At 41.1% G+C, this 116118-nt stretch overlaps 2 protein-coding genes across 7 annotated transcripts; both read left to right on the top strand.

Annotated features, from left to right (window-relative positions):
- Nucleotides 1-6624: 6624 nt before the first annotated feature.
- On the top strand, nt 6625-25897 carry LOC130163528 (uncharacterized). Of its 3 annotated transcripts, none has more exons than XM_056367799.1 (5): nt 6625-6922; nt 19763-20997; nt 21418-24954; nt 25075-25137; nt 25280-25897. In XM_056367799.1, exons 2-5 carry the CDS (start codon nt 19815-19817, stop codon nt 25330-25332), a joined length of 4836 nt encoding a protein of 1611 aa, XP_056223774.1. In that variant the 5' UTR covers nt 6625-6922; nt 19763-19814; the 3' UTR covers nt 25333-25897. The 3 variants fall into 3 exon arrangements, with proteins under 3 accessions (XP_056223774.1, XP_056223773.1, XP_056223772.1); XM_056367798.1 differs by having other exon boundaries at nt 19763-21036; XM_056367797.1 differs by having other exon boundaries at nt 19763-24954.
- A 942-nt stretch (nt 25898-26839) lies between these two features.
- Nucleotides 26840-97260, top strand: dennd5b (DENN/MADD domain containing 5B). 4 transcript variants are annotated; one of them, XM_056367567.1, is made up of 23 exons: nt 26840-27884; nt 54722-54781; nt 60438-60547; nt 66147-66843; nt 72244-72431; nt 76786-77364; nt 78041-78272; nt 79543-79693; nt 79813-79903; nt 81693-81824; nt 82594-82746; nt 83000-83081; nt 83175-83256; nt 83821-83949; nt 87620-87741; nt 88221-88366; nt 89310-89351; nt 90049-90167; nt 91154-91341; nt 91923-92005; nt 92758-92884; nt 93066-93240; nt 93639-97260. In XM_056367567.1, exons 1-23 carry the CDS (start codon nt 27776-27778, stop codon nt 93820-93822), a joined length of 3981 nt encoding a protein of 1326 aa, XP_056223542.1. In that variant the 5' UTR covers nt 26840-27775; the 3' UTR covers nt 93823-97260. The 4 variants fall into 4 exon arrangements, with proteins under 4 accessions (XP_056223542.1, XP_056223544.1, XP_056223543.1 ...); XM_056367569.1 differs by lacking the exon at nt 54722-54781; XM_056367568.1 differs by lacking the exon at nt 89310-89351.
- Nucleotides 97261-116118: the final 18858 nt, after the last annotated feature.

Genomic DNA, 116118 nt, shown 5'->3' with positions numbered 1-116118 from the left:
GAGGACACAAACCCTTTATTTCTTAATAGGTCTTTTATTGCTGTGGTGCAGTAAGTGCATTGTCTTATTTCCTGTTCCTGGTGTTTCTCTTGTTTGTTTGTTTTGATGGAACTTCTTTTAACAGCTGTTCTTCTTTTTTTGTTAACACATATATTTCTCATGTTCTTGATTTTGATTCATTTAAATGTGTGTTAGATCTGGCATTGGTTACCCAGTTCAATTTCTGGCTGTATGCTCTCAGACTGGGGGAGTATTGGATATTTTTATTTACATCTTCCCAATCTTTTTGGCTTTCCTTTTTATGTTAGAGGAGATGTAACTGAGCTTGGGCCTGTACCTGCTAGATCTAGGCTATACCAGTACTGTGGTGGTTTTACACTCTGTAAAACAAATGTCTCTGCACGTTTAACCATGCGCTGTGCAACTAACCCACCATCACAGAGTACTACTGCTATGTCTAATTCTACCAGTAAGTCTCTTCCAAATAGGTTCACTGGACAGATGTGAGACAGGACTAATTTATACTGTGTTGGCTTATATGTTTCCGGGTCTGTCACCCGTGTTGTTTGTGATAAAACTTCTTTATGAACTTTTCCATTTGCTGATTTTACATAGATGACATCAGAGGATCTCATTATGTCTGGTACATCATCAGGATGTACTACAGATCGTGAAGCTCCGGTGTCACATAGAAAAGTTACTTCACTTTCTCCAATTATTAGAGTAACTTCTGGTTTTATTTCCTGATTTAACATTAAATCAATATGTTGTAAGTTCAGTATTTCACTGTCTTCTCCTGCACTCTCTGTTTCTGTGTAAGTTGCAAGTTTTGTCTGACCTTCCTCTAGTCATGCTGTCCAGTCGTCACCCCCCCCCCCCCCCCTCCTCGGGGTCGGTCTTTTCTTTCTTTGCAGCTACGTGCCCAGTGGCCCTGCCTACCACAGACGTAACAGGCGTCCCCGTCACCCTGTGGCCGTCCACGCCCTCCTCCCCAGCTCCGCCCCCTTCCTCGTTCTGTCCAAAAGTACACAGCCTCTCCTCCCTCATCAATAAACACAAAAGCTTGTCCCCTTTTTTGCTTTTTCTTATTCTTAAAATGGCTTTCTGCATGTTCACAATGTTCTACAACACTAGTCAAGCGTCCAGTACGATAATCTGTCATGTATTTCATCACGAAGCTACTGATTTGAGGTTGGACTCCACTGAGGAGAGCATTTTTGAGCTGTTGTTCATATGGACTGTCATTAGCCATGCTTGTAGGTGGAGTAACTCCACTATGTGTGTCAAAGATGTCTTTAAGTCTAGAATAGTAATGCTCTATGTCCTCATCCTCTTTTTGAACACATCTATTCACCTCAGTCCAATCTGCTCTTGCTTGATATTTAGTCACAATTCTCTGCATTAAATCATTTATTCTCACTCTCAAGTTGGCTGAGTCATGCAGCAACAGAGTACCGTTTTCCGCATTTGGGTTCCAATCTCCGCTGATCAAACAACAGTCTGGTCCCACCACTTTTCTTATCGCCCTTTCAAGTTCTACTCCATTACATCTGTAACTTGCATATAGATTTTGTATCTGGGTTCGGAATTCGCCTGATTTTGTTTTTGGATATGGTATGCCTTCAGTTGCCTGTGCTACATCATCATTAGTCCAGGGTCTGTATACAAACATTGTTGGATGTGCATCATTCCCATGTGGATTTGGCACTTCGATTAGTGGGAGTATTTCTGTCTCTTCTATTTGATAAGTTCGTGGACTTTTATTTTGGTTTATAATTTTCCAGACAGACCCTACTTTTCCTGATCTTAAATCTCTCCCTTCATCCATTTTCTGCATTTTTAATGGGGTAACTGTGGGTGCGGCTGCTGGTGGTGGAGGAGCTGTTGGACTTGTCTGTACTAACTGTCTTAAGTCAGGGTATTCTGCAGATCGCGTCTGCCTATGGTCTGGGTAGGGTGGAGGATCTGGCATTGGTCCCAATGGAATGTCTGTTCTGTGGCTTCTCACTACTACATTGTCATCTTCTCTGTCGGTCAAAGCCATTACTTCAGTCTTTGCCTCTGTCTTTTTACCTTCTTTACCCTTTTTTATTCCTTCTTGCCTTTTCCTTGCTTCTGCTAACCAGTGTCTTGCTTGTATAAGACCCTCATTTTTACTCTTTGTAGGCTTCCCCTTTGTCTTTTCTTCTGTTCTCTTCACTAACTCCTGACAGTCACTTGTTACTAGTTTTCCTGAAAATCCATACTTCTTTTCCCACTTTTTTAAGAATTTTATGTTATCCTGGTCCCTTGTGAACATTAATTTTACATCTCCAGTGACTGGACCATTGTTTTCTTTGAAGCAGCAACTACTGCAATTCCCCATTTTCTTATCTGTGGCCAACCAATTTGTATGGAGTTCACCCAAGCAGCTGGTCCTGTTTGATGAGTACCGCTTCAGTTATCACCGTTAGGTTTCCATGGCCAGAGAGTTGACACCGTGAGGTTTCCCCTCTCTGTTACTCATCAAGACACCACACTTTCAGAAAATATTCTATCAATTCCCCATTGCAACTTTTTTTCCCTATTTTTTTTTCCTTTTTTGAAAATTATTAGTAAACCCCGTTTTATGTTTCATAGTTCCCTGAACTATTTTAGGCCTTCTCTCACAATTTTAACGTGCGGCACAGAGTTATTTATTCCTGTAGTCTTCTCACACAGACTTTGGACTAATAGGGTCCCGGACCCTTTTCACAGCACAATTTTAACTATGTTATAGTCATTACTTGACTTTACCTATTTTATAGTCTTTAACTTGACTCTCCTACCTTATGATTCAGATGTCCTGGTTTCTCTCTGTTCGTGGATCTCGTCACCTTCCCACAGTCCAGTAGACCCTGGCCTCTTTTTAACAGCAATTTTTTTATGCTGGAGGGCTTTAGTTCAGGAGTCCCAGACTCCCCCTCGCACGGTTCAGGTCCTGTCCTGGACAGTAGGAGAGGGTGTTGAGATCCGGCTCGAAGGACCAAGTTGTTAAATTGTTAAATTATCAAATAAACTCAGGAACACCATCTGAAAATTCACAAGAGTAGGATATTTATTCTTGCAGCAAGGGAACAAGTTACACACAAGAGCTCGCAGTGCAAATGTTCAAAGAATGCAAGATTCAAACAGAATTTATACACAGAATATATGAGAGTGACCTCACATTTTTGCTGAAATGAGACAGACACAATAGAGACTCAATTCATGCCTTATCATAGCTAATGTTTGGGTGTAGTGGCTAGGTGGAACAGCGAAGGTCACTGCGCTCCTCTCTGACAACTCCTGTCTTAAAAGTAAAAACAATAATAAAAAGTTCTATTCAAATTAATACAGTTTCCCTTTAAGATGGTTATGTTTATCATAAAGTATCACAATTTTTCCAACAACATGCTACTCAGATCTGCTAGCCTCTTTAGCAGTTAGCGATGACTTCTCTCTCTCCTGCTTTCTCTGCTCGGTTTGTCTTATGTTTAGTTATTCCTCTGCCTCCTTTAGTAATAATGATACATATAATGAAAGTAGATTATGTTGTAGCTGAAGGATTTTCTTGAGACAGTCTTGCTAGTTCAGAGTATATTTTATTTGAACCCAAGTGCTCGGTGGCAGACGAAATATCTGCAGATAGCTGCAAAAACCAACTCCCTCAATCCTACCTTTATGGAGCAGTACAAACAGCCTCACATCCCTTGTGAATACAATTATGCACTAAGTTTTGAGAAACCAATCTCCCTTTCCTGTATCTCTGTTTAGCAAAATTCTGGCCCCTCTCCCAGAACTCTTGTCCCCATCATGTTGACATGAGTTCAGGTCATCAGCTCATTTCATTCTCAGTCACATTCCTACTAATGTTTTCCACAGATGTTGACAAAAATACATGAGTATATACTGAAATACTTAATACATGAGTGCATAAGAAGTAGATAGATGATTACAATTTAGATATGACTTTTTGCCACCACCCCAGGCCCTGGACAATCCCCTCACAAGATTACATGAAATCATTCATCCATATTATATCAAGAGAGTTTTAATGCAGCACTCCCATTATCTGATCTGGCGCACTTGCAAATAGAAGCAAAAAACCTGAAGCTGGAATTCAGGTAAAGAAATCCTCTATTACCTCAAAGTTTAGATACCAGAATGAATCAACTTCAACATTATATTAGTATATGATGCATAAATATAATCATGAGTGCATATGTCAAGAAATATTACTGAATAATGTTGCTGTTATGAAGGCGATGCACAGTGTATTGGAAGTGCTCCACCACTTCCCTGCAGTTCCTGTGCAGCCGGGAAACCAGAGCGGCTCGGTAGACTGCCTGTAACAAGAGGTGTCTCTAAATCTAGTGACAATGCACTAAATTGGCAGCACTCCAGGCTCTAAAACTGTGAGGGAAATTCTTCTCTGTGTGAGACTGTTGAAATATAGTTTCGTTTCATTCGTTTTTTATGTGAACACAGAGGACACAGTTACATACAACAATCAGTACACATGCTACTTGAGTACAGAAATCATCTCTCTTTTATACACTCAACCATACTTAATCTGTCCATACTTAATCTGTCCAGGTTGACATGACCCAGCCAAAGCTTTCTGGACTCTTACATGTTGGTAATCAAAGTCCTCTTTCAACCATTAATAATAGGGTGATTATGAAATGAGCATGAAGAAAACTGAAAATTATCAAATAAACTCAGGAATACCGTCTGAAAATTGTAAGAATAGGATATTTATTCTTGCAGCAAGGGAACAACTTACAAACAAGAGCTTGCAATGCAAATGTTCAAAGAATACAAAATTCACACAGGATTTATACACAGAACATATGAGAGTGACCTCACATCTTTGCTGATATGCGATACACACAATAGAGACTTGATTCATGCCTTATCATAGCTAATGTGTGGGTGCAATAGCTAGGAAGAAGAGTGAAGGTCACTGCGCTCCTCTCTGACAACTCCTCCCTTAAGTTCACTTCAGGACAATACGGTTTCTCTTAAGGATAGTTATGTTTATCTAATCATAAAGTATCACAATTTTTCCAACAAAAACACACCATGATCACAATTTTCCTAAGAGTGTGTATTTTCTTTATAAAATGGCTTGAAGTTTGCATAGTTTTAGTTTTACTATGCTCTTTTGAGTGTTTCCTAGTTTTTAAATGGGTCAATTGTTTTTGTTGTGTTTTTTCTTTTTACCATACATCTGAATGTATATTTTAAAAAGTTGGAAAGGGATAGTCTGGGGTTATGTGACTTGAGGTTGTGTGAGGTAACTATAGTCAGTGTATTACCTGCAGTTCAGTTTAGAGAAGCAGCAGGAGCACCAGCACAAAAGCTGAGTGATGAGCTGCTGTGGACGGAGCAGAAATGTGTCACATAGAAACACAGAATTGGGTGCTGTGGTGGCTGGTCTTGATATGTGTTGATTACATATTGTTTTACAGTGATGAGTTACATATTTATTTATCATATATATTTTATGTATTTAGTATGTTCTCTTCGAGTATGTGGGTTTCCTTCCATAGTTGGACTCTAAATTGCCTGTAGTTGCCATTGTGAACATAAATGGTTATGTGACCCCTATGATAGACAGGTGAGTTATCTAGGGTGTACTGCTGTCAACTGGGATTGGCTACATCCCCCTGTGACCCCAGCAGTATGGATTGATGGATGTAAATCAGGTATCTGACTCTGTGAGAGTGCTGAGTTCCCACCACTAATGGACTAAACTAAGCACGGAAAAGAGTTTGCAGCTCTTCCCTGCAGTTCCTGTGCAGCCGGGAAACCAGAGCGGCTCGGTAGACTGCCTGTAACAAGAGCTGTCTCTAAATCTAGTGACAATGCACTAAATTGACAGCACTCCAGGCTCTAAAACTGTGAAGGAAATTCTTCTCTGTGTGAGACTGTTGAAATGCTAGTTTATTCGTTTTTTATGTGAACATTTCGTATACATATTTTTTTTTATTTAGCTTTTTCCATGCATTGTGGCCATCCACATGGAGACAGGGAGAACAGATACATCACAAGCCAAAAAGGCTTGTGACATAATTGTTCTCTCTTCTGAGAGCGGAGTTCTTCTTAATTAATACAAGACAGAATAATAGGATGAGGCACATCATATTCTGACTGTTTTTATACCAAACATGATGGAAAATTGTGGTATTCTGGAAATGATAACATTTAGTATAATTACATTACAGAAATCAAAAGGTCAAAACTGCTAAATTTGGCTGAATTATAGAAGCCAAAAGTGGAACTAAAGGAAGAGCTGTTTGGCTGAGCTGAGCCAGATGATCAGACTCACACTTAACAGCCTGAGTTCCCACCACTAATGGACTAAACTAAGCGCTGAAAAGAGTTTGCAGCTCTTTTGTTAGATACTACCATGGGTGTATTGTAGGCGAAGTCTTATAATAGATGCATGGAATTTACTCACTTCATTTTACTCACTTTCACTTCCTGCGCCTGTTACAATGGTAAACACCCCTTCCAAAAAAAAGAAAACCCCCCAAAAAACCTAACCAATCAGAACTCACGCTGAACGTCATATAAGCGGTCCGGTAAGCCCACCCCTCTCTTCACTGAACCTTGAAGTTTCCTTTCAGCCGCATCTTGTGAAGCTCAGAGCATTGGGACTACAAATTCAGTGGGAGTACCGTTGAGGAAATCCATCCCCATTTTTTTCTGCTTTGGACACACACGGACGATAACGGATTACTACCACTCCTAACGTTAACGGACAACGGCCACTCCGATCGAATTTCTTTCAGTCGTCTGGAGTGAAGTTTTACGCCCTGAAAAGTCACGTAGAAAATTATGAGAGGACCTTAACAACAGCTTTGAGGAAACGCTTGAATACGTTAAATACGCGATCGTGAAATGTGGAGATTCGGTAAGTAATAATGGGTGATAAGAGGGAGCGTATACATTTGTGTGTTTTTAATTAACTGTTATTCAAATGTAACTAAACGTGCAACACCAGGAAAGAAGGAAGTTGACTCCATAAAGCTCTGTCCGTGACGCAGTCTCAGTTTCGTTTACATGAAACATTATCTTAATTTCCTCCTCCGTCTCGTGCTGGCTGCTCATGGAGTAAACATGGTATGCATTTCAGAACTGACCTCCGAAATGAAAGTAACATAACTGCTACTTGTTGTATTTGCTCGTCTCGTCCCTCTAACAAAATGCATTTGTAATCGGTATGAATAACCGATAAGACAAAAACTGGGTCTCGACTAATTATGATCAATAACACAGATTATCCCCAGACCAGTCGACAAAGACTGAACTATCTGGAGGCGCTAGCATACAGCCTCTCCTCGTCTGTGGTTAATCAGCGGCAGCTGGGCGACTCCAACTTCAGTGCACACACAACTATGAGTGGTGTATGGTAATACACAGTTAAAAAATGATCGGCATGTTGCTGTAGTCGAGTACTTAAAATGCCCTTTGCGTTAATATATCTTATATTAATTAATTAATTTTTTTTTTTTTTTTTTTTTAAAAAGAGGACTAACCTGACCAGCATCGATTGGCTGACAGTCTGAACGTTTGAGATACTGATACGATGAAACACGCTTTTGGAGTGCTTTTTCTGGCTGGATCGTTGTTTGTTTGCAGAGAGAGCTAATGTATCCAGATTATCTACTTGTCTAATTTTGGAAATGACAAACACACTGGTGGGACTGAGATGAAAAGTTAAAACAAATCTTGACCTGTATTACTGTCTGAACAAGTTGTGAATTGGTGATAACAGCAACTGCTATACAACTGAGATGTGTCATATCCATCTCCTTTGTCCCTTCTTTGTTTAAAATAAATCCAAAACAAACCCACTAATTTGATTTAAATGCAGATGGATTTTCTGATTTTGTTCTCTGATGCCTACATGTTGCCTCCTGGATGCTACCTAACCCCTGCTGACCTTGCCAGAATTGTTTTTTTTTTTTTTTTTTATTGTTCTATTATTCTAGTTAAATTCGTATTTGTAATTTTTTATAATAAAAGATGGATACGATATTGCCACGCAAAACAGCGCAATATCGGTTTTTCCTTTTTTTTTTTTCTTCCCACCTCTACTTTGTAGTGTCAGCCAATTTAGTGGTCTTTTAAGAGATCCTGAATACAGTCTCCCTTGTTCATCCCATATTCGGCCATGCCATGCTGAACTGTATAGTGAACAGTCCATCTGTGCATAGGGGGATCAAGAATTAGTTAAACTCCTGACTAAATCACTGAAACTTGTGAAAGGCAATGCAACATTGTGATCTGTGAATTTGAGTGGGTTTGAGTTAAATCTGATTAAGTTCAAGTATCTTTGTATAAAGTATCAGATTGTATGCTCACCTGCTCTGTCTCTACATCCTCTATCCTCTCATTCCTGGCCAGAAGGTGAACAACAGAAAATATGTGTGTTTATTCCAGTCACATTTGCTTTCAAAACAGAAATGTTGCATTTATCAGGAAAACACTCTCGCCACTAATCAGAAAGGATCTCAAACAGATTTACTTTGAAATCAATGGCTTACAGAACGCAAATTCTTTCTTTCCTCCTCCAATCTTTTCAAAATTCAACAGGTTGTCATTTGTGTTCAAATACTGCCATCTAGTGGACACTTTAGACAAACACCACATTAATTGAAAATGTCAGTTATGATATTGAGTATTAAGTTATATTTTTTGAACAAAAAAAAATTAGTTTGAAAAGTCTAGGGTTGCGTTTAGTCTGAACGGGCAAAAACTGAGACCTTTGGAAACGATGACGTAGACACCCACAGTCGGTTCCCTATCGGGCCTCAGCTAAGTGGTAAAAGCAACATGGATAGTGAAATACAAGTGTTACTGAGTTTGTTGTCTTTGCTAGAAGCTCTTGTGCATTTAAATTCTCCATTTTAACACTGCCGCAACCTTTGCTGTTCCTTGTTCGCAGTATTCTTTGCAATTAATCACCTGCAGAGAAGACAATCTGCTTCCTGTTTACACAGATTGATCATGTATGCGTTTTCATGTATGATAGTATGTATGGAGATTGTTTCTGATACGGAGATAAAACGTCGGGATAGAGTGTCAGAGCCTCTGTGTGAGATGCTTTGGTCAGCAAATTTAAAACTTGTTTAGCGGGTCTGCACTAGGTCTAGACGATATGAGGAAAATTTGCGATATGCGATTACACTGTTAAATATTGCGATGAGGATGTGATAAATAAACAAATATTGACGTATGTACAGTTTTGCTGTGTGAAGTTGAATGAATAACACAGACATAGGTCACTATTGGTCAAGTCATCGTCTTCCTCCTGCTGCAGGTAACTTTTTTCCAGTTTATTTGGCTCATTTGCTGTGCCTTGAAAACCCTGTGTGCATGGTGTGTGTAAATACAATAATTTTTTCTAATTCATTGCGTTTCAATCTTTTGTGACGTTTTTATTGCACATGCTCATGTTGCGATGACGATGAAAATAAGATTAATCGGTCAGCACGAGTCTGAACAGCAGCTAATAATAGCTGTGCTATGCTTAACCCCCTTCACACTGGACTGGGAGGCACAGCATCATGATGTAACATGAAGTGGGCGTAGCTGGAAGTTATGGCAGGCTGCAGACTGATGTTTTTGTGGGTTTTTTTTTTTTTTTTTTTACATATTAATTGGGCTCTTTGGTGATTTCAGACACTGAGGTTGGAAAGTTGCATTGGTTTTCTAAGTTCAGACACTAGTAATTAGGAAATCAGTATAGAAGACATTTAGCTGAAGCTTCTCATTTTAGCCAGTGCTGAGCGTTTGTGTTAAAGTAACACCAGTTAAAATAACAAAGGTTGCTGGTGGGGTTTGTTTTTTCAGAAATAAACTCCAAGAAACAAGAACTGAATCTTTATAGCCAACAGTAAAGAACTGAGTTAGTCTACAGAGCAACTGGAGTACGAGTGAAAAACATTAGTTTATACTTTACTCATAGTTCACTTAACTCTGTAACACCATTGAACAACCACAAATGAACTGTGTTGTGTGAGTGTATCCTTAAAACATGCAGAGTGAAACATCCTCTTTCTAGTGGATCCTGTCATGTCACTGACGTGCTTGAAGTTGGAGCAGAGTAAGCAAGTAAGGCGAAATGAGCGGCACCGCAGAAAAAGTAGAATGCAGTTCGGAGGATGAAGATACAATGTTAAATGTGTGCATCTGTAAGTATCACGTGCTCGACTGCATTTATACCTCTCACCATGCCTCCTAACTTTAGCAATGCAGACCTCTATTCCTGCGACATGATTGGCTGTTCGTGATTCATTTGTGGGCTTGCTATAACCATGGAAATCGATTTTATATTGAACATTTTTTTTAATCAGGGAAAATAATTTTGTGATTAATTATTGCTATTGCTTTATCGCCCAGCCCTAATAGTATACCAGTTAAAATTTATAGATTTTGAGCTATGACCTTAAGTCAGGTCAACCATTTTGCACCACCACCTACCCACCCTTAGTTCTAATACCAACATGGTCAATTTCAAATAAACTCTTGACCATTAGACTTCTACTGACACAGATGGAGTCTCTAACAACCACTTCCAAATCCAGTGTCATAGACCCATTCAGGCCACTGAGGAAACCAAACTGTCGAAGACATCAAACAATCAGGGCAAAGGCCTGCAACCAGATGCACTGCATTTGTGCATGCACTCCAGCACATATCTGACAGATGGTTCAGGGAGCACTCCATCTTCTGCTGTACAGCATCCCATTGTTCGGGACTTGCACTGAATAGTGTGTGTAACTGATTTATAAAACCAAAAAACACACCTACTTCAGGACATTACTGAGTTTCCATAGCGTCATCCAGGTTTAGGGTATGTGATGCACATGGAAAGAAAGTTGCTAGTGGATTTTGTTTTAATATGTGTGCATGCACCCCTCTGCTTTCCCTGAGGTATTGGAGCCATTATTGTACCGTCTGTCGGCTGTTTGCAATGTCATGGCCTTTCATCTTGCTTCCTAAAATCTCTGCTGTTTCTTTTCCTGTCTTCTTCCCAAAATCATTGAATCTGATAATCTGCTCTTGAGTTTCCAACATCTGATTTGTGAACATGTCTTAGCATAACCACTCTCTCTCTTTGAGATATGTAAGGCATAGCTCACATATCATGAAATTATATAGTGCCTCCCTCCTCTCCTTAAGAATGGCTAGCTGATTGTGTAGCTGATTGACCCCTTCTCCACTGCTAGTCGAGTTGCCTTTCTGTTCAGTCTGAGGACACATAACTGCAAAGAGCGATGTAATCACATACACTTACAGAGCACACATACAGACGAAGTGGAGAGAGAGAGAGTAACCTTCTAGCCGGGAAAACCCTGGTGATGGGTGTGTCTACAGTCTCATGGTCTGAAAGGCTTTACAGCAAGAAAAGAGGAAAAAAATTGTGTGTTCACTTGGGCGTTGTGTTTACATCTGATTGCACCCTTTTCCATTGCTGGCATAAGTCCAATGGTAGCAGGTCTAAGTGGGTTTTTTGACCAGTGTAAAAGGGGCTTAATGCCTTGTTTTGTCAGTTTCTGACTGCATCAGCTTCTTCTGCTGACTGTCTTTCCCAGTTGCCCTTGAAATCAGAATTCTGAAAGTTTTTTGAAAGTTTTAAAACTTATTTCAGGCCTGCAGCTCACTCTTTCATCCTGTTTCCGTTCCAATTTTATTGTTAAATTCCCCAAATGAAAATTCGGATTTGTATCTTCCCGCTGCTTTGCTTTGCGTCTTTCAGATGATTGTTCACTTGCCACTATTCAGGAAAGTAGAACAAGGTCTGCCGTCACCCGCTGCAGTTAGGGGGCTAACTGTATAACGGTTGACAGTGGGCTGATTAGCAGCAATTGAACCAAAGGCTTGGGTGTGCTAAATTTCACCAGTTATCATCCTATCAAAAATGGAAGGTGGCAGGATCGTGGACTGGATAGTTAAGACTGTGTCAATTATTAGAAAATCAAAAGAAACCTCCAACATAACGGACAAAACAGGCAAAAGTTTAAGTGCTGAGTTTTAGTAATAATTTAGTCACCATTACTGAAGACTTGTGGTGTGTTTGATGATATCCTGTAGCCAGTGTTCATGTGTGTGAATATTCTGATGTTACATAAATAACACTTGTTGCCATGCAGTGTGTAAGCTGCAGGGTTTCCTGCTAATCAAAACTCCTTACATGCTTGATGTTACCAGATAGCTGAGTGGTTAAGGCGCTTGTTATCGCATATTTTCTGAGCAGAGTCTGAAAATATGTTGGCGAGTTTGACTTTTTGCAGCATTTCATTCCCCATTTCCTGTCTGCCTTCACTGTCTTATCAAATTGAGCTATTAAACTTGGGTTGTGTCGTGTCTCTATTAGTGGGTATACCCGCGTAAAAAAAATAAAAGAAATTGTGGTTGGAAAAGGTTATAGGTCAGTACTTTTAAATGTTTCTTAAGTAAACCAGGTTGGTCCACTTTAACCATGCCAAACCATGATGATTTGACATGTATCTGTTGGGGGAGAGCACACATCAAGGGCGTGTTCTGCCCGGGCCTCATCTCACAGTGGATCAGCAAGGAGAGACTGGGAGACAAAAGAGATGAGACAAACTGCTTTACAGGAGAGACTGAAGGAACTCTGAACTGTTGCCTAATTGTCTGTGACTGCAGCTGTCTAGTGGCACAGGATGTGGTTTAATTGATTTCTGTTAGTGTTTTAAGATGCTTGCTGATGACAGTTCTTCATAGATTGCTGTGTGTAATGGAACTTCTTAGCCCTCGAAGGGCTCTCTGTTTTAAAATAACAATGACTGTGCGAGATGTGTAAAAAAAATAAAGGGGTATTCGAGACTTCCCTCTCCTCAGCTCCTCCTAGGGGATACCAAGGCATTCCCAGTTCAGTAAGCATATGTAATTCTTCCAGTGACTTTTGGGTCTACCCCAGGGTCTCCCCTCAATTGGACATGCCTGGAAAACCTCCATACGAAGGTACCCAGGAAGCATCATAATCAGGTATCCGAACCACCTCAACTGACTCCTTTCGATGTTAAGGAGCAGCAGCTCTACTCCAAGCTCCTACCAGATGTCCAAGCTCCTCACCCCATCTAAGGCTGAGCCCAGACACCATACAGAGCAAACCAATTTTGGTTGCTTGTACCCGTGATCTCATTCTTTCGGTCACTACCCATGGCCAATGTCCATAGGTGAGAGTTGGAACATAGATTCCAACTATAAATTGAGATCTTTGCCTTCCAGCTCAGCTCCCTCTTCACCATAACTGTCCGGTAAAATCCATCCTACCCTCAGTCGTGAACAAGACCCTGAGATACTTGAACTCCTTCACTTGGGGCAGCAACTCACCCCTATCCCAGAGGGAGCAATCCACTGTTTTCTAGTGGAGAATCATGGCTACAGACTTGGAGGTGCCAACTCTCACGTTAGTCGCTTCACACACTGCAAATTGCCCACCGCTGTCACTCTTCCTTCCCGAGAGCTCCTCAAAACATTCTTCAACCAAGGGGCCTACAGTGAAAATCTCTAACATATGGGCAAACAAAAACATTAATCAACCTAACCAGGAAGCCTATATGTATAATGTTTACCTCAGTGTCCTGTTCACCTCAAGTAGGGCTGGGTATTGCCACTGATTTCCTGAATCGATTCGATTCTGATTAGTTAATTAGATCTCATTCCCCCACTCTAGATGCAAATAAACACATATTCCCAAATGGGAAAGTGGTCTGAGACTTTTGGACCCCACTATCATTCTTGTTTGCAAATACCAAATCCATTGTTGTTTTAGCTCAGGGGTCGCCAAACCTTTTTCAGTGAGGGACATATCAACTTTCCTTTCTGTGATGGGGGGTTAGTCTATAACAGGAAATGATATGGGCCAGGGTGACAACCAGTATTATTGTGGAGATTATAATGATAATTTGTTGCAGCTGCCCTTCGTTTGGCTTTGGCACCACCTGTTGATTTGCAAAAAAAAAGTAATAAAAAGTCTTCACCACAGATACTCCATTTATTTTATAGAAAATAACAACACAAACTGATGGTAATGTTCAGGTAAGAATTAGGTGATGTGATTTTGTAACAGGTACAGTTGAGTTAACAAACGGTAAGTGTTCTGTCTTTACAGGTAGTGAAATAATAAAACAGAATAATAGTAAAAAAAAACAAACAAACAGGTAAAGTAGTCTTATCTAGGTGAGCTGGCTTTGTATGTACAGAGTAAAAACAATATGAGTTATCAACAGGTAAGTATCTTGTCTTTACTGGTTTGCTTGCTTCCTAATGCCACACAGTGAAATAATATTATACAGAATAGTGATCAGAATCAGGTCTTACCTAGGTAAGCTGATTTTGTATTTTCAGATAAAGGTGAGTTCAGAATAGTTAAGTGTTTTGTCTACACAGGTATATTTGTTTACTAAAGCTACAGTGAAATAACATTAATACAGAATAATTGTAACAAACAGTATGCAAGGTGATCTGATTTTGTATTTACATGACTCTTAGATGAGGTTATTGTGCTGTGAGGGTGAGGATCCCGCCTCCAGGATGGGAGTGGTCAACCACAATCTCTCCTACTCACTTCAGGGTGGTCCTGGAAGCATGCAGGCCCTTCAGGGACTGCAGGTAGAAAACACAAGCAGCCCATCAGCAAATGACATACTTCAGTGTAATTTTGTCTGTGACATCACTGTTCAAGGAATATGTTGCCTATAAAAAGAGCATTACTATAATGACATTTTTTAATATCTATTGCTATTGAAATCAGTAGGCTTACCATATCAGTGTGAGCTGTGGCCTTGCTTCTGACTGGTTAGAAGATCAATGTCAGGTTCCATTCCAGTTACAGCCAGTCTCAGAGACTGATGCAGGTGTTGATCTGTGAGTCTTGATCTCGTCAGATTTTTTATCAGCTTCATGTGTGAAAAAGTTTGCTCACAGATATATATGCTCCCAAAAACTGTGGACATCTTTGTTGCGTGCTTTCTTATGTTGGGGTAGGTCTCATTTGGGAGGGCAGCATAGTACTTGATCAGACTGTTGGGGCTGAATACGTCTTTCAGCACATCACAGGTCTGCAACTCAGCCAGTTTAAATTGAAGAGAAGGCAGGGTGTCGTTAATGTCGGCAGCAAAAGGGTTCTGGAATATGCTGATTTCTTTAACGTGGACATGAAGCTCACGGAACCGCACACCGAACTCCGCCCTCAGTGTTTCCAGTGCGTCCTTGCACTTCTCGGTTGGGAACGGGACCGCCGGTTTTCTCAGCTGAGAGGCTTCGAGTAGCAGGGAGATGGGTGGGTCTTGCAGCGCTAGTTTAAGCTCAAATGCTTTGATGTGGGAATACATGTCACAGATTAGTTTTCCCTTTCCTTGGAGCTGAAAGTTGAGGCCGTTTAAAATTTCTGACACATCTGTTAAAAAGGCGAGGTCCTATTTCCATTCTGTGTCGATCAGCTCTGGGACAGTTTTTCCCTTTGTCAGGAGAAAGGCATTGATTTCGGGTAGCAGGTCGTAAAAACGCTTCAAAACTCTGCCCCAGCTTAACCAGCGGACTTCAGTGTGGTAAAGCACGTCTCCGTGGGCTGATTCTAGCTCGGAGAGAAAGGCTTGGAACTGCCTGTGTTTAAGTCCGTTTGCTCTGATGAAGTTTAGGCAGGACACAACCACCTTCATGACAGATTCCCACCTCAGAACTTTGCAGCACAGTGCTTGCTGGTGAATCAGGCAGTGGACTTGTAGTGGGAGGGTGAGACCTCTTTCTGCCATTTCCTTTTTCATGCCGGTCATATTTGGAGCACCGTCCGTTGTGATGCTGGCCAGCTTAGACCAGTCCAGATCCAACTCTTCCATCGTTTGGCACACTTTACAAAAATATCCTCCCCTGTTGTAGTATCTGTGAGACTTTGTAGTGCTGCCAACTCCTCGGTCACTTCAAAGTTTGAACTTACTCCCCGAATAAAACTCATCAGTTGTGATGTGTTCTGCACGTCATTGCTCTCATCCAATGCCAATGAAAAATACACAAAATCTTTAGTTTTCTCTTTCAGCTGGGCATGTACATTATCTGCGTAGCAATGTGCTCTGTTGGACAGCTAATCCACATTTTAGCCTTGTCACCTTGTCTCTCCTCACTCACAAGCTAGCATACTGCTCTCCGTGGCGGGTCTCATAGTGTCGGCGAATGTTAAATTCTTTGAACACCGCTACTGTTTCTTTGCAGATCAGACAAACTGCCTTTTCCTTGCACTGGACAAAAAAATAGTAATCTATCCACTGCTGTTTGAAAACTCTGCACTCTGAATCTATTTTCTGTTTCCCCAACAGTTTCGGCATTTTGTTGTCTAACCTTCTTCTGTCAGCTCACCTTTCACACACTTGATGCTGGCTCAGTCACGATCAAAGTCACGTCAGAATATACCATTGTGTCAGGGGGTGAAGATGAGCCACTATTAGCTATAAATAGCTCATAACTATGGTCAATTTTAATTGGAATGCCAACCTTTAAGTGCGGATATGTTATGATATTATGATAGGACAATGCAATTTAAAAAAATTGGTGATGTTTAGAGGGATTGTCTGGGATCATTAAGTGGGCCACTCCAATTGCTTTGGTGGGCTGGGTGTGGCCCACGTGCCGTAGTTTGGGGACCCCTGTTTTTAGCTGATCTGACTATGACAGCCAGATCCCTTGCCACTGTGTTTGTGGGAGAGAAAGGAGTTGAAAGAATCACTGTGCTGTGCATAACTCTACAAAGAAATAAGGGTTTAGCCATTGGAAATGGTAAATTATTATGAAGTGCAGCAGGACAAAGTAGACTATGGCAGAGGACATCAGTTGAGTAGGTAGTCCCTTAGTGTGGCACATCACACAGGATTTGCGTTCACACTACTAAAAGAATGTGGCCACATGTGGCCCAGACCCACTCTGTGATCTGATCTCAAACTTGTGATCACCCTAGATGCAGGTTAATGCCAGGTCTGAACAGGGCCTTAGATTTCCTTTTGGTCTCAGAAACCTTAAGGGTTGGTTCACAACAATTAGCAATACCAGTAAACTAGATTTCTTTCCTTTTTATTAACATAAAATGGAGAAAACAAGCATGCCATGCAGAATGGATCATTCTCTTGCATCCAGTTCAGGACTCTGGTGAAGGCCTATAGGGCAGTGAGAAGAAGTGCTGCCTCCAAGTCATGGTCTAACCCAACTCTGCGGGCTGACCATTGTGCTCCTCCACCAGCCTCTGGATGAGTTGCCCTATCACTCCATGTCATGAGTTAAGTCGGGCAAGGCTGGTCTTTCCCCTGGCCCCATAGTGGTGGAATGAACTTTGTTTATTTGAGAACGTTGCTATTCCAACTCTTAACGTTTTAGCTCTTGTTCCTTTTGAATTTGAATGTATATATTGTATTTGTACCAATGAATCTGCCCAATGAATGTAATGTAATGACATAAACCATCTGACAAGTAATGTCAGAAAGCATTTTGGCTGTTTGGTGATAGCGCAAGCTGATATGAGCTATTGCAACAAGATTAGGGCTGATGCGATTTGTTGCCATACATACATTGATTTGTTTGAGGCGACCAGTCATTATTAACTGCCATATATTTAATTTCTAAATCATCTATGGTCACATTGCTTCTCTGTCCTCTGGCCTGCCCTCTCTGCTCTCTGGGAGAGGCGGGGCTGCAGGTACAGTGTGCACACACACATTCACACACGGAGTGAACAGCACAGCAGAAGCTGCGCCAGACACAGAGCCAAGTGTAGTAAAGATAACTGAAGATTACTGGAGTTGAAGACAACTATCACTGAACTTTTCGTTACTGTAAGTGCAATAAAAAGTAAAAGGCCAATAAGAACTTCAGCCAACCACCTGTTCAACAAGCAACAAACATAAGAGATATTTTCATCCGTTTCCTCCGCCAACTCCCGGTGTCTTTTTATATGTCAACATCGCGATGGTTAAGCTAATAGCGAACTGTTAGAAAACACTACAACAAAAGCTGTCTGTATGCAAGACTAACTGATTATCGTACTTTACCACAAATCTTAAAATGTGGCAGATTGTTGTAAACTGGTTGAGATAAATTGGAACAATCAATTCAAATTTGTTGTGAATTTATTCTTTTTTTTTTTTTTTTTTAAAAGACAAAAAAAACAGTAATAGTCTGAGCTGGATAAATAAGTGTATGGATAGGATAAACATAAAATCAGCTTCATTATAAGTCTTGCTTTACCTGCGTTATTTTATGATTATTATGGCACACAGTGACATCAGTCACAAACATGTGAAGCAGCCCTAATCAAGATGCCACCAATGTGTGGGCTTATGTGGAAAACAATGGCTGCAGGTTTTCATGCATATAATGTGCAACCTTAAAAGATTTTACAAAGGACAGTTGGATAGTCAAACAGATTTTAAACCTACAGATTAACCACAACTATCTGAAGATGACATCAAACAGTAAAATGATTCCAACTTCCAAGTTACCCATTGACTTAACAAACTTGCTTCACTGAGTGCATGCAGTTTTCCTGTGCAACACAATTGAGATGAGCAAGGTGAGCATTGTGGGTGTGCTCACCTTAAAGTTTACCTTCAAATAAAGTTGTTGAGATAATCTGGCTAAACTTTTCTTTGTTTGTCTACAACCTGGTTGTCCAACTGCTGTTTTCATCGAAGGGATGTTATGTGTTTGCAAAAAGACATGGAGCAATCCCTCACACACCACTGACTAGCTCTCGGTAGAGCTTTTGTCCGTTGGGACAATTCGGCTGTTGGCCCTGCATTGTCTTTGCCCCGTACTGTCAGAAAACATAGGCGGCTGCTTGATTTGTTCTTTAATGTGATGATGGAGAGGTGACTGAAGAATCTGGTAGCGAATCTACTGCCAGCTACAACAGTCACTTCTGAGATTATGTTTTTTTCTTCAAGAAAAAATTAAATATAGCAATTTAGTGTTTGGTTGTGATATTCCACAAGTTAGAGGAAAATATTGCTCACAACTGGAAATGGCATATGGGTGAAACTGTTACCAAATGTAATTTTATAATGATCAACATAATTAAATGACCACAGTACATACAATGTACAGTTTACATTTACTTAGATGATAGTGAAGCACAGCTTATTTAATATTAATCATGGTGTTTTACAAAAAATCTAAATATACTACATCCTAGTTCCAGGTACTCTCGGGGGGAGGGAATGCAACAGTGGCGTGTTATCACAAACAACAATGATGTTGTATTTTTATGTTTCAGTTGTGTATGTGTGTTTTTCTTTTGTTTTGTTTTTTTGTAGTTTAAAAAAAAAAAAAAAAATTTAATAATAATTATTTATATTATTGTATTTTATGTTTCATGTATGAGCAATGCTGCCATTAAAGTTTTGTTTGTCACATAGCAAGGTACAATGTACAGTAAGCAAAGCAGTGAAATGGGGGTCAGACTCGGCTGCAGGGCAGCCTGTGCATAACTGCAAGAAGAAAAAAAAACATTTTTTTCTATACTGTAAAAAATATATTGTCATTGGATACATTGTTATTGTAGAATATTGGTTGTAGCCTCTTTTTAGTCACAGTTGATTAGGTGCCTGTAGTGGAGAAGGCATACATGACATATTGAATGTGAACCAGCCACTCGCTCAGATCACGGACGCATGAGCTTAAGTGGCGAGGACACCTTGACTTTCCAGTTTCTAATATTTTCTTTTTTGTCTCCTAGACCTTAGAAATCCTTGACTCAAGTCGTCACTTGAAAGATTGCTCTCCATGCAATGCGCGCTGGATGTCCACACAGCCAAGGAGGAGCCTCCCCTGCATTCCAACACAAGAGTAATGCTTATGCTATTACATCACATCAGGACAACAATGTTAAACATGCACCAGTGGGCCACCCTGACAATGGAATGCAAATCAACATGGTAGCTTCTCAATATCCTGAGGGGGTCAGAGTGGTTTCAGCTCAGAGGCAGCAAGACAACGCACAACCACGTCAACATTTCCAGGGACTCCAACACCAACAGAAGTCACAAGGAAGCATAGCAAGCACTAGATTCCAGCACCCAAATTCCACGGACATTGCATGTACTGTTCTGAACAGTGGTCCTGACTTTAATTCATTACCACATGCCGCTGCACAATGCAGCAGTTATTTTGAGACATCTGATAATGAATACTCAGTGAGACAGTCTGGTGATAATAGTGGACAACATTGGGAATGTTCAAAGCAAAATTTTAGTAGACACTTCCTGAATGGTTCGAATTTGAACAATAATACTATTCTGCAGCAAAGACAACATTTAAACAGTGCCTTTTCAGCTGGTACCAGTTCTGCAGCACTTCAGGGAGATGCCCTTGGAGTCACAGCACAGACATTTCCTTTGCAAGTTTATCGTTCTTCTCTACCTAATAACAAACTGCAGAAATCTTGCCCACTGCTATATTCCTTACTGAAAGATTGTGGAGATTCAAAATTTTTGTATGCCTCCCCGTCTTCTTCGTCAGGGCAAACTAATGCCAACGTTGAACTCAATACTAGTGCTCATTTTTCAAGTGAAGTGCCCTGCAAGAGTCAGCAGGTGAAAAGTTCACTAAACGCTCTAAACTTTGGACAGATTACAACTCAAAACTTATTGCCAGTTGGAAAAACAGGACCACCTACAGATGATCAAATACAGGACTTCATTACAGAAAAGCTAAAACATTTTATAACAGTTTCACCTCGGGAAGAAGGAAAAGATGGACACAAGAGTTTTCACACTAATAACAGCGCCTCCATTCTCCAGTCTGACCACAACACATCAAAATCCAACAATGTTGACCATCCCCACCACCCCATAACCTCTACCTCCAACAAAGAAGAGAGACTCAGTGTCAGCTGTGGATCAGCAATTCAAGAGAACAGTTCAAAGGGCAGCAAAGCAAATGCTGAGTTACCTGCCAAATCCAAAGACAAAGGTGATTGTTCTACAGTTGCTTCAGAGAACTTTTCAACAGGTACTATTGTCTCTCCTATAAGAAACTTAAAACATGCTCCTAAAAATGAATCTGTTGATAACAGTGCATCTGTAGATTTTAATTATCCAGTAAAAATACTCTTGGATGTAATTATGCCTACAAATGATGATGGGAAACGTGTTTACTGTGAACATAAAACATTTGTTGGTAGCAGTGATGAAAGTTTCCAGAGTAAATTGTGTGATAAGTACTTACATAATGGCATGACCACTGTTCATTATTCGTTAACTGCACTGAAGGAGCTGGTTGCTAGTCTGGAGGAAGTAGAGACCTTTACAAAGATGGACAACTTTTCCAAGGTCATACTGAAACAGTATTGGAATGGGGATATAGATAACGTTCATCTCTTTACATCCACAGAATATCCACAGATTATGGCGAAAGTTGCTGCCACCTGCACAAAGAGTGAAGATAAAAGTCCATTGGTTCTGACGATGTCGGAAATGACTTTGGATGGGCTGACTGAGAAGGACCCTAGCTTATTGCTCAACAGCAGCTTGTCAAAAGAAGAGGAAAAGTCTCTTTGGTTGAATATTAACAAGGATTTGCACACGACAGAGAAGGACAAAGGAGATACAGATCTAAAACCAATGGAGGCAGTAGGGTTGGACAATGTGCGAGGTGTGACCGTCTCTGAGGATCTTCAAACCAAGTCAAGTTCAGTGGTAACTGGATTTGAAACACTTGTACTCACATCACTCAATGAAAATCAAGACGCATATACAGACAAAAAGAAACACTCCGAAGCTCAACATTGTCATATTACCTGTCAGAAAGTAATTGGACATTCGAAGCTAAATTCATCAGTTGATCAAATTCAGATTCATAATGTAATATCAGTTCCTAGAGGCCAAAGTGAACAGCTGTGGAAACAAACAAGCCATGGAGGTGTGATGGAGGATCCAGGATCTGTACGTTCACAACTCCCAGAGCCTCACCTATTACCTGAAAGCAAGAGTGAGGAAGCAGACTCTGTGGAAATTTTGAAAGATCCACAATATGAAGACATTTCAGATGATGAAGACATGTCACAGCTGTTGACCAACCTCCCAAACACAGAGCATGAGCAATTAAACTTCCCACCATGTTTAGAAGAGCGCCAGTATGAAGATATAAGTGAAGATGATAATCAACAGATTGTGAGTTTGGCTGTGGAAACACCTTCACTTACACAAGTACCTGAAACTGACAATAAGCAGTCACCATTTGAAAATGAAGACTATGGATGTTTTCGGGGTCAAGCTCAGATAGAGACAGAAAACATTTCAGATGAGAGACTGATTGCAAAGAAGCAGATTTCACCAAAGACGGGAACACTGGATGTACCACAACAATGCTCTTGTGCATATTTTGGTGACACTGATTATCTATTATGTCCGAAATGTGACGGTGAGAGATGTCTGAGATGGGAAACATACCACTCTTTTTCATATAGTCCTTCCTCTGTTTTGAAAGATGGAGATGAGACTGACGATGAGATGGATGATGACTATATAGTTATACCTATAAGCATGTCAGACATTAAATTTGAACCAGAGGAAGAAGCCCAGGATATCACTGAAAAGGTCGTCCTAGATGATGATGAAACTGGAGACAAAGACAGGCACAGTGACACAAATGCAACACACCGTGAGTTATATTGTCCAGTTCCAAAACCAGTACGAGCTTCTTCATCTTACAAACTGGAGGTTTTTGACACAATTAAGAGCTTTCTAAGGGCAAAAGCTGTACAGTATGGGACAGTTTTGTTAGCATTAGGCAGGAGCACACCTGAACATGAACTGGACTCTGAGCAAGAACAACATACACCTCAGAACAGGAGAGAGTCCAGCTCTGAGTCCGAAGACAGCTGGGAAACGGAAGACAGTTGTGATTACTCATCTGCATCAGAACAAAACTACATGACAGTGTCTGAGCATTTGTTAAAAAACAGGTCAGCACATCTGCCTCCAGAGACCAATGATACCAAGTCTGAAAAAGAGAGTGAAAATGATGAGGCTACAAATGTGCAAAAAGGTCAAACCAGCAGCTTTAGCAAGTTGGGCTGTATGCAAAAACCTGCAGAGCTAATACTGGCCCAAGCTGACTCACAGCATGTCAAACCTAAGACCAACATACAGATTTCAAAAAAGGAAAACATAATAATTCTTGATTCTGAAACAGAGGATGAAAGTGACCAACACTGTGAAATGGAGGCAAAAGGGAAGAGATTAGTGTTTAAAAAAAACAGACTGCCATCTGCAGCCTCACCAGCACCACAGCGCCAGCTTAAACTTAATGACGAAGTGGTACATGATGCAGACTCTGACTTGTCACACAGTACAGAAACAAGTGGGCAGCTGATTGAAACCAAAACTGACTCTGAGTATGTTCTACATGAAAAAAAATCTTCACAAGATGTCATAATCCTTGATTCTGACACAGACAATGATAGTGACAAAAACTACAATAAGGCAAGCAGAGGGAGATTATTCCCTTCAGGTTTAGTGGACAGTGACAGTGTGCAATTAATTCAACAAATGAGACCTTCACCGGAGACTGTGGACAGCGATTGTGGAACTGCTGAAAAAAAGCTCCAAGAAAGGAGATTGTCTTCTGCAGACTCATCAGTACTGCAGTACCAGTCTAAACTTAATGGTGCACAGTTGAAAGAATTGATGCACAATACATCCTCTGACCTGTCCCTCAGTATAAAAAAGGGTGGAAATCGGATGGAGGCTAAGGGTGACTCTGAGCGTGGTCAACAGAAGTCCAACAGACAAACGACCTCAAAAAGAAGAAAAGTTCTCCATGATTCTGACAAAGTGGTCAAAAAAGACAATCAGATCAGCAAAAAGGAGGAATTGAGAGAGAAAACACTCTCATCAGTTTCAAAAGACAGTGGTGATACCTTATTTGCTATACAAAAAAGACCTTTAAGTGAATCTGTGAACAGTCTTTGTGGAGTTGCCAACAACAAGCTTCAAAAGACTGTATTTTCATCTGATGACTCACCAGAGAAGCAGCTCCAGTCTGTGCACAAGGAGGCAGACTCCACCTTAAGCCCAAATCCTGTGATTCGTCGCCTTTTAGTTAAGAAGTCGTATCAAACCTGCAATTACTTGAAACATTCAAAAGAAGTCCACAGGCAGGGTAAAGCTGAAACTCCGAAGACCAAAGAATGTCAAAGGTCTCCAAAGACCCCCACAGCAGCCAGAAAAAAGATGGACCCCTGTGAAAAGAATACAAAGCGTTCACAAAGAGATGAACAAGAAAAAATTGTGCCCAAACCAAAACCTGCAATTGATAGACACTGTGGAACAAAGAATAAGGTTCAATCCAACATGACAAAACCCGGACTGGTTTTAAGACAACTGTCGTTACCTTGCCTGGAAGGCCCATCCACCTCCACCGATAGCTTAACTTCCACAAGTGCACAAATTCCTGAAGCCAGGCGAAGCTCAGAGTTGTCACAGTCTGGAGAAACCAGTACCTTTTCTATTCCTTCTAAAACTATGCAGAGCACATCAGTTCCAAGACATTTGTCTTCATCCAAACTAAAGTGTTGTCACTCTTATAGCAACCCCTCAACATCAGATCATCCTAGCATAACTACCAAAGGCCCATTATCTTCTGCACCTGTGCAATCATCAGCATTGGAACAAGTGAGAAAAGACTGGAAGAAGAGCTATGTCGCCATCAGGAGGGACAGAAAAACTAGCATGGGGACAGAGGAGGCTTTGAGAAACACAAATTATGAATCAAGGAGGAAACTGAGGCCAGGACCTAGTCACTGCGAGAAGGTGCCCACACAGAGGCACAACTCCCTCGAGTCTGCAGCTCCCCTGCTGAAGAGGTCCAAGTTCGAAGCCAGAGAGTTGACAAAGGCGAGAAATCGAGACATCATAAGGGAACAAAGTGTGTTCTTTTGAAATCTTTAAAATGTTACTTTCTTCTGAGCATTTGTTTTTTGATAGGCAAATAAAAACAAATGTGTCTAATCTAAGCAAATTTTCCCAACACTCATTGTTATCATAGGATACTTCATGAGTGAAGGTAGCAAGTGGTCAGAGATGCCAAGAGAGGCAAGGCCAGTGGAAGGTGATACTTTACATGGTTTGCTCCAAGCATAATAATAATTCTTTCATAGCCACCTAATGCACTCTACGATTAAATACTTTCAGTTTTTTTGAGATACAGATGCAATCGTTTCCGTGTTGTTCTCTGCTCTTTTTCATAACAGGTTCTGTCAGGGAGAGGAAGTGGTATAGATTCCCTCGAAGATCCTTTCAATGAGAACAAAGTGCCAGTTCCTACGACTCATGTTCCAAAGGACAGTTTATTGTTGTAACTGTTTCACTGTTTCTGTCTTTAATCTTCCAAAGCATTTCTGTATAGTACATTGACAGCCTGTCGTGTGTGTGTGTGTGTGTGTGTGTGTGTGTGTGTGTGTGTGTGTGTGTGTAGTTGGTGTTGTCATTGTCAACTGTTCTTTTGAACAGCTGCCTCCAAATTGAAAAAAATTCATATAATTAAATGTTTTTCCTCTGAATACAGATCTTGAAATATGTCAGATATTTTAAACCATTTCTGTCCTTTTTATATAAAAAAAAAAAAGAACTACAGATAGATGCACAGTATATAATCATATCCTTCACCACTTTTAAATGTTTGTTTTTGTACTCAGCTGTGAGTAAATATCATTTAAAAAAAAATTCAATGACTTCCTATCTGTTTGGTTCATGTGTTGTTCTTTTTCACCACTAGATGGAGACATTGCAATATAGGTTGCACTTAAAGTTGCTCTCCATTTTAAATTATACTCACTTGTGCTTGTATTAAACGACATAGTTCATTGTGATCGTTCAGATTCTGTCGTCTTATCAGAAACAGAAGTGACTAGTTCTGTTGCTGCTTTCACCATGGATCCATATGAAATTGGCAGCTGGAAAATAGTGTCTCCATGTACCTGAAATGGTCTGAAACATTTAAACAGCTGTCATTGCAGAATTCTCACCTATCAATATTTGGTCAATTCATCAGTCTTTTTCAGCAGTTGGCCATCTAGTATCAAAACATCTGATGGATATTGTTATAATTGCTGTAATATATGATAATGAAACAGTAAATATAGTAATTATTTACAGAATGATATGGAATTCATCCACAGTTTGGTAAAGTTTTGGTTGACTATGACAGGAAACCTGTTTTGGGGGGCCACTAAACCTGATTTCATCCTTTTCAAAATATCCTCAAAGTGTACATCATGTTCCAGTGAAACATGTTAAGAACCATAATACACAGAGACAGCAAATATCAGAAGGTGTATGTGTTGTGTTGTTTTTCATTTATCTATATTTTTTGGGCACTATTTGCCTTTAATGAGATAGCGTCATTGAGAGAAGGGCCTGGGCTGGATTCAAACCAACACCATTGCTGTGGTATGTGCTCTTCAAGGTGAGCTACTGGGCCCCCACCCCCCCAGTATGTATTTTATGTGGATTAAATGGTAAAAACTCCTTAAAATGGACCAAATACCATGAAAAATCATCCCTGAATAAGTACCTCTAAATTACCTCAATGTTTCCTTTAAATTGCAAATCTATGGGCGGCTTTGTATTTTGTAAATCTTTTAGGGCTATGCATAAATTAATAGATTAAAATATGTAAGATGTGTGTTTTATGGTTGAAAACACCCTAAAACTGATCAAATATCATAAAAGCCAACACTGACTTTTCACCTTGAATGAAAAAAGAAATATAAATTAATGGATGACTTTCTCCCTGATTGGTGATTGTTTATTTATAAATTGGTCTTCAAATATGGTCAGATTTTCGTCAAAGTTACAATTATAAACACAATCTGTATTAACTAATAACACATAAATCATTGCCATGTTTTTTTCAATATAGAAAACATCATACAAACATTCACAGTGATGGAAACTGTGTGAAGCTCTCCACTCTAGACATGAACAGAAGCTAATACTGGAGTCAGTCAGTGAAGACAGATCAGAGATGTGCGTTAGATACACTTTGACTTATAAACACTCAACCATTTAGAAAACATCAGCTGATGTGAAAGAGGCCTCAGAGCAAAGATCTCAGAAGACCACAGGTCAATAATTGTTTATTTATTTTTAAGAGTTATAGAAAGCTTGGGTCCAAGTCTGTGTCCACCTCATAGTGTTGTGGAGTTAGGGTTCTGGGTAACACAGGGTAAACAGAAGTCGACACAACATCGGCCCTAATAATTTGCACCTTTGTAGACGTTGCATTCACTGTGGCTGCAACCGCTTTAATTACGTTACCAAACACGTGTCTCGTTCAGTCGGCCACTTAGGGAGGAACATTAACATTTGTTATACTGTATTATTACAAACACAAACGGCATCTGGTCCTCGGTGTCAGCACACTGATTAGACTGAATAGAGGACGCTGGATTTGAATATCCCGCCCATCCAGGCGGCTTCTCTGAGCTGCGCCGAGGCGGGGATACAGCGCTGTCTTTCCTACAGCTCAGTCAGTCGTGTGTCGGGAAGCTCCGGTCCGCGAAAAGCCAAGTCTCACCGGAACAGCTTTGAAAAACAACTTTGATTTACCACGAAGCATTTTCTTTTTCCCGCCGAGAATCGACGCCGTTTCTCTGAGTCGAGAATTCAATCCAGTTTCCCAGTTTTTCACTGGAGATGTATTGCTTGAACAAGTAGGAGCGGACAGAGCTGCACACGAAGCCGGGATGAGTGGCAGCTCCGCGGTGTCCGGCGCGGCGCCCTGTCGCTTCGCCCACTATTTTGTTATTTGTGGGATAGACACAGAAACTGGACTGGAACCGGACGAGTTAGCAGGTAGGACCTTTTTCCTCTCTGGTGTCTTATTGCTACCCCACAGTCCTCCAGCGGAACTCATCTCAGGAATGTTGTTGACCAAAAATATCCCTCCAACATCATGTAGCTCAAACATCCACATTATATTGAGTGGTACATACATTCTGATGTAAACAAATCACAGCAAGATAAACAGCGCACGGTGAAAGACTGTAAATCCTTGAATCTAAACTCATTACAAATAAACTCCCAGATTCTAATGAATGCATCAAGGTCTCCTTCAGAGCCATTTGTACTGTAATAAGCAGTCCACATCTACATTAGGCTACAAAACCAGAGCAAAGGGCTACAGCAGCATGAAGGTGTCAGACTTGTTGACAGGGTCTTCCTAGCCTCTCTCGCTGAGCTGCTATCATTTAAGGGTGATTGGCTTCCTGTGTGAATGAGTGAAAATCACCAGAATCTGGTTTAAGCTTCCTGTGCACTGCTGCCCTGCTCTGAAGCAGTCAAAGTGAAATTACTGTTCATATACTGTAGTTTTTATTCCCAAACAAACCCCAATTTGTTACATGAACAACATACAGTCAAGTCAAGTCCATTTTTATTTGTATAGCGCCAATTAACAACATAAGTTATCTCAAGGCACTTCCCAAATAGAGCAGGTCTAGACCTTCTCTTTATAAAATTATTTACAGAGACCCAACAATTCCCGCCAAGAGCAAGCACTAGGCAAGGAAAAACTTCCTTTTAAGAGGCAGAAATCTCGAGCAGAACTCGACTGGTTGGGTTGGAGAGAGAGAGAGCTGGAGAGAGCACAGAGGAAAAGAACAAGAACATACAGTGATAGCCATATTAATAATAGTGACAGTAGCGGCAGTAACAGCGATACTAATGTAGTGGCAACTATAGTGCTCCTACTGATAAAAAAACGTAATGACAGCTAATAACATTAATAATAATCAAAGTTAATTATAGTAAATTTTAGCAGGTTTAGCAGCAGGTGTTAAACAGGATCATGGGGGCAGTAGGTGGTTTACAGTTGCAGGTCCAGACTGTACAGCTCTGGAGGCGGGGGGACCTGCGGAGAGTAACAGGAAGGAGAGGGGAGAGAGAGAGAGGCACACAGCCTGAGCGCTTCATGTGCTTGAGGGAAAAAGCAAACGGTTAGAATGATGCGGTGATATTTAGAAAGTTTACATTAATCTCTTCGGGAGAACAACCTGGACTATACTATACTGAGTTTATTGATTTATTGAGACTGAAGTCCACCCGCCGGTGGTAGGATGGCAACAGGTACAAGGCCTGAGTTTGTAAAAGAATAGGAAGCTAACTTAAAGTTAAGGCATAGAAATATGTTTTAAGTTTAGATTTGAAAGGCTGAATGGAGTCAGACAGTCTGATATCAGCAGGGAGGTTGTTCCAGAGCAGAGGGGCACGATAATAAAAGGCTCTGCAGCCAGCAGATGTATTTTTAACTCTGGGAACAGACAGGAGCCCTAAATTCTGGGAATGGTGAGCATGAGCTGGAGTATGAGGTTTAAGCAGATCAGAAAGGTATGAAGGAGCAAGTCCATTTAGAACCTTATATGCCATCAAAAGCACCTTAAAGTCTGATCTGATGAACAGGAAGCCAATGAAGGGAGGTTAAAATCGGTGTAATATGGTCAGATTTTCTGGATTTAGTAACAATTCTAGCTGTGGCATTCTGAACCATTTGAAGGCTTTCAATACGAGTACGTGGCAGGCCAGGCAAACAAAACGTTACAATAATCAAGTCTTGAAGAAACAAAAGCATGAATTAAGATTTCAGTGTCAGTCTTAGACAGAAAAGACAGAATCCTAGCTGTGTTACGTAGATGAAAAAAGGCAGTCTTGGTGATATCTTTAATGTGCTGATCAAAGGGGGAAGAATCAAAGGTGACACCCAGATTTTTGAGTGTCAGACTATGAGAAATAACACAGTTATCAAGAGTCACTGTTAATTGATCAAACTGGTGTCTATGTCGGGTCGGGCCAACGACCAGCATCTTGGTTTTGTATGAATTTAGGAGCAGAAAGTTACGAGACATCCAGCTTTTCACAGCAGACAAGCAGACCTCTAAATTCATAATCTGAGAGGAATCATCAGCCTTTATAAATACATACTACTGAGTATCATCAGCATAACAATGGAAATTAATTCCATGACTGCGGATAATTTGACCAAGAGGTGAAATATAGAGAGAGAAAAGCAGAGGGCGAAGAACAGAGCCCTGGGGTACTCCATGTTTTACAGCAGAGTATGTCGATATAGTGTTATTATAGGAGACGCACTGTGTTTCTGTCAGATAAGTAGGACTTTAACCAGGCGAGGGCCAGGCCAGAAACACAGAATTTGCTTTCAAGTCGGTCTAAGAGAAAACAATGATCTATAGTATCAAAAGCTGCACTGAGATCCAGTAAGAGGAGCACAGAGGTGGAGTCCCAATCCATGAAGATCAGAAGGTCTCAGTGGAGTGACAGGCCCTGAAGGCAGACTGGAACGGTTCAGACAGATTGTTATTAGACAAATGAGACAAAAGCTCCTGAGACACAGCTCTTTCTTGTCGATAATTATTTAAGGATCCTGGATCAAGGTTTGTTTTTTTAAGTAAAGGTTTAACCACAGCAGTCTTAAAGCTACTGGGAACTGTGCCAGAAGTGAGTGATAAATTAATAATGTTCAGCACTGAAGGTCCCAAGATTGGCCAGAGGTCTTTGGAGAGCTTAGCTGGTAGAGGGTCCAGTAGACAGGTAGTGGGTTTAGAATGCAACACAAACTTAGATAGTGCTTTGAGAGACAGAGTCTCAAAATTTGTTAAAGGAGAAGTTAACAGTGTATGTATGCACTGTATCAGTGTATCAGCATTACATTGTATGCAATGTAATGCTCTGCTGGTTCTGTAGACGCTGGAGAAGAATTTTGTTTTAATTTATTTTTTTAAATTTTTTTATTTTAGAATTTATTGATTTTATGCCTAATCTCATCTGTTTTATTATTGAAAAATTCATGGGCTGTAAAGGGCGAGCAGCGAAGAGATGGCTGCTGCTGAGTGAGTTTCGCTACAGTGTCAAAAAGAAATCTGTGATTGTGTTTATTGTTACTGATTAACTGAGAGAAGTAGGCTGCTCTAGCAGTGGAGAGAGCACACTTGTATTTTAACACTGACTTGTGACACTGAAAGTAGAGTGCTTCAGATTTAGATTTTTGCCATTTGTGCTTCAATCTCCTGCAGGCCTGCTTTAGGGCTCGTGTTTCCTTAGTAAACCACAATGTAGACCTCTTTAACCGTCTGGTTTTAGTGGTGAAAGGAGCAGCTGAGTCCAAGAGGCTAGCCAGAGCTGTGTTTTTTTTACTAGTACAAATTCCGACTGAGTCATTTTCTACAGTGAATGGAGCGAGGGCCTCCGGTTGTTTCTCAGCAAGAGCAGCTACAGTCTCCTGTAGAGCCATGTTCTACTTGTTTGAGCCATTATAATTAACTTTGACAGCAAAGTAAACCCTTCAAATCAGATTTTGTCAAAGTAAAATTTCCGTTTGCTTCTCATTCACCAGTTTTTGTGTGTTGCATTTAGGCTGCCAGGAGTGTGGGTAAAGATGGCGACACTGTCTCCACAAAGAGAGTAGTTTGTTGCTACACCGCTGATCAGACCTTTAGGACTTGTGTATCTGATAGAGGGACTGTTGTTGTTGGTGATGTTGTTGTGTTGGTCTTCTGTCGACAGTCAGCTGAGACTCCTGCCAGTACAGCTGTGGTGTTGCAGCACAGTTTATTCTGTCACCAGATACATGGACTCATTGTCTCAGTTACAGTGTTCTCCACTGTAACAGCCTCTTCATATGAATGAAGAGTGGAGTTGCTTTTTGTCAGGGAGGGGTTTACATGCTGTGTTGCTGAGGTATTACATCACAGTGGTGTTGTTGGCTCCTGTCTGTGTAACTGAGGCTCTGGGCCAAAGTTCAAATCAATAAAGTCAATATATAAATACACAATAAAGTGTTGAAAGCTGTGACATGTTTGATTCAACAGAGCTGCTGAAAACATGTGAAGCTGATTTCTTTTAATGACACGTTCTCCATATGTCGTTAGTGTTTCTGAGTGTTGGTTATCGTGTGTGAGACTCAGTTTAGAAGGTGTGTGTGTATGTGTGTGTATGTGTTGGCTTCAGGCTGATAGGCTTCCATCACTCCAACTTGCTAAACTGCTGGTGTGTGTGTGTTTTTCATTATCCACTAATCTGCCAGTTATTTCCTTGATGAATCTTTTTGTCTGTAATGTCCCAAAAACAATCACAGTTTCTCCCTGAGGCCAAGGTGACGTCTTCAAATCTCTTGTTTTGTCCAGTGATATTTAAGAACCCACCACATCCTCATACTGAAGAAACAAGGACCAGGGAATTGTTTTGCATTTTCTCTCACAAAATGACTGAAAACGGTAAATCACTCATCACAATAGTTGCTGGGGGTGTTGACGTGTCCTTCTCAGTATTTTTTGATTGTTTGCTGAACCCATAGTTGGTATCTTTGCTGCTATTGGTTTTGAAAGTAGGAGATTAATCCCAAGATTAATACATTTAAGACTATATACCTTCATAATATCAAGGTCCCAGAAGTCTGTGAATGTCCTGGGAAGATGTTTGAATGCCTGAAGTTCCTGATGAAGAGGTTCCTGGAGTCTGACTGTTAACAGTAGCAGAGAGGTTAACAGGATATTACAGCTGCAACAATTGATTCATTGATTAGTCAATTGACAGAAAATTAAGTGGCAACTACTATCTTGATTATCGTGAATCATTTTTATTATTATTATTTCTTATTACTGATAGTTTAAGTTTCTTTTTCACATTCTCTGGTGCAGCATCTCAAGACCCCCACATCTTTGGTACCCTGAGGTGGGTAGGTACTGCAGTGACCCATATTAAGCAGTGTTCTATGCCTTTGCTTATTTTAGCAATTCGTGTGGCAGTGTGGCCTCACTTCCCTCAGCCCATTGTTCTGCTTGGAGGACCAGACTTCCTGTAGACCTGCCTTGGGCTCCTTTAGGGTTTAGAGTCTTCTCTCTCTGTGTCTTTGTGTATCTGCTCTCTAGAAGAATGGTTCCAAACCTTTTAGAGCTGCCACCCCTCCTTACAAAATTTTAAGTTGGCATTCACAACCCTCTCGACTAACCCCTGAAACACACCGCAGTTCCCTGTTGGCACGGTGCTCGCAATGTTTCCAACATCTTGTAGAATTTACACCATCAAGAACTGCGGCTGTTTTAAGAGTAAGGAGAGACCCTACCCAGTATTAGTATGGGGTTCCTTATAAAGTGCGCACTGTCTAGAGTCTGAGCTCTTAGCTTTAGACTGGAATGCTAATTAGCTGGGTTAATTCCCTCCATAAATAGCCGCTTTGTCATTCCAGTCACTCACCCCATATGATGCCTGTGAGCCTCGGTGATATAAATACCCCCCAGCTCTCAGGCAGAGCCTAAAATATCCCCTGCATTCTAACACCACATGTATTCTGGGTCAGCAGCATTGTTGAGTGGAAAGGTGAGAGCAGGGGAGGGAGCTATTTGGCATGTCAGTGATAGATGGAGATATGAGGTCAGTGTTGCTCCAGAAGGAGATGTGTACCAATCCTCTTCTCCCGCTAGAATTGTAGGGTTCCAGTGTTTTTGGAAACTGTACAATACAAGGGATTAAATCTCAGGAAACCTTTGCTCCCCCCATTTTGACCACATGTTTTGTAATTGGTAAATTCACACAGCTTTATGGAAGTATAACATGGAACTACTGAATTAAACATGAGATTTTTTTACATGAACCAAAACTCTGGTTTAACTTGAGGACAGTTACAGTGAAGTCTCCAGTAAGAGATGAGGTACAGCACATACCTTCACACACACAGAGACACAGGATGGAGACTGTTGATGATGGTGATGATGATGATGTTCTAAGAACAACAGCTGCTCAGTCTCTCTTATATGTTGCTGCCGCAAGGAGCATTGTTAGACGGCATTTTCTCTCCAGTGTCTCCTATGCTAAAGGAGATAAGATAGGAAGCACCGAAGCTACTCATCTCTTATCCTGGCTGCTGCTCAGATACTTCAGCTCATTTCATTCAGTTTGAACCTTCACAAGCAAAAAGGCTTTTCAACCTTAGCCTGAGAATTTTGGAAATGGTGACGCAGACATCCACATTCAATCTCTGGTTGGGTCTTATCAGTCACAAAATATCCTTCCCTGATTGGTCACGCTTCTATCACGTGACCCTTTTCTAGTAGAAAATAAACGGCATCAGCCTCGGCTATCAGTGGTGAATCAAACATGGATAATGAATTATAAGAGTCTTTGCTTTGTGCAGTCAAAGTCCAAGCGAAGAAATCTCTGGTCTGACAATTCACCTTAACTGTTCTTCATTCATCGGATTTTCAGCAACTAACCAACTGCTTCCTTTTTATATGTGAATGGTCATGTGATCACATTTTAGGTGTGTTAGATTATCTCTGGTAGGAGCTAAAACGCTTGTCTGGATGGAGATTGTTTTCGTTTTAAATATATAAGCGTGGATGTAGTTTTTTTCCTTCTGTTATTTTGCTCTTGTTTTTTGGCTGTTAATTGTGTCATATTGGTTATTATAAATAGACTAACTCTATTTATCTGGCTAATAAAAGTCAGTTTGTTGTGAGAGCTCCCTTGTCGCCGGTGGGAGTGGGGAAGTTGCCCACTGTGGTTTTAGATATGAGTGGAGCTCAGAGGTGTGTGGGAGTGTCCTCGGGCTGCAGCATGACACAAAGGGATTTGAGCAGCTAAAGCTCCCCTCTGGACCATCTGTCCACACACAGACCGACCTGGGAGTCAGTCAGCACAAAGGCATCATGCTTACACTGCCCAATGATGTCTGCTATTGATGACTGGGGCAACAACACTGACACATGCCCCTGTTGACTTAGCTTAATAATGGTTTGCCTGGGTAATGGGCAGAAGTCCCACACGACATGTACAATGCTAATAGCCTAGTAAAACACAGAGCAAACCCCTGGACCCTGTCTCCTGTTTATTACCACCTCTGTTTTGTAACATCTGGGTTTATGTTGTTGTTTCAGATGATGCATTCACTCTGTGATGATACTGACAGGCTACATCCACACTACTACGTTTTGTTTTAAAACACGTCTGTTTTGCTACGTTCCTCCCATCCACGCGACTAGAGCACCGACTTTCAGAGACTCTGCTGGACCTGTTGTAGCTTGAAAACTCTGGGGTTGTGTTTTATTTTGAAAACTCTGGAGTTGTGCTGTAGTATGGACAGACAGAAATAGAGACCTTTGATGATGTAGACACCCCTGATCGCTCTGTGATTGGCTCTCATCAGCTCAATACCAGTGTTAAATACACCTTGTTGTCTTTGCTAGCAGCTGTTGTTCGGTTACATTCTGTATTTTAACGCTACAACTGTCTTTGCTGTTCCTTGTTCAGAGTATTTTGTGTAACTAACCAACAGCAGAGAAGACAATCTGCTTTCTGTTTACACTGACTCGTACATGCTCAGTGTATGTGAATGGTCATGTATGTGTGTGTTTTCAGGTGTGTCAGTCTGGACAGAGATCAATTCAGTTTTAAAATGAAAACGTACTGGTGAGAATGTAACCACAGAGTCATCACCTCTGTCTCTCAGGGGATTCTGTTTTTGTTCCAGACGATGCATTCACCCTCACCTGTTTATCTCAGTGTGTGATGATATCGACAGAGTAACCACCTCTGTCTTTGTGACATCTGGGTTTCTGTTGTGTTTTGAGATCCTGTTTGCAGCCTTCCTCTCTCCCTCACCCTGTCTTTCATGGCTCATCAGTGCCTTCCTCCTCTCCTCCCCTACAGTGATTTCCTCCATCTCTCTGTGTTTTGTCCCCTGCTCTTTGCCTCTGTTACTCCAGCCAGGCTGCTGTTAAGCCTGTTAGAGTAATCCATTTGGACAGTTCCTCCAGGCTACACTGAACACAGCGCTGTAATGTTACACACAGCCAGGCCTGACCGCTCTCCACACACACACATCTTACTCTTGATGTGACCCATCATTGAGATAATGCATCCTATTATTCTATAGCCCCTCACTGTAACCTGAACCATCACAGCTGAAGGTCTTTAGATGTTAAACCCCAACCTTGACCAAACACTTAATGCAGTGGTCTGACTCTAACCTTAAGGAGGGACATGGTCCTCTACACATTCCACTGTCTTTCTGATGCTGATGGGCAAAAACACTTTAAGTCCCTCCTCATTTGATTGTAATTGGCGTTGAAATAATTTTGTGGTGTGCTCCATCAGCTGAGGGCAACACCAGCACTGAACAGAAGTGGCTGCTGCAGAAAGCAGTAATGAAGCTACAGGCAACAAGCAGTTTCCAGATAGTCTGTGGTTTTGGGGTGGAAACTCACCCAACTGTGTGGTAGGGTTGCACGGTATACCGGTACCAGTATAGTACCGCGATACTAGAGTTTTGAAAACGGTACTATACCAGCATTTAAAAACAAACGGTACTTTTATTTCATTTTATTGAATGCAAATGAATTGGTAAATTGGAGCCTGTCTCTTTAAGCACAGCGAGGCCAGCGAGTGTGACGTATGACTCGCATGTTTAGACTGAGGAGGAGAGAGAAACGACAAGTGGCGTCTTAGACAGACGGAGCGGGTTGGAGAAAATACCGTAGATAGAGATGGCAGCTGCAGAAAATCCCGTACTTGTGGTCAAAATGGGGGCCCGAAGTACGGTGTGGAAATATTTCGGGTTCAAACCGAACGATAAAGGCGAGCCACTGAACCCAGAAACACCGCAGTGCAAGCGGTGCTACAAAGTGTGTCTCGCAAAAGGAGGCAACACTTCAAACCTGTCGAAACATTCAAAGGACAACCATGCGGACTTGTTCCGAGACTTCAGTCAAGAACGACAGGTGATAATGTTGTTCACCTGTTCACTGCACTGTAATGTCAATGAAAGAAGTACAAAGCCCCTCCCAGCCCAGTAGTAAACCTACAGTAGCCTGCAAACAGAGAGCTAAAACATGTCCATGGTTAATAAATACATTAAAAAATATATTTTTAAAAATTAAATGACATTCTTTAAATATTTAAATAACCCATTAAGGCAATACATAATATAATGAAATATTTTTTACAAAAAGTATTGAAAAGTATCGAAATACATATTGGTATCGGTATCGAAACAGAAATTTGGTATCGTGACAACCCTACTGTGTGGGAGGAGGGTGAGACTAACAATAGTGACGGACCTGACAGAGCCCTGAACATCATCTGATAGGCCATGTGCTTCTAGTCAAAGTACAGCAGGGAGGAGGGAGGAGCGATGATGGAGACCCCGGAGACCTCAGACGATGCTGCCAGCTGTTGCTGACTGGTTGCATCCCTTTGCAAAAGTGAGTGGATGATGTTGGGAGGTGTGAGCAGACGTTTCACAACCCCTCCCTCAGGCTGACCTCTGACCCCAAGCTCCATATGTTCTGTCTCAATGGGAGAGGAAGGGGACAAAGGAACCAGAGGGAGCCTGGGGGTTGTTGTTTTGGTTTCTCGGAGGGTCCAACAGTTCATAGTTTTATTTCAGTTGGACATGACCATGGAAACTCCACTGTTCTGTGGTCTGTTTGTATAACTCTTCTGTTTTCAGAAGAACTTCTACTTCTTCTTTGTTGTGCATGATGAAAACCTCTGAATTCAGTGTTTGCTGGAGATGAACTAGTTTGTACGAGAGGTATTTTTAGCCGCTCTTCATTTAACACATCTATTGTCCCAGCGTTAAAGAGCTTTCTTTTCTGAACCTGCAATGCTCCGTGTGGCCTCGAGGGTCTATTAGACATCTCTGCAGATGTACATGCACATGTGAATGTGCTAGAAAAGCAAAGAGGTTGCTTGTTTTGAAGAGGTTGTTCATGTTCAATTCTTCATGTGCAAATACCCGTATAGCAGTGTAGTTTTAAATCAGTCCTGAAGCCTATGGTGCTGTCTCAGAATATCACATCATGTCCTTGAGGTTTATGTGTAAATGTCACTGATGTTTCCATTGAAGCCAGTTTTTATTCACTGTTTCTCTATTCTCTACTCTACTACTTATCAGGAGAGGTCAACATTTGAATTGCATCACAATATTAAGTTTCATGTGTTTCCTCAGAAAGCGGGACAAACTACAGAAGGCAAAAAAAACATACACGATGGAATGTAACGTTAATTTAGGGAAACTTTTCAAGAAGCTGGGTGTGCTTGGGTGTAAAAGAGATAATATTCACTTGTTTGAATAGCAGCAAAATCAGGTCACCGCCTCCTTCTGCAAGCACAAAATCCAGCACGTTCATATTCTTCTTTTTTGGCAATTTTGGATGGCTCTGCCTGATGCACGGATTACGATACAGCGTCACTACACTGCCGTAGTGGCGCACAGACGCAATTGCAGTTACAAACGTCAAATCCACAGAGAACAAAGAAAACAAGTAGACTTACTAGAATTTTGTCGGGAAGCAGAGGCAGCACGAAAACACTGCAGACCCATCAAAACCCATCTGGACTCACACCATCACATCCAGCCAGTGTCACACTTTACAAGAATGATGCAGTAAACGGAGGATTAATTCATTATAATTAATACATGAAACAGAACAACTGGCACATTAAAAACACATTTTATCACTTTCCTCTGTATATCAGCAGCTATAGAGAAAGAGGTCAGAGGTCACAGTAGACAGTACAGCAGTAAATACAGCACCAGATTTTAATCTGATTTGTTGTCAAAACATAAAGCCGATCAAAATCTGATCTTTATTTTAAGTCTTCTCTCCTCCTCAGCCAGCTGCAGAGTGGCAGGTCATCAGCTGCTGCTAATGTTAACCACAGGCTGACAGGCTGACACAATATGAATGAGAGAGAGAGGAGAAAGAGAGAGAGAGAGAGAGATTTGGTCTGGACTGTATCAAGGTCTCTGAGCAGTGACCTGGGAGAAAGTGTCAGAGTCCGTCCACACATGAAACATCTATGCTTAATGAGTTTCATATTGATTGCTGAATGTAATAATAGTAGTAGTAATAATATGATAACGAAAATGATAATGATAATGATAATAATACACCACGTGTGACTGCTGGGACACAGTCACCATCTCTCAGCAATGCAGTATTATGTCAGACAGGCCATAAACCTCCTTACATAACTGTGAGAGGACACACAGTGGTAACTAAGGCTCAATATGACAGATTAGAGGTGGCGTGGTGCAGGGTCCCAGCTGGCCCCTGAGAGCCGGTCACCTCAGTGTGAGACGGGCTGGACTCTGGATTACACTTTATAAACTCAGCCTGAGCATTACACATCTGAAATGCGACATACGAACACAGTCAACCATGTTTATGTATCTGGACTTTAAACCTATCACTTAATGCAGCTCTCTCTCGCTCTCTTTCTCTCTCTCTCTCTCTGTGTGTGTGTGTGTGTGTGTGTGTGTGTGTGTGTGTGTGTGTGTGTTAATTGGACTTTGTTCTCCCACTGATTGAGTTCCAACTCATCCACTGACCTCTTGTCCATGTGATAGGGCGGGGTATGTTTGTGTGAACCTCAATGAATGTAATCATTTTACCATGTTAAATTAAGCTGTGAAGTTTGTAGTCCAAATAACAAGACTATACAGATTTACTAGCAGCTTGCCTGCAGGACTCCACTCAGGTAACAGAAACCCATTCACCACAGAGGGCTGGCTGCTCAGCAGTGTCTTTACTGGCTGTACCACTAGCAACCTGAAAAAACAGGTGAAGTGCAGCATCAGTGAAGACTTATTTTAATACTTATATTATTAAAATGGTATTAATATCAAACAATGAGTGATTAATTTAATTGAACACAAACACAAAAGTAGTATACAGTTTTTAAAGTTCCACATGTATTTGAATGAAGGTATAATATTTGACCAGAATGTGTTTATCTTACCAGTTAGTAAACTCTGAGCCCGGGTCACACTCACTCCTCATCAGGTTATGTAACTGGCAGATTAGAGTGACATGCAGCTATTTCTGAACCAGTGGCTTGGATTGTTTATCCCAGTGACAGGACAGAGACCTGGAGGAGCACAAACTGATGGGAAGAGTAGGAGCTTTGATGTGAGGGATGGAGGAAGAAAGTGATTAGTAATCTGAATCCTATGTGTCTCATAATGCACCAAATAGCATCTTTTTGTCAAACCATCTGTGTCTGCTAGTTGTTTCTTACTGAATTTATAATGCAGATTTTGTGTTACGGTTTGTCATCTACATGCCCAAGCTGCGTTTACCCAGATGACATCACTCTGACATTATCAGGGTTATTTTCTAAAACTTGACAAAGCTCCTCTAGAGCTGTAGTTGTGAGGACTAGGGATGTCACGATACCAGAAATTTAGTAGTCGATACCAATACCAGTGAATTTCCACAATTCTCGATTCCTATTTCGATATCATTGTAAAAAAAAAAAAAAAAAACAACCCCCCCCAAAAAAAATCCTTAAATTCCATGTACTTTATCTTTCACTCTTTTATCAAAGGATCCGAATAAAAAACAAAAAACAAAGAAAAGTGGCATTTAGCCTTCAAGAATTCAAAATAAACAATACTGTGATAAAATATAAACAATCAGCTTTTTATTGCACAACTTTTCAGCTATAGTGCCCTGAGACAAAAAAAATGGAATAATAGATATAATAGAATGAAGCAACTATTGACATAGCAAAAAAAGAACAGTGGCATGTAGCCTTCAAAAATTAAAGTGAACAATACTGTGTTAAAATATACAGTCGGTGAACTTTTTATTGCAACGCATTTTAATACTCTGAGACATAAAAATATGGACATATAATAGATATGATAATAAAATGAAAGAACTTTTAACACTGCAAACAAGAACAGTGGCATGTAGCTTTCAAGTATTTAAAGTAAACAATACTTTGCTAAAATATAAGCAGTAAAACTTTTATCTACAGCATTTCAACTGTGGTTTGGAAAGTGTGAAGGCAACGTTTACAAACAGGCTTTTGTGGGTCTATAATCAACCCCTCATCATCCGCCTTGGAAGCAAAATATTTCCATACGCAACTCTTTTCTTTTTTTTTCTTTCGATGAGTCAATGTGCTGGAGTAGGAACAAGTTGTGTGCCTGAACGTGTTGCCATCTTCCATTTGTTATTGCAGCTACACCTCCAGTCTAGCAGTGGACGTTCCTCAACCCCCCTTTGGCAGAGGCAGAGCATGTACCGGAGAAACTGTGCTTAAATGTGTTCGGAGTCACTCAAACGTAGTAATTAGTGCCACGGGTGCTCAGCTCCGAGGCACTCCTCTACAGCTAGAATAGCATCTATTAATATTCCTCAGACTTATTATTATTCTTCCGCCAAATTTTGGCGTGTAACTCGTCCCGCAGCTTTGAGAAAACCCCAGTAATATATATATCAAAACGTGCGTCTTGATCCCGAAAGAGGTGCTATGACTTTTGGTGTTAAAATTCCAATTTTTCCCAAAGTTATTCCCAAAATACTGGGAATAAATAATGCATTAGGAATGCATTGGAATTTTCTTTAAAAACCTACAAAATGGGGCGTCGTGTGGTGTAGTGGTCTAAGCAGGCGCCCCATGTGTAGAGGCCACAGTCCTCGCTGCAGTTGGCCCCGGCTTGAATCCCGCATCGGACGGCCCCTCGCTGCATTTCATTCCCCCTCTCTGCCTCCCGGTTTCCTGTCTCTCTCCACTATACTGTCAAATAAAGGCATAAAAGCCCAAAAAATATACTTAAAAAAAAAAAAAAAAACCACAAAATTTCACCTTTTTTCTGAGTCACCCAGCTCTCTCATACCTGCACGTAGAAATGTGATTCAAACTATAAAACGAAGGAAAACTTCTGCTCTCTCCAAAACACAACAACTGTCAAACTGTGAGCACTCAAAGGAGGAGTGGAAATCACTTTTTCTTCAAAGTTAGATTGACAGCGTTAGTTGACTAGAGTACGTGAAGCAGTAAAAAATAACCTTTATTTTTATTTTTAACTCGAGCTCACGGCCAAACCATAAAAAGGAGACAAATAATTCTTTCTCACAATGTAGACATAGTTGCTGGGATTCTTAAAATGCAACTTTGACAGGCAGGGTCTGCACAAAATTTAAACGGGGGTGCCGAGTCCGGTAGCAATACCTGTGTCACTCTCATTGATACCTAATGTAATCGTCTTTTTTTTTTCAAAAGAATCTCACTTCGTCTTCGCACTGAGCTTACTCACTAATTTTAAGGAATATCTGAATAAAATAGAGACTGTAAGAAACTTCTGGCTTCAGTGTCTGTCACGGTGTTTTCGGTTTTTGAAAAGAAGTAACGGTTTTCACATGATTTGCAATTGTTTGAAGCCATGTAGAAGCCAAATTCTGGGCAGATTCTCACATTGCCATGGCAACGGCAGCTCCTGACCTGTGTGCGTGTGTGCGTGCCTAGCAACCAGATAACCAACTCTCCAAGCTCCGCTAGCTTTACATTAGCCACATGTTAGGTCTTAAATTACATTTATTTAGGTCTTAAATATGTAAGTCCATTTACTGCTTCCTTCGTTGCTTTTTTTTTTGTTTTGTTAAATGAGTGAATGAATTTGTGACGGTCTCCGCTGAGACAGAGGAGAGGAGAAGCTACTAGCCCTCTCTCGCTGTCATTTCTAGTCGCGTTGCTCTCCTCCCCAGTAATGTTAAATTTAGCACCGAAAAAAACATAATAGTGGTAATTTATATAGCAGTTCATGGGATTTATTAACCCTCAGGGGTCCCTCTGTCCTTTTTTGGACATTTTCTTCACTTTTCTTTTTTGATTTGCTGATCATTTTGGCTGTGTTACAGCTGAAGGTATGGATTTCTGCAAGAAAGTGTCTTTTTTGACATACTTTTAAAATCTAATGTCAGTTACTTTTACAGGTCTATTATACACTGGTAACACATTTTGTACCCTTTGGGGTTCCTCGCGTCCAAAAAAGGACACACAAAGAAAATGCTATAAAATCATCATATATCAATCAATTTTTTTTTTTGCATACATCTCTTAAACCACTTCAGTTCTGCTCAAACCTACCAAATGTTTATTAGTTTTCAGGATTTTAACGCCAGTTTGAAGACATGTTGCCGCTTGTTTTATTAAAAAAACAACACAGAATATGAGATTTTTCCCACATAATACATGATGGAGGGATGTGACATTGTTTTATATCAGTCTTTTATATCAACACATTTCTCAAAACCAGAATATGATCAAATAAATCATGTACTCATCCCGGCAGTAGCCCCCGTGGCACTCAAAATTTCCCTGGAATTTTCTAGTTAGTGTTAATGTTCTTTGACACATGTTTTTGGTAGATTACTGTCACTTTTGAGGTAAGACACTTTTGCACAACATAAGTTGCTCATACAGTTAATGACATCCTGCTTGTGCACAGTTAGACCTGATGCGCCTCCCTCAATAAGATGTCCATCTTATTTTACTTCCTAAGAAGGTGACTATCAAAGGTATCAGTAATTTCGGTAACCATGAAAAACGGGTACCCGTTTTTTGCCACCTGGCATCGACTTGGTACCAAAGTATCGGTTCTGGTGACAACCCTAGTCAGGACACTCATTGACATAATGCATTCCCTAGTAACTTCCCCTAACCTTAACCATCACAACTAAATACCTTACCCTGACCCTCACCCTGACCTTAACCCTTAAACCAAGTCTTAACCTTTGAAGTTGTCAGGAGCAGACAAAATGCCCTCACAAAGATAGTTTTGTGTACATTTAATTTGCATTACAGACAATTAAATTCCAAATCATACTATAGTTATTTAAATTCATCTATTAGGGTTGTAACTATTCTGTCTTACTCACTGTTGAGGCTGCAACAAGGAAAACAGATGAATTGATTATAAAAATACTTAATGGTATTGGCAATTGATTAATTGTTTCAGCTCTTGGGGATTAACAAATTTGACTCAGTTCATGCATACATTTTGCCTCACTGCCAATAAATCAATAGTGTTTAAATCATTGTGATCATCAGTCCACACAAATTCACAAACACCTGATGGTCTGTTATGTGAAGCATACTCGTATCCTCCCTGCTTGAAGGCTGCAGTGTGGGACATAAAGCTGTAGTGTCTTATCCAACTGTCCTCAGTGAGACATACTCATCCAGACATGCCTCTGTCTGTCCCTTCCTCTTTATTTATCAATGGCAATGCAATTAACATGCACCTGGGTTCACATGGAAAGATGTAACCTCCATTAACAACGGCCCTTTAGTCTCTTCTGGGTGCTGTGGGATGCACAAGGGTTGCATTTAAGCAAGACAAATTATTCCACTAAAGGGGGTTGATGAGCTAAAGACAGCACCCAACAACTCTGCTCGTCTCCCACACCTCGCTGTCATCCATCTTGTTGCTTCTTGGCATCACAGCGAGGCTCTTTGTGTCTCTGATGTGTCTGTCTCTGCTCATAATCCCCCTCTGTGGATTCTTCATCATTCCATGTGAAGCCTGTTATGCTCTCCTTTCATCTCCTTTGTTAGTGAGGACATCCATGGGCTGGGATGATACTGCGTTTGTCACCCCTGCCAACAAAGATCACGTTTTTAATCCATGTCTTGTTCGCAAGATGTCTCAGGGAATTACAGAGGAATTTCCCATAGATTTTCCTCTTTTTTTCCTTTGACCATAAGTCCAACCTGTCAGAACTTCTTCCACCATAGAGTCTAAAATAAAAGCCAGTTTGTTTTGGTGTCTGTTAGTATTATGTCATTATTAATGAAACTCGTCCTGCAGATCTGTTACGTTAAACACCTCCTGGGAAAGGGAGGGTGCTTTTAATGTGAAAAACCTGCAGGAAGTGTTGAAGCACTTGGTCACAGAGTGAGTATCAAATGACTCTCTGCTGCACTAATGAATTTACAGATGTGGGAATATACTTTTTACTGAATTATCAAGACAACAAGTAAATAAATAGTAAAGTAAAAAAATGTTGAGTTTCATTCACAGCAGACAGAACCAATAATCATCAGTTTAAACAGGAGCAGATCAGAAAACTGACATTTATTTGATTTTGATTAGTTGATTGATTTTAGTCTTTAAGTTATAAAAACCAAGACAAAAAAATTAGGACAGAAAGGAAATAATGATAATAATGATCCTTGACGTCTGTCCATTTGTGGTTTTGGATGAAGTTATAACACTTGTTAGAAAACTTTTATTGACATATTTAGCTCTTTTCATTTTTAAAAGTATTTTATTTACGGTGTGGCAAGGAAAGCACAGCAGCCTGAGTACTGAACCCTGTCCACAGTTTACCTTGAAGAGTTCAGTTGCAGTGTTGTATATTGATGAATATTTCTACCTTCTGTAAAGTAGGAACAGAGCATGAATGTGCCAATCCTCCTCTGTCATATTTATACAGTTATTCTACTAACAATTTGTGATCAAACACTTATTTATACATTTTTTATTAATGAGTAAAAAGAGGCTGCAACTTAGTCGTATCGGGACATTAGTGGTGAAAGACTGCCTTCCAGTTTCTTCTGAACCATATGATGCAGTGAATCCAGGTGAGATGTGAGCACAACTGACACTTGCCTTCATAATCAACTTGTACATGAACTCCCACTCCCTCCTGTCAAGCACATCTCCTTCATCACCTCCTCATAGCCCTGCAGCTGCTGTGAGAAAACACACATGTACACACACACACACACACACACACACAGCTCAGACAGCTGCTTCCTGCCTGTTTGACGTTTTTATTCTTCACAATAAGATAAATGTGTTTGACTGGCAGGACTTTGTCACTGTACACTGTCTCTACCTTCTGAAGCAGCTTATTTATTTGAATATATAAACTCATTCACTACAACACCCTGTTAACATATAGCATCAAAACATTGAGTTTAGACAGCATTAATAGAATATTAATAGAAGTGAAAACCTAAAAGGGGAGTTATTTCATTCTTTCCACAACTGTAGAAGCTGCTAAACCACATACAAACTTTTTCAGTGTACACCAACATATTTACTTAACTGTGTGATCTGTGGCTGGATGGTCTTGGTTTGTTCATTTTTGTTGACACATTGAAAACCCTCATGTAGATGTGATGTAAAGATAAATAGTTTTTATCTGAAAATATATTTACAGGGTAAATCAGTTAAATCACAGGAGGGTTTGTTTTTTATTTTTCTCTGCCTCAGTTGCAGCGCAGGTCTTCAGCCATCCACTGGCAGCTGGCTCACACTGTTGTGTCATGGGCAAAGAATTCTGGACTCATGCCACTGTGGCAACTGCAGCTTAACGGGGACAAAAGGACTTGTGGAGATGTGCATTTTCCCTCCACAGTCCCAAGAGCACAGACGTGACGATGCGTTTTCGTCCTGTATCACTGCATATGAAATACAAAATGGTAAATGGACTTATATAGCGCTTTTCTAGTCTTACTGACCACTCAAAGCACTTTAAAATACTTGCCACATTCACCCATTCACTCACATTTTCATACACCACACCCATACACACACTTATTTACAGATGGAACAGCCATCCGGGGCAATGTGGGTTTCAGTATCTTGCCCAAGGACACTGCGACACGCGATGTAGAGGAGCCGGGAAACGAACCACCGACCTTCTAATTAGTGGACGATCCAGTCTACCTCCTGAGCCACAGCCGCCCCACACCTCCTCCAAAACCCCTCCTCATTCAGTGTCTGTTCTGATTTCATCCATGTCATTTTATCATAAGTCAGTGCTCAGGGAGCTGAGAGGAAGCTGTAGATAAACTGCAGCTGACATAGAGGAGCAACTAGAGCACGGGCCTGGATGAAAATCAGTCGGCCTCCCTCAGGACCTCCTGCCCTCACCTTTTTAAGGTGAATAAAAGAACAGAGCAGTGTTTGACAGCATGACAGAGTGATGACATCACCACAGTAGAGCGCCAAGTAGAGCCAACAGAGCCGAGCTTAAACAGCTAGAACAGCTCTGCCTGGGTAATGGGACACTGGACCATTGTAAAACACTAACACAAACACAGAGTGGCATAAAGGAGGGAGGAAAACAATCAACACACGTATATACACACACACACACACACACACACAAGCACACACTGTCCTGTGTTCTCATTCTGACTTAGCCTTGCTCCCTGCAGCCTTGAGCCTCATCATCATGTAAAGATAATTCATAAAGATTAAGAGATTAGACGGGGTCAACTCTACCTTTTCAACACCCCCTTACACCTCGGCAACAACAGCCTCCCATTTGAGTTGTCCTGTTGCCAAGGAGACAGATGGGGTGCTGCTCTCACACAGCCAGTGCCAGGCATTGGCAGTAAAGTTCAGAGCAGCAGGAGCTAGCTCCACATAGAGAGAACGAGAATGTTCAGTGTGTTTGTGTGCGTGTGTGTGTGTGATCAGGCTCAGTGCCCAGTTGTAGCAGGTGCTGCTGTGCTCCTGGTGTAGCACTTGGTGGTGGAATGTACTGATGAAGCTAAATGTATGAGTGTAATAGTGACCTGTAGAGAACGTTTGACACAGCTGAAAGTGATAACAGTGGGCTCATCGTTCTTAACCTGCACTGAAATCCTGCTTTAAATTATCTTTATGATTTTTGTTAAGTGTGTGGATATTGTCCATTTTCTCCTTTATTCAATCTGTTATTCTGCAGCTCATCTAAATCATGGATTCATTACTGAACAAGACTACCAGGGGCTCTAAACCAAGAGGCTCAAAACAACTACAGAGAGAGACACAAGATGCAAACAAGCAAAATAAACACAGAATGACTAAGAAGAGATGCACATCGACACAACATAACCACAAAGCGACACAAAACAACCACAAAGTGACACAAAACAACCACAAAGAGATACAAAACCACCACAAAGAGACACTCTCAGGGAGTCTCATGCAAGTCCCCCAGTCTGACAGAGTCCCCCCTTAGACATTTCAGAACATTTGGAGTGAAATCAATAAATTGTGATAATGAGGATGTAGGTTGATGCTGATATAAAGGCTTTGATGACCGATACAGATACACATGTGAGAACAGATTTCCTTTCTTCTTATAGATTCTCCCTCTTAAGATTCCAGACTTGTGGTTGTACGCTACAGGCTGTTCTCTTTGTGCTTTTACATGACTGACTGAGCACTGAAGGGGATGATTAAATGTACTCTGCAGATGTTTGGAGCAGCACAGTCCCTGTGAGTGTGAATAATGACAGTCACAGCCATGCTATCAGTCTGCTTTTCCGTTGTCTGCTCAGTCTGACTCTAGAGGACTCACACACACACACACACACACACACACGTGGATCTGGAGGGCCTTGAAGTGTGGCAACAAAGCCTGTCAGTCAGTCAAGCTCCCTGACTGTGGAGTCCGCACACACGCACACACACACACACACACACAGAGCAGAGCGTCTGATCACCCGGTCGAGCAGGGTAACAGGCTCCACATGAATTATGCATCAGTGTCTGGGGACAGCATATGATTAGTTCTTCTGTGTTACATGCTTTTATCTCTATACAAGTGTGTGTGTGTGTGTGTGTGTGTGTGTGTGTGTGTGTGCGCTGTAATTGGCCATTTTTCCTCCAGTGTGTACCTTATGACAAGTTGCCTCACACTCACTCTCCTCCTTGTTTTTATATATATATATATATTTGTGTGTGTGTGTGTGTGTGTGTGTTGCATTCACGTAGCAGTATGTGTGTCTGGGAACATGCTCCTGGGGCCTATTGCTTGTAATTAGAGGTGCATTAAGTGATTTGTGGCTCTAAGGATGCAGTGTGTGTGTCACATAATACCCCACCCCTGACAGTCAGGGTGGGACACCCCTCCTGTGGGGCTGAGCTGTGGCTGTCTATTGATGGAAATTACCTCATTATTTTGACCATCATCCCCAGAAGTACAGAGGTAGGAGGTAGAAGAAAGCAAATTATTGTGGCCAAATGCTGGTTTAATTGTATCATCTTTATTTTATAGTCTAAGTGTCGGGAGATTGTAACCAAGAAAATTGGAATTCTGTGCATCTGTAATTAAAAGGCTCATTAATGACCCCGTTAGGCCTGAGAGAATGGAGACTCGCTAACTCCAGCAACTCAAGAGGTACCAGAAGGATTTCACAGCAACACAGCAGGAAGTTGCACATGATAAATCAGAGATTGTATTGTTCTCCTCTCTCTCCTAATGTAAAGGTCAAGTTCTCAGGGCCCTCTAGAAGTTTAGTGTGGGGTGTGTATATAAGTGTAGCCTTGGCTATTCATAAGTCTGTATTACTTCAGCATCAAGACAAACCGCTTGGTTTTGTAAATGTACGTAAGGTTAACCGCCTCACAAAAAGCAATATAAATAGACAACAACAGCTACAGTGAAGTGGATGAAGGTGTGATAAGGTTTCCTCATAATGAAAAAACATCAGATTAAATTAAATTTGTGCAGCTCAGGGAGGGATTGAGGGTGGTAATGAGTGTATTATAATAAATATGAATGTGGCTAAAACAGTCAATGGCCTGCATCAATACAAAGGCCAAGAGGGTCGTGAGGTTTGGGATTAACACAGACTCACTTAACATAATTAGTTTTGTTTGTTATACAGCCAGCAATCCAGCTGTGATGAAGCGTTTGTGCTTTTCACAAGGAAAAAGGTCAAATCATTACCCCCGTCAAGAAGGTTGTGTTTTCTTTTGCCTGTTGGTTTTTTGTTTGTTTGTCAGGATTACACAAAAATTACTGAAACAATTAGCATCAAACTTGGTGGAGGGAAGGGTTATGGACCATTGACGAACCCATTAATTTTATGGTGTAGATCTGGTTTAAGGGGCAGATCCTAGAAATGTTTTTTTGTAATCCTTTTCCTAAACATGTGAGATTTTTCAACATTTCATTAATTTTCTCAGGAAATAATATTTGGATGTTGATGTAACAAAAATCAGACACATTTATGGTGTTGAGAGCTGAGTTTGTACAGTTTGGTCCAGGGTTATAGATATGATATAGGATTGTTTGGCCTTGGGGTGGGGAGGGTATTTTTTTTTATTGTTACCTATGTCGAGATAATTGTCTCTATGAAACATTATTGTCATTTCTTGGGAAATAATGTTTGGATCCTGAAAAAAAACCTGACTATTTATGGTGTTGAGAGCTGAGTTTGTACATCATAACCCAGATAATAATCTTGCCTTGATGGAGATATGCGCTCTACTGAGTGCCATTCTAGTTGCCATTGCAGTTTTTCACATCTTGGTGCATTTCTCTTGTCACCACATTGTCATTTGTGTCATTAAATCAGCCTATGCATTCTAGGGGTGGAGTGTTTTGTCCACACCCTGTAGTATGATGCTGTTTGGATGTGTGGTATGAAAAACTTCTAGCTGCCCTTAGCTTCACATAACTGCGTCTACAGTGTGCAAATGGAGGCCAAGCCAGATAAAGGAAATGACCTCAAAACACAAGGTTTTCTAAGGAGACAGATATTCATCACACTCAAAGTCACTGTCAGACTCACAGTGTCTTTCTGTGACTTTTATTCACAAGCTCTGGTTTACTCACAGTTGTATGGTATTAACCTAAACGAACCAACTATGTAAATCCCATTCAAAACACAAAAACCAACAATGTGTTAATCCGTCTCTCCCTGCATCATGACTGCATAACCCTGTCCGTGGCTCTCAGCTCCAAACCCATTGGTTCCTGCCGAAGACGTAAACGTTTAGGACACAAATATATAATTTAAAAAGCTTCAGTAAGTTCCTAAAACAGCTGCTCACTGTAGTTTTTAACAAACATTACTCAAACATGAGGAAATAGTGCATTTGTTGGTGACTACTTCCAGTGGTGGATGAATCCACACTGATGTTTTTTAGTAGTTTTTGGAAACAGTGGAGCTCTATGGCTCAGATATATCAGGCTCTGTTAGTAGGAGACACAGTGTTGGTTAGGATGCACATGGGAATTAATATACTTTATCACTGAAACTAAATGTCATCCCTTTGAATACAGTGAAATGGATTATCAGGACTGAGCTGAAGGATTGTCACAGCAAAAATCAATGCCATTTAGATTTTAGTAGAATTTAAGCAGGATCAATAATGAATCCATCATCTTAAATATGGTTCACTTTGAGTGTCAGTACATCATGCAGACCAATGACTAATCAGCTCATTACTGATCTTTATTGATCTCTTATTTCTGATGATTGCAATCAGTCACAACAGCTTCATAGTTCTTGTGAAGAAGAATCATAGGGTGTGAGTGTGTTTGTTCCACAGTAAGTGGAAAATAGTTTTGCATGTTTGTAAAGTGTGTGTCTGTGTGTAATGTTATCGGTGAATGCTCTATAGAAATGAATGAAGTATGAGAAATGAGAGTGACTCTGACCATATTTTGTGTGTTTGGGGATACGAAGGAACAGAGTTGCTGCAATGATGTCATGAGCAGATACTGTGTGTGTGGTTTTCCTGTTACACAGCAGATGAACAGTTTCCCTCTCTTCTGACTTATCCACTGTTTGAACAGACACCTCATTTCACAGAATGACTGCTCAGACTTTCAGGGGCTGCTGTTGGTCCTGGTATCAGCACACTAGACAGATAAATGCTATCCACTCTTTGGATGGAAAAGTAAAGCACCAGTATATTTGTATGTTGTGAAGTCAGTTAACTAAATCTTTTCCATTTGACTGATTTCATACCTTCCGTTGGGAGAGAGCTTGTATGGTGTGAAAGTCAACTCTTAGAGACTTGATGTTGGTAATTGATCAGCAGCACCTTTGTGACAGACCCAGTGTTTTTTAGGCATGCAGAGAATTGGATAGTAACTTCAGCTCAAATACTTTCTCCACTGGGGTTTGTTTTGGATCTGAGGTTTTCACAGATTGTGTATTTGGGTGATGAAGATTTGTACTATTTCCACAGTACTTCACCTTCATTTTGCATTTTACACATGGCTTCACTTTTGACCAGCGCTTCACTGTCATTTTTTTAGGCTAGTGCCTACAGTGGACCTACAGTGGAGCACCTGCTGCAAATGTTTTTTGTCTCTTGCGTGGGCAGATCTGCCCCAGGCTGGTGAGGTGAAAGCTACACATGAACACGGCAAAAGGTCATAGACTGTAAAAAGCATATATTAAAAGGTCAATGTCAGGATTTTATTCATATTGGATCATTAAACTCTGCCTTAATGATATTATTATTAATGTTGCATCCAAATATCTTTTTGGAGATAAGATATTCAATTTTAGAAATCACTCAAGCCAAGTTCATATTCATGTACATTTCATACTACATGAAGTCCTGCACAATGACAACGTCCCGTTCACTGATTGGTGAACAGCAGATTACACTGCAGTGAAATGTCCAATTAAACTGGTCCTTCAGTTGTCTCAGCTTCAAGTGGAGGAATGACCCACAGTACATGAGCATTAGAAAAGACAGTGAGGTGTTTGAAGAATCACAGAGGACAAAGTGTGACAGGAAGAGCAGACGGATGAGAGAGCAGGAAACTGCAGAGAGAGCAGATATAATAATGTTCTGGAGTTACATAATACTGTCTGGGAGGTGTGTCAGTATGTGTATCTGTCAGAGAGATCAGCAGTATGGACACACACACAAGTTTCTGGCACATTTTTGCACCATATTCAATTTTATTTTTTACCATATTTGAGAAAATGTTTGCTCATCTTTTGGAGGGAAACATGGTTGTTACATTCTACACATTTCAAGTGTGTAAATGTCATCAGCACTGCCAGTATTAGAGATTTATCTCATCCAGGTCTAAACTATATCACCACACTCTAGATATCTAACAGGCAGGGCTCTGGGTGTACAGAGGCCTGATGAAGGCTTCTGATCATCAGCCTGGTGACTCTGATCACAGCAGCTGGGACACCGTCACAGGGATGAGCCTGCTGGCTGTACGTTCACACAGTCCATCCACCAACAGAGACATGATCCTGACTTTGTTCTGGTGTCATCTAGACATTTAGACAGTGTGAGCCTGTTTAAACCAAACACAATGATCACATTGATGGTCCCAGGCAGTGTGAAAACGGCTAGATCATGTCCTCAGTCTCTCTGGTGGAGCTTTGTTAAATCTGAGAAAATAATCCCAGTGATGTCATAATGATGTCATCTGGGTAATCCCAATTTATTATGTCATCAGGGTTATCCCAATTTGGGAATTAATAATGGAAAGCGTGTATTATAAACTGTGGGCTTTAAGTTTGAAAGGACTGCATCACCAGACAGAGAGTGTTTTTAAACTGACTCTTGTTAGTCCAACATCTTTATGGAAGCGTGGTTCTAAATCACTGGAGGAGCCCTTTAACCCTTATCTGACAGTATAAAATGTATCAGCTTGTTCAATTTCTTCATTGAAGCTCTATGACATTTTGAGAGAGTGAACTTTTCAAATTTAAGTCTCTTGTTCTTTACAGCCACACCTTTCCTTTTCTAAAATGAGAATATTTAAGATGTCTCATGCATTGTCATTTTTTCCACATTCATATATTTAATTTCTTTGGAAACCTATCCTATTTAAAATGAATTGTGTTTGAACAAAGTTGGGCGGCACAGAATGAGTTTATAATGACTGCGGGCCAATGGGGTTTTTAAGCAAAGATACACAAACAAGCACAAATGCCCATGCTCCGAATCAAACAGCTGATATATGTGAACTAGGGATGGGTACAGAAACCGTGTTAAATGGGCCCAGGTACTCAATCATTAAAGACCATAGTATCAATAAGGTCAGTCGTTCTCGGTTCTGCTCTTGATATTGAGGAAATTAAGAAAATACATTTCCTGTTTATTATTGATACCTAACGCTTAAGTGCAACATCTCTTGCTTGTAAGAGCAGAAAAATAGAACAATCTGTTGAAACATCTGTTGAAAGTCTGTCACATACAGGCAGGCATGTGGACTGTTCAACCACCTGGCTCGTACTTCATCTGTCGTTGTATATATGTTATGTATGCTAGCAGCCTGGAGCCACACTTGGAGTTAATTAAATTATGCAAATGTGGGTTAATGATTACAAACATGGGTTAATGATGAAAAATAACAATTAGTAATTTGCTCAACAATGCTGCTGTAGTTTGCTGCTTAAGATTATTCATTTATATAGCCTAGAGTACATGTTAATTCTGTTCCCTTTTTTTGTCTTAAAAAATAACAAACAGAAAAGATAAGTGTTAAAGAACTGGATCAAAAAACAGTATCAGTAAGAGTATTAGTACCATTCAAATCATAATGATACCCATCCCTAGAGTTTACCTGTCATATCTGTTCTTTCTGATTGATTGGAACCCCTCTGGAGTTTGACTGTGATAAACATGTGGTGTGTTTGTTGCTGTGTAAACGCTCCTGCTTAGTCTAACTGTGAAGAGCTGCTCACTAACACTGAACATCAGCTACCACCTCACCCATGACTCCATCATTAAGTCACTGAGATGTTCATATCTGAAACAGCTCCTTTTACTCACCAAACATCACCTCAGGTCACAGACACTTCTGCACAGAGTGTGACACTTTGTGTCTAACACGCTGCAAATTTTAACCTCCATTATTGTTCATGGTATAGTCAACAATACAGACAACAGTGAAAAGTAAAAAGTGCTGTTTCAGAATGTGTGTTATGTCTTAAATGTCTCGCTTTGTTGTGATATTGATATATGTGTCATGTTCATGCTCAACTCATTCCCATGCATTTATTAATGTGCTTTTCCATGTGCATTTGTTTTGACATTGCCCTTGTTTTTTTGTTTGTTTTGTGGTCCATGTCTTCTGCATGCTGCTCGTCCATAGCTTTGTACCAGTGGCTAGAAGCAGACCGGCAGGGCAGGGATCCAGATACTGCAGCCACAGGTAAAGAGTGCTACACCTCACACTGTCTGTCTGCTTTTACTCAGTCAGGTGCTCTCTTCTACAGATACACCTTAGAAACTAATGAAACATGATGTCAGCCTTGGCCCAGTAAAACCATTTCACTGTAGGATCTTCACAAAATCTCTTCAGACTGTTTCTAACATGTTTCACACTTTAATGTATAAACCTGTTTTCTCTCATATGGCACTGAGACAGCCTCAACTTCTCAGGCCTTGGTTACAAGTCACGGTGTTTGGTAACATACAGCTGAAGATAGCATGCAAACAGGTTAAATGAAAACTGTTCAGGGTTGGGTTTTGATAGCATTTTATCAAATCTAAGTCCTCCCTCATTGAATCCTCATTCATTTTGCATTATGAAGGTCACACTGTGACAGTGGTATGAAGGTAGATGTGTTGTTTGATTATAAAGCAGGTCTAGGTTCTATGTTAATACTGTGAAAGTATCAAAGCGCTCAGTCCACAGAGAAATGCACACATGCTTTATTTAGAAACTGAGCCTTAAAACCAGCCTTCAGGACTTCTGGAACTTTGTGATGTCACAAAAAAGCAGTCACCACTCTTAGCCATGCTCCAAGACCCGCCCACCTGGACCCACCATCCAACCTTGCAGGATTTGGTTTTTCTGAGTGTTTACCTGAAATCTTCTATATTCGTATTGGATCATTCAGAAAACAGTCAGTCAATCAGAGGAGGTGCCTCCTCTCTTCACAGAAGAGAGACTCAGAGCCTCCTCTCTTCTGATTGGCTCACTGACCTGTTGTTATTAGCGCTCCAGAGAGAAGCCTGAGAGAGGAGATGTGAAACTACACTGAGATGGTTTTTGGTTTTTAAAACCACGAATATATCTTCTTATGGATCAACACTTCAAATAAAACACAGAAGAAGAGAGAAAATATGTAGCTTTAAAAATAACTAAATGTCAACACAGAAACACCAGAGATTTTAGAGGCACTCTGATTAATGTTCAGAACCTGTTGTTAAAGTCTGACAATGATATGAACATTTGATGCTGTATCTGACACATTGAGAGAAAAGGTAGGAACTATACTTGCACAATAACCTACAATAACCTAACCATAACCTTATTTTTAATAAAGTCCTTGCTCCAGATAAGAATGGTCCTGCATTCAGAACTATATGACAATATGAACTACATTTTACCTTAGCACAAGAGGAGTGTTCACCTGAAGGATTTCTACATTTCTGTGCTAATAAAACCCTTTGACAACAACTAGCTGCTTCCTGTTTGCTTTGAAGGAGCTATTTGTAAGTTTTGCTATTGCTACATAGACAACCTTAGCATTAACAGCTGTTTACCAGTTTCCAGATTAATATATATATTTAAAATGTAAGAAATATCTTCTAATTATCAACCACCATGAACATTCTCTTTCTTTCTTCATTTGTATATGTAGAGGCACATAAGATTGTTTTAAAGTATTTGCTTTTAGCAATACAAATGGTTGCCAGCAAATAAATGGAGGGACACCACTTCCTGCCCACTGGCTGTCACCTGACAAGCTGCTGACCAATGGGGATGCAGCCGTGTAACACCTACCCAGATGAGAGCTTCATGTTACGACTGAAACTGAAAAATTCAAATGGCTGCGAAACTGAAAGTGAGAAGTGGAGGCAAATGAAAAATCCCTCAGTGAAAGAAACCTAGAGAACCTGGTGATTAACTCTTGTGTAGTTTTAGTTTTTAGTTAAGATTTTTGGTTTCAAATGACTTTTATTCACGTTCAATTTCATATTTTTGTTTGATTATTGGGAAGTTTCCCTCAATTGCTTGACACAAATCTAACCCCATGGGTCAAAGGTCTAGTGATATTCTATATTTTTCTCACAGTCAATAAATCTGATGAACAGATCCAAACCAACAATGATCTTACTCGCATGCACTATGTGTGTATCAAAGCCTGATCTGAGGACACTAATAGGCGGGCCGCAGTCCGGGTCCAGACCCAGATGCTGTCCTTTCTGGAATCAGACCTATAACCTTTAAATGATTTAGAATTAGTGAAGTGGTTTTGTTTGTACTGGCAGCTTTTCTAGTCACTGGTTTAGCAGCCCAGGATCTCATGTATCATCTCATGTGATGCTACTCAGCCAATCATTACACCTGGAATCAGGGATTGAGACACACACAGGGGAGAGATGAGAACAGAGACTGTAATCAGTGACATAAGTGTGGAAAGTGTGGGAGTAGGATATCAGAGGGAAAGAAAGCATGTGTTAAAGCTGTCCATGTTAAGATGTGTTGAGATTGTTTATTATAAATCTGGTTGGTTATTGTTGTTGGTTAAGATGTAAACGGAGGTAACAAAACCCATGCCCATCTATTTTCAGGTCATTATTTCAGTCTCTGGTCATGAATGCAAGTTCGCTTTTATCTTATATAGGAAGAGGCCTGGAACAGAGACCATGTTCTCCAGTGTCTTTTTGTCAGTTTAAAAAACTTTATCTGGACATATCTAATATATTTATATTTCTTACATATTGGATCAAGTTAAATTAACAACAGTAACAATGCCTTGACTGTCCCACAACTCAAAGCCCCTTCCTGTGGTACCAGAAGAGAAGTGTATGTCACCCAAAACTGTGAGAGGGAGGACATGTATCCTGCCTGGCTTTAATAGTTGTGTTGATAATAATATCATAATAATAATCATATTCTCCCCAATAAAAGTTTGAAACTTTAGTTTAGAGGTAAACAAGAGACCACTGATTAACCTGAGAAGATTCAAATAAACAGGTTTGTCATTTTTAATCCAGTCAGCGATGTAGCATAGCTGGTACAGCCCAACATCAGGAACTTAGAGACCACCTTTTTCCATAAATCTAACTGGTGGTGGTTGCAACACAAATGTGACAATTTAATGCTTCTCTTTGTCATACAACATAGAAAACTGAAAACCTCTGAAGATCTCACCTCGGGCTGCGACAAATGATAGTGAGCATCTGTGCTGTTTTCTGACATTTTATAGACAAAGTAATTAATGGATTTAATAAAGACAATGATCAGCCGATTAAGTGATTTCAGCCCTGCTGAAAAACCAGCGCAGGAAGCGTTGACTCTCAATGCTGAACAGTGAATAAACAAAACTGTAAAGTGGACAGATTACAACAGAGCCTGGCAGTCCTGCACTGTGCTGCGGGACTGCACTCCAGAGGGGTAAACATTCTGTCTAACTGTCTCTGACGATGCTGGTGGTCCTACTCGAGCAGTGTTTCTACTGTTGAGTGTTTCACCACTCAGACTTCTAGTCTGAACTCTCGTACCAGACAGAGATGAAGCTGGTCCCTCTTTTGTGCCTCAGTAGAATATTGTGTGGGTAGGAGGGACGAGGTTTGCAGGAAGTGCAGGCAGTGCTCGGCTCTCTTGATCAGGGAGGTGGTGTTTACACTTTGTTGGATCTCTTCCTCTCTGTGCACTGTGTTGAGACAAACTTGATTATGTGTTTTGTGTTGTATTTGGCACAACAGTCATGGAACAGCAGTGGAACTGGGGTGCAGCCCTGGGAGGTGTTTGTTCTCAGAATGATGGTTTTGGAAGTGTTTTCTGACTGGGGTCTGTCTATGAGGAAGGTAGATGTCTTGGGGGATGATTGCATTGAATTCAAAGCATCAGACTTTCCTGTGCTGATGATATGGTGTAGCCAGTGGAGTGGGCTGGGCAGTATGCAACTGGAACAGGTCAGAGAGTCTGAGTGTTATGTGGTCCTTCAGCTCTCTCTCTCTCAGAGTACTTCATCATTATGGACTGTGTACAATATTAACCCCGTTTCAAATAAAGGCATCTGTATTTGAGATAAGTTATTATACTCATCGTGTTTGCTACATAAAAAAAACTTTTCACAAGACCTTGCTCTGGAATAATCTGTGAATAAATGTTCAGCATGATCAGTCTGCCCCTCCTCCTTCATCATTCACTCCTCTTCAGTAACATGCTGATCTCACTCTATTCTTGACTGTTTATTGTAACAGTGGAAATAATAACAGTTATACCCATAGGCAATGGTTTTATCATATCTGCTGTTAATTGTTACCTATAGGTAGTAATGTTATCAATAATACTTATAAATAATAATAATGATAACAATAATGTGTTGTGGTGACAGATCTGGATCCTGCTGCTCCAAAAACAAAGATACCCGCAGAATGAGAGAGAGAGAGAGAGAGACCTCAGTGCATCATGAGAATCCCCCAGCAGTCTAGGTCTATAGCAGCATAACTAAGGGATAACAAGCCAGCCCTAACTATAAGCCCTAAGAGGACAGTTTTAAGCCTGTTATTAAAAGTAAAGAGGGTGTCTGCATCCTGGACCCAAACTGGGATCTTCTTCCACAAGAAAGGAGCCCATTCTAGTCTTAGAAACTCTAGGAACCACAAGTAGACTTGCGTTTTGAGAGCGGAGTGTTCTTTGCAGATAATAGGGGACTATGAGCTCATTAAGATATGAAGGTGTCTGACCATTAATGGCTTTGTGGGTGAGGAGGAGGACTTTACCGGGAGCCAATGTAGAGAAGCCAAAACAGGAGAGATGCGATCTCTTTTCCTAGTTCCTGTCAGAACCCGCGCTGAGGAATTTTGAATCAGCTGGAGGCTTTTTACTGAATTATTGGGAAATCCTGATAATAAAGAATTACAGTAGTCCAGTCTAGAGGTAACATGTGCATGGTTAGTTTTTCAGCATCCTTTAGAGACAGGATGTTTATAATCTTCACAATGTTGTGCAGGTGGAAGAAAGCTGTCCTAGAGACTTGTTTTATGTGTGAGGTAAAAGACATGTTCCTGCAAAAATGACCCCAGGGTTTCCTACTGTAGCACTGGAGGCCAGAATAATGCAATCCAGAGTAAGTATAATATCAGATAATGAGTCTGATAAGATGATGTATTTAGGGCCAAGTACAATAACGTCAGTTTTGTCTGAGTTAAGAAACAAAAATTGCTGGTCATCCAGGTCTTTATGTCTTTAAGACACGCCTAAAGTTTGAAATTTGACCAACTGATGTGCCCTTGGGCAAGACTGTGAACCCCTTCCAGCTGATTAGTTGATCTGTGTGATTAGTCTGTAGTTGTGGTTGTTTTGGCTCAGGCTCTGTTATGCTTTCAGCACTTGATGACCATTTGCGATGCAAACAGTTTTGACCTTGTAGTGCCACAATTAGGCCAATCATTTGTTAACGAGGCTAGGGCTAAACGAGCACATCTGTGCTACTAGCACATCTCTGAGGCTGATTTTAGGCATGGCAGTGCTTTGAGCTAAATGCTAATGTAAGCATGCTAACATGCTGATGTCTGTTTAAAATACTGTAGCTTTAATTTCTTCACCTTTATCCCTGCATCTGTTTTTCAGTTCTTTCAGCTATTGAGTGATGTTCTTACTACCATTGTCCATAATACTGCACACATCTCCATTTCTGTTGGCATTGGTGCTTTTGTGCTTCTCCTTCTGCTCCGCTAACTGGAGAAAGACTAGTTTGCTGCAACCTATGATATGATAAAGTAACTCTTTAGCGTCATACTCTCATGCTGTTGTGTTGTGTAGAGTATTGATATTTTATATTTTCTTACATTTCCCTGATTGTTTCACACCAGTCCCACCTGATTATTTTGCCTTCTCTCTCCAGGTGAAAACTTTGAACAAAGTCCACTGAAGAGGACATTCAAGTCCAAAGTTCTGGCGCGCTACCCTGAGAACGTGGAGTGGAACCCCTTCGACCAGGATGCTGTCAACATGGTACGTGGGAACTATAGTGAAGATGGATGGTATCATTATAGGGGGCAAAGGTAATCCAGTATGATATCAGACGGCGTGACATCTTAGTTAAATTGATCCCCGTCTCTACCTCAGAGGAATATTTAATAACCTCCAGGGTTTTTCCTTGCTGAAAATTAGGCAGGGTCAGCTTTAATACACTTGTTAATACACTTCTAAAGACTTGGTACTCTCGCCTTGACTCCTCTCTCGTGCTCTGATCCTCTCCTCCACCGGCACCTTCTACTTTTGGCTGAGGACTACTGTGCCTACTGTCAGTCCTGACAAATTAACCGTATCTTTTCAGTAGCATGAATTACCTTTTTTTCTACCATATTAGAAGAACTAATGATGTCTGTACTTTGCACTGTTTCACCTGTCCTCACGAACTCTCTCTTTAAAATAATCTGTGATTTGAGACATTTCTGCAAAATAAATCATATACAATTGGATGTAACATTAATTTAAGGAAACTTTTAAAGAAGCTGGATGTGCTTGGGTGTAAAAGAGATAATATTCATCTGTAGGGTTGCCACCTTTTATGTAAAAAAAGGAGGCAGCTGGTTTGGTTTTACTTGAAATTACATTATTCACAGCACTTTGAGGACATGAACCAAAATACGGGACAAATTGCATCCTGTATTGATTCAAATCCACTGAGTTCTCAGAAAACAATTACTAGAATTTTGTTGGGAGGCGTAGGCGGCACGAAATTTGACTGAGGCGGCTGCCTCCCAATTCTCTATGCAGGAAAAAACCATGATCTCCATCTACTAACACAGGACTAATGTAGTGACTGACAGTCACACAATAATGGTCAAAGTGGATCAAATGTTTTTGTAACAGTGCCACGCTGACTCATAGTCTCCCTCACGCCCAAACAGGTTGAGAGACCCCTGAACAGGGCTGGTTGGATTAACACAGGTCTAAATTATCAGCGCCTCCCAACAGGCTCATTTTGAAATGGTGTTATCCTAGTAGATGTCAGTGTGATAGTTTTAGTGAGAGAGAGTGAAAAGGGATAAACAACACAATGTCCCTAGCATGACCTTTTTAATGACGTCCTGCTGTGTAAGACACATAGGACTCACATCTCACACAGGACTTTCTCAAGGGAGCAGTGATGAAGCACCTCCTATCTCTGTGGAGTTACACAGAGAGCTTTTCATGACCACCTCTGCTATTCAGATTTGAACAGATGAACAAATACAAAGTTGACTCACATGGGATCAGAAAACACAAACATCAAACACACACTTGGATCAGTGGAAGTCATCGAGTAAACACTGCCTCCCTCCACACTACCATCTGGATTATTAATTACACTTCATGCTTTATTATTTGAACAGATAAACTGATACATATGCAAAGTAGAAGTAGAAAAACAATTTAACAGTGAGAATGATGCGGTCTAAACTGTTTCAGTGAAGCCTCCTTCTAGTGTCATTGTGAATCGAATTCATTGTGTGAAATCAACAGATACAGAGAAAGTATTTCATGTGGGGACTCGACCATCCTTGTGGACTATGGGTTAAAGTGTTGACCATGAACTCCAGGTCAGGGCCTTTGTTGTATGTTCTTCTGATTTGATTTCCCCTCAAGTATATCATTGATCAGTCCTTTTTGTTTTTGGAAAGTGTGATTGTTTATTGAGGCTCTGCTGAAGTTGCTACATCGTCAGTATAGTGACCAGAAAGGTGTGTGTGTGTGTGTGTGTGTGTGTGTGTGTGTGTGTGTGTGTGTGTGTGTATGTGTGTGTGTGTTGTGGCTCTGGGTGTTGCCCACTCACAATTGAAGGTCACTGCTTATTTTTCCACTTGCCTGGTGTCAGCACTGCTAAATAATTCAGCCGTGGTTCTCATCTTGCATCAGGATGGAAACAGCTTTTGTGCAGCAACGGAAACTTGACACATGGATGACTGTGGACTGCTGATGATGACAATTACGAGACATCCTCTGGAAACAGACACATTTCTCTCGCTTTCTTTCTGCTGATTATTTCAGCTCCTCTTTCCCTCTCTTCCTCCTCCATCACACCTCCATCACCTGCTCATCCCATCATCCTCTCACCCCAGGACATCCATTGATATATTGCATTCATGCACTCACGCCCCACAAAAACAAACTGAGGACATTTCAGGTTCCTCAGCAGGGTTACACATTGAGTCATGAGGCTCAGCTGGACAAGTGTCTTGAATCCACACCAGGATTGCTGGTCCTGGGGTGTTTGTAGGAGCTGAAATCAGATGAAAACAGTCAACATCTAACGCTATGTCCACACTACAACGTTTTAGTTTTAAAACTAATCTCTTCCGCTACATTTACTTCAACGTCCACACGACTCTGGAGTTTTCAGCCCCTAAAAACAGACACTTTCAAAAAATAAAACCCAGTTTTATTTAGAAAACTCTGGGGTTGTGTTGTAGTCTGGAAGGACACAAACTTTGGAAACAATGACATACATACCCACAGTCGCTCCTGATTGGGTCTTATCAGCGTCGACTGCCAGTGGTGACTATAACATCAATGAATCAATGATCAATGATAATGAATTACAAGTGTTACTGAACTTGTTGTCTTTGCTAGCAGCTGTTGTTCAGTTACATTCTGTATTTTATGCTTCAACACAGTTCACCATCTTAAGATTGAAAAACAAACAGCATGTTTCTTCACAGTTCTACCCACAGAGAAATAGGGGTATCGTTTTGGTACCTCAAGGTACATTTTTCAGAAAAGTACCCTGTAAGGTACTGAAATGGTCCTTAGGGTGATAACTGTGGACCTTTTGTTTCAATTTAAAGGTACAAAATCATTGCAGTAGAAATGTACAGCAAAGTTTTAACAAGATGAAGATTCAGGCAGATAATGCTGCAAATCAGTGATTACAACATCTTGATTTATGGAGAGTTGGTTTTGTTGTAATAAAACAGGCGACAATTTCCAGACAATTCTTGGTCTTGGAGTAATTTTATCAGCTTCAGTAACAGCACAGCTGGGTGTGTGTTTTAGTGATTTCAGCTAGTCTTTACATTATTCTAACCGTTTTAATAATATTGTAGGGTCATGAGACAGGCTTATAAAGCCAGTGTTAAAACACTGAATTAATTGAACCTAATACAGTATTATGACTTTGCATTTTGGAACTTCTCCTAAGGACAAATCAGCTCTATCAGAATACATTGAAATGCACTGAAAATGGATTAGTTTACATATAAATTGTTGTTTTTGTTAAAAGATGTATACTAATTTTCAGTTTTTTTAAATACATTTTTGTCAATAACTATAAATGATTTTGTCTCTGAAAAAGGGGTATGTTGTGCATCATAGGGGTACAAAATGAAATGTCACTCCAACTGTACCTCTTGAGGTACCAGTTCTTGGGGCGCCTCTGTGGCTCACCTGGTAGGTCATGTACCACTTGGGTTTAGTCCTTACCGCAGCGGCCATGGGTTCGAGTCCGCCGTCTTTTGTTGCATATCATTCCCTCTCTCTCTTCCTGACTTTCCTGTCTCTCCCTCCCAAAATAAAAAGGTACCAGTTTAGTACCTTTCAACTGGGTATATTTTTGTACCAGGGCATAAGGGTACATTTTTGTCAGTAAGGGTATGGAAATGTTCTTTTAAAGGTACAGACAAGAAGGTACAAAAATGTACCAATGGTTAAAGGTACAGTGCTGTACCCTGCTAGGCTACAGCTGGAGCGACAAAGCCTTTGTACCTTTTTAAGTCAATTCCTGTACATTCATTTCTTAGTGTGTAGGTAAAAGTGGTTAGCAGCCCCCCATAAATGATAGGAAGACAACAATAGGTTGGGGTTGTACTGCTGCAGTTCTTCACTTTGGAAGTCCATATAAAGGAAACTTGGGTTCACAACAAAAACAACAGTGTCTTCTCAACATGAAAACAAGCTAAAAAAAAAAAACTCTTTGTATGAAACTATAGGTGGCCATTTTACTTAGTGACGTAGACACTTTACAGAAGAGACCCCAGGAATGGAAATAAGGTGTTTGCTGGACTTCAGGGTTTTCTGCAGAGAGAAGGACTCACTTGACTCTGGGTTTTATAACTTAATGAACTTTTACATGCACAAAAAAAGCTAGAACACAATAAAGGAAAAGAAAAAATATGGGCTCTTTCATGGAGACTGATTGACTGAATATCTGAGGTCTAGATGGTGAATTTATTGAGTTTACTTTGTGTATTTTATGCCTTTAGGAACCATTGATATCTACCATCCCAGTAAACACACACACACCAATCACCACTAATAGGATCACTTCAGTCGATCATGTATGAGCTATAGAGATTCTGAAGAGATGTGAAATCATCTTTTCTTTTTGTGGATGGTTGGATGACATGTCCACACTGAGAGCTCCAGTCAACCTCCAGTCCAGCAACAGATAAAGCTGAGAAGCTTGAGAAGTTTTGCTGCAATGTAAACACAGTCAGCTCCTCCTCTGCTACTGTTGTCCTCATTTCTTTCTTACATCAACAGTGTTGACATGAAAACAGCGGAATCAGCTCCTTTTAAACTGGGACTGCTGCAGTCCTGGAGGTCAGATGTGTATTTGTTCACACAGGAACATCACTTCTGATCTGTCACATTAATGTTGCTCGGGGATCCTGAACGCGCCCCAGCTCATGCTGCAATCCTGAACGTGCCCCAGCTTGTGCTGCTGCCAAATTAAACAAAATGTTTCTCACTGTTGACTTTGATCTCATCACCTTCCTCACACTTCCAAACACTTCCAAACACTAGTGCACCTCATGACCCCCACCCCCCCTCCTCCACCCCTCCCCCCTAAAAAAAAAAATAAAATAAAAAATGTGGTGGTGGTGGTGATGACTAATGTCAGATGGAGGCTGGGTGTGGAGAAGAGACTGTCTGTCAGCACTGATCAGTGAAACACATGACTCATGCATAATCCAATCAGGTCACCAGGCGTGTGTGTGTGTGTGTGTGTGTGTGTGTGTGTGTGTGTGTGTGTGTGTGTGTGTGTGTGTGTGTGTGTGTTCAGTCAATTCCTGTTCAGTGGCCACTTCAACATAATGAGGCTGATAAGGGAGATTTATTATACACTGGGTGTTTACATCAACAGTTTGTGTGTTTGACTCAGTTTGACTGTGAAAGCACAAACAACACAAACATTACATTACAAACATTGCTTCATACACTCAGAAATATTAGCAATAGTGCCACCATGTGGTGAGAAATTAGCTAACAGATATTGTAAAATTTTTGTCTAATATCTCAGCAAATGTGAGTGGATGATGCTGAAGAGAAACAATAAACTAGTTCAGACTTTTATCTCTGTAATTACAGTCATTTGTTAAACATGTGCATAGAATTTGAAAATTTGTAACTTATGCACCCTCCAGTGGTGGTATCAAGTGCATGCTGCAACAGATCTGACCCAGTGCCACCGAAGCAGTTTTCACCAGAGTCCCACAGACAAAAACATTTGCCATCAGAAAATGTTAAAGATGATATAATTATCGAAAATAGTTGTTTTAATTAGAATTGACAGTAGATTGACAGTTGAAGTAATGACTAACCTGTGTCCCCTACCCTCTCCCTGCAGCTGTGTATGCCTAAAGGCCTGTCGTTCCGGACGCAGGCGGACCAGCGTCACCCTCGCTTTCACTCCTTCATCATCACCAAGGAGGATGGCTCTCGTACTTATGGCTTTGTCCACACTTTTTACGAGGAGGTGACCAGCCCACAGATTTGTTCTGCCATGCAGACCCTCTACCAGATGCACAATGCAGAGCACGCCTCCTCCAACCCCCCTTCCTCCTCCTCCTCCTCCTCCTCCTCCTCCAGCATGGACTCTCTGGCCAGCAGTTTAGACGAGGCTGACTCCCCCACCTCCTCATCTGCCTCGTCTTCATCTCGTGCGGCGGGGGGGTATGACTCATCGCGTGACACCCTCTATGTGTCCAAAGCTTTGTGTCTGATAACCCCCATGCCGTTCATGCATGCCTGCCGCCACTTCCTGTCGCAGCTGCACAGGGCTGTTACAGTAGCCACTGCCCCCCCGTTGCCACTAGAGAGCTACATTCACAACATCCTGTATGAGGTGCCCCTACCCGCCCCAGGCCGCACACTCAAGTTCCACGGTGTCTACGAGCCCATCCTGTGCCAGAGGCCTGGGCTGGGGGAGCTGCCGCTGGCTGACTTCCCCCTGGCTGAGTCCTTCAATCTGCTGGGAGTGGAAAACCTGGTCCAGGTGTTCACCTGCACCCTGTTGGAGATGCAGATCCTCCTGTACTCACAGGGTAAGTCCAGCTCCACATAATGTGTTGATATTATAGATTTAGCTATTATGTACAACTTGTTTTCACACTGTATAATAACAATCTATACACATATAAAAGATTACTTAATAAAAGATCACTGTCCCAACAGTTCAGCAAACAGATTTAGTTGTTTACCTTTTGATTTCATGCAGAAATCATCTTGCATCATGAAGTACTGTGGTTTGTCCGTTTAGTTTTTCCATGATAAAGTAGAGGATTTCACACTCTGGGGTGCACCTGGTGAGTGACTGTGCTCTAAAAACAACAGGAAGTTAGTAATTGTAGTTTGGCTCAGATATCAACATGGTCAGCAGATGCAGCAGCAGCAGTGGCTGTGACACACAGTTGATAGAGGCTATCATTGTACCATAGTTTACCTCAGTCAAATCTGAGCAAACAGACATGATACACAGTGATTCAGTGTGACGCACATTCCTGTGGATATTCATTGTCTGTTAAAATTATACATCCAAACATCTGTTTATAAATCATAACACAGACATTTCTTTAAGTATCACAGTAATCCAGTGATAGTTGTCTGAACATCATGATAGACTACAGGCAGGAGCTGATCTCAGCTGATTCAGCTGCTGGTAATGGGACAGTTTAAACTTAGAGTATGATCATACTGCAAAAAAAAACTGACATCAATATTCATATATTTCATGTTGCACTACAAATATTCTTTAGTTCAGGTAAGTGCTGCTGTGTGGCTGTAGAGGTGGGAATTGAGGAAGTTCAGCTGTGTTTGTGCAGCCCAAGTTCAAAGTATTTTACATCAATATGAAGAAGAGAAGTCTCACAGGCTCTGAAATTAACTTCATGTTGGAATAAGTGTCAGATTAGCAGGCAGACTGTGCTCTGAACATCTGTACAGGCCCTCTCCTTCATGTCAGTCAGACCACCATGCCTCTGATGAAGACACAATATATGAGAAATTGATACCTGTCAGTCACTGAAACTTATTCCTTCATTCAGTTTTCTAGCAGTTAATATGTGAATAGTTGATGCAGTACAGACAGTAGTTGAGATGCACAGGGATCAGATTTTCCACGTTCTAGGTTTCCATCCATTATTCACAGCTGCAGTGAGACTGTTGTAGCAGTGTGTGTTGCTGGTTGTATTACACCAACATAATGTGAAGCAACTTTGGACCACTATAGACTGATATCACCTTTCATTCTCTGTCCTCCTCTGTTTCAGTGTCACTCCTCCAGTCTGCAGCTCACACTGTAACACTTTCTCTGCAGCTTGTTTATCTTCTGAGCACAATGAGTCATAAATAGAAAAGGTTAGCACCCACACCAGATCCACAACCCCAGAATAAAAGCCTGTCTACAGTATTCTGTCCCTGTGGTGCAGTCTAATGACAAAGGGTGAACAAACTCTCACTGTGCTGCTCTTCAAAAAGAATAAAAAAATTAGAGTACAGCCCAAACAACACTGGCTGTTACCAAACTAATGGCTTTTCATCGCTTTAGTTTAGGAACTATAGACATATTTGCCATAGTATATGGGATGTGGGAGATTATGTCGTCATGCTGGCATCTGTGACACACACAAACTCAGTAAATTCTGCCTTTCATCAAGTATGAAGCATCACAGTTTATGGGCTAAATAAATCCTCCGGCACACAGGCAGGGACAACTTGTTTTACAAGTTTTCCCTGTTTCCAACAGCAGCAGAAGTGATCAAGTGTAATCCTACATTATGGGCAACGTGTAATTCTTATTCACTTTCTTTGCAAGAATGAGACAAAAAGATCAGTGTCTCTCTGGAGTCTGGAGTCAGTCTGGTTGGCCTTTATGCTAAGCTAGGCCAGGCGGTTAACAGCTGTTTCCAAAGATCAGAAACAACGATCAACATTGCATTTCTGGAAGTCTGGTTGAAATTTGCACTAAATTTGGGTGGAAACTTGACTAGTATAGTTCCTAAGTAACAGTTTAAACCATTGTCTTGCTCATCAAACAAAAAACTTTTGCTGTGTGATGTAGTGCCACGTGCCACGACATTAGAGAGGCGTTCATTATTTCAAGGCACATGAAATGCTGAACTCACATGAAACTCACACATGAAACTCCAACTCATACTAATGCACTGCCACAAGACTGATATCAACCTTCTTATCTCACTGTCAGCAAGAAAGCAAATGAGCGTATTTCCCAAAGTGATTAACTAATCCTCCTTTAAACACTGTTAAGTATGAGCAAAAACTGTGAACCAACAGGAAACTACAGCACCCACAGAAACTGAGGCTGCATCAGCAGAACATGAAAAGAAAAGGAAAGTACGTATGAAGAGCTGCTGAATGTAGGGAAATTGGAGTCTCTCTCGCTCTCTCTGTCTGTCCATCGTCATTTGATAAAAAATGGGTCTCAGTTTTATCCATCGTCAGCATCAAAGCGATCTAGAGGAATTTGAATGATGAACATCCCTGCTGTTTTTGGAGTATTTATTAGTCATTAGTCTGGAGGCAAGTGACAGAAGAACCACACAGACCGTTCCCTGAATGTTAATGAGACACTGCTCTGCCATATGTTCCCACGCTCCTCATGATGAGTCAACAAGCAGTTACACCACAAACAGAGGCATCAGCTGAACCCCCCTACCTGTCGTCCTTACATACTCACTGGCTGTGAACAGGTAGGGGAAGAAAGTGACAGTCATGGGGCTTCAGTGTAGTTCATTTACAGTCCTGGCAGGTGCCCCGGAGCCTGGCTGCCCCGTTAAGGCTGTGGCAATCTCCAAAATTCCCAATATTATTGGGATATTTTTTTAAATTATATTATTGTAGTTAATGTTACTGGTATAAGTGATGCTGCCACTAAACAGCCGTTTTAAGTTTTATTTGTCACATATCATGGTACAATTTATAGTTAAAAAAAGAAACTGAAACCAGACAAGTGGAAGCTGTTATAACAGCAGTTGCAGGGTTTTACCAGCTCAGCAAACCTTTCCTGACCGTCACGCTGAACACACACCAACAAAGACTCACAAAGCATCTTGCCTCTGTGTTTCAGTGTATTCAGTGTTTAATGTGTCCAATTTGGCCATGTTGGTGCTGTGTTGATGTCATTTATGGTGTGTTCTCCCAGTACTACAGCTTTATTTCCTGCTTGTTTCTTCCATGTTTTATGGGAACAGAGGATTTTACAAGCCTTTTTCATTTAGATTTTTTTTTTTTTGTCTTCCTTCCATACAGTAACTTTCAAACTCATTATCTGATTTATGATGCTACAACATTATCATGGTGCAGCTGCTAAACTCTACTGTCAACTGTTCACCACAGACTGTCTTCCCTTCTGAGACGGAGCTGCCGGTGTTTATCAGTCCGTGATGAACTGTTACAGTTTCACAATGACTCTATATGTCCAATCCTGCTTTTCAGCAGCATGCACTATCCCTGAGCCCTGTCTCTGCCGGGGCTTTCTGCAGTGCCAGGCTTTGCCATATCAGATTTGTTTTCTTGTTTTTTTAAACATGCTTGCTATCGCATACCACCTATTGTAGGCTCACCTATCACAGACGCTTGTACTTTAAATATTTTTAGGGAAGTTTCTTTGGCAATGCAGCAAATGTTGTCAAAGATCAAGATGAATCAAACCGTATCAATTTGCATCTGTAATAAAAATGAATTAATTTAGTAAAGAGGAGAAGATGAAATCACTCACTGTTCCTCTCTCATTATCTTCTTGTTAATACCAATGAGGCCTCACTGTGAAGAGGAAAGAGAGGCACTTTTTGAGACATGGTGTGTATGAAACCACCTGAGACACTGAGGCTACACTGATCCTGGTGTGTGAGTGAGAAGGGGAGTAGGTTGGGAGGATGTGCTGCGACATGAAAAAAGAAACAGAAGTGTTTGAGTCAGACTTTCTCAGTGCAGTTCCCACAGTGGTGTGTGTGTGAGTGTGTGGGAGAGACGTTAGCCTGTTCAGACTTGACAGATAAACACTACAGTCACACTAGCAGATCTGTGAGGCTGCTTGCCGTACAGAAAACTAGGTTCAGTCAAGGTACAGTCATGATGGTAGTGGTGCTCCTGCTGTGACAATTACAAGCTCTGTGAGGCTATACTGTACAGAGGTTGTTTGAGCTTAATGCTAATGTCAGCATGCTAATATGCTCACAAGGACAATGTTAACATGCTAATGTTCAGCATATACTGCTTATTGTGGTGTAGCTGGTTAACATGTTAAGATTAGGTTATTAGCACTGAACAGGAAATTCTGATGGGGATGTTCTGCAGGTATCAAATCAAAAATTTGACCTGAGGATAGATGAGATTCTAAGGTTTGTAATGTTTTCAAAATTCCTTCCAAAAATAAGAAAACCTCATTCCAAATCCCATTTGAAACAACAGCCACTCTGGTTAACCACAGGTTATGGTTAAGAACAGACCATGGTTTGGTTAATTATTGAAAAAGTCATCATGAATATTGACAGTATTTTAACACAGACCATGACCTCTCTCTAACCCTGCTGTTCTTACTGAGAACGGCTAAAACGAATTAAAAAAGAAGGAAGATAGATCCTTTAATGTAAAAGTACCACAGGTGACAAATTATTACTTTGTTTCAGTCTTAAAGTCTGTGTTGGTTTCCTTTTAACCATATTCAGACTGTCAGTTACTTACTTTGTGTCAGGCCTCTGTTACTGTGAGACTAAAAGTGTGTGATTGTGTGATTCGTCACAGTACATATTACAGGAACTTATTGACTCACAGCACTAATGTAAATAGCAGCGATGCTGCTGGAGCCCAAATGTTTCTGTGTTGGTTTATTATTAGAGTTTAAACCATGAAGAGATAAAATCCTATTGCTACTGTTTATTATGTATGTATGTATGTATGTATGTATGTATGTATGTATGTATTTATTTATTTTTCTGCAGAATTGGCTCAGTTTGGTGGAAAGTCCATTTGACTTGAAATTTGACACTAGTCAAAGTACTTGACAAGTAGTGAACTCCTCCTTTTAAAGTCAATTTAAATTTGTCAGTTTTGCTCTAACAACATCTAAATCAACAAGAGCAAGGGAGCAACAGGCAATTGACAAGTGAACCAAAACACTGATATCAAAAATGTAACCTTTAATTATAATGCTCATTACAGTGCAGCAAATCCCAAGAAACTAAAGTGTAATGTATCATTACTCACATGTATTGTTATGATACTATTGTCAGGTAGCTGTTGTGACTGTGATGTTAAAAGTTAAATGTTCTGACCTTTGATAAAAAGCTCTTTATTGATATCTTTGATTGATAAAGTGTTCCTTGATTCTGAGGTTTTTCAGATTTCTTTAAAAAAAAAAGTTTCTTCTTCTTGTAGTCTGTCTCCTCAGATCTATGTCCTCATCAAAATTTATTTCTCGCTCACAGACTACCAGCGGTTGATGACAGTGGCAGAGGGCATCACCACCCTGCTGTTTCCCTTTCAGTGGCAGCATGTCTACGTTCCCATCCTGCCAGCCTCCCTCCTCCACTTCCTGGATGCTCCTGTTCCCTACCTCATGGGCCTGCAATCCAAGGAGGGCACTGACCGCTCCAAGCTAGAGCTTCCTCAGGAGGTACACAGCCACTCTACATGTTGTTGATAGTTAAAAATGTCCAGAGATGTTTAAAGCTCTTTTTACCCCAATGGAAAAAATGTTTTATTTTAATAGCAGCAATATGTGACTCTTGGATTAAAACTGCTGTCAGCTCAGGCATCACAATGCCATTAGTTCAGTTATACTTCAGACTTACCTTCAACTTAGGACTGACTAAACACTGTTCAGGAGCAGACTTAAAAGGAATAATTCAGCATTTTGGAAAATATGCTTATCTGCTGTATTTACATGAAAAGATTAATATCATTAGCATTAATGCTGAAAGCACATAGGTGAGCTTTAGAGGTTTTTTCCCCCTGCTAACAGTTTTGATGCAAAGATAAACTAAACACATTCTGACTGCATTTGTGTTAACAGACACACATTAAACATTCAAACATTCAGTGAGCCCTTTTACCTGCAGCGAAGCATCTGCATTTATTGTGTTTCTATACTCATTCATTCAAGTTTTACCTTTAATTTTCCCACCATATTTATATATGTATGTATGTATGTTATGTATGTATATATGTATGTATATATATTGAAGTTCACGTCCACAGCTAAGAACTGCAAGTGTGAAAGTTCCTTGAGTTGATTTGGGGTTTTTACAGGTTTGGCACTCAGGACTGAGTGCCTGTGATTGGAGTTACAATTACTCTGTTGAGGATTGTTAAATAAGTGTAAACTACAATATAGGGGTCAGACAAGTATAGTGAAACAAGTGCTGTAGGTGTGTGCATGCACAAGCTGCACTTACACATACACACACACAGTTACCTATTGTTCATCTACAAATTCACCTCCTCAGACAGTGAGGGGGTGAATGTGCTCTGGTGCTTAGCCAGTATTCACCCCTATTCAGGGTTACAGTTAATAAACACGGCCTCTGTCAGACTCAGCTCTGATTCAGTGTGTGTGTGTGTCTGTGTGTGTGTGTGTGTGTGTGTGTGTGTGTGTGTGTGTTTGTGTGTATTCATGTGTTAAGGTGAGATAAGGCCCTGACAAAGCAGAACAACCAGGCTTGCTGGCTTCCGGCTTTGCTTACATCCCGACTCCCAGCGCTTGTTAATCCAGCACATTACATATGGATTGTAACTATCGCCTCCAGTAGGATGCTGCTGCGAAGCACACACAAGCCTGCCTGCCCCCCCATGCCCACCCCCCACCCCCACAAGGTCCCCTGTCTGGAGAATCTCCCTGTGTTTCTGAATGATCCTTTGAAGTGGCGGTGACCTAGAAATTGGCTGATGATGAAAGAATGGCTTAAAGTGAATCAGAGTGAAATATGAATGTAATTGGTGAATTAATGTCAGACATGTTTTGTCTCTTTGAACCCTGTACTTTGTCACTTGATGTCAAATAACATCAGTCATGTTGCATTGCGGACAACATTAGGTGTCACTATTACCATGTTAGTTTTCTCTCTTTTTGTACATACAGTTGTCCGGTATCACTGAGTCAGTCTAATACAACATTCCTGCAGTACATCCTCCTTTCTATGGTTCTAATGTTCAGTTTGTGTTGAAACTGTGTTAAAGAGCTGTTGATTCAGCTGTGTGGTCATTGTTGTAGTTTGTGATGCTGTTGAACTGCATTATGTTGACAGGTGTTTCTGTTATTTTGTTCACTTCATTTATATCAGTGAGGGTGGGTTAAATGTCAGAAACATCTCAGTGTACCTCCAATACCGTTAAAAAAAATACCACACACTGCGGCCTCCACAGTGATCACACAGCTGGATCAACACCTCTCTAACAACATAATAACAACATTATAACCTTCCTTCAGGAGGGTTTACTGACTGTTGTATTACACTGCATTATTTGTGACTAGATGAACCAAATTAACTGACTGCTGAGTGTATAAGTATTCCTGGTTGACTTTAGGGCCAAAATAGGGCAACTTATCTGGAGACAGAAAGGTTTTTTATTGTCTCCCATACATCCCACAGAGGCTAAATGAGCTGCACTGAAATCAGATAGACTGACTGCAAATGCAGTTTTTGTATTCTTCTCCTTCATTTGTTCTGTGAGGTTTATGACCTGTAGGCCCACATTCCTGAGATCTGATCAATAGCATAATACATACAGTTTTCTTTATCAGACAACCTGTTCCACTCCATATGTGGACGTATTGCAACTTCACTTGACCTCTCTCATCAATAAGCTGTTTCTTTTGTAATCTACGGACTGTTTTGGAGGACCCATAAATAGAGAATTGCAGTAGTCCCACCTTGTCGTGACATGAATGAGCTTCTCTGAGTCATACTGGGACAGAAAGCCTGTGGTACTGGAAATAATCCTGAAAAGGCAACCTTAATGATGCTATTGATATGGTCCTTTGAACTGAGTTCACCATCCATGTTTATTCCTAGGTTTTCAATCTGTTAGCTAGTTTATAGTGATCTGGACTCCAGGTACTCACAGACGAACTTTCTCTGGGCTTTACCACCCACAACCAAGATTTCAAGATTTGAAAAAAACTTCTGCTTTCCAGTGGTTGATTTCTTCCAGGCACTTGACTGGGGAGTTCAGCAGTTGGAAGTCATCAGTGGATAATGAGATGAGAAGCTATGTGTCATCAGTATCATTGCAGTTGCTAATGTTACGTTCACTGATGATATAGCTAAGGGGAAGGATTTATAAGTTGAAAAGAAGAGGGCCCAGGATGGAACCCTGTGGGACCTCATACACTAGATCATATTTGTTGGACTATAAATCTCTGAGTAATGATAAAATTTGGATATTTTTTAAATTTTTTATCCCTGTTCAATAATTTTTATATTGGCGAATCAAATGACTGTGTGGAATATGAAGTTCAGAAATTCCACCCTCTGCAGATCTCTTTTATCCTCTTTTAGCTCGTTGTCTTTCTGCTCACACATTCCACTCTTTTTAACTGTTTTTCCAAAGAAGTAAATGAAACCTCTGATAAACCCAATGTACACTACCTGTTGGTTACTTAACAGCTGACCAGTAAAGCTAGCAGCTAGCAACTACTAAGTCAAATGTTTAGCAGCTAAAGAGCTAGATAATGTTTCTCAGGAGTTTGTGTTGACTGAAACAGAACTTTAGGAGGAGAGTGACTTACTTCATCAGGGGGACACAAACACCACTTTGCATTAATCATAATGTTGTTCTGTGGTCTGCTGAATGTGTGAATAGCAAACTGTTGCTGAGCTTTAACTGAGAATTTACTTGTGGTGGTGGGTGGCGTGTTGCCGATGTGCATGCAGAGACTCAATGCAGCTTAACCCAGGTTATTTTGCAACTGCAATTTACAGACAATTTATGGAAACACCTCGCATGCAGGCTATGGGTAGATGCTACAATTTATGGAAATTCCTTAAATGCCTCACGTGAACACATTTTGGTAGATGCTACAATATATGGATGTTAAATGCCTTGCATGCAGGCTATCAGTAGATGCTACAATTTACTGACATTCCCTAAACGCCTTGCATGCAGACAGTAGTTGGGCAGCTGCGTACAGAGAACCCTCTGGTCTCCACTAATTTATGCGGGCCAGATAGGTGTGTGAATTAGATGATTTGAAAAGAGTGAAGTAAGGTGTGATTACTGGGCAGTTTGTCCAAGTAGAGCGCATATGCTCTCTAATGATGTTGAAGACCCTACATCTGTGTCTGGTTGGTTTCTCTGAGTTACTCTGTGTAGAGCTGAAACATTTTGTTGTCCTGTTGTGTGTCCTGTCCTGTGGGAGTTTCCCACTTCCAATACTGGATGAACGAACTTGGTACCAGACTCATCTGATCTTTTATCTGCCCCAATGTTTGTGTGTTTGTGTGTCCCATCATTTGATTTTAGCTCTGGTCTTCAGAGTGGCAGTGTGTTTGGCAGCCGACCCACAGATGTTGGAGCTTCTCTCCAGAGCATGAACACACCACACATGGGTCTGACCTCTCTTGACTTTGCAGTATGTCGGTGCTCTCTGGCAGGTGCATGGTTTGTGAAGCTTAAAGCTGTGAGCTGAGATCAGAGGTTTAATTCTATGTGAGGGTGTGATGCTAACTCCATTATGTCAGATTTAGGTTGATCTCAGACACCGTGCTATTATCACATGACCTACATTCTTCATACTCTACATCTCCCAGGCCCCATCATACCTCCTAAAGCCAGTCTGTCCTCATTATGTCTCCTGTTAATACTGGTACCAGCTCCCTGGACACCCTCCTCCTGGTTTTGTTTCCAGCTGATTTTATCTTCTGTCTGTGGAGTGGAGATTGGATTTTGTTTTTGCACTAGCAGAAATGTGCGCAAGTTATATTGTTGTAATATAGGTAATAGTAATATATAATCTTTCCCTGTCCCAGGCCAACCTGTGTTTTGTGGACATTGACAACCACTACATCGAGCTTCCAGAGGACTTTCCCCAGTTCCCCAACAAGACCGAGTTCATCCAGGAGCTCAGTGAGGTACTGCTGACTTTTGGCATCGCAGCCAACACAGGGGCCCCACCGCGGACTCGCAGCAGTCCCGGCAGCAACCCCTCCACACCGAGCAGGGAGCGTAAAGCCATGGCCCTTCAGCAGCTGGAGGATGACGGGCATAACGGCAACCTGGCAGGGGAGGAGCTCGCTGTGCTGGAGCTGTTGCAGGGAAACGCCACCCTGGAGAGGCTGCAGGCGCTGACCAAACGCACTGGCGTGACAGTGGCCCGTGTTGATGCCCTGAGGGCTGGAGTCAAAGCTCAGGTGACTGACAAGCAAGGGGGCCGAACAGCAGCTGAAGAGGAGGAGCTAAGGAATGCCAAGTTGAATGTCCAGCTTAGGGAGGTGTTCGCCAGCCGCTTCACCACCATGTTTGCTGACTATGAAGCCTTTGTGATCCAGAGCGCCCCGGACCTGGAGTCCTGGCTCACCAACAGGGAGCAGATGCACAACTTCGACAAGGTGATGAAATCAAACACAGACACAGGAAGTGTTTCATGACTGGTCTTCTTACTGCAGATGTCATATCTGAATCATTTTATTATTCTGTAACTGGATTATTTGTGTTGTACTGAAAACCAGTTTCACATTGACATGTGTTGTGTTTTCAGTATGATTAATAATGAGCTGACTTCAGAGCAGTGGAGGGCTTGTAAGTGAGTGTTTTCACACTAGATGCACAACATTCCCTGAGTGAATAGTGGATCATCTACTACTATTGAAAATTGGTCTGTTGTGTTGCACATCAGCTTAAGAGAAAATTTCTAAAATGACCATTTGCAGTAGTATGTTTGATATATGTAGTAATGTTTTCTTTTTAAAATAAGGTTGTTTTTGTAAAGATCTCCATCTCCTCTTACCCATGGTTCATATTGTGTGTGCTCTTTTAAAGCACTCTGCAGACTTCGTTTATCTGCTTCACTGTGAAGGGTCTGCGGTGTTCAGTGGATGTTACTGATGTTCTCTGGGAGAGTTTCACAGTGAAGCAGCTGCAGAAAGTATTTGTATTAAAGAACAAAGAACAGGTTTACAGTGACTGTATCAGTGGTAGGTTTTCTCATTCATTTGGGACCAGCTCTTATTCACCTACATGTTTGGCTGATGTTTGAGACGAGGATGTATATACATGTATCTCCAGGCCTCCTTCCTGTCAGACCAGCCGGAGCCCTACCTGCCCTTCCTCTCACACTTCATTGAGACGCAGATGTTCGCCACCTTCATTGATAACAAAATCATGTCCCAGTGGGAGGAGAAGGAGCCGCTGCTCCGTGTCTTTGATGCTCGCATCGACAAGGCCCGTCTCTACAATGTGCGTGCTCCCAGCCTTCGATCCTCTAGCTACCAGAGGTGCTCCGTCCTCAGGGAGTCTGGTAAGCTCAGCAGGACTGTACATACTGCATGGTTCATCTCAGTGGAGAGGCTTTTCCACAGGGGAAGTGAAGTAGTAAGGCTGTGGGTGTAACATGTTGCACATGTGTCCGACCTTCAGAGCATATTGATTACATTACATACATTAGCCGGAGTCAGAATACATGTTAACACTCAGCTCTCCCCAGTGACCACAAACTCCCTTCTCATTTCTCTGTATCCCAACACTGTCTCTCTTTCACACACACATATACACACACACACACACATACACACACACATACACACACACACACACACACACACACACATACACACATACACACACACACACACACACACACACACACACACACACACACACACACATACACACTAAATCAGAGCTGAGTCTGACAGACACCAGGAGTCGTGTTTGCTGTGACTGCCATGTGAGCAGGAGATAGATAGTAAGAAGATAAGGCAGATGAAGGACACAGAGGGAAGGGTCAGTGTGTGTGGGTAGAGAGGGAGTAATGAATGGGTCAGAGGCAGGGAGAAGGTGTCTGTGCTTGTCAGATAGTCAAACGGCATATCTATTGACCACATGTGGTGGTGATATTGTATATCCAAGTGCAACACTATGAACCCATCCCAGGACAGAAGGATGTGTCCTGTCTCTCCCTGTGGCATCAGGTCTGTGGCTGTTTGTAATGTGCTCAGGCGCCACTTTGTATGAGCTACTTCTTTTCAAGAATACCACCTTAAATATGATGAGTAAATTTCCAGTAAAACACCAGACCCTATCGATCCTTGATGTTCTCTGACCAGCTGACTGCTGTATGTTTACATGGACTCCGGTAACCTCATCCAGCTTTTACAGCTGTTCCATTCATATGAGCAAGGAACAACTACCAACTTATTTTTTGCACTTCCATAAAGTATATAATGAAAGATTCTTCAGCAGAGGCTGTTACTTTCTGAACTTTTGTTTAAATAAAACACTGGATCTTTTTCTAGATTAAGACACAAGCTGATGTACGGTGGACATACAATGTTTAATGTCTTTCTGCTGCAGGGGTTGGATTTACGTCTTTTCACTTTCACTGCAAAAAAATCCCTTTATATACTTTCTTTGATATAATGAAAATTATTGCATGTGCCGGGAAATACTCCGATTTTCAATATTATTGAGTATCAGCCCAAGATGAATGAATGTAGATTAGAACATCTACAACTTGACTTGTGTTTATTCTAACTATAACCTCATTGGAGTTACTACTCACCCTGCAGCTCAGGCCATCGAGCAGCGGCTGATGAAGATTGACCACACAGCCATCCACCCTCACCTGCTGGACATGAAGATCGGTCAAGGCAAATATGAGCAGGGATTCTTCCCCAAACTGCAAGCCGACGTGCTCAACACGGGGCCGACCAATAACAAGTGAGTCATCCTTCATTTCCCGGTCTCATCAGACGTGTTTCCAACAGCCACTGTTTAATAAACCTGCAGTCAAAGCAGTGAGCAGCTCGTTGTGGGGGTTTAACAGTGTCACTCTGCAGGTGGTCTCATAGGACAGCGACAGCTCAGAGAAGGAAGGATCGCCACAGACAACAAACAGAGCATCTGAACCTGGACAATGACCTGAAAGAGGTAGAAGACCTTCTCAGATCTGTCCTCAACACCCCCTCCCCCCTGTTCTGTTTGTCTTTTTCTGTCACTGACTCCTTTTGATTTCAGTTCTTTTTTTTTCTTCATGTGCATGCTGCCTTCTCTGTTTTCTTTTCCATTCTCCCCTTTTGTTTCTCTCCTTTTCCGTCTGCTCGTGCGTCCCATGCTGGTCCTCCTCCTCAGCAGGTGGAGGGCTCCAACTCCATGGCATTTTGGGAGTGGGACAATGCATCCCCTCCACCTATCAAACCGCCTAAAAAGTCTGCCTCTGCATCTTGCCTGGTATGTGGAGGAGTTGCCTGTGTGGACTCCCTCTCACAGACCCCCTCCACCCCCAACTCCACTCTGATCTCCACTCCTTACACTCTTAGCCAGGGTTCCCAGTTGTCCTTAAACCGGTTTACTGAACTGTGTGTCTGAGTGTTCCCTCTGCAGCAACCAGTCATTAAGTTGTAACCAGAACTACAGCAGTGTGTCATTGTGTGCATATGTGTCACCTGCAGTGTCAGTGTGTGTGTGTGTGTGTGTGTGTGTGTGTGTGTGTGTGTGTGTGTGCGTGCGCGTGCGTGTGTGCATGTGTGCGTGCATCACCTGCACTGATTTAAGACTGAGCTGCTGATAAAAAAAATGTTTGCGACAAGTATGTTGTGTTTCCTGTGGCTGCTTCACAATAAAAGCCACCTCCTGTTTCACCAGTTAAACATTTGACTGCAAGAAATGTTAATACAAATCAGCTCCGCACTGTGTAAAGAGAGTGCACAGGGAAAGCCACAGTTCAGAACCTAATAAATGTCCTTTTTCAAAATAAAACTCCTTTTTAAAGTGGCCTTTTATTGTGACCAGCCCTGTGACAGCTGATATCATGAACATCTTTAATAAATCTTTCTACATTAGTTTTAGTGAATTATTACACTCTGTGCTGTTACTTGAATATCCAGCTGGTTAAATTTGAGTTCAGCATCCTGCTCTCTGTGAACACCTTCACTGTGTTAAAACACAGCCAATCACTATATGTTTGAACATCTTATTTAATCACAGCTCATAGATACTACTTGTTAACCAGCAGGCTGATGGAACACTAGTTAAGATGGTCAGGTGACAGGGAACATATATGACAGCAAACCATGCTGCGTTTGTGATGCAGTTTATACTCAAACAGCAGAGGTATGTAAAATATGTGGGCACATTTGTCGGCACAAATGAATATGTCAGAATTTTGACTTGTGCTGAAAGCATGATGCACATTGACTCCACCTACAGATGATGGCACAAGTTCAGTCGAAATAAGCTGAGTCCAAAACTTTGCTGTGACCTGGTCATTGAAGTTTTCTGAGCTGGAAAGCAACATTAACCAAAGCAGAGAAGATATATCTTTACTTTTACTTCAGGACAATCTGAACTCATCATCAGAACTTATGTCTTCACTGGGAACCCTGCTTACCTCCCAACACGCCTCTAAAACACACACACACTCTTCTCCTGTATCACAACCTTCCTTGTTTCCTCACATCGACCCCCTCCCCTCCAGTGTTGGATCTTCACAGCTTCTCACATGAGGAAATTTGTAGATCGATCAACAACACATTAAAACTATTTTCAGCAAGTAACACTGTTCGTTTTAAATGGTGTGGCACTCACCCTTAATGTCTTTCAGCCTTAATCCTGCAAAAATGATGAAACAGTTATGATATGTAATTTGAAGTTGAAAAAGGTTCAGGTTTATCTGTATTGTTCAGACTGTGCTCTCTGACTGGTTCTGTGTGATGTTCAGAAGTACATGCAGGAGGCCCGCAGCCTGGGGAAGAACCTGCGACAGCCCAAATTGTCTGATCTGTGTCCTGCCGTCATTGCTCAAACCAACTGGAAGTTTGTGGAGGGGCTGCTCAAGGAGTGTCGCATGAAGGTGAAGTACACGACCACATGAAAGTGAAGTACTCAACCACATGAAGGTGAAGTACTCAACCACAGCAATAAGATAGGATTCATTAGTACAGTGGGTTTTTATATACTCATCCTCGCTCATGAAGGATGCATCAACATCAGACTGTCTTTGTCCTGAGTTCTGGGCTCATCAGACCAGGAGTTCCCATCTGTGATAGAAAACATGTTGATTTTTAATTGAAGCACCTTCTGTTTTGGCCCTTACCCTAATCTCTGTTTAGGCCAGTCTCTGTCATTCTAACACTATCAGATACAGGGACAGACAGCTACGTCCTGATGAAATGTCGTCTTTATAACCAATGGAAGTCAGAGAACTGAAGGCACTATGAATATAATTTATTACTATAATTTATAGCAATAGTAATAATACTTCTACGGGCATGGGAAGCATACTAGTAATAGACTTAAGTATTGTTTTAGTAGATATTTTACATTTACATATGAAACTTTGTCACTTCTGCATTTTCTTTTCTTATTTAGTTTTCTATCAGTGTAGCAGAATATTATTTATTAATTTATGCATCAGTCCTTTTTCTGAATTTGTGAGTTTCGGATTCAACAGCTGTTTTTCAACTTTTACACCTCACACTTCTCTGTTCACACAGAGGCTTTAGAAGGACAAAAAAAACATCCAGACGTTCTATTCAGGCCATGTGGTTCATATTCCATTGATTGTTCTAACAGTATGCGCGCGTGTGTGTGTGTGTGTGTGTGTGTATGTGTGTGTTCAGACCAAGCGTATGCTGGTGGAGAAGATGGGCCGGGAGGCAGTGGAGCTGGGCCATGGGGAGGCTAACATCACTGGACTGGAGGAGAACACTCTGATCGCCAGCCTGTGTGACTTACTGGAGAGGATCTGGAGCCACGGGCTGCAGGTCAAACAGGTTAACACACACACACACACACACACACACACACACACACACACACACACACACACACACACATAAACACACAGGAAGGCATACATGACTCTGTTTCTATCTTTTAATGAGATTTATGATAAAGAACATGTTGTGATATAAACACACTGTGGTTAATCAGGTATTTATGAACATATTGAGGCTGATGATCACACTTCACCTTCCTCCTCAGTAACCATGTTATGTTGTTGTGTTTTTATTGTGACATCTCCAGGGGAAGTCAGCCCTGTGGTCCCACCTGCTGCACTACCAGGCTCGAGAGGAGAAGCTGGAGCAGCAGCAGGCCGAGTCACCATGTAACACATACACACACGCACATGCTGTGTCTCTCCAACAGACATATATCTGAGTGTAACACATGCATTCTCTCATGTATTTTTCCTGAACAGTGTCACATATTCCTGAGAGAAGGAAGTCTGATTGCTCCATATCGCTGTCGTGTCTCCGTGTGTCTCTCATACAGGACATGAGGTACATGCTGCTGTCCTCTCAAGACAAATCCACAAGTTCTCCTCAGATTATTTACAGACATTGAGTTGTAGGTTGATTTCAGATAGAGCTCATTTCTGTGAGCAAACATTAAGAGGCTACAGGTGAAACACATTGTTGTTCGTGCCTCATAAAGTACTTAAGTGTTTGTCCATTCTTCAGTGCTTGACAGCAACTGCCCACAAAGGTCAGAAGGTCAGCACAGCTTTAAGTCAAAGTTCAGCAAGTTTAAACTTTTGATGCACCATGCACACACAATAATGGAGGAGAGATTTTCATGATACTGTAAATATGCCGAAGTTCTCCCCCATTAATTTTCTATGGGACATGAGCAATTCATTTTGCAAGGCATTAATTAATTTTTATTAAGATGAAATTTAGATTTACCAAAAACAAAGACAGAGTGTGGCAGTGGTGAAACAGGAAGTTTACTGTGTATTGTTGTGTACCAGCTGCAGAAACAGTATACACTGTGGTACAGAGTCAGTGAGGATCAGACTGATCTGTTGCTATGAGCCTTCATCACTCCGTCCTCTGTCTCTTCAGGCACATCCGGAGCATGTCTGAGATTAAGACGGACGTGGGCAGAGCAAGAGCCTGGATCCGTCTGTCCCTGGAGAAGAAGCTGCTCTCTCAGCACCTCAAACAGCTGCTGTCCCGACAAGCCTTAACCAAGTGAGCACACACACACACACACATACACACACGTGCGCGCACACACACACACACACACACACACACACACACACACAGATGAATCAGTGTAAACCAATCACAGCAACGCAGAAATAAAGACAAACTCAATGTTATATCAAAGGTGTGACATCCATATGTTTTGAAGTGAAAGCTTTAGGTCTACATCTCATCTACAGGTAATATTACAGGTCTGTCTCTTCCATCATGGGTTAAGGTTGATCAAAGGTGGGGAAGTGGACCAGATTATTTTTTCCTTATCCTTGAAGTGGAACATACTGTGGCGTCTTCTTTGCCTCACTGTGGTTCACAGGTCAGAATGTGCACTGGTTGTGTTTCCCTGACAGCCACAGGGGGCAGCAGTGAGCAAATTTGAAAATGCACTCAAAAACAAGCTTGGACAGATCAGACACAGGTGAGATTTCACAAAGTGCTTCACAATCAACATTCAATAAAAACAATTTTTCAAAGAATTACAATCAATTACATCAAATAAAAAAAAAAAAAGATTGAAAAAAAATACAATAGGAGAAACACATGTAGGACACTGGTTGAAAGCATAAAATACCATGTTACCTAAAAGCCTGTCTAAACAGATGGGTATTCAGTTATTTTTTTAAAAGAGGCCACAGAGTCCAAGGATCTCAGATTTGGTGGGAGACTATTCCAGAGAAGGCACAGTCACCCCGGGTCTTAAAGCGTGTGTGTTGTAAATTTTAAAATGGATTCTAAAATTAATGGGAAGCCAGTGCAGGGAGGTTAAAAATCTGTGTGATTTTGTTAAAGGCCTGGCAGCAACATTCTGGACAGTTTGCAGGCACTGTAGGGAAGATTTGGCCGGACAGGTAAAAAGGGAATTACAATAATCTATACATGATGAGATAAAAGCGTGTATTAACATCTCCATTTAATTTTGTGATACCACAGGTCTGAGTTGGCTATATTTCTTAAATAGAAAAACCATGACCTTGTCAGTGTTGTAATGTGTGCATCAAAACTCATGGACTGGTCAAAAATAATGCCAAGATTGCACAGACTGGGTTGAGAAGAGGATGACAGGTCACAGAGGTTCTGCTCGATTGCTGATTGGATATGGTCAGGAGCAATAATGAGAACTTCAGTATTAACTGGATTTAACTGTAGGAAGTTGTTCCACATCCAGTTTTTAATGGCATTTAAACATGTTGGTCAATGTAGAGAGTTTGTGGGAACTTGTAGGGTTTAAATGAAAAACAAAGTTGGTTGTTGTCAGCATACAAATGGTAGATGTTGTTAAAATCACAGAAAATTTGTCCTAGTGGCAGCATGTATGTAGAAAATAAAATGGGTCCTAAGACCGATCCCTCAGGAACACCACATGTAAGGGGAATAGTGGCCAATGGAGCCAGTGGAGTTAAAAGCCTTTAAAAACAGAAAGGTTGGTAAAACATCTAGCGGGCTTGAGGAGGTCTTCATTTGTCCTATCAAGGCTGAAACATCATCTATGGACACAGGGCAAAAGGAATCCAGGATGGGTGGTTTTAACAAGCCACTAGTGAGGTGAGTGGATAAGGGTGTAAAATCACCCTTACATTTACAACCTTCTCTATAAAATATTTAGGAAATGTATTGCAGTCACTGTTCCAAGAGATTGGCAAGTTCGGGGTGCTGGGAGAGACAATGCGGTTTATGGTGTCAAACATGACTTTAGGATTTCTCTTATTGGAGGATGTAAGAATTGAAAAGTAAGCCGCTCTCTCAGCCTTCACCAAGTCATTGAAAGTGCACATGAGTCCTCTAAGATGTAGCCTGTGAACTACAAGTTTTGTGGCTTTCCACAAGCGCTCAGTCTTTCTGCTTTTTTGTCTAAAACTCCAGATGGTGTCATTTATCCATGGTTGTGGATTTTTGTCTGCGCAAAGTTGACAGCTACAGCCTAATTTAAATATAGGTGTGCTTCATATGAGGACAAGGCTGAGGCTCCAGTGTTGGACAAATGTCAAATAAAATACATTTGTGGTCACTGACACATAGGTCTTTAAGAACAACATATTCAATAGCGATGCTATGAGAAAAAACAAGGTGCAGTGTGTGTAGAGCCTGATGCATGTTGCTTAAAATTGTGGGACTCAGTGAGGTTAAGAAAGGCAGAGGCAGCGTTACATGTGGGGTCATCAATGTGAATATTAAAATCTCCAAGCATTAGGACCTTGTTCAACATTATTATAGATGATAAAAAGTCTTCATAATCTGATAAAAAGGAGCCAATTGGTCCTGGACATCAGTAAATTAATTAATAAATTAATAATTCAAGTCAAGAATTATTGACTTATTAAACTAAGTCCTATTTATTGTATTAATTAATTAATACAATAAAGGTGTACTGATAAAAGAGCAGTCTCCAGGATAAAGCTCAATCAAATGCGAGTAGTACACATTCTGCTGCCAAGTTTCAATTAAGAGCATGACAAAAAGGTCAAGCAGTATGAATGATTTATTGCCAATTGAGCATGAATTTATCAGTAATAATGGTCTGTATGGGAAAGATGTCTGGTGAAACTGGTAACGACAGGTAAGGTCTGTAGGGGAGGTTGGTGCGAGAAACAGTACTATGAGCTGCCACTACAGGGGGAGAAGAAAACGATGAAGTGCACAGTTCCAGAAAGGGGGTGTGGGATGTCAACAGTCAGTCACGTGAAGCTGACTGGACAACATGCTGCATGTTAGCATTTGGCTGCCCAGCCTGTTAGGGTAGACAAACAAGGAATGGTTCCAAAACAGGTTAAAATTGTCAATAAAACCAATGATATGAGCTTTACAGGCGGACTGGAACCAGGTGTTGAGGCTGAGAACTCTGCTAAAGTGCCCTATTACTCGGGCCAGTGTTGGGAGGGGACCACTGATAAAAGCAGACTTCCTTGTTATTAAAAAAAAGTGAAAGTGTGTGGCTGTGTGGAAAAAACAGGTATTTTCTGATTATGGAGTCTCCAACTATTAATGTAGTTGGAGAGAAGAGAGCACGAGAGGGTTCTCATGGAAGGAGAGTGCAAGGTTCATACAATGTATCTGGGCAAGTCAGAGCAGCTGTGACAGTGAAGAGGCAGCAGTATAAGTCCTGGGGGAGGCGTTCCCCGCTGAGTCACAGTGAGGAAGGCCGATGGAGCGCCGGAGCACAGCCTACTGTAGTATCCTGTGGGGAAGAAGAGATTGCAGACATCCAGCTTGATAGCAGTGACTCTCTGATAGCCTCCTTTAGGTCGGTGATCTTAAACATCTGTTTCACCTTCCGACCTCCAATTAAAAAAAAACACCTTGAACTTTTCAATGCGAAGCATCTGGAGCTGCCTTCAGAGGACTTTTCTACATAACCTCAGTGAGAAAAGAGTGGAGCACACCGATCCATTCACAGCCTGTCCTCTTTGACTGGTAAGACGTTTGGTCTTACCAGTCAAAGAGGACAGAGGCATCACACACATTACAGTCAACCTGGGACAGGTGTAGATTTGTGATGAGGCAGAAGGTGCAACAGGAATTCAAAGCTATTGGATATTAGATGAAAGGGCAGGGATTATCAGTGTCACTTTTGACAGTATTTTAGAGACAATCAGCAGATAAAACATTAAATGACACCTGTCTGTGAAGATGACCTGTGCCTTGTGTGCTCCACCCACAGGAATCTGTATAAACGTTACGCCTTCCTGCGCTGTGAGGAGGAGAAGGAGCAGTTCCTATTCCACCTGCTGTCGCTCAACGCCGTCGACTACTTCTGCTTCACTAGCGTCTTCACCACCATCAGTGAGTTCAGCTACATCAGATCAGATTCACACCACACCTTGATGACATGTCACAGGCTGAACATACAGCATTAATGAATCTAATACTGGTAGAAACACTTCAGAGACATAAGGACAGGATAGAGCTGGGTTCTAGTTGTATGCCATTCCCTCTCTGCCCTGACCTTATCATACTATCACCATAATATAAAGCAGAAGTTCCAAAAAAAAAATGTAAATCCAAACCTGTTACTAGAAAATATATTGGTGAAGTAGATCCAACTCTTCTATGGGACTCAGTGAAGGCAGTGAGTCATTGGAGGTGAACTGACAGTGTGTGTATGTGTATATGTATATATGTATATGTATATGTACGTATATGCGTGTATACATAGACATACATACATATATATGTATATATACTGTGTGTGTGTGTGTGTTACATTAACCCAGTTATAATCTGTATCTATCTGTTCTAACACTGATATGTTTGTCCCGCAGTGATCCCGTACCGAGTTGTCATCATCCCCATCAAGAAGCTGAGTAATGCCATGACTACCTCCAACCCCTGGGTGTGTGTGTCAGGAGAGCTGGGAGACTCAGGTATCATGCAGATCCCCAAGAACGTCCTGGAGATGACCTTTGATGTGAGTAATGTGACCTTTGACCTCTAACATAGCTGAGCACATAGTCACTGGGGTGTGGTCTTACTTGTTTTTATAGTGTAGTCGATTACGTCTGTTGTGATGTAGTCACCAAATATTTGGAGCCTGGTGACACTGAGGCAGTAAACCTGAGCAGTCACATGACTTCCATCAATGTCCCCCAGTCCAGACTGTAGTTCTGTCAGCTCCTGTAACCAAGTGTCACCACCTGCTGGTGTAGCTAGTAACTGTACATTGTAAGTTATATGTATTTGCAAATTGCTCAGTATTTTTATTGATTAGATTTTACATAACACAAAAAAAATACATGTTTGTTGTAAAATATGTATATCATGCTACACATTGTGGATTGTCTTCTGTGGGTTACACAATAGTAAAGTCCAATAAAAACTTCTATAAATGGGGAGATGGATGAAATGTTCTGCACCTGACTACAACATTTCATCCTTGAAAGAAAATATTTTAAATCAAGCTTTTACACATCGACAGGGAATACACTTAAAAACATAATATGATGATTGAGGTTGCAGCTACAGATATAACATGAAGTGGATCAGTGATGTCACTGTAGTGCACACAGTGAGGACATTGACATTAGATAGATAGATAGATAGATAGATAGATAGATAGATAGATAGATAGATAGATAGATACTTTATTCATCCCCTAGGGGAAATTCATGTGTCCATTAGCTCATTGTTCATAATAATAATAATAAAAATAACAGTTGATAATTAGTTCTAATAGTAATGGATAAACTGATGATTAAATGAGCAGCAGGGAGACTGGGAATCTAACTTAGGACATGCCTGTGTGAGTGTGAGTTTGCACTGGGGAAGTTTCCTTGTCTGTTTGCTGTGATGATGTTCTGTGTTTATTTATTGTCCATCCATTGTGTCTTAACACGTGTCTCCATCTCCCTCAGTCTGCTTTCAGGCCTCACACACACATCTCCATCTTGTTCAAGGTTAGAGGACCCCCCCCCCCCCACACACACACACACACACACACACGCACACACATCATCCCCTCCCCCTCTTTGACATCCTTCTTTTCCATTCATACCATTACCTTTTGCCCCGTAGACACTGTCCACCTCGTTTAGCTGGAATCAGGTCATAATTGTTAGGCAGAGTTTTCAGACACCACATTCAACAGACCCACCCACCCACCTTAAATACTACTTTGTGTTATACTTCATGGTCTGGACTGTAATTATTAGCTTAACACTACTAACAGATGTGGAACAAAGACAAGTGTTTAATGTACCTTAAAGTTATGGGTGTAACTGAAATAGCAGTGCAGTGCAAGCTGGGACTACATTCAACCATCTCATTTCAGTGTCCATGAATTAAACAGGACAATAAAATGTAAATAATAAAATTATATGAAACTAACTAAAAAATCTATGAACTTTAACTTAAAGACAGTCAGTTATAATCTATATAATAATCTATAGCCTGACAGTTGGACAGTAAAACAGTGCTTGTAATAGTGTTGTAAAACAGTAGTTTGTAGTGCGAGTATATAAAGTAAGGTTTAAGCAGAATGAATTTGATTTCAAAATTCTTTACATCAACTAGATTTTCTCTGTGCTGTGTGTGTGTGTGTGTGTGTGTGTGTGTGTGTGTTGTGTGTGTGTGTGTGTGTGTGTGTGTGTGTAGTGTCAGAACCTGGGGAAGCTGACCACAGTGCAGCTGGGTCATGATAACGCTGGTCTCCTGGCTAAATGGCTGGTGGACTGTGTCATGGTGCGTAATGAGATCACAGGACACACGTACAGGTTAGTGGAGGCTCCCTCTCTCATTCAGTGTATCTATCATCTGTCTCACCTGTAATAATTTCTCACAGATGTCCATTCAATAGATTGATCGACTATGTTCCAACATTTGATCACACAAACACACCACCTGACATGTCAGCTTCATGTCTGCCAAAATAAGTTTAGAAAAATACAAAAAAACAGACCATGTGTTTGCAGAGTCATGCTCTACTGTATGTCTGAAACACAGAAGTTGTTCATGGTGTTTGTTACTTTGGCAGTGAGTCTCATGATCTGATTGGTCTGTTTTCTAGACTAAAATCTCTCTATTTAAACTGAGCTCATGAGATTCAGGCTGGATTTTGTCTAGAGTCTATGGTGTATACTCTATACAATCTACAGTCTATACAGTCTATATAGTCTATACAGTCTGTACAGTGTAAAGTGTATGTAGTCTATACAGTCTATATAGTCTAATCCATTAGTTGATCAACAGAAAACCAATTGACAAAAACAAGTAATTTGAAGGTGTCACTGTGGACCCTGGGAAATAAAAACTGACACTTTTCACTGTTTTTGACCTTTAATGGACCAAATGATTAATAAAGGAACTAATCTTCAGATTAATCAATAAGGAAAAGTAATTGTTAGTTGCAGCCGTACTGTAGTAGATAGAAACAGTGCATTTGTTGGGGAATATTTTCAGTGGTGGATTAATCCACGTTTGGTGCTTTAATGAGTATGTGTGGCGGTAGGACAATGTGTGTGGGACTGAGTCAAATAGTGTGCGTGTTCATGGTGATGAAGGAATATATAGGTGTTACAGTGTGGCTCACTGCTGATTTTTAATAATAACAATAAACCTCTATGGCTCAGAGGAATCAGATACATCAGGCTCTGCTCCACACACAGAACCTGTCAGCAGAAGACATTCAGAGTTGATTTGTCTCTATACATGAGATTTGTTGACCAGAAGAAGAATACGACTTAATCTCTGTCCCCTCCAGGTTCCCATGTGGTCGATGGCTCGGTAAGGGCGTGGATGACGGCAGCCTAGAGAGGGTTCTGATCGGTGAGCTGGTGGTGCCCAGTGGAGAGGAAGATTCTGGGAGAGGCTGCCGTACGCCCCCACCACAGCGCTCACCGTCCCAGACCAGACGCATCAGCATCACATCGTTGTCTGGACGAGGATCCAGTGAGTACCTGTCAGGGCTGGGGGCTGCTCAGATCAGGGGGATACAGTCAGGGGATAGTGAAGTCCTCACAGGCCCCACCAGATACGAAAACCTTATCTAAATTGTTTTAGCATTATATTTCACATCATAAAATAGTCTGTTGATAAGATGATGATGATGATTTTACACTTTTGAAATGTTTAATTAGAATCATTTAATTAAATGGTACATTTAAAAGGAAACTATATAAAATGAATTAATTAAATTAGTATTTAAATTGTGCATTAATAAACTCAAATCAATTCAAATCTGATGTTTTATTAATATACATTTTCTTTTAAATTGAACTATTTGATTTTCAGGACTGGATACAAGGATGAGGTCATGGTGTAGAATTACTATCTTATCTGTTATTTATTTATTTAGTTTGACTAAAGAAATTGAATTTAAATATACTGAGTCTAAAACTACTTGAATCAACATGTAAAGTACCTGATATGTGTCAGTTAGATTTAACTGGTGCCCTATATCTAACATGTTAACAGTAGAAGTTACAGTATGATGTAACACCTCAGCAGTAAAAAGCTGTTTGTGATTTCAGAACCAACGTCGGCCCAAATCCAGGAGGCCATTGGGGCAGCAGTGAACAACATCGTCAAACACTTCCACAAACCAGAGAAAGAGGTCAGTGACTGATTCTCAGTATTGTCTGAAGAAGAAACTAATTTTATTTATTAGCTGAATCACTGCTGTCCTGTCTCTGAACCCTTCACATTACTTAACTGGATGGACCTTATCGTCTCTGAATCCTGTGACTGTTCATCATGGTTTAATTCATCATGGTCTGACTCTGATATCACAGCAGAGGAAACAGGTGATGTGTTAGTGGCTGAGGCCACTTTAGTCCTCTCTCACAGAGAGAATAAAGACTGGAGAGATTCATGGAGTCCTGAAGGAGACCATGGACCAGACTACACTGGTTTCATGGAATCACACTGTAAAACCTAAATTCCTACAGGATTTGGCATCTACAGTTTTTCTCTGCTCAGGTTTTCTTTGTTAACCAGCTCAAACTGGAACATAATTTTCAGTAGTAGCTTGAATCTTCTCTGCAGAATTAGTTTTGTCAAAAAACATATTTCTGCAACAACATAGTGTTTGGTGTCACACGTCATTATTTTACTGAGAGAAAGAAAGAACTGAGGTGTTTTCCAGACAGGCAGGTTGGATTATTGGATTACTGTAGGATAATGAGAAGTTTAAGAAAGTGTTTTGACTCATACTTGGGACTCTGTGCTGCTTCCATCTGTTATTCAGTCATCTATAGAAATTGTCTTTATTGTAGTGTTCCTCTGTCAATTGGTGTTACTCAGCTCATTGCTGTGACTTCCTCTGTGTGTTTATGTGATGATGTGTCCCTGGTTGTCTCGGTGCAGAGAGGCAGCCTGACAGTGCTGCTGTGTGGAGAAAACAGCTTGGTAGCAGCTCTAGAGCAGTTCTTCCATCATGGTTTCAAGTCTGCCCGGCTCTTCCAGAAGACAGTGTTCGTGTGGGACTTTGTGGGTGAGTGTGGAGCTGCACCGCCACCTGCTACTGTAAAAATGAACTGTTTCATTTGGTCCATTATAACAGCTTGTTGGATGGTAAACCACAGTCTATGACTGTGCAAAGGAAGACAAACTGTCAGAGAGACTGATGTCCACTCTGACACCTCTGAGTCTGAAACGTTCTCTCCTCTCTGCAGAGAAGGCTGTCGCCTACATGGAGTCAGCTGATCAGATGGGGGATCTTCAGGAGACTGCACAGCCCCTGGGGATGACCTGTCAATCACTCTGTCACTATATCAACGCCATCAACTCCACCCCAAGGAGCATCGGCAAGGACGGGAAGTTCCAGCTGCTGGTCTGCCTCGGAGCCAGGTCAACTGACTTGTCTTGTACATGTCTGTGCATTACTTACTCCCAGGCACCAGTAAATCCAAAGGAAAATATATTTGATAAGATGATAGTCATATAAACTATTAGATTTTTTTTATAATTTAACTGTATTTGTCATCTCTTTACACATAACTGCTTACTATTCTGTATATAACCAGGTCCAATTTATTGTACATACTATTCAGTAATTTGTGTTCAAACTGACAAATGTACATTTATCTGATCAGTCATCTGTTATCCGTTAGTTACTTGTTGTGAGCAGTGAAGCAAAGATGAGTCTAAACTAATGGAATTACATTATTCACGGTTAACTCTACCTGACATAGTTGTTGACTGACAGGAATTCTACTCATGGTTCACATCCACTGCTTGTTGTGCAGAGACCGCCTGCTGCCCCAGTGGCTCCCCCTGCTGGTGGAGTGCCCGGTGATCCTGCGGATGTACGAGGACACAGCTCTTCTCAGAGACCGCACAACTGTTAGCGCCCTCATCGGTGTCCTGGAGACGCTGCACGATTTCCCCATCACACTGGAATCCTCGCTGGTCAAAGGCATTGACCTTTAACCCCAGGAGAGGGACAGCTGTTAAGCCTCCATCACCACCAGTTTCACCTACTCTGCTGTCTTTCAGCCAATCGGCTCTGTGATCAGACAGACAAGGGAGAAAGGAAGTGAGGGACAGCTGAGTGGCATTAAAACTTATTTGTTACCAAAGCAAAACGTTTCCACAGCTTCATGTGAAAATTCCGGACTACAGAAGCTTGGATGTTGTATTATGAATTAAATTACAGCCATATCAGCTTTATCATGTTTTACTTCATTACAGCAAATCCCAGATACTTTACATCACTGTGTTCACTTTTCTAAACACACCATCAGTTTTCAGACTTCCTCAGTCTCAGGTATTCTTTGGTTTCAGTTCAGTTCAGTCTCTCACACGACTGTCTGATTTCTCTTTTCTGCCTGTGGCTATCAGTTCATAGCTGATTGTACCTGATGATAAATCTTTAAAATCACCTTTTCCAAAAAACAGCTCATTAATGTCCTTAGACATAAGGTCTCTGTAGCTGTTATCAATCAAACAGGAAGGAGTAGTGCATTTGTTGGGGACTATTTTGAGCAGTAGATGAATTCACATTTTCTGGATTATTTTTGGCAGCAGTACAGTGTGTGTGTGTATGTGTGCGTGTGTGTGTATGGGATCAAAATAACTTACAATGTGTGTGTTCACGGTGATGAAGGAACATGTCAGTGTAACTGTGTCTCACTGATCACTGATGGAAACAGTGGAGCTCTATGACAGTGTCACACACACAGAACTTCATTCAGATATTCAGTAAGAAAAGAGATATTTAATTTACACAAACGAAGACTTTCTAACAGCTCTAAATGGCATTAACGTGATGTTAATGTAATTAAATAGCAAATAACAGCAAACTAATTAAAGTTGATTGACTGGGATGAACTGAAACAGTGGCTGGAAGGAAGGAAGTCAGACTTACATGATGTGTCTTTAAAAGTGTGGTCACAGTAGCAGACCTTTCCCTGTGTGCTGTGTAGCCTCACTCTCCTCCAGTAGGTACAAGTACATAAACTATCCCTATCCTCACATGATAGTTAGCATTAGCATTAGTGAGCATGCCTTTGGGATGTGGAAAGAAAAGACAACCTCAGGAAGAGACTTGAGCGATCACTGATGTAACAGAAGGAGGATTATAAAAGTGACTGTGACAGTGATAGAGTCCTGAAACTCACTGACTACCATACAGTGCAGGGCTGCGGACACACCAACTATCCATGTCTCTTTAATTCACTGGTGTTTGCCACTCAACTCCCAGCCTGTTTATGAACACAAACACTGACCTGAGTCAGGACGTTAACCTGTGGCTGCACGGACATTCCTACCAAAGCACAGGCATCGACCTGGCTGGCTGGTTTAAACCTGCTGTCTAAGTGTGTGTGTGATATCTCAAGTGTGTGTGATATATCAAGTGTGTGTGTGTATGCCCACCAATTATTTTTATATCTTCCAGCTGTAAATTTTCAAAGTTATCTAGTTGTGTGTGTGTGTGTGTGTGTGTGTTTGTGTGTGTGTGTGTGTGTGTGTGTGTGTGTGTGTGTGTGTGTGTGTGTGTGTGTGTGTGTGTGTGTGTGTGTGTGTGTGTGTGTGTGTGTATGTGTGTGTGTGTGTGTGAAGTTTTGTTTCTTTTAATCAGGAAAGCCTGGAGGAGAGATTCAGAGTGTCTGGTCTCTTTATGGACATACTGAGTGAATCCCTCCATAGATAAAATGCATCACTCATGTCAAATGGTGGAGGTTTAACACTTTCAGCTTATAAAAAAAACCATCAACTCATGAATCCAGAGTCTGCACCTCCCAAAGATTTTCTCTTAACAATAGTTAATATGAAACACTGTATGTGGCACTTAAAAAGACAGATTCTCATCATGGCATTGTTTTACTGGAAGAGTTAAACATTTAGGGAAGTACATTCACTCACTCACTGATGTCTGTGAGTCCAGAGCTGAGTCCAGTAACTTCCGCTGAACCACAAACTGTTATATTTACAGTTTTGTTTATGTAAATACAAAAAGAGCAGTGTTCAAGTTGTCAGTTATTTCTCTCTTTGGACAGAGACTGCTCCTTCAGTTCACCTGACTTTGTCCTTAACTCACAGACATGAGGTTGATATTGATCTTCTCACTTCACTCTGTTTTAAAGCAAAACAACATTAGTTAAAGCACAATTAAGTGTTTCTGGTGCTTTTACGAGGATAAGCAGAGGAAGTTCAAACTAACATTGGCCAGGACTGTGTACATGTCATCTGTTATGTTTTTAAAAGAGGAGGTTCAATCCTAAAAATTAGAAATACAGGAGATTTTGTAGGGGACTATTTTCAGCAAGGTTTTAACACACAGGTGATTCACTGATTCAAAGTAAGCATGTACTGTTGATTTACTTGTTTATAGGCTCAGTTCATTGTTGGTTTGGGTCTTTATCTGGGATTTATTGACAGTAAAAAGTATTTTTAATAATAATATTAATAATACTGCTAATTCCCATAGTACATGAATGCAGCATGAACTCTGGAGGGAATGGGGTCTTACTCTTTTTTTCTTATATTAAAGACCTCAGTCCCCACCTCCTCCAAACACACAAACTGTAGATTTTGTCTACATCAGCAGCATCTAACAGAGACAGGTAGGAACTGTAATAACAGTTTTTTTCTTAATCTGCTGCTGCATGAGATATTTTACCACTGTTGCCACGTAGCGTTGTCTAACTGAACCCTTTCTGAGAAACATTGTAAATATTGTCCTCAGTGCATGTTGACCTTCTGTCTGATGTGTATTTATTGTGGTTCTACTGATTTCTAGTTGAACAATGAGTTTTAGGTGTTCTTTTTTATAACCCCAGGTCTTTGTAGGATTTTAGCTGTTTCCTGCATTGAGTCTGTGAATGACATGGTGTGACATGGTTTTCTTTGCATGTCTTGATTTCATGTATTTATTAATTTAATATTAGAAATGGTAGGCTGAGAGCAGCACTGGTAGGTTTGAGTTTGATAAAGCCTGTGGAATAACTGGAAACATTTCATGTCTCAAACAGTAACCACTATTTCGCAATGTTTAACCCTCTGTGCTTCGGCTGCTGTGTTCTCCATGCCTCACCTGCAGCATAACAGCTCCATCTTACATTGGATTAGTTTGTGTACAAACTGAGGACTTGTGATGTGGACTATTGAGATTCCTCCCTTGGCTGACGCACAGTTTATTCACCGGGTGGATCTGTTACGTGAACGTAGTGTGGCGAATGGTATTCACCCTGAATGGATCTGCGACAGGAAATATTGGACTGACGACTCTTTTCTGATATTTATTATGACTATTTCAATAAAAGCACCTTTTGTTTTAAAGTTTCTATTTATGTGTGTCCATAAACTACACTCTATGCATGTACAGTTTGTCCACCTTTTAGAAACATTAAAGTGAAAAAAATCTTACTCTTATGTGAAATTCTCCCTTTTTTTGCCTAGTTTTCATTTCCAGAAATTTCAGAGCTTACAAACATATTTTAACTTTAAATCTAAACCAACAGATCCGTCTTTTTCCAGATGTTGAGAATCGTGTATTTCAGTAACACATTAAATCATTAGTGGTAATATTATATTATAAAAAGATAAAATTGCCATTTTTGCTGATCAGTCTACAATCAGTAATCCATCCAAGTATTCAGACCCTTGACTGTGGCTCCAAATTGTGGTGAGGTGCATCATCTTTATATTAATGATCCTCGAAATTAGTTTAGAAGTTGACTGGAATCCACCTGTGGTTAACTATTTCAATAAAACTCAAGAATCATTTGTAGTTCTAAATTACCAACTAGCTTCACTGGAATCCCGTATGTTATTACAGTGTCATCTAACTCTCTAAAAAACTAAATAAAACAAACATAAAGTGTAAACAAAAATAAATTAGCTACAATATTTTCATAGATATGAAAAAAAACGCTGTACAACATGGTTGAAAGCCCATAAGAGCTATTCTAGGTTGTATAGTTTATGAGCTTACAGTGAGTGAAAATAATAAAACTGAAAATACACAAATGAGAAAATGGTGGCTCGAGAGAAGCGTAGCGCACCTGCTTTCCTACTGTTTCTACTATTGGCACAGTGGCTGCATTATGCATCATGCAAAGTCGAATTCCAATGACTCCCTTTCAGTAAGTGAAAAGAAATTGCGCCAAAACGCAACCGGAAAGCATGCTCGGTATGGCAGCTTTGATTTGAAACTGCCAAGGGGAAAGTGGCTTTTGTTATTAGCGCGTCTTGACACTCGGGCGGGAGACGTTACAACTGATAATCTGCAACTACATTGTTGTTAAATGTTGAATGAGTCACTTCTACAGAGAGGCGTTTTACCGCGTGACACAGATGTTAGTCGCTTGTTTTCACATTGAAACAAGGTAAATGTGTTTCTTTGGTTTAGGGATCAGGGATCACTTAGGGCCAGCTTAACTCAAGTATCTGCTGTGGTGCTGCTTATGTAGAAGTTCAGGAAGCAACATGTGGTTCAGTTAGACGACACATAGCTGATGGAGATAATTAAGAAACTCCATCATATTTAAGCACACAGTGATGATACATATTTAGTTTCAGAGTGAATAACACTTCAGAGGAATAAAAAATATGAATAAACATCCAGACCTCTGCTTCTTATACTATCAGAACTTGGCTGATCAGGTTTTAAGATTCCCTCCTCCTTCACAGTAATCCAGTGACAGTTGTCTGTATGCAAACAGGAGCCGATCACAACTGATTCAGCTACTTTTAATAGGGACAATATACCACAATACTAACAAACAAACAGAATATACAGCTCTCTGGTTGTAGCCACCAGTGCAACTCCCTGAATCCATGGCAACAGTCTACTGCCTAAATCACCCAAAGTATTGTGGGAACTGTAGTTCTACAATTTAGAGCATGATTATCCCCCAAATAGAGGTAAAACAAAGAATAATAAGTTGATCTATACCAAACAAAGTTACATTTTACAGTAAAAACAGAAAAGGTAAATACAATCCTGAAGGCAATATCTCTGTAACTCCTTGATGGAACATTCATTAGGACTCAGGGATGATGATGATGATGATGATGATAATGATTAGATTTTGGTGGTTAAAGGTCAAAGTTCAAGGTCACGGTGACCTCAATTTCATCAGGAACGCCCAGAGGTTAATTTCATCACATCTGTCACAGTGTGATGTTGTAGTATTTCAGGCTATTAAAGTTAAAAGTGTTTAATGATTTATGTGCACATTTCATTGTTTGTACTTGTATAAATACACTGGATCAGGGAAAGTTAGGTTGTCAGACTGTGGACTGACCAACACTTGTTATTGGTTAGGAAAAGGCACATCTGATCGAGAATTCTGTAATTGTTCATTGCTTGCTGTAAAGACATACTAAACAATTTTAACTAAATTCTTTGGTGTGGACATTCACTGGTGTTTTGAGTATTTTGAACACTGCACTCACCCTGTGGGGGTGAGAGTTTTTTTCTGCAAACAGCAAAAGCTCCTTCAGTGACCTCACAAAACATGTTTCTGGGCACAACATTCATTCATTCACTAATCATAACACAATTTAACTCAAATGTCTATGACAAAATTAGGTGATAACATTTTTTATCCAAAAGGTCAAAGGTCAGCTTCACTGTGACATCATAATGTTTTGCAAAAACACTTCTGCTCATTATTCGACACTGTAACTCAGGAAGAAGAGATTGTGACTATACTTACTTGGCTGGTTGGTCGAGAAAATAATCACAAGGAGATGATTCTAGTTTTAACATTATTTGATTATTCAGTCAGACTAGATGAAGATTTTAATACTGCTGTTCATGGGCCATAAAGGGTACTATTTCTGATTTGGAGTCATTGAAGTGAGAGACATATTTGGATATCCTTCTGAATTCTGAATTTCAACAAGGCAGGCTCTAATAAAGGGCAGCTCAGTTGTGCCAGACTTTTTTAGGACATGTATCCATATGATATGCTCTAGGAGTAGTACGTAGGTGGTAAATGAAAGGAGACCCGGAGTAGAGCTCTGTTATATGTTGGACAGGTAAGAGATGAACTAACCCAGAGCCACATCACTGATGCCAACACAGCTAAAGAAGACACTGAGGCAGGGAGATTCATCTCCTCAACCACATGGACATTTATTATTTTTATTTTCAACTCTAGTGTATAGCAAATATACCACAACACTTCTTCTGTTATAATGGACCTAAAAGCTGAAACATACAACATGTTGATGCTCTGTATTTGTGAGACTCTTAGCTGGTCTGACTCTTCCTGTCCTGCAGGTAGGGTGAAGTATGTTGTGGGGACATCTGTAATGCCAGTTTCCTCCTGGTCAAGAGATGGAAAAAACTTCCAGTAGGATCAAAGAAGAACTGGAATCATGTAAGGAAACATTCAGCAGCTTTATTCTCACAGACCTCATATGGTGCTATATGTTAGTGTCATTCTGAAACTCCTTGTTCATATTATTGAGCGAGATCTTATTGTAAATCTCAAAAATATCCTTGTCTCCTGTGTGATTTCAGGTGGTCGATGCAAAAGCTGGTTCAAGCATGAAGGCCACACTGAGGATTAGGAAGATGAGAAAGAAGCTGAGGCCAAGTGAGATAAGTTGCGTACAGAGCAATCTGAAGAGAAACAGTAAGCAACCACTTCAGTACTTTTAATACATGTATATGACAGTCAGTGATATGACAGGGCTGCTTGATTATGGCCAAAATCAAAATCATAATCACGATTATTTTGATCAATATTGAGATCCCGATTATTAAGCACGATTTCTTGGTTGTCTCCATTGTCACTAAGTGCAGGGTCTGTGTGTGTGTGGTGCATGGTGCTACAAGGTGTGTGAGAGCGCTGCCACGCTGCTCACACACAGGGTCAGGGAGAGAGATGCAGATGAACTTCTATGTAGGGAAAAGCAAAAATGCATCATAGAGGAATGTCTTCATCGGTACAGAGATGGTGAATGTGAAAGAACTTTTATATTGCAACAACAAATACAAAATCTATTTTCCTAATTCCTTCAGTACCAAGAGTGGAACCGATAACATTGTTTTTGTAGGGAGGCTGAAATTTGTTGTGAAACAGAATGCTGCACAATAATCATTTTCTCTCAATTATCTTGTTTTTATAATTGTTGGAGGCCAAAATTGTAATCAAAAATAAAATTTGTTTAATTGCACAGCACTACAGTATAGTTAGTGATGTGACAGTGTATGACAGTGATGTAACAGTATATGACAGTCAGTGATGTGACAGTATAGTTAGCAATGTGACAGTGTATGACAGTGATTAACAGTATATGACAGTTAGTGATGTGACAGTATATGACAGTTAGTGATGTGACAGTTAGTGGTGTGACAGTATATGACAGTTAGTAATGACAGTAGATAGATAGATAGATAGATAGATAGATAGATAGATAGATAGATAGATAGATAGATAGATAGATAGATAGATAGATAGTTTATTTATCCCCTAGGGGAAATTCATGTGCCCATTAGCTCATTGTTGATAATAATAATAATAACAATAACAATAATAATAATAATAATAATAATAATAATAATAATAATAATAATAATAATAATAATAATAATAATAATAATAACTAGAAAATTCCAGGGAAATTTTGAGTGCCACGGGGGCTACTGCCGGGATGAGTACATGATTTATTTCCAGTGTTCAAAAGTCACCCTGATCATATTCTGGTTTTGAGAAATGTCTTGATATAAAAGACTCTGATATAAAACAATGTCACATCCCTCCATCATGTATTATGTGGGAAATATCTCATATTCTGTCTTGTTTTTTTTTAATAAAACAAGAGGCAACATGTCTTCAAACTGGCATTTAAATTGTTAAAATCCTGAAAACTAATAAACATTTGGTAGGTTTGAGCAGAACTGAAGTGGTTTAAGAGATGTATGAAAAGAAAAGCAGAAAAAAATATTGATATATGATGATTTTATAGCATTTTCTTTGTGTGTCCTTTTTTGGACGCAAGGAACCCCAGAGGGTACAAAATGTGTTACCAGTGTATAATAGACCTGTAACAGTAACTGACATTAGATTTTAAAAATATGTCAAAAAAGACACTTTCTTGCAGAAATCCATACCTTCAGCTGTAACACAGCCAAAATGATCAGCAAATCATAGAAGAAAAGTGAAGAAAATGTCCAAAAAAGGACAGAGGGACCCCTGAGGGTTAATAAATCCCATGAACCGCTATTTAAATTACCACTATTATGTTTTTTTTGGTGCTAAATTTAACATTACTGGGGAGGAAAGCAACGTGACTAAAAGTGACAGCGAGAGAGGGCTAGTAGCTTCTCCTCTCTGTCTCAGCGGAGACCGTCACAACTTCATTCACTCTTTTAACAAAACAAAAAAAAAAAGCAACGAAGGAAGCAGTAAATGGACTTACATATTTAAGACCTAACTAAATGTAATTTAAGAACTAACATGCGGCTAATGTAAAGCTAGCAGAGCTTGGAGAGTTGGTTATCTGGTTGCTAGGCACGCACACAGGTCAGGAGCTGCCGTTGCCATGGCAATGTGAGAATCTGCCCAGAATTTGGCTTCTACATGGCTTCAAACAATTGCAAATCATGTGAAAACCGTTACTTCTTTTCAAAAACCGAAAACACCGTGACAGACACTGAAGCCAGAAGTTTCTTACAGTCTCTATTTTATTCAGATATTCCTTAAAATGAGTGAGTAAGCTCAGTGCGAAGACAGAGTGAGATTCTTTTGAAAAAAAAAGACGATTACCTTAGGTGTCAATGAGAGTGAGACAGGTATTGCTGCTGTACTCGGCACCCCCGTTTAAATTTTGTGCAGACCCTGCCTGTCAGAATTACATTTTATGACTCCCAAAAACTATGTCTACATTTTGAGAAAGAATTATTTGTCTCCTTTTTACGGTTTGGCCATGAGCTCGAGTTAAAAATAAAAATAAAGGTTATTTTTTACTGCTTCACGCACTCTAGCCAACTGACGCTGTCACTCTAACTTTGAAGAAAAAGTGATTTCCACTCCTCCTTTGAGTGCTCATAGTTTGAAAAGTTTACATGTTATGTAAAAACAGTTGTTGTGTTTTGGAGAGAGCAGAAGTTTTTAACACCAAAAGTCATAGCACCTCTTTCGGGATCAAGACGCATGTTTTGATGTATATATTACCGGGGTTTTCTCAAAGCTGAGGAATATTAATAGATGCCTCGGGGCTTCGCCCTGATACACTCCTCTCAGCTATTCTAGCTGTAGAGGAGTGCCTCGGAGTTGAGCACCCGTGGCACTAATTAGATTAGTCCACTTCCTTGGCTGAGGTGTTGTATAGCCTGGCATTGGAAACAAAGGATCTCCTGAACCTCTCTGTTCTGCAGTGCAGTGAGATGAGACGTTTGCTGACCTGTAGCTGCTTCTCTGTCCTGCCAGAATGTTGTAGAGAGGATGGTTGGTATTGTCTAAGATGGCCTCCATCTTACGGTGCATGCATCTCTCCACAACAGTCCTGATGAGTCCAGACTCCTGCCAAGCACATACCCAGCCTTTTTGACCAGCTTGTCCAGTCTCTTTGTGTTCATGTCTCACATACTGCTGCCCCAGCAGACTGCAGCATAAAAAAGTACACTGGCCACTACTGACTGATAAAAAATTTTCAGCATTTCACTGCAGATCTCAGAGGACCTGAGCTTCCTGAGGAAAAAGAGCCGGCTCTGCCCCTTCTGGTAGATGGCATCCGTGTTCAGGGACCAGTCCAGTTTACTGTCCAGGTGCACACTTAGGGATTTACAAGTGTGCACCACCTCAATGTCCTTCCCTCGAATGATGACTGGCTGAAGGGTGGGCCTACACCTCTGAAAGTCGATGACCATCTCCTTGGTCTTGGAGGTGTTCAGAAGGAGGCACTTCTTGTCGCTTCATTCACTGAAGGCCATCGTCAGATCCCTGTACTCCTCTTCATGCCCATTCCTGATACATGCCACAATAGCTGTGTCATCTGAGTATTTTTCTGGATGTGGCAAGACTCAGAGTTGTATTTAAAGTCCGCTGTATACAAGGTGAACAGGAACGGAACCAGAACAGTCCCCTGTGGAGCCCCAGTGCTGTTCATCACTGTCCCTGAGACACAGTTACCCAGCCTGACGTACTGTGGTCGTCTTGTCAGGTTATCCACAATCCAGGACGTGAAGCAGGGATCCACGCCCATTCCTTTCAGCTTGTCTTTAAGAATAGGGGGTTGGATGGTGTTAAATGCACTTTGGAAATCAAAGAACATAATCCTCATGTGACTACCTGGCTCATCCAACTAAGAATGGGCCCGGTGGAGCATGTAAAGGACGGCATCATCCACTCCAATATGCTCTTTGCAGGTGAACTGTAGGGGGTCTAGTGCATGTTCAACCTGTGGCTTCAGAAGGTGGAGAAGCAGCCGCTCCAGGGTCTTCATGATGTGTGATGTGAAGGCCACCGGTCTGTAGTCATTTATCTCAGCCAGTCGCTCTACTTTAGGTACCAGAACAAGACATGATGTTTTCCACAGGACCAGGACCTTCCTTGTTTGTAGGCCATCCGGCCCCATTGCCTTTCCAGGACGTAGCCTCTTGAGCTCCGCCCTCACCTCCTCCGCTGTAAAGAACAGGAGACTTGACCCCAGTGTGGAGGGAGTTGCAGCTGCAGTGTCAGGTTATGGAGAAGATACCAAAGGAGAAGCTGCAGCTGAGGCACTGGGAGAGAAAACAGGTAAGGCTGTGTCAAACCTGTTGTAGAACAGGTTGAACCCATTGGCCTTGTCCACGTCACCTGTTGCCTGGCTGTTCTTCTCTTTATAGCCAGTGATGGTCCTCATCCCCTTCCACACCTCTCTGGTATTGTTGTGCTGCAACTTCCTCTCCACTTTCTTTTTGTAGTCCTCCCTCGCCTGCTTTAAACTCCTCTTCAGCTCATGTTGCACACACCTGAGCTTCTCCCTGTCTAATACCTGAAGGCCTCCTTTTTCTAGTTGAGGAGGGTCTTGATGTGGTGATCCAGGGTTTGTTGTTTGGAAAGCAGTGTACAATTCTTGATGGTATTACAGTGTCCATACAGAAGTTAATGCAGTATGTGGTACATTCAACCATTCTATCAAGGTCAAGTTAGTCATGTGACAGTATATATGACAGTTAGTGATGTGACAGTTAGTGGTGTGACAGTATATGACAATTAGTGATGTGACAGTATATGATAGTTAGTGATGTGACAGTATATGACAGTTAGTGATGTGACAATATATGACAGTGATGTGACAGTATATGACAGTTAGTGATGTGGCAGTATATGACAGTGGTGTTACAGTATATGAAAGTTAGTGATGTGACAGTGATGTGAGGATAACAAGAAACAAAACAAGGCTGCAACGCCAGTGGTTCCACAGTCTAGATGAGAACCTGATGGAGCTCAGTTCAGGGTTGGTTAAGGCTGAAATAATACCATTTTCATAATCAGATACCCTACACATGCATCTATACATCAGATTTCTTATTAGAGCGGGGAAGGTAAGGACACCTACATTAGCAAACATTTGGCTGGCACTGTCGCTTCTTGGAACTTTAATCAGCAGCCTCATAATGTCATTATAAGCTACTGTGAACCTCCGCATACTGGCTTTTTTCCCTCAGGTCTTCCTCCTCCCTTCACCTCTCTATGCCATCCGCCCGCCTCAGCACCATGGGGAGCAGAGCTTTCAGCCGCTCTGGAACTCTCTCCCACCAGACATCCGTAACATTGTTTCTTTACCCCAGTTCAAATCAAGACTCAAAACTCATCTGTTTCAATCTGCATATTCGCCGTAATTTAATTTTTCTTTTTAACTGTCTGTTGTTTTTATTATTTTTATTGTGTTTTGAATCTTTTAAGTGTCCGTGAGTGCTGTGAAAGGCGCTGCCAAATAAAATGTATTATTATTATTATTATTATTATTATTTGTAGCAGCACCACAGGTTGGCAGTATATAGTGAGATACAGAAAGCTTTAAAAAGATGGCTCTTAACAGTCGCTGAACACATGCTAAACTGTGCGTACAGCTTTCGCCACTGCCTGTAGATGTCCTTGTCATCTAATTGTCATTGGTTATGTAATATTTGATCGCGGTGTTTGATGTGCATACCACGGAGCAACAGGAACTGTCTCCTTCTGAACACCTCCAAGTCCAAGGGTCGTAATCGACTTTCGGAGGTCTAGGCCCACCCTTCAGCCAGTCAACATCCAAGGGAAGGACATTGAGGTGGTGCACACTTAGAACTACCTAGGTGTGCACCTGGACAGTAAACTGGACTGGTTCTTGAACACGGATGCCATCTACCGGAAGGGGCAGAACCGGCTCTTTTTCTCCTGGTCCTGTGGAAAACATCATGTCTTGTTCCGGTACCTAAAGTAGAGCGACTGGCTGAGATAAATGACTACAGACCGGTGGCCTTCACATCACACATCATGAAGACCCTGGAGCGGCTGCTTCTCCACCTTCTGAAGCCACAGGTTGAACATGCACTAGACCCCCTACAGTTCACCTGCAAAGAGCATATTGGAGTGGATGATGCCGTCCTTTACATGCTCCACCGGGCCCATTCTTAGTTGGATGAGCCAGGTAGTCACATGAGGATTATGTTCTTTGATTTCCAAAGTGCATTTAACACCATCCAACCCCCTATTCTTAAAGACAAGCTGAAAGGAATGGGCGTGGATCCCTGCTTCACGTCCTGGATTGTGGATAACCTGACAAGACGACCACAGTACGTCAGGCTGGGTAACTGTGTCTCAGGGACAGTGATGAACAGCACTGGGGCTCCACAGGGGACTGTTCTGGTTCCGTTCCTGTTCACCTTGTATACAGCGGACTTTAAATACAACTCTGAGTCTTGCCACATCCAGAAAAATACTCAGATTACACAGCTATTGTGGCATGTATCAGGAATGGGCATGAAGAGGAGTACAGGGATCTGATGATGGCCTTCAGTGAATGAAGCGACAAGAACTGCCTCCTTCTGAACACCTCCAAGACCAAGGAGATGGTCATCGACTTTCAGAGGTGTAGGCCCACCCTTCAGCCAGTCATCATTCGAGGGAAGGACATTGAGGTGGTGCACACTTGTAAATCCCTAAGTGTGCACCTGGACAGTAAACTGGACTGGTCCCTGAACACGGATGCCATCTACCAGAAGGGGCAGAGCCGGCTCTTTTTCCTCAGGAAGCTCAGGTCCTCTGAGATCTGCAGTGAAATGCTGAACATTTTTTATCAGTCAGTAGTGGCCAGTGTACTTTTTTATGCTGCAGTCTGCTGGGGCAGCAGCATGTTAGACATGAACACAAAGAGACTGGACAAGCTGGTAAAAAGGAGATCCTTTGTTCCCACTGCCATCAGGCTATACAACACGGCCAAGCCAAGGAAGTGGACTAATCTAATTATCATTGTTTCTTTATTATCAGCTTTTATTATTAATATTATTATTTTTATTATTATTATCAACGATGAGCTAATGGACACATGAATTTCCCCTAGGGGAGAAATAAAGTATCTATCTATCTATCTATCTATCTATCTATCTATCTATCTATCTATCTATCTATCTATCTGAAATTTTGAGAATAAAGTCAGAATATTACAAGAATAATGTAGTAATATTATAGGAATAAAGTTGCCATACTACGGGAATAAAGTTGTAACATTACACAAATAAAGTCAGAATATTATAAGAATAAAGTCGTAATATTAAAGGAATAAAGTCGTAACATTAAAGATATAAAGTCGTTACATTACAAGAATAAAGTCGTGATATTAAATGAATAAAGTCTTAATATTAAATTAATAAAGTCATAATATTACAAGAATGAAGTCATAACATTAAAGGAATAAAGTTGTAACATTAAAAGAATAAAGTCAGAATATTACAAGAATAAATTCGTAATATTAAAGGAATAATGTCGCAACATTACAAGAATTAAGTTGTGACATTACAAGAATAAAGTCAGAATATTAAAGGAATAAAGTTGTAACATTACAAGAATAAAGTTGTAATATTAAAGGGCTAAAGTTTTAATATTGCAAGAATGAAAAATGTAAAATTTTGAGAGAAAAAAAACATAATTTTTTATGAATATTACATAAACCAATCAAACATGGGAAAGGACAGTCAGTGTCAGCCTGAGTTGCTGTTTGTCTAACAATAGTATAGACTCAGTTTCTTCACAATCTTTTCAATGTCCTGATGATGATGATTATGATGATGATGATGAGCCAAAAGATTATTTGTGAAACCTCTGCTAAAGTAGAACTTCACAGGATGCTCTACGTTCCTCATTTTAAAGCATCTGATATTCCCTCTCTAAAACAACATGCAACCCCTTTATTCTCATATTATGTCTTTTTTGGTAATATTATGATTTTTACACATCAGGCTTATGTTTATATAGAGGCCTGCTAGACTTAAGTAATGACTCCATGATAAAGTCATACATAGAACGTAACTCAGTGGACAACTATGTTGTGGATTCTTGCAATTCATATCTCAAAACACAACAGCATCTTTAGGTAGATCAATACTTCCCAACGGATTTCCGGTTGCGTGCTACACAGCATGGCAGCCTAGTTACAGAGCTCCGGTATCAGCCTTAAATTCCCCCCTAACTTACTTCATTCTACCGTTACATCGGCATAATAATGAACAGGGACAAAAACAAGAAAGGAGGTTATGGGTTACGAAACAATGTGGAACGAGAGAACGAGAAAGAAGCTGAGACCAGAGATATCCATACAGGACAAGATGGAGGTCCTAGAGAAAGCGAAACTTTGCATTCAATCCATGAAGCGGTGAGGGAAGTTGTGAGTGCAGGTATGGCAGTGCTCCAGACTGAATTGAAAAGAGATCTCTCTGAATTCCGCACATGCTTTCGGGAACATATTAAAAAACAAATTGATGAACTCACAACTGACACAACTGGAAGATACAAGATATGACAAGACAGATAGAAGGAGCAGTGACACGCATAGGAGCAATGGAGGAAAGTCAATATGGAACGATGGAACATTGGGGTCAAGGGTGCCCTTTCTCAACTACTGAAAAACCAACAGGCACTACAGGGAAAAATATCTTATTTGGAGGGACGCTCCAGGCGTAACAACATCAGGATTTATGATGTTCCAGAGGAGGCAGAGGGCAACTCCGTGGTGGCGTTAGTTGAAAACTTGATAAAGTTGGAATGATATGGGCCTGAGCCGTAAAGCTGACCTGGGAATAGAGCGTGCTCACCACACATTGGCACCAAAACCACCTGCGGGTGTGCGCAGCACTCTTTGGTGGTCCGGTTCCTCTGGTTCTCAGTTAAAGAGAAGATCCTGTATACAGCCTGTAAGAAGGAGCTACAAAACAAACAAGTGTATTTTGACCATGACTATGCAACGGATGTTCAGAACAAGAGGAAGGAATATATACCAATTAAGAAGGCACTGAAAGACAATTGAATACGATTCCAGACCCCGCTAACCAGAATACGCGTTTTCTTTCAAATGGGCAACACAAGCAGCAGATGATCTACGGAAACAGGGATTCACAGTGGGTGAGGTCATTCGTGGGACTAGGAGCAAGGACATATCGGAAGAAATGCTGACCCGACTTCTGACATGGGAGGCGACCGAGACCGGACACAGCGGAAATAAGACCCAGTTCCAACGACAGATCAAGTAGAGGCTGAAGGAGTACCAGAGGATGGGGTCGTGATCTGCAGCAGGAGAGGAGTGAATTACTTATGGTCAAGTTCCCATTAACCGGATTAAAAGTGATATAGAAACTTTATTTACCTTTATTTTTTGTTTTCCACTCAAAAGGTAAGGCTGATACCTACAAACTGCAGACGAGAGCCACAAGACTTTCTTTCTTGCCACCTTGTGGCCAGCCCCCCTCACTGTCAACACGATATGGTACCTTTTCTGTTGGAAGTTCAGTTGAATGTTCTGTATTATAGTTACTTAAGTTTCCTTGTTCTATTTTACACTGTTCATCTTTTGAGGTCTGGGATGTCACAATTACAACCATTCACAAGCAAAATGACTGCAGTATCAATATTATAACATACTCTCACTGAATGTAAATGGGCTAAATAACCCGATCAAAAGAAGCAAAATGATAGCAAAAATTAAATATAAAATATAAATATATAAATATAAATATAGCATTATGTCAGGAAACCCACCTTCCTGATGCTCAACACGAAAAAACTAAGAAAGATATACCTTCTTTTCATCATATAAAAATGGTAAATAAAAGTTGTTGCCATATTGATATCCGACTCAATTTGGTTTGAATTCATATCTGAAATAAGCAAGCAAAGAGGGCACATTTGATTTAATAGGGAAAATAGACGAAAAAGAACATTATTCAACGTTTACGCCCCTCCTGGAAGCAACATGTCTTTCTTTAAAAAGGTGTTTGATTGCATCTGAAACATATGAGATCCTTATTTGCGGTGGAGACTTCAATGTGCTTCTTAACCCCTTTATTGGATACAACTAACACATATTCAGATTTTGAGCAGAATAGAGTAATAGGCCTTCCACCTGACATGCCGCCAGTAGGAAAGATAGATCATGAGATGGATGTTAGACCACCCAGGTGGAAGGAGGTTGAGGAGGTAGTCAGGCGTGCAAAGGCTTCTTCGGCCCCAGGGCCAAATGGAGTCCCCTACCGGGTTTATAAAAGCGCACCTGATATCCTAAAGTTTTTGTGGAGGCAATTAAGAATAGTTTGGGAGAAACAGGTTATTCCCAGAGCATGGCGTAGGGCAGGAGGTGTTTTTATCCCAAAGGAGAAGGAATCCTCTGACCTGAGTCAGTTTCGAATGATCTCTCTCCTAAATGTAGAGGGGAAGATCTTCTTTAGCATAGTCGCACGGAGATTAACTAGTTATTTAGAAAGGAATAGCTTAATTGATACTGCAGTACAGAAGGCAGGAATACCAGGGTTCGCAGGATGTTTAGAGCACACTAGCATGATTTGGCATCAGATTCAGGCAGCCAAGACAGAGAAAAGAGACTTGAATGTCATATTTTTGGATTTAGCAAACGCGTTTGGTTCAGTGCCACATAGCCTTATTTGGGAGGCATTTGATTATTTTAAAGTACCTGGAGTAGTGGTTAATTTAGTAAAATTGTATTTCCAAGATATTAGGCTGTGCTTAAGCATAGCAGGCTTCACAACAGGATGGCAGAGGCTAGAAATAGGCATCATGGCAGGGTGCACGATTTCTCCATTGGCATTCACAATGGCGATGGAGGTAATCATTAGAGCTTCTAAGTGGGTTGTAGGTGGAGAGAGGCGGCAGGATGGGGTGCGCCTTACACCAATTAGGGCCTACATGGATGACATGACGTTGATAACTACAACGGTGCCATGTATGAAAAGAATACTTGAGAGACTTAATAAAAACTTAAAGTGGGCTAGTATGAAAATCAAGCCTAGTAAGTCTAGAAGTATCTCAATAAGCAGAGGGAAGTTAAGTGATAGGAAGTTTGTAATAGATGAAGAGGAAATTCCAATAATTAGGGAAAAATCAGTAAAGAGTCTAGGTAGGTGGTACAAGGCAGACTTGAATGACGGAGAACAGGTAGTGCAGTTTCGGAAGGATGTTGCTGAGGGACTGGATAGAATAGATAAATCAGGGCTGCCAGGAAAGTTGAAACTGTGGTGTCTGCAGTTTGGGTTATTTCCCAGGCTGATGTGGCCACTGTCTGTATATGAGATTCCAATATCCACTGCAGAAAAAATGGAAAAATTAGTTAGCTTTTACATTAGGAAGTGGCTAGGTGTTCCTAGATGTTTAAGCACAGTGGCACTGTATGGGAAAGGCATACTTCAGCTCCCAGTAACTAGTCTAGTGGAGGAGTTTAAATGTACCAAGGTTAGGACAGAGCTCCTGTTATCTGGGAGCAAAGATGCGGTAGTTAGTAAGGTGGTTCCAAACCCAATCAAGGGGAGAAAGTGGAATCCAAGAATCGCAGTGCAGGAGGCAGAAGCAACGCTTAGGCATACAGAGATTGTGGGTAATGTCCAAATAGGCCGGGGAGGCTTGGGGCTTGGCCCAGGCAAACCGGTGTGGAGTAGAGCAGGTCCCAAGGAGAAGAGAAAGCTAGTTGTGGAGCAGGTTCGTAGACAGGAGGAATTATTAAGGGGTGCTAAGGCAGTGGCCCAGGCTAAGCAGGGACAGTGGGTGAATTGGGAAGGTGTAGATAAGAAAAAGCTTAGCTGGAAAGAACTCTGTAGCATGGAGGAAAGTAGTATTAGATTCTTGATAGGGGCAACTTATGATGTACTGCCAACTCCCCAGAACCTAAAACTCTGGGTAAATGGAGACCCACTATGTTCATTGTGTTCAGGTACGGCAACTTTAAAGCACATTCTGTCAGGGTGTAAGGTTAGTCTGTCGCAAGGCAGGTATACGTGGCGACATAACCAGGTTCTAAAAAGCTTAGCTGCAGGAATTGAAGAGTTACGGAGGCAGGCAAATTTAGGAGGACCTAAAACAAAGAAAGGTGCAATCAAGTTTGTTCAAGAGGGAGAGAAAGTTGGTAAGACAACAAGAAGGCAAGGCAGCTTAGAAGGTGCTTGTGACTGGGAAATGCAGGTAGATTTAGGAGGAAAGCTTCTTGTTCCCCAGGAAATAGCCATTACAAAGCTAAGGCCTGATATAGTCTTGTGGTCTAGGAGTAGAATGAAAGTATATTTCATAGAGCTGACTGTTCCGTGGGAGGCCTTAGTTGAGGAAGCATATGAAAGGAAAAAGCTCAGGTATGCAGAGTTAGGGGCAGAAGCAGAGCAGCGAGGATGGAAAGTTAGGATTTGTCCAGTGGAAATAGGATGTAGAGGATTTGTAGCAAGGTCTGTTGTCTCTTTGGTAAGGGAGTTAGGAGCAAGTGGACAGAGTGTGAGGAAAATTGTAAAGGACATGTCAGATGAGGCAGCAAGATCCAGTCAGTGGATTTGGATGAGAAGTAGTAATGGTAGCTGGGGGCCCAGCAGGGGGAGCACTTAGGATAGATAGACTCTTAGGAGAAGCAAGGAAGAAATCCAGGAAGAGGAAGTGTTTTTAAGTGGGGGTGTGGCCTGTGTGAGCCTCTTTGAGACCATGCGGTTAGTCCAGGTGAGGTGGCCTGTATTGTTTGCTTGTATCGAATTGGTTTGTAGTGTGTCTGTGGCTGTTTAGGTGAGTTTGTTTGTTTTAGGTGAGTTGCATGGTGTGGTGTTAGAGTGTGGGGGGTGTAGAGCACAGCCTAATCCGGCGGGGGAGAGCCAGCCTAAAAAGGCCCCTCTCCCTGACTCTACATCCCTCATTGTCTTGGAGAGTGGGGGGGTGGGGGGGGGCAAGAGCACAGCCTAATCCGGCGGGGGAGAGTTTAGCTCAAAAAGGCTTCTCTCCTTGACTCTGCCTCCTTCAAAATGGCCGCCACTTTCTCCAACTGTTTAGGGGAGTTTGTTTGCTGAATCTGCTAGTGTGTTTTGTCAGAGTTGATGATGGTGTTGTTTGTGGTAGCATAGGCAAGATAAAGAAAATGGTGGTGTGAGGAGCAGTGATGGCTGGCATTAGGGGAGTGACTCTGGGACGCCAGTGATCACTGTCTAGCCTCCTGGAGGTGTTGTGGGACCAACTAGACGAAACACTGGTGAAAGGAGGTTCCCACCTGATGACCCCAAAGACATGTTAGTTATCACTGCTCATTAGTCTGTACAGCTAAATTAATAGTTATCATAGGACATGTTAAGCTTAGGGAGCTATTCACTGAGTCTGGTCCATTTTCTGTAGCACAAGCTTTGTGTTTATCTTAAATAAATAGGAAAAGAAGAGAGAACCTTACCGAAAAATTTATAAACAAAATAGTCTTTAAGAAGTCTTTAAACTTGTGTGGCGGTCTATGCATGTATCGGTCCCAGGATATACCTTCTATTCTGCACGACATAATGTCTATTCAAGAATAGATCACTTCTTCATTTACAACAAGGATCTACACGGATTGAAAAACTGCAGAATAGGCCAGAGGGATCTTTCAGACCACTCTGGGATCTATTTAACATTACACTTAGATGGTAGACAACGAAAAACACTGTGGAGGCTAAACACAGGCTTGTTAAATGACCCCACTTTTAGAAATGCAATGGAGACAGATCTAGCCACGTGCTTACAGGACAATTAAAATGGGGAGGTAAACCCAAATATATTAAGGCAGTGATTCTCAAAGTGTGGTACGTGCACCACTAGTGGTACGCGGGGCTCCCTCTAGTGGTACGCCAAAGAATCACTGAAATAAATATAAATGCGTTGACATCAACAGTTATTCACGGTAGCAGGAAAGAATTAATGGCAAGAGGTGGAGGTTTTTAATAATGAAGAGTACTAAACTAATGTCGTGGCTTCAGTCTGCGAAGGGAACTGTGGACCAGGAGAGAGCGAGAACTGAAGAGGACGAGTGTGGGCAGGGTGCAGGTGGCGGTGGCGCCAGTGAAGGCCCCAGTGAAGCCCCCAGAGCAGCTGCTAGCAAAAACAAAAGGCACAAACCAGTGAGGAGATATGACGAAAACGATATCAAATTTGGATTTATTTGGAGCGGGAGAGAGGAAGAGCGTGTGTGATATGTGGCGACGTTTTGAGCAACGAATGCATGAAACCATCGCATCTTACAACCAAACACAGGGAACTTAATGACAAACCAGTGGAATTTTTTTTACGAAAATGTGATGAACTGAAACGGTCAAAGTCCACTATTCAGTCCTTTGGTACACCCATAGCCAAAGCACAGGAAGCTTCATATCGTGCCAACCTCCGGATCGCAAGAGCCGGTAAGCCGCACACAATTGGGGAACAGTTGTGTTTACCTTTAGCCAAAGAGATGACACGGATCATGTGCGGAGAGAAAGCTGCCAGAGATTATTATTATTATTATTTTACTTTTATGTGCAATATATTTTAATTGAATCATTATTTAAGAACAGTTTTTTTTATTTTCCTATATTTAAGCGCAGTGTTACTGTTCAAACTGTGTAAAATGTTACACTGGCAGACAATATTAAATATACTTCTTTAGGAATAAAACCTCTGCCTTGTTTTTGATGCATGCTTAGGCCTACTACGCTAATGTATAGTGTTGGTCATTATGGTGGTACTTGGAGAGCCAAGTATTTTCTGAGGTGGTACTTGGTGTAAAAAGTTTGAGAACCACTGTATTAAGGGATGCAGCTAAAGCTGTTCTAAGGAGGAGGATCATTGCCAGGGACGGCTGCGATGAAAAAAAATGAAAACCCAAAAATGGTTTAGACTGCAGGAAAGATTGAGACATGTAGAAGTACACATTACCAATAGAGAGCCCTCTATCACACACCAAATTAGAAATGTCAAACAGGAAATGGATAAAATACTAAGTGAGGAAGTAGAGAAAACATAAGGTTCATGAAGCAAACATTATGAGGCAGCCCCCAGAGCTGCAAAACTCTTAGCTTGGAGGCTCAGAAAACAGCAGGCAGAGAGCACCATTTACAAGATCAGAGACCCTACTACAAACAAAAACCGTAAACGGCCTTAATGGTATACAGAAAGCATTTGAAACCAGTGGCAGCTGCTGGTCTTATAAGGAGGGGAAGCTTATTTTCGGCCTACATCATAAAATGTGTCCGTTTATTTATATGTAAATTCGCAGAGTGACAGAAGAGAGTCGCCAAACACAACGCTAGTCGTTTTTAACAAAGACAAAGTCGCTGAGGATCAGTAACGTCTCCAGATCAACTCCGAACAACGGAATGAAAAACTTGAAAACTGCTCCGGTGAATGCTTATACTTCAAGATCGCTGATTCGCTCATTTTGCTGTCAATCAAAAAGGGACTCAGCCTCAGACGGATCATCCAATCATCATGCAGAAGCCGAGCGTCCGGCCAGCCCACTGCCCCATAGACCCCCAGAGACGCTGAGCGTCCGATGGGCAGGACAAAGCCCAGCATTTATCCAATGACCGTCTAGAATCACTGCAGTGGAACAACCCACTCTATGCTTCCCCATTGAAGTCAGTAGACGCTTGGCGTCTACACTGTGTAAAGCACTGTGGCGCTGCGGGGATGAATGAAAAGGAAGTCGTGTCGGTTACCTGTGATAAGTAGCTGATTCTGAACAAAAGATGAACGTGTTCTAGCGCATATTTAGTCAATGAAATGTACACACAACAGTACATATTTGACCACTTATTTTGTTGACATTTTAGGGGAA

This window comes from Seriola aureovittata, chromosome 22 (assembly GCF_021018895.1).
Source record: "Seriola aureovittata isolate HTS-2021-v1 ecotype China chromosome 22, ASM2101889v1, whole genome shotgun sequence".
In the NCBI taxonomy this organism is placed as follows: domain Eukaryota; kingdom Metazoa; phylum Chordata; class Actinopteri; order Carangiformes; family Carangidae; genus Seriola; species Seriola aureovittata.
Note: the sequence above shows the minus strand (reverse complement) of the source record. Positions and strands in the feature narration are given on the sequence as shown.

What these genes read in the sequence shown, in the direction of transcription:
- LOC130163528 (XM_056367797.1), top strand. Translation starts at nt 19,815, where the DNA reads ATGCGCGCTGGATGTCCACACAGCCAAGGAGGAGCCTCCCCTGCATTC. An exon ending in AGACATCATAAGGGAACAAA is followed by an intron (nt 24,955 to 25,074) that starts GTGTGTTCTTTT and finishes TTGTTATCATAG; the next exon opens with GATACTTCATGAGTGAAGGT. An exon ending in AGAGGCAAGGCCAGTGGAAG is followed by an intron (nt 25,138 to 25,279) that starts GTGATACTTTAC and finishes TTTTCATAACAG; the next exon opens with GTTCTGTCAGGGAGAGGAAG.
- dennd5b (XM_056367567.1), top strand. Translation starts at nt 27,776, where the DNA reads ATGAGTGGCAGCTCCGCGGTGTCCGGCGCGGCGCCCTGTCGCTTCGCC. An exon ending in GGAACCGGACGAGTTAGCAG is followed by an intron (nt 27,885 to 54,721) that starts GTAGGACCTTTT and finishes GCTCGTCCATAG; the next exon opens with CTTTGTACCAGTGGCTAGAA. An exon ending in TAGCGTCTTCACCACCATCA is followed by an intron (nt 87,742 to 88,220) that starts GTGAGTTCAGCT and finishes TTTGTCCCGCAG; the next exon opens with TGATCCCGTACCGAGTTGTC.